The sequence below is a fragment of the Centroberyx affinis genome, unplaced genomic scaffold (assembly GCF_046629955.1).
Source record: "Centroberyx affinis isolate AG114_WGS23_722 - 3 ecotype Tasmania unplaced genomic scaffold, CSIRO-AGI_Caff_v1 ptg000177l_1, whole genome shotgun sequence".
Lineage (NCBI taxonomy): Eukaryota > Metazoa > Chordata > Actinopteri > Beryciformes > Berycidae > Centroberyx > Centroberyx affinis.
This window is the reverse complement of record NW_027278874.1, coordinates 348505-472786: the sequence shown is the minus strand read 5'-3', so window position 1 is coordinate 472786 and position 124282 is coordinate 348505. Positions and strand designations below refer to the sequence as shown.

At 42.1% G+C, this 124282-nt stretch overlaps 2 protein-coding genes across 2 annotated transcripts; one reads left to right on the top strand and one right to left on the bottom strand.

Moving 5' to 3' along the window:
* Window positions 1–3704: 3704 nt before the first annotated feature.
* Window positions 3705–72629, top strand: LOC139657561 (rho GTPase-activating protein 12-like). The gene is given in 19 exon segments (XM_071535452.1): window positions 3705–3868; window positions 13261–14038; window positions 55216–55417; window positions 55420–55484; window positions 57121–57327; window positions 57991–58071; window positions 58786–58914; window positions 59878–59952; window positions 61014–61075; window positions 61325–61406; window positions 63798–63899; window positions 64827–64925; window positions 65978–66080; window positions 66583–66702; window positions 68155–68253; window positions 68613–68690; window positions 69256–69390; window positions 69819–69924; window positions 70753–72629. Coding segments are annotated over 18 exon segments (2625 nt in total). The 5' UTR covers window positions 3705–3868; window positions 13261–13333; the 3' UTR covers window positions 70928–72629.
* Window positions 72630–81208: 8579 nt separating this feature from the next.
* On the bottom strand, window positions 81209–84647 carry LOC139657579 (kelch-like protein 10). The gene is made up of 5 exons (XM_071535477.1): window positions 84502–84647; window positions 83350–83839; window positions 82528–83142; window positions 81993–82142; window positions 81209–81571 (listed from the first exon to the last, which is right to left on the bottom strand). Exons 1-5 carry the CDS (start codon window positions 84645–84647, stop codon window positions 81209–81211), a joined length of 1764 nt encoding a protein of 587 aa, XP_071391578.1.
* Window positions 84648–124282: the final 39635 nt, after the last annotated feature.

Genomic DNA, 124282 nt, shown 5'->3' with positions numbered 1-124282 from the left:
ATTATCATCGGTTGTTAACCACACTTTTCTCTGGATAGATTTTACATGCTTCTTTAAGGAAAAAAAAAAAAAAACTGTACGGTTTTGAATCGACTAGATGGCATCGAGCACTACTGTTCTGTCCGGTCTTGTTGTACAGATGTAAAATTGGCACTACTGCACACGCTTCCTGAAGAGGTGTATGGTATTTTGGGGGAAACGGTAACAAACAAACAAAAAAAAAAAAAAAAAAAAAAGGAGGAGGAAAAAAAAAAATGCCAAGACGTGCGACAGTGTAGATGTATTTAACTAAATACCTGTGGAGGCCAATTGTTTTTATCGTTAAGTTAAAAAAAAAAAACAACCTATACTCGTTATTGGTGACTTCACAAGAAGGATGTATTGTAAGGAAAGAAGGAAGGAAGAGAATGATCCGGTAAAACAAACAAACAAACAAAACAAACAAACAAAACAAAAACTTCCACCTTTTTAGCACAGCCTCTCCCAGTAGCTCAACATACTGTTTTTACCTCTCGGTGGTTTATGACGCCGTTGTTACTGGACGCTATTTATCTCTCTCTCTCTCTCTCTCTCTGCACATCGGAGCGCACAGAAACACACGCAGCCGTTTAGACTGAGATAGCACACACAGCTTGTCCTGTCCTAGCTAGGTCGCTGTCACTCACTCACTCACTCACTCACCCCCCAACCTTCGCTCAGATATTCGGTTTTCTGGCGGGAACCATGTCTTTGTTTCTTTTTTTTTCTTTTTTTTTTAATTGTAAACTTGACCCGTTCAGGACCTGTCTTCTTCCCTGCCATGTCGAGTTAATCAAGTTGATTTTTCTCATCAAGGGTGCCTCACTTTGAAAGAGTCTTTTTACCCAAAAACTGCCCCCCCCCCCCCCGTCGTTTTGTTTATGATAGATTTAGGACTTGTAACTTGTACGTTGCCCCGTTGGTTGTAAAAAAAAAATGCAAAAAGCAAATGTGTTTTTGCTGGATTTCTGTACTGTATCTTTTTCATTGTTCCGTAGGTTGATGTGTAGATTGGGATGCATACTGTATGTGAAAAGGGGGAAGGGTGGGAGGAGAGGGGTTTAAATGATCAGCCAGACCCTCGCCGCTGATCAGCCAATCAGAAGAGCAGGGTCTAAGTCAGGGTGAAGGATAATGCTGAACAATCTTCATCATCATCATCGTCGTCTCCAGGAAGGGTTTATTTAACTGAAGCTAGTCAGGGGCGTAGGGTTTTGTTTTATGGTCGTCTTTGTTGCATTTTTAGAGTGTTTTCCATGCTTTTTAATCTCCCCCCCCCCTCCACCTCCACTTCCCACCATTCGTTCTCTCATCACCACAACTTGTTGTTTTTTTTTTTGTTGTTTTTTTCCCCCTGTGAACCCCGACGCATTTGCAAAGAGCTCATTGTGACTGTAACCCCAGCATGAGAACACTAACATCTTGTGCAAGTGCAATATAAATATACCGTATTATCAGTCGACTGTTAGGTGTGACCCAGGGTGAGTCTTTTTTTTTTTTTCTTTCTTTTTTAGCGGTCAGATGTCAAACTAGATCTGTCGTCTTGGAACAGGAAGGTTGTGATTTAAAAAGCACTTCAGAACACTTCTCCACATAGAAAACACTCCATGTGCGGCTGTTTTTGATCGGAGGGGAAAGAGGTTTCCGAAGCCCAGTCAGTGGAACTGTTTGTAACTGTTTACAGTGAATAATTTAATTAGCGTTTTGCTTTTTAGAGCAGCAGGGGAGGAGCGGCTCCCCCGTAACTATGACAGGACAAAGTTTGGTGTCTATCAAAGATGGTTTATTCCCTCTGTAATCTTTTAGATGAGTTGAGACTTTGCAGCATGGTCCTCAAAATGTATATCTTTATCCTTGACCTCCCACCAATACTGGATATGAAACGGGGAAAAAATAGTGACAAAACAAAGATTTGTTTATGGTGTTTACCAAAATTGAAGTTGTTTGCGTTAATTCTCAAGAAACAAAATATAAAAAAAAAAAACGTAGCCACTTTTTATTACTATGTAATAGTTGCTCAATTTCTAAAGGACAGTTTTGAGGATCGTCAGCGGACAAAGGTACTGGATCATTCCTGGAGAACTGGGGCACAAAGCAGGGCTCTGATTGGAGGGAGACGGGAAGGTTAATGAGATCACCGTTTTGGATTGACTGCATGATGTAAATGTATGTGTGATTAAATAATTATGAGAAAACACTTCCAGGTGTTTGTCTTTGTTTTTTTTTTTGCTTGATAAGATTTCCTAAGTGGTGTGGGGGAAAAGTGAAGCCATCATTTTAAAATTGGCTGATACATTTTTTATCAGCCAATCAGAAAATGTTTTATTTTATTTCAAACATGTAACAACACAAAAATAAATAAGAAACAAGACAAGAAAATCCATCAAAAAAGCAACAAAAAAAAACCCGCAATAAAAATGAGAACAGTAAATTCTTGACAAACAAAATGTAGTCAGTATGGATTATGTTTGAAAAGCAGTAGGAAGAAGTAAAAATGTATTTTGCCCCACCCGCTTTCCCTAATTAATCATGTCATCAATATATCCATATATAGTATATATATTAATACATAGCCTATTTGTACATCTCATATTTTGTACATCTTAAAAAAATTTTTTTTTTGTACTTATTAAACTGATTTATATTTGCATTTTGATTTCTACATCTAAACCATTCCACAGATTCACTCCATGAATTTAAATGCACATATTATTTTTTTGTATGGTATGAAAGTAATATAAATGTCATAAAAAGATTTTCTATTCATGAACCATATAGTAGATCCACTATGAAGTGTGTTCCTTACAAGTGAAGTCTGCTGTAGTCATTGGTCCACCTGGATTAATACCTGAATTAGATTAAGACACTTAGGCAGCCATGGTTAATCTGGTTAAACCAGAAAGCTGTAAGGATGAAGTCCTCAGTAAACCCCAGTGAGAGGTTTCAGTAGTTAGTGGGTTGTAGGGTTTTCAAAGTTCTCATTTTAAAGAATTATTTGACCGTTTAGTGTATATTCACACATTCTCTAAATTATATATATTAGTAGTCTACTGTAATAGGATCAGAAAATAAAAAAATAACAGAAAATAATCATCAAAACCGCTAAGTGGTGCCATTAATTCAATAATTCAACCCCCAAATACTACACGCCCCTGCGCTTTCCTCGGCGCAGTGTGGATGTAGTTCCAGTGTGGACCACAAGGTGGCGCTGACTCCCCGTTTGCGTCCGAGACACCTGAGGGCTTGGAGCAGAGAGTAGGGAGAGGCAAAGAGCTCTCACTCTATTGGTATTTCCGCTTACCACAAACGTGGCTCCGCTGTCCATCAATGTATTGGTTAACTGTTACGTTAACTCTTCCGTTAAAAAAAAACATCTGCGGTTTATTTGGACCAACTTATAGACGAACTAAAGGTGCTGTTAACATTCAGAGTAAAGTTTTATTTTGTGAGTAGCTAGTTTTTGTTTCAGGTGCGTGGTCCAGATCGGTTGCTATGGTAACGGCAATGCTTACGCAGTCTCCTGAGTAGAGTGTGTGGGTGAGGTGTTTTTGCAGACCGGAAGGTGGCTCAGCCTTTTTTTAAATGTGCTGAGTGATTCATCTTCTCAACAGACGATCTTCGCTTGTAGGTAGTTGCCAAAGTTGGCAGCCGTGAATCACCGGGAGCGAGCAGTGCTGTGGATCACCGGCCAGGGAAAGGAGAGGGGAGCACAGCTACTTCAGGCTGACAAGTAACGAACTGGTTCAGACGGTGGACGGACGACAGGAAAGTTTATGGGAATTTAACTCTCACCCAAGAGAAGTGAAGTGTTCTTCTTTTCCCCACGGAGTGAATCACAGCAGAAGAGAAGGTAAGGTATATATCTTTGACTGTCTTCCCACTCTACGGCTTTGGCATTCAGGAATGTTTAGCTAGAAGCTAATTAGCTAGCAAACGTTAGCGACAGATTAGGTCAGCCACCTAGCCAAGCTTGCTAACTTCATGCTTAAGCATTTAGTGTTGACTCCTCCAGACTAAACAGACTGCCTACACACGGTAGACACAACTTAAAGCCCCACCCTTACTAAAAAAGTACAATAAACTAATCCCATAATAGAATAGAGCAGAACAGAAAACGCTCTACAACTGTCACAAAACTACAACTCCCTATAGGAATATTATAGTGTTATCATAGGAGATAGAAAATACCATTAAGTACCATAATGTCACTATGAACTCACTGTTAAGTACCTCAGACACACTGTAAGCCCCAATAGGCATATTATAATGATTTTTTGGTTATGGTTCAACTCATTATCAGCAGTAAAATGAACCTGTTAGGAAGCTACACTGGCACTACTGGTTTCAAAGCATACTGAAGAGAGCAGGTTATGTGTAAAGTTGCATAACATCTGAGACGGATAAGGTGAGCACTTGAAATGATAATAAATGAGGTTTGAAGGTGATAATGCACCATGTTGTTTACCCAATTTTATAAGCTGAAACCAATCTTTATGGCATGTGTGTAAATCATAGTACATAGTATAATTGATTTGTGTTCATATTGGTGGCTGTGATGCCTTATGATGATCACTGTCTGGAGCTAGTTTATGAACCAGTTTATTTACCACTACGTCACTGGTAGTAACAGTGACCAGAATGGCTTACTAACTGGTGTGTTGGGAAAGGAAGACGTGATATTGAATTGGATTTGTCAAGCATTCACATGATCAAGCGGTGACTCATTCAGTAAACCTGCTGCCTGTTTTTTGATCTTACAACAGGTAACCTACCTATCTCCAAAGATGTCCTATTACTGTGTGTACTCCCATCTCTGTATTCCCTCTGGTTGCATTAAACGACCAGTGAGCTGCAGCCTGCTGTGGTTTGTTGATATATGACAGACTGTGGTTATGTCAGTAGCTGGGGACCTAAGGGAGTCGAGTTTGGCCTATTTGGTCATATTGGAGGAAAGTAGTGGTGGTGAGAGGTGCCTAACTAGGACAGACTGTGCTGAATCAAGCTGTTTAGGACAGCGTGAGCCTATATTTGGTGTGGCTACATCCAGAGGTCGCAATGCACTACTTGAGTGGCTCTGCTTGTTCCTAATGTTATACATGGAACATCGGGGTCCTGTGTTAATATTGTGGTTCTCCAGTAGCCACACAAACTTATATAGTTGGTTTCAGAGTGAGCTTAGTAAGGTCTATAGCATATTTTTTTTCTCTCTCTCTCTCACTCTGTTTGTCTCTCTCTCTCTGTCCCTCTCTATCTCTCTGTCCCTCTCTATCCCCCTGCTTTTGGTCTCACTTTGTCTCTCTCTCTCTGTCCCTCTCTATCCCCCTGGTTTGGTCTCTCTCTCTCTCTCTGTCTCTCTCTCTCCCTCTCTATCTCTCTCTGTCCCTCTCTATCCCCCTGCTTTTGCTCTCTCTCTCTCTCTCTCTGTCCCTCTCTATCTCTCTCTGTCCCCCTCTATCCCCCTGCTTTCAGTCTCTCTTTCTCTCACTCTCTCTCTCTCTCTCTCTCTCTCTGCCTCTCTCTCTCTGTCCCTCTCTATCCCCCTGCTTTTGGTCTCTCTCTGTCTCTCTCACTGTCTCTCTCTTTGTCCCTCTCTATACCCCTGGTTTGGTCTCTCTCTCTCTGTCTCTCTCTCTCTCTCTCTCTCTCTCTCTCTCTCCCTCTCTATCTCTCTCTGTCCCTCTCTATCCCACTGCTTTTGGTCTCTCTCTCTCTCTCTCTATCTCTCTCTCTCTCTCTCTCTCTCTCTCTCTCTCTCTCTCTCTCTCTCTGTCCCTCTCTATCTCTCTCTCTGTCCTCCTCTATCCCCCTGCTTTCGCTCTCTCTCTCTCTCTCTCTCTGACCCTCCTCCCCTCTCTCTTTAAATAACTCCATCCAGAGAGAGAGAGAGCATCAGCACAAAGTTCACTCTGTCTAAATGAAAACTGACGAAAAGTTATCATTGGCAGCTCGGCTGTGGAAAGAAAAAATTTGAATTCTGCTAATGAGAGTCACATGAGACCTGACACAGAAGAGCGATGCCGTGGCCCGACTTGCCCGCTTTTCAGTTCGAAAGCCATCACACATTTCATAGTTCATGTTGGAAACTCCTTCCAAGGTATTTGCTTTCTGTTTTGCTGAGGTGTGAGAAAACTGGAGGGTGTGTTTGTTACCTACGTGCTGACGACAGCAGATTCTCCAGCACAGATCGGGTCAAATAGTCCCAGACACAACTCTACTCCCTTCCCATCGCTCTCACACTTCACACTGTAGCTGGGTTTTATTCATGAGCCTCCTGTCACTGAGACCCGCCCATCCACCCCACCCCACCCCACCCCACCTCACTGTAAATCTTATTACCATCACTTCAAATAGAAGCGGTCCCTCTGATTTGCTGATTGGAGTCTCAGTGGATTTGTACTGTCAGTGTCTACTAAATAGAAGTACTCATGGTCAGTGATGCTGATGCTTAATCTAGATGGGGATAAGTGAAGGAGATTAGGGCTGCAACTAACGATTATTTTCATTGTCGATTAATCTGTTGATTATTTTCTCGATTAATCTATTAGTTGTTTGGTCTATAAAATGTCAGAAAATGGTGAAAAATGTGGATCAGTGTTTCCCAAAGCCCAAGATGACGTCCTCAAATGTCTTGTTTTGTCCACAACCCAAAGATATTCAGTTTACTGTCATAGAGGAGTAAAGAAGCCAGAAAATATTCACATTTAAGAAGCTGGAATCAGAGAATTTTGACTTATTTTTCTTAAAAAATTACTCAAACCAATTAATCGATTATCAAAATAGTTGGCGATTAATTTAATGGTTGACAACTAATCGATTAATCGTTGCAGCTCTAAAGGAGATACGAGCCCCCCTCTCCACCCCCCTCATCCCCCCAAAAAAGCAACTACTGCCGAGGTGCCCTTGAACAAGGCACTTGACCCCCAACTGCTTAAATAAGAAGAAGAATAAATAAGAATGTGTTTTTTGTCAACTTGCGTAATGAAATGGCATTTTGAGAGCATCTTGCTTCCTTAATTTGATGGATTTCCTGTTGAAAAAGGATATTGGGGGCGGAGAGGGATCATTCAAAAGTCTAAATCAATGAAATATCAGTTGGGGAGAGAGAGGCAGTTTTATTTGATGGGAGGGGCAGGATTGTTAAAAAAAATCTGTGATGGTTTTATTGGTTGGAATTTTTATTCACGCCTCCTGTTACACGATCAGGTGAGATACACTGTTTTCCAGGAAGTAAATGTAATGGGATTTTGACATTTATTGTTAAATGGAAGTATATTATAGCGTGAAAAATCTGTTAACATAGTGTAAAAAGTCATTTTTCATTTCATTGTGACTTTGAATAAGGGTTTAGTTGTAGTCACTCATCTGAGACGGGGAGAGCAGTCTTCATGTAAACTGGCTGAAACAACAAGTATCAAACTTGCTGTCCAGATTGGTGATTTATCTGAAGACTCAGGTAGGATGTCAGTGAGTGAAACCAGGGGAAATCTAGAGAAAACGGGGCAGGGAACTATGTTTGGTCCAACGGCTACAGTGGCTGGTAAGTCCCAAAACTCCCCAAGCCACTTTCAGTATTTTCACTGGGTTTTTAGAACAGAGAAGAACCTCCAAATGATGATTAGTTTGCTGCTGATGTGGCTGATAGAGTAAGGAAACTCACCAGCCAGAGCCAAAATTTATAGGCGTTTTCCTGGTGTAAATTTCATCTCCTGTTAGCAGTGCTCCAAATCTCTTTTTTTTTTTTTACAGGATACACTGTGGTATTATTTCCAGAAGGGAGGCACAGGAGAGAAGGTTGAAGTCAGTGTTCAGTCTTTAGCGTGGAGTGGTTACTATGCGTCTCCATAGTGAGGGGTCTTAACCACACTACACCAGCTCTGGACACAATACACAGCTCCTAACTGAAGTGCATCACCATGACAGATTGAGTTAAATAGAGCATTCAGTTCAGAAGAGGACACGGATCTTATCTCTCACACCTAGGTTTGAAGATGTGTGTGTGTGTGCAGGCTGGCTGAAATGCTGCAGTACAGCTACAATAATAATCCTGATAATAATGATCATCCCGATCGTGATCATTAGTCTCGATGATTTGAGGAACACAATTATTTTATTGCACTTTTTGCATCTTATATCAACATCTCAACTATTTTCAAGTGGTTATTCAAGTGAAAGGGAGATGTTTTCATATTTTTTTGTCTTGTCTTTTTATGTCTTTGATATAATTTATGTCTTATGTTTTTTATCTGTTTGTTAACCCTGTCTGTCTCCTTTTATATTCTTATTTTACTTTATTTTATCTTTACGTCACATATGGTTTCATTTTTAATCTACTCTTGTTTTCTATTCTATGTACTCAGTGTATTTATTTATCTTAACTGTTTTGGAAAGCATTTTGTAACAGTTGTTTAAAATATAAAATATAAATAACATTTATTGTTATTATTCTTTCTTTCTTTCTTTCTTTATTTAGCCTATTTAATTATTTATTTATTTATTATATTGCTGATATGCCAGTGGGCTACATTTATTAACTCTGGAAACTAAAATTGTGATACACTATATACGATTATAAGCAAGTCCCTCACCCATTCTGCTCCTGAAGCCACATGTCTTCAGCGTGAGGATTAGATGGAAATAGAAGTGTAGTGGTCTTCTTCCTGTTAGACCAGCAAACTGAATTAGTAGGTCACAGGTTAATGAGGCAGGTCCTGAAGCCATGCCAGTCCCTGTCATGATAGGCCAACAGTCAGTCTGATGCTTCATTAGTCCACTGTACTTTGCTCACCCACCAAATGTAGCTCATCCAGCCTGTTTACAGTCGTGCTTTATTTATTTAGGCTACACGGTGAGAAAATGGACGTAAAGCAATAAAAGAAAACCGAGAGAAGAAAAAAATGAAACTCGTGCAGATATTGTGCAGAGATAAAACAACTCTCTATCGGCTTATAAAAATCTCACCTCAAAACAAACAACAAAACGTACATTAATAGGATAACAAAAACTAAATGACAACGAAACACAAAAGTGAAGAGTTTACTTCCAAAATGAGATCCAGAAGTTGAAAAACTTGCTGGCCTGCAAGCAAAGCACATTGGGGGTACTGTTGAGGTTAGGATTCAATTTCAGGATTCAATGAAACTCTTTAATTGTCAAATGGTTTCAAGCTGTCAGGGCGAGTCCAGACTATGGTCAGACTGAAATCATCACATATTTTCCTCATAATTTCAAAGGCACTTCTCTTGTTATGGCTGATGGACGTCCTATATAGCTGATGGATTTGGTGAGATTCCCCTCAGGACCTGTTGCTGCCTGCACTGCATGGTAATCCATGGTGATATTACCACTCCAGTCACTGTATCAAGTGTAATCCTGCTGGAGTTAGCCTAATCAGACCTAATCACAGACCTTGATTAAGCTAATGCACTATTGAACCTAAATGGAGATGGCATATCAATACTCGATAATAGCCGCCTAGCCCAGATTTGTGGTTCAGCTGCACCTTTATGTTGGCAACACTTGTAAAAAAGATTACTTGTGACTCTTTTTAAGCATGTGGTTTTAAATGAGGCTATATCGCAGTGTTGCTTTCTGCTCTGTGGACAACCTATTTTTAAGACTTTCCCTCTTTAGAAGTGGCTTAGTTTTGAGTTCAGTTGCAATTTTTGTTCCCCTGGAGCTCAGTGGGTAGAGCATGATGGCACTAACGCTTAGGCCACCCATGCTAGAAATGTATGCATTCATGGAATACAAGCATCCCCCAAATGGCATACAGTATGTCATGTTAATTATGGATTTTTCAGACACACTGGGTAAGAATAAACTAGCTACATAAGTCTCTGTTGTATTTTGAAGCACGCTTGCTGCAAATATGCACTCCGAATAGATCCATGAGGTTTTTCTCAGACTGTCTGATTGGCCACATCCCCTTGGCAATGAAAGAGATTTGTTGTGGGACTGGTACAGCGCCCAATCTGCAGCAATGACACTGGACTGAAAGTGACCCTGAACTCTCTGACTGGCTGACTTCTCTGATGAAATCCATATACATCAGGAGCTGTATGTGTGTCTGTGTATCTAGGATAGAGATACAGAAAGACAGATTTCTGTTGCCTCGTCTAAATTGTCCGATAAAGTGATAATCATCATTGTGGTTTTAAGGCTAAGGCCCCATTGGATATGACACACTGGTGGCTTTGTGGCATTGTAATTACTGCTGCCATTGTAATATCCTGCCTCTTCATCTAGATCTGGATGACCCCAACCTCCCATCCTCCAACCCCAACCCCCCATTAGCAGGGTGTTTTCAGACGAGGCCCAGCCAGACTGCACCACTTTTCTTTGAGACCACTGTCTGGGTGTTGGCTTAGTTGGGGTTAACAATCCTCTAGACCTTGTCTCGTTTTGGTCTGGGTGGCTGGCTGGGGTGAGGTAGATCTGTAGGAAGGCCACAGTGTGCAGACGAGACAGTTCATTATCCAGGGTTCCCACGGGGCTTTGAAAATCGCTGAATGTTTGTAGATTTGAGAAAAAATAAAATAAGGCCTTAAAAGTGTTTGAAAATGAATGGATGGCCTTGAAAGTAGGCTACTTAATTTAATGAATATACACTGCCTGTCAAAGGTTTGGGGACACCTTGCCTTTTCTAATTGTTCTAGTACTTTTCTAGTTTGATTTTCTCTGTTATTTTTCAATGAATAAAGCCTGCAATGCTTTTGTTAACATAAAATAGCTATTTAGTAATACTTTGAACATGAAGATGAGTGTTGAATAAATCCAAAGTGTCTAAACCTTGTTCTTTAATGTTATTGCAAACCAACAAAGAAAACATGCTTGTGTATTAAACACTTTCAGAAGCTATGTGTCCCCAAACTTTTGATGGGCAGTGTATATCTAGCACCCAAATCCATCAATATGCGGCTCATTGAACCTCTCTCCGTCCTAGTATCAACTGTGATAAATATTTGTGTTGATATTGCAGCATGAATACACTTTGACTAGATCCGAGTAATGATTCACAGGCTATATTTCAGATGGTCTTTATTGTCCTTCATGTGATAAAACTTGGGGGTTGGGCGGTGCATTTGTGTACAGTGATCTGGCATTTAAAAAGTTACCGATTGGCCTGATGGGGGCGTTTATAAATTAAGGTCAAAATTTTAAACTCAAACGTAATAATAACACCGACACCACTGGTCCAATTTTGATTAAACTTAGGAGAGATGACACATTTTGTACTGTGTTCTTATTGGCCTGATGGGGACTCTAATATTACTGACTTTTACTGTCCGACTTTGATGAAACTTGGAGGGATCATGCATCTTTTTACCGATTGTCCCAAGCAGCGGCTGCCTGCATCATTCGTGGGGGACGACATATTTACTTGTTTACTATTTACATTTAAGGCATTTAGCTGACACTCTGACCTAGAGTGATTTACAATGGTGCAGCAGTTGTACAAACTCCAATTCCTATATCAACAACATTGCATGCAACTGATAGTAAGGAGGTGTAAGGGTCAATGCCTTGACAACATTGCTGTGAGAGATGTGCTAGAAAAACCAGATAAAAAGAAGAGCGGCATAAGGCATTTTTTATGTTGTGGCAACATTTTGTACCAGATTCAATCAAGGTTATAGGGTAGGGTAAGATCTAGGCTATATGCCGTTTTGTAGAAAGCCAATACTCAACAGAGCCAACGAGGCAACATGAAAAACCCTTTAGGCTCCAGCTAGCGTTAGTCGAAACTTGGAACAAACGCTTTTTATCCAAATAGCCCATGCCGAGGCACAGAGGAAGCCTCAGGCGATGTATGACAGCAACTCCTGTCACGCACTGGCACACTCCTACCCACTGGCAAAACATCTGTACAGTAAGTTTAATGAAAAAAAGCCTTTTGGAAGTTGTCCTGGCTTCTTGATTTACTTGTTCTCATTTGGCCCCAGACCGTTTTCACCAGTCATTTTAAAAGTGAAGTCACTTTAAAAGTTGATTGTTCAGCCTGTGAAGCCTAGGGTTTGGTTCCCTTTAAAAAAAAAAAAAAAAAAACTCACTTCAAAGTGCAGGTTGCTCAAGGTGTACCGGAGCTCATTTCATGTTGTAAGAGTGTGTGTGTGTGTGTGTGTGTGTGTGTGTGTGATCTCAGCAGGAAAATATGTGTGTGATTTGAGTAATCGCTTGACTCAGAAGCAACATGCCGCAGTTGCTGTTAAGCTAGTTGTCAGTGTTATTGTGTTTTAGCAGGAGAAAGGGGGAGAGAGAGAAACCGAGAGGGAGAAAGAATTTTGTCATGCTAATAAAGCTAATTGAACTGAACTGAAAGACAGAGAGAGCCGGATATACAGTAGAGGGAAAAGACCATGTGAGTCACATTACTGTCTCCCCTCCTTCTCTCTAATCTTATGTACGGCTCAGCCACCTCTGAGCCTGGGAGTCTCTGTGCTGGATTGTGTTTGCAGCCTTTGAAGAGGATTACAGCTCTTCAGTCTGTATCTTTATTCATTTGTTGTGATCGGGTTACAGGAATATTGGACTTTGAAAAAACAAGGTTGTTTGTGTCTTTGTTTTTATATCGGAGTTAGTGTGTGTCGTAAGAGAGACAGAATATGAAGAGGCAGATACTGTCTGTGTCTGCACATGCCTTGTATGTGACCATTTCTTCTCAGCCCCTTGCTGACTGAAGTTTGAGTTTCTGTAAGTGGTGCTCTTTTTTTTGTCTGTTCAGCCACGGTGGCTATCGCTGCTCATGCTAACCACCTAGCTCTTCTTCTGTTTATTCCAAACAAACTTCCTGTGCGCCAGAGGATTTTGTCTCAGTGTTTCGCCAACTTTGTATCCCCAAAGGAGCTTATAGTAGACACAAGTAGACTGATGTATAGCCTGGCCACTGCCTCGTACAGTGGGCTACTTTAATTCTTTGTAATCCTGTGAAATGATTTTAAAATGCCAGCAATAGGAAAGTGATCGACAAAAATTTAAGTTTTTTCTTCCATGGTGTGATATCAGGGCAAAGACACACCGCCAGGGGAAACATATTTTTCACGGGAAGCAATTTTTGACACAACACCATGAAACAACTATCTGATACTGGATGTTTAGAACAGCAAATGTAGGCCTAAAAGCTTTCATGAACTGGATAAAGGTTGAATCACTTTTGTGTTATATCAATTTGTGATAGAGAGAGAAATGTATTCATATGGAAATATCATGGATTATAACTTTAAACTCTTGTTTTCTTCTCACCAGCCTTGTCCCTGAAGCCATGCTGATAAATATGTTCCTCTTGCGGTGAGTTGCCTGGTGGACAGTCAGAGGCATCATGGCGGACCTGCCCATCGCCCCGGGCCAGGTCTACATCGAGGTGGAGTATGACTATGAGTACAAGGCCAAGGACCGCCTCATCACCATCCACCAAGGGGAATGCTACATGCTGGTCAAGAAAACCAATGAGGACTGGTGGCAGGTGAGGAAGGAGGAGGGGACCAAAGCCTTCTACGTACCGGCGCAGTACGTCCGAGAGGTCCGCAAAGCCCTCATGCCGCCGCCGAAACCCATCCAACACCCTGCTGCCGCCGGAGGCAACGCCCCCCTGCTACCAGGCGGCGCCATCTGGGTGAAACCAAGCACTCTGGAGCTGGACCGCTCCGGCGAAAACCTCCACAGACACGAATCCAGTTATCGGCGCTCGCCCTCCTCGCCATCCGCCTCCTCCGGACGCTTCAGCCCTCCCATCCAGCGACGGGACAGCAACCACCACCACCACCACCACGCCCCCGCCAGCCCCACCGACCACGACCGAGCGCTGGCCGACATCCTCGTCCACGGCGGTGCCCTCCAGCCCCCGCAGAAGAGCGGGTGTAACACACTGCCCCGCACCCGCGCCCGATCCCCGGATCTGGTCAGGATGCCCCTGGACGTGGATAACGCCCAACACTGTGACTCGGCCGGGGAGAGCTCAGAGAGACGCACCAACGACTCCGAGTCTGGAGACGAGCTGAGCAGCAGCTCCACTGAACACCTCCAGGTAAAGACAAGACACATTTTAAGATTATAAACAGTGTTTGCTGGTGTTGTTTTGCCGATGTGAAGGGTGGAGGAAATTTGAGGTAATTTCTGAGACCCTGGTTCGCTACTGGGCCCATTCCAGGACCAGTGTCAGTGGGTGCTGCAGTTTAAGAATGGCTTTTATTTGGTTATATTTATATCATGATCAGTGTCTGAAATGAACTTCTTGGCACACCTGCCGTGGGCTGGTGAACGACAAAACTAGAATCATTTTTGCTGGCCAAAATAATTAACATCCCGTTTTCAATGCTGTTTTGTGTTTAGAACCAGGTACTGTGTGAAACATTTAATAAAGAGACAAGAGGTTTAATTTACAACTTCTTGAATAATGATAAGTTTCAGCAAACATTAGGCGAGTTAACCACAGGGAAACGGGAAGAAAAGTTTGCAGAAGTGTAGTGTACCAGGCAGCCAATCGGGAACCTTTTAAATCCAGAGTGCTCCATAGTTTTGCTTTGATTTGATTGGCTCTCGCTCAGTCGTTGGTCAGCAGGGATGGAGTTTGACAACAGGCAGAGACCACAAACTATTGGTTATTTTTTGGAGAGCATTAATGCCGGATGATGATTTTTTTTATTGATTTTAGATTGTTGTATTTTGTAAGCTAATGTTGTTGCTCAGCCTCCGCCTTTCCTCTAACAGCCAAGCTAGGTTTCTATGTAGGTGCTCACCCTGGTTTAATAGCACAAAGCATAGTCACATCAGATCATTTGTATTGGTAGATAATTCAGAGCTTGACACCAGATTTGTAAACCCAGGATTTGTGCAGAAAGTGTCTGCAAATATTTAAATACATTTAAATCTATGCAACACTTCCCTTTTCATCTGTTGAGATATTCAGCTGCTCTTGATCTGACCTCTTGGCCTACTGAAGAACTTTTTTGTTCCCTTTGAGCGAGGCAGGAGGAGCGATCCTTCACCCCAGACCTAAAGCAGCCAAACGAGGCTTCAGCCAGAAAGCCTCAGTGAGACTAGGCTGCTGATTAAACGTTAGCTTGTTTGTTCCTGAGATCATTAGCTCAGTCTGCTTCTGAACAAAGGCCAGTGAGAGAATAGAAAGTAGGTCAGTGTGGTGCTGACACCAGACCCAGACCCCTCAGTGTGTGTGTGTGTGGGAAAGAGGGGATGGGAGTTGTGGCCGATTACATAGGCTATGTATGGATTAGTGTTTCACCATATGAGACTTTTGACCTCAATACCAATTAGTTTGCAGGGTGTACTGGTACTTTAAGAGTGCAGCGGTACCAAAATTTCAAAATGGTACTAAGCTATACCCGCATTTTGCCATCCATCGGAAAATATAGACTGTCCCTTTAAGGATTCAAGGGAACGGTGAATGTGAAGGTAAAATTAGTTGGAAAAAACTGACTACAAAGACTTTATTTTTGATTTTATGTGTCAGATATTTTGTTATATTTTTTGAAAGATGTGTTAAGTTTACCTTTTATTTTATAAGAAATTCTCGGTTGTCAGTGTTTTAACATGGTACCAATATCGAGGTACCAAAACTGGTATTACCAATACTAAGTTTAGTATGACAAAAATCGATACAGCTACAGTACCACGGCAAACGAAGAAAAACCATCAAGCAGTGTCACAGAACAACATTCCACACTTGGCTTGGAAAGCTTTGTAACACACTTTGCAGATATGTCGCGATATGTCAGTTGGGTGTTCATCTTTGTTGGCTCCGTGAGTGAAATAGTTCAATATGTCACTCTTGGCACCACTTTTGTCAAACAGGTGGACTTGGATTCAGTTTTGTTTGACACTGTTGCCATGTTTTCAGTTGTGACTCTGACTGCTGCAGTCAAGAGCCAGACTGTGGCTCTGTCTTTTCCAATCCTCCTTCTTCTTTTAACTATTCCGATCCACATGCATCTGCCCTCTGGAAGTGAAGTTGAAATGGATTTTCAGCTTCCAGAACACATTTGGTGAAATTATTGAATGTTTATGAAACTTGAATTCAGTTTTCTGCAACAGTATTGAAGTACTATTGAAATTTAGTTTTTTGTGACTTTGGTAGTATGGATATGGCTGCTCCATTCATACATTACGAGAGTTGGACCAGATTTACCCCCACATCCACTGTCTCTGACAAATTTAGCAGGTTTAGAAGAAAATCCCACCTCCCAGGCCTTTTCAAAGCACCCAAAACTAAACAGCACAAATATTATCAGGGACAGCAGTCCTGTTGCTTTATTTGTTGTAACGTAAGCTGTGTCCACAATTGGTGTCAAATCTGGCTCAGTCAGTAGTAGAGTGATTTCAAAACAATGCATCACATTGTGAGAGGTAACCGCTGACTCAGTGTGACGTGTTTGTGAACGTTTATCTTTAGCAAAGTCAAATTTTAAAGTCCATATATGAAAGCAACCCAGTCCACAGTGGAGTTCCTTCCTTCCTAGGCCGTTTCAATTGCCATTGAAATGGCCATGAGAAAGGTCAAATTGGTCCAGCCTGTTCTGGCTGTGGAGACAGCCAATCCAACTTTGTCAACAACTAAACTCTGTGGGTTGTTCTCATTCTCTGAGCTATTTAATCTGAACAAATATAAAATCTCCACCTTTCTTATTTTGAGATGCACTATCCATGTCTCCTTTGTCTCAAGGCTTAAAAATCTTTTTTTTTTACCTGTCTTTCCCTGTTCATTTACATCTCCCATTCGTGAGTGAAGTAGTTTTAGGTGAAATGAACAAGGGATCAAAGCACTCTGTGTATAGAGCTTTACATTGATGCAGTATGAGTGTCATCAAGAAGACTACTTTCATTGATGTCTTGTTAACACCATGATGTGCTCTTAGTAGCTGATCTTTGCTTGGTTAGATGGACCCATACTCCAACAAGGTTCATGTCAGCAGCAGGTGGGTGTGTCCTGCTGGAGTGAAACTGTCTGAGTTTCAATGGATTGCTTGTTTGTTTTTCCTCTGTCCTGACAGCATGCTGCTGGTGACAACAGCTCAGGTGTCAGTCAGGACTTCCTGCTATATGCAGACTTCGCCCCTCCTATATCTCCTTTCTCTTATTTTCTCCTCTTCATGTCTTCTTCTCTTCTCTTCCCTTCTTTCCTTTCCTGCTATCTAATTTACAAGGGAAAGAGGAAGGAATGAGTGCTAAAGACGGAGGAGTATGAGTGAAGATAAAACCATGGTGGTGATGTAAATGCAGAAAGTCAGGCTGTGTGTGTTTGTGTTTCCAGCTCCCAGGCATTGTTCCTCAGTGCCAGCTGGCTCATCCAGCTCCTTTTGATAAGCCACTCAGTCAGCCTGTGCTGAGTGTGTGTGCAGAACTCCCTGCATTGGGCCAGACTGGCTCTCTTATCTGCTGTATGAGCTGAGGCTGGGACCTACTTTGTCACTACGAGTCTCTTCTCAACAGCTCCCACTGTCCCATCGTCCTCCCACTCTCTTTCTTTTGCACGCTTTTTTTTTGGGAGGCGGGGCTGATCTGTTTACTTACATTTGTTCATCCATCCATCACATGCAATATCTCAGACACTGCTGATCATTTTTTATGAATTTTGCATTTCTGCTCTTTGTTGTGGCACTTTAAAAATTACACCGATTGGTTTAAGAGGTGTGCAATGGTTATAAATCAAAAGAAGGTGACATATTTATTACTGATTGGCTATGAGGGGGACTGCATCATTCATGGGGAATGGCATCTTGTCTTGTTAACCCTTGTTTACCAAGGGAAGCTTGACTGAGCATGCAGCACCCTGCTTCACATTCTGGGAGCGGCCCAGTTTATCCTCAGTCTTATATTGGTACTGCTTAGATTTTCCCCAGTGGTCCAGGGATTCAAACTGACGACCTTCGGGTCAGAAGTTTGATTCTCTGACCTCTAGGCAATGGCCACCTCCAAACAGAGAGGAGCTAAGTCTTCAAAGAACAATAGCATCTAAGACCGTGATCAGTGCTAGGACCAGAGAGAGCAAGAGCTCAAAGGCTTCGAGGAGTGTTTCTTCATTCTCGTTGTTGTGCAACACTTTTTCACAGCAACTTACAAGCTATATAATTGGTGTTAGCTAGCTAACCTGAAGTAAGAAACACAGACCTGCCGCATTGAAACCATTGAAAATAACCGCGAAGAAAATAATGCAGGAATGTTCAAAAAAGCATCCCATGTGACCACAGCCTGAAATACTGTTTTATTTTGGCTTACAATGGGTACAGCGTTTTAACGGCATTACTAATGAGTTTTTCATAAACTCCCATTGATCTTTAAATGAAAAAGTAGAAGTTATCAACTCGGATATCAGTGGATACTTTCATGCTTATGTCTTAAAGCCCCTGGCCATGGTGGATTGGTCATTGTATCTACTGAAGCAGACATTTCCCCCTAGCCAGTGAATTTAATGGCTGTCAAGGTCTCAGTGTGTTTTAATTTGCTGCTTCACTGCCCTGCCTCATCCATTCTGCTCTTCATCATCCCTCTTCCTTCAGGCTCATCGTATTCCAATAGCACTTGTGAGAAGCCCTGCACTAAGTATCCCATATTATATATGCTCTAAAGTTATATGTGAGACCCTCAGTTTGGGACATTGACACTAAACGCTAGTCAAACACTGGTAAATTTTGGCCAGTTACTTTGTCTTCTTTAGGAAAATGGTTGAACGTGGGACAGCAAAGTAGCCTAGAGTTTAGATGGACTGTCCTGTATCCTGAAGGTCTCAGGCTCGATCCCAGCAGCTGCCTTGCATCCTGTCAAAGTGTTCTTGAGCAAGACGCTGAACCCCTACCTGCTCACTCAGGTCAATCTGGATGTGAGCATAAGATAAATGATAAAATGTAAATTTCTACCAGCCGTTTGGAGATCCTATTCTATTGTAAAAATCTCCATAAAATCTCTGCTAAACAGTGAGACCAATGCATTTTTTAATCCATCAGCAGCTGTGGCCTTTGACTTTCAGGGATGGCATTAGTTGGCCTAACCTGCATGTAATTAGTGCTAATTTAGTAGCTTAACTAAAAACCACAACCTGTTTGTCACAACCAACCACTTGACTGACGTTGACAAGGGCTAATGAATGTTTAATGTTCATGAATACAACTCAACATAATCATTTGTTTTCTAAGACTGAAGGTGGAAAGATCAGCCCGCATTAGGCTATGACAGAGAATAAACATACAGGAATTTGAATTTCTCGTGACACTGGTGCAGAGATGTATTCACAACAAATTCACAGTACATCCCGACACGATACATGATACACTGACATGATAGGAGGACAACAGGACCTCACATACAGTGTGGGGCAATGCAGAACATGCTCTGGACAGCAGATTATCCTATGTGGGTAAAACTAAGTGAAGCATCTTTGAGCTTGTCCTCTAGCTTGATGTTTGGGTGTATTGATTGTCCCTGCCAGCGTTATAGATTAGCTCGAGCTTCCCCTCATCTCCCCTCTCCTCTCTGTCTGTCTGTCCTCATCAGCCCTGCTTAGACCTTCATTAACCTGAGGCTGTTGTTCTGCTAACACTGTGAGTCAGCAGGAACCTCCCTCCCTCTCGCTCTCTCTCTCTATTTCATTTGGTCTCTCTCTGCCTTTCTCATAATGAACTGTGACATTTTCATATAAATAAATGTCCATTTTGCTTCTCTCTATTGTAAATTGCTGCAACACACAACGGTGAAAGTCTTCAATTCAGTTTTTGAGATCATAAAATAGTTTTTTCAAGTAAGAAATCAGACATCTAGATCCATATTCTGTATTGGACAAAGGTTTCTTAATTCTCTATTGATTTTAAAGGTAAAATTGGTGTCATATTTCAATGTAACTGGCATTAAGAAGGTCTTAAAGTCTTAAATTTACCTTGATGAAACTTGTAGACTCCCTCCCTTGTAGAGTCTCTCTCTCTCTCTCTCTCTCTCTCTCTCCCTCTCTCTCTGATTGTTAGGGTAAATAACATCCAATCAAGCTGTAATCAACTGATGCCTCAAATAACTCTCACCAGGAAGATTGATTGGAGGAAGCACTTCCTGATTTCTTTGATTACCTAGTTAGTGTGTGTTTTGTTTGGTGTGTGTGTTTTGTTACACTCGTATGTGCTTTCAAGTTTACTGTGCTCACTTGTCATATACTGTCACTGTCACTCCTTGTTTTACAATAAGTCACTGAACACACCCATGCACATTTTAGCACATCAGCAATTCATTGATTTGCTCAATTCATTCAAACTCTCTCTCTCACGCACACATGCACACACACACACACACACACACACACACACACACACACACACACACACACACACACAGAGTCATGCACTCCCATTTGTGAGCACACCCATTTGTGCTCTGTCATGCAAATACACACACATAACCAGACACATCCACACAAACATGTCCATGCACACACACACACACACACACACACACACACAGTCTGAGGGATGTGTGAGTGAGAGCCAGGCCATCTGCAGTACTGTTAATTCTCTTTCTCTGTCTTATTTAATAGGCTTATTATATCACATGTTGGCACGCGGCCATATGAGGGAATCTCTATGGGATTCACTCACTGCAGGAATTATGTACTGCGGCGTTATATAGACACTCAATCTTCCTCTTATTCAGGGTGTCCCAAACGTTTTCATGCCAAGGACCCCCAAATGGATGCACATTAGACTCCCATTTGTTAAGGATTTGTCCTAAGGAAGCCCATATGAGGAGAGTTTTATTGTTAGTTATGATGTAGAAGAAATAGTGAAATTAATATGTTCCTCATTTTGCTGTGGACCCCGTATACCTCAAGGACCCCTGGCGGTCCCCAGACCATACTTTGGGAACCAGTGATCCAAATCCAATGCAGTGTGGTGAGGCTGACTGAACGAATTTCAGTATTCAAATTTCAGTTGAATGTCAAATTCAAACTCCAGCCTGCCCATCAAATGTGTCAAAAACATTTTATTTATTTATTTTTACAGCCAATTGAATTGAACACATCACTGGCTCCCCATGCCTCGGCTCCATTGACGCTCGTTCTCTGGACTCTCGATCTCTTAATACTAGCCTGCTATTTTGTTTGTAGCACACACATTGCTAGTAGCATCAATTGTGTTTTTTCTCTCTCCATTCACCAGCATTGTATGGAGGAACAGGTCTTAAAATCACACTTCTAGCACATAAATGAACGCGATTAGAAATCAGATTCTGACAATAAAAAAACTAGTCCTGTCACTGAATTGTGGTTAAGTAAAACACTTTCTTTATGTTTATTAAACCTTTCAGTTTGAACAAGTGTAACACCGAAATCCAGTCGGAGGAAACCGATGGAACGAAGAAAATAGTACGCCAATAATAGTAGACAGGTGAAAAAAAGTGGGCGGCAAGACTTGACAAAGCTGATTCTGCCAATTAGAGCTGCAACGATGAATCGATTAGTTGTCAACTATTAAATTAATCGCCAACTATTTTGATAATCGATTAATCAGTTTGAGTAATTTTTTAAGAAAAATAAGTCAAAATTCTCTGATTCCAGCTTCTTAAATGTGAATATTTTCAGGTTTCTTTACTCCTCTATGACAGTAAACTGAATATCTTTGGGTTGTGGACAAAACAAGACATTTGAGGACGTCATCTTGGGCTTTGGAAAACACTGATCGACATTTTTCACCATTTTCGGACATTTTATAGACCAAACAACTAATCGATTAATCAAGAAAATAATCAACAGATTAATTGACAATGAAAATAATCGTTAGTTGCAGCCCTTCTGCCAATATATAAAAAACTTTTCAAACATCACTTTAAATGTCTTGTAATGCGTCAGTATCAATTAACCAAGTCAAAATCTTTTGTGCCCCCAGTGTACTAAAAACATTTCTGATTCTCTGTTGTGTGATCTTTAAACGGTTTCATGGACGCGTTCCTTTCAGGAAAAGCACCGTCAGCAAGAAGCTCAGCTCATTTGGAAGAAGCAGGAAAAAGTGTCAGTGGGGTAGTCAGTTTATGTGCTCACTGTCTCTGCCGCCAAAGTTATGAAGCAGCCCTGAGGGGTTTATAGTACTGTTGTGTACTGTTCTCAACCGGACACACACACACACACACACACACAGCTTCAGGCAGTCTGGCAGCTAACCCACTCCTCTGCTGTGTGTTTGTCTGTTGTGTAACAGCAGAGGTTAGGCCAGGCTTGGTGGTTGCTCATCACTCCCTCACTTTGTATGTCTCTTCACTCTCTCTCTCTGTCTCTCTCTGTCTTTCTCTCTGTCTCTGTCTGTCTCTCTCTCTCTCTCTCTCCTCTCTCTCTCTCTCTCTCTCTCTCTCTCTCTCTCTCTCTCTCTCTCTCTCTCTCTCTCTCTCTCTCTCTCTCTCTCTCTCTCTCTCTCTCTCTGTGTGTGTGTGTTCTTTTTCTCACTCTTTCCTTTAATCCACCTGTCCCTGTTCCAATTCCAGTTTTGGTCCAACTGTCCAACTTGCCTCTTGATTTTATACCTCCCTTTAACACTACATGAAAGAGTTCAACCTGCACTTAACTTCTTAATTGTTTACTCATGATTGCATGGATAGCCTTGGTGCTTAATCATGTTCTGCTGCTGGACAGATAAGTCTTCAGCTGTATATCATCAGAGCGGATTATGGCCGAAGTGAGAACCTCTGTGGCAAAAAAAACACTAGCTGTCATAGAAATCATAGTCCACCAGTTCACCTTTGTAGCGCATTATTAGAGGTAAACGTTTATTTAAATACAAAGAATAGCCTAAATGATGAAACATAGAAAGAAAAGAGAAAAATACAGACGAGTAAGTGGAAGCTTCTGAAAACAACTCACCTAAAAAGAAACAAAATGCAAAACAAAATAAAAAAGTACAGATTCTATACACACTCTTTGATGATTTCCAGTCTTTTAGCACAAATATTTAAAAAGAGATTCCTGCTGAAAGGCAAATGGTGTGAAAGCATACATATTTGAAAAGCTAAAATTTGAATTTTCATATCAAAGAGTGCATGTGTCGCATTTGGTAAAAGGTGTCAGAATTGGCCATCAGTATGTTAAAACATAATTAATGAGCAGTTTATTTGAAACTGATCTCTGGCTCCCTAGTTTATAGCATTTTACATACATTTAAGCACTGCTTATACAACGTGTTTTATTATAAAATGCCAGAGTATGTGTTGTCTTGTGATCATAAAAAGATTTAGCCACATATATCGGCATGCATCACTGTATGGCAGCAGTCCATGCATTTATTTATTTATTTATTTATTATTCATTTAGTAATTTTTCCAGTCGTGCGACATCATCTAAATTAATTTGCATATGAAGAGGATTTGTGTTAAAATTCGCAGCCAAGGTGTGAAAATGTATGGTTTAAAGTAAAATTAACACAATAATACATTCTTTACTTGCTTAAAGAGCAGACTTAATTTGTAGAACTGATTTTTGCGACACTGATGTAACGTCCATGTTTAGAGGAGTGAAGTGTCTCACCCTGACTGATGTGCATTTGGCTCCTGATGAGCAAGATGATTAAAAAAAAACCACAACTGTGAATGGAATAACAGATATCCTGAATAGTGATTATGGGGGATCATTGAGTCGGGGTCATCCAGTGTAACCCGTCACTCGCCCTCCACGGCTGCTTTAGAGAGAGAGAGAGGGAGAGGGAGAGAGAGAGAGAGAGCTCATGGGAGGGGAGGGGAGGGGAGGGGGGGCACTATCCTCGCTTATATGGAGCTTTTCTTAATCCCTCTGGAGCTTCAATTGGATATCTGTGTGTGTGTGTGTTTGTGCATAGTGGGGGCTATATCAGCTGGGACGGCCTGTGTTGTGCAGAGCGGCATTATGGGAGGAGGGCAGGGCCAGCGGTGACTGTGGTGGCAGCTCAGGGAGAGCCAGTACCACTGAGCTCTGCACACTCTCTCTCTCTCTCTCTCTCTCTCTCTCTCTCTCTCTCTCTCTCTCTCTCTCTCTCTTCTCTCTCTCTCTCTCTCTCTCTCTCTCTCTCTCTCTCTCTCTCTCTCTCTCTCTCTCTCTCTCTCTCTCTCTCTCTCTCTCTCTCTCTCTCTCTCTCTCTGTTTATGTAAGTCTGTGTGAGTGACTGAGAGTCAGTGTGTGTGTGTGTGTGTGTGTGTGGTATGAGAGGGCCCTAGAGCGACATTATCTGGTGCGCCACAGTAACAGTCAGTCAGAGAGAGAGAGTTTGTGAATAGGCGGGGCTGCTGCGTCTCTCGGCTCCGTTGCCTCTGCATCATCACCGTCCTCGTCGGCACCGCAGGCTACAGCACTCACTCCACTGCAGCAGCAGCGCGGCTACAGGACAGTATGTACCCAGATGAGAATGAGACGGTAAGGCGGTTTCTTTACTCATACATGTATGTAGCATCACAGGTGCTCGCTCACACACCTGCTGACAAACGGGCGCGCACACAAACACTCAATACACACTTCTCATCAGCAAAAATAGAGAAACATTCAACTTCAGATGCATACAACCTGATGCAGGCTGATGCACACACATTTTTTTGCCAAGTCAGCACATCTTTCAGGTATATTCTAGTGTATTGAAGAGTGACTTGTGCGTGTAAATATTTCTCACACAGTAAGTCCAACTCATTATAGGGCAAAAAGCTTTTTGGGTTAGAGGAAGCACTTTAGGGCACAGATGCACGCGTGCCAGCTGGCACTGTTGCATTTTACTGTTTTCGAGGCACTCAGAGAATTATCTTTAATTGAGGTACCGTGTATTTTAGACTTCATATGACATGCTTTCACGCATTAATATTTTGATGTCAGCCCTGCCAGCAGAAACTGTTGAGCTTATAGTCCTGCACAAATGCATGAATGCATTCAGTTATACATGCACTCGCTTAAATGTGACTATTCTGGCTCTTTCTGTCTCTCTCTATCTTTCTCTCTCTCCTCTCTCTCCTCTCTCTCCTCTCTCTCCTCTCTCTCTTGCTCTCTCTCTCTCTCTCTAAATTACACACACACACACACATATCACAGTCCGCAGACTCACACACAGCTGATCTTGCAGCTTTTGTTCACTGGCTTAGGGCAGAGTTGTGTTTATTATCCATTCGTTCAGCGTGGGCACTCACAGCTGTCCATGAGATTGATTGTAGGAATCCTGGCTACTTTCTCATTGAATCCATAACATCAATAGCCGGAAGAAACAGACGGCCGGTTCAGATGTATACAGAGTTCTTCAAAGGGATCATGCATGCGATAGGGTCGCTAAGAGGATGCGCTTAGCACTTGCCATGCCTCATTACATAAGCGCCAGCTACGTAACATTTGTTTGGACAGCTGGGTGGTGAGACGAGCTTGGGGCAGCAGTGATGATGGGAGAGGAGGAGGATGCTAGACCAGACAGAATATTCTGTAATATTAGTTTGTGGATTTGGGATATAGCTTTTGTTTTCTACAAATAAAGGGACCAATCCTCTAAAAGATTGCATGCATTGAAAAATTATTTAACAGTGGAAGTGCTGTTTTCCAAGGTTAATCAGTTGCTGAATCTAAACTTCACTCCTGGTTATCTTTAGCTTCATAAAATATGCATTTACTGGCAGCAACAAGCTGCTATAGCCTATAACTCAAACAGTTTACTCAAGGATCCTTTTTTTAATATAGTCTGTGTTTACACTGTCCTGTCTCAAAGTTATGAGGTGAACCCCCCAAAACCGCCATGCATATCTGACCACCCACTAAATGACAGAGAACGGGTTAGCACCATATAATCTCCAGTCCAATATAAATAAAGTTTGCTTGGGGCCTGCCCATGTGTACTCACGCTCGCCTGGGTGATGACAGTGTGCACTATAATTTCTCACTTTCCAGCGGGAAGGACTGTCTCTGTCTGCCCTTTGCCCCCCAGTCAAGTTCTGAGTCAGAGATGATTAACTTTGGCAATATGGCGGCATGACTTTATAGTTTGACATTTAGATATGATCTGAATATAATGCACTATAAAAGAAATGGGAACAAGAAACTGAAGCTGCATGTTCAGGGGCATGTTTTCACGCATTTATTTGAGTGACGTGCCTCTTTAAAGAAAATTTGGCTGGGTTCCTACATATGGAAAAGTGTATGAAAAGTTTTAAAAATCACTAAAAAACTCTAAAACAATGGAAAAATGTTTCAGTCCGGTTACCTGAAGTACTTATTACATATTTTAATGTAGACCTACTGTCATTTCGTGAAGAATTATCTTGACTTTTCTTCAGCTATGGAGTCATAAGGCATATATTAATGTTGCCCTACAACTATCAACATGCGTCATTACGAACAATGACCTAAATCTTGAGATCCAGTCAAGACATTAAGGTCTGGAAAATGTATGGAATTTAGAAATGGGAAAATGTGTAGGAGCCCAGCATAGATCACCGTGGCTCAGCATGGATCTGTGGGCATCTGCAGCTGAAGCTTAATTGAGGACAATGAATACTCGGGCTGCTTTAGCCTTCAATTACAAAGACCTACTTTCTCCCCAGAGCTTAGAATGGGTTTCTTATAGACGTCACAAGTCGAAGGTTTGATGTCAGTAGGTCAGTGCAACTGCAACTTCCACAGATGAGTTTTCCATCCAGCTCTGTTATATGATCTAGGCTGGTGTGAAGCATCCAGTGTTATTACATTCACATAGGGCAAAGGTCATGGGATAAAGAGACCAGTGAAATAATACCAACTGGGTGGGGATCAATGACTGGATGATCTCTACTTAAGCTTTGTTCCAGTGCTGTGCATTACATGTAGGCTAGTGTAGGCTTCCATTTCTGTTACACAGTATTTTCTAATAAATAATCAGGCTGTAGATGTGAAGTAAATATTTGTGATTTTGTTTGTCATGTTTCTAGTTTTTGTGGCTCTATTGCTCACTGGGCATTAACACTGCCAGGATTAGTGGCCTGATTCCCACTGGGGCCACCTATAGTAACCATGGACCATGCCATGGATGCATACATGTAACATGGATGCATATATGTAACATGTATGCATCCATGGCATACATAGCAGTATCTGAAATTAATGTTTTGGCTCACCTGCCAAGGGCTGGAAAACTGAAATATGTCACCCTACCTGTTATGAATGCTATTTCATGTAGTGTACTGTAATCAGGTGCTGTGTGAAACATTCAATAAAGAGATCAAAGTAGATTTAGTGTAGAGCAGTGTAACAGGCAGCCAATCAGGAGCCTGCTTGATACAGAGCCATTGGTTTGCTTTAATTTGATTGGCTCATGATCAGAGAGAGTGTATGGTGGCCAGCAGGGACAAAGTTTGACAACAGGCAAAGACCAAAGACTTTATATAACCAAGGCATTCAAATATTATCATCTCAAACAGTTACTGGCCAGTGTAGCAGGTAACACTTATTGATTTATGGGCATTTGGGACTTTGTGGATGGTGATTTCGGGCCCTGTCTGCAAGGCGTTTTGGATAAAAGCATTCACCAAATGGCATATAGCTAATGTTAATGGTCAGAGCTGTTCAGTTAAGCAGTGCACCACATCCTCACTCTACCGATTTCTACTGATTTCCTTTTTGAGAGGAAAAATTGAGGGAGTCACTCTCAGAGAAGTTATACTGGCTGACCAGAGGTGTCACCAGTGTGAGAGTGACTGCTCAATATCTTTCTTTCTTTCATTTTTAATGTCATTTTATGTATATTTTCTGTTTTATGTGAAGTTCATTGTATTTGCCTTGTGTATGAAATGTGCTATATGAATAAAGTTTGCCTTGCCTTACCGGTCTTAACGGTATGGTTGTGTTTTGAACCTCATCCAGACTCGGATGTAATTAACTTGAAACTCAACCTAATGGTTCTTCACAGCTCAAGGCCTCTTTATTTGGTGGCAGATCATAAACTAGCCAAGACATGTTTAGGCAAGTATCAGAAGATTTTGTTGAGATGTTTTCTCTCGAGCATCATTGCACATATCAGGTTGGCCTGGTGGTTGGACAGTCTGTCCTGTAACTGGACAGCCACAAGTTCAAATCTAGCAACAGCATCCTGGTGCAAGACACGTCTGTCTGAACCCTCTGATGAAATGAATGTGTACATGTACAATATATGAGTCTCAGAGGGATTTGTGAAGCTAGTGAAACCAGTTCCTAAATACACTCACTATAATATGGTGTTGAAGTGCTTGCGACAGGAGGAGGCAGACCTGCAGTGTCATGCTGGGGAAACTCACATAGGTTTAATATCAGCTCCTCTCCTGCAGGACGGAAGCTCCTTAACTTCCTGTTTGTGCCACTGGGATAATTCCATTTCAGACTAGATTAGTAGATTATTCTAGCAAACCTGCATGCCCCCTCTTCTTCCTCCTCTTCCTCTTTTTCTTCCTCCCACTCCCTCCTCTTAACCATTCATAATGAGTGTTTAACAGAGCTTGTGCACCCCATAGTGCCCATTTAACCTGCTTGCATTGCGGAGTGTGATGACATAGCTGTAGAGCGTGTAGTTTAGCACAAATGCATTCACGCATTCATACATCTTAAATGTGAAAATCCTCTCTCTGTCTCTCTCTCGCTTGCACACACACACACACACACACACACAGTCCACAGAGTCAAACTCACAGCTGATCTTGCAGCCTCGGTTCACAGGCTTAGGGCAGACTTGTGTTTATTATCCATTTGTTCAGCATGAGCACTCTCAGCTGTCCATAAGATTGATTGTAGGAACTCCAGCTACTTTCTTATTGAATCCCTAACAACATCGGCCAGAGAAACAGACGGGCGCATACATATCACATACATACTGGCTCTTCAAAGGGATGATGGTATGCAATTTCTTCCCTCATAGCATTAGCAATAAGACCTAGTGGCTACATATTGCTGTTCATGACATGCACAGCCTCATCTGCATAAAAGAAACTCTTAGTATATTGCAGAGGCCACATGCAGCTATTGCGACATAATTAAAGTTGATGTTAGAGGTAGGAGATGCCAAAACTGGGCCTTCTGGGTATTTGCGGGGTACAGCCAACTTGCTAGTGTTGCCACCAGTCTCTATGTGTGTGTATTAGCATTGCAAAGATATATTTTCACAGTCACCATTTGACAGCAGAGACGGTCAACTTGGCGCCGTGTAGCACTTTAACATGAATAAATTATCACTACATTAATTTTGAGAGATTAGTATAATTAAGGCAAGTATGAAAATGCTTCAACATAATGACAGACTAATAAACATTGAGACTCTTCAAGTGGGGACAGGTGTTTTCCCCCCTTAGCACTTAGCCCCACGTCTCTGAATCTTATCTGTATCAGTTTAGTGATCAGGGCTCTACAATCTGACACTTTGTTTCTCCCTTTCATCTTTGCTTTGTAAATAATGCAGAAAATTGTGGTCCAGCACTGATAGGACACTGGTTTTTCCTTATGCTCTGCCATGACCAAGCGTTTTTCTTATTGTTATTTGTTTGTGTTTTCCCCGAGTTCTTCCAAAAAGAGAGACGACCTGATGTGACTCTCGAGCCAGTCTCTGTGTCAGTAAGTGAAGCTGCTCTCAAAGGCCGTATAAACAATTTCAGCCTCCTCTCATCTGTCAACTGGCAGGGGTCAACAGAGCCAGAGGGTCCTGGCATTGTCTGGTCCTGATGTTCAGACAGGCAAACACACACAAACACACACACACACACACACACACTTATACACAGTCCTGCCTAGTCATCGGCTGTCATGCATGAACGGCTGCTGTGCATCTTCCTCACTTGCTTTGATGTCTTTTGTGTGTGTGTGATTGTGTGTGTGTGTGTATGTGCCCGAGTGTGTCCTATATTGCATTTCAATATATTTTACGCGGAATGCTCCGCTGTTGTAGCTCACTGTAAGATGCAGTTTAATCCCGAAGAGAAAACCAAGCGAGTCCCATTTGTCTTGTTAAACTGGTTTGACGTGAGCAGGTTTTTGTGCCTTGTTCAAGGTTGCTGTCTGAGAAGCCAGAGAGATGAAGCACACTTTTGTTCATTTGCATTCAAGACCAGAAATACAGGTTCAGGCCGAGTGAATGGCAGGTATTATGTATGGGGAAAAACGAACGGTTTTTCCAAGGACAGTTGGATTTCAGTGCGCCTGGACAGCTACAGAAACAAATTACACAAAGCTTGTTGTTATCTGTCAAGAGAAGGAAACTTCTGCTGATTATATGCTGGTAATTCTCTGTAATTCTTGGTGGAAAGACTAGTTAAATCTTAAGGTTTTGTACATTCTCCTCCTCCCACAGTGTAAAATCGTAAATGTATTAGTGAAGTGTAGAGATTGAGCCACTAAATCTTCCCTATCTGTAAACATGCTGAGCCCTGGCTCGGTGTTCTATCTGGCTTGGTGGAGATAATGTGGGTTCAGGCAGAGGAAGGCTGCCAAGAGACATGGTTCATCCTGACCCAGTCTTGTAGCTGTGGGACACGGCCAGGACAGAGATACCAGCCACAGTAAATAATAATGAGACTTTATTGATCCCCATAACAAAGTGTTTTCAGTCAAGTGCCATCAAGGCCCAAGAGTATGGAGATTTACTACAGCAGCTGATTTCACTGATTTGTTCCTCCTCTCTGGTTGAAGGTGCTAATCAGTAAAATTAGCTTGTGTAGTGTTTGGTTGGAATGAAAACCTTCATACAGTCTGGCCTCAATGGCACATAATTGGAAGCCACTGCCATCAGGAACTTCTCTTTTCATTTACCCCTCTCCACGAGGTCAGAGGTCAGGGTCAGCTACAGAACAGCACTACTGGAGCTGGTAGGAATTCTGTGTTTTTGTTCATGGATACTTCAGCAGGGCGGATGCTTGCCAACACGGGGCTTGAACCCATGTTATCCAGTTAGTTAGTCTCTCTAGCCACTAGGCCATGCTGCCACTCAGCCAAATCCCAAATCCCCAAATCCATTGGCCACCTCTGCTGTTGGAATAGAACGGGACCTACAAATGAACTTATCAGTCACAGTCAAAATTGACCAACATTTGGCTAATGGGCGGTGTTACCTTCCTACCATGGATGCGGTTCATCCTGACCTATTTCCAAACCAGGTTCAAATTAGGTTGCATCCACTTCTCAGCCGTGGTTTGTGGACTCCCATTTATTTTTAATAGGTGACTGTGATTTTCCTGCAGTTTTATCCATTCTGATCCCATCCCTAAAGACTGTTTTGATCTTGAGACCAGAATAACTAAATGTCTGAAATACTCTTTTAGGGCTTCATCAGATTGCAACAGAAAGAGTATGGGAAACTGAGATCTTTTCTTTGATGCCCTTCGGTTGTGTCCAGTCCAGACAGATGCTCTCTGCCTTGCCTGGGAAAAACAAACACTTATCAGGTCGACTCTGCCCAATCTTCCCATCTGTCTCACTGTTCTTTTGTTGTGGAGGAGACTATAGCCTGGACAACAAGACAACAACAAGCCGCATGATGATGTGATGTAAGAGTTGCCCTTTTCAAGTCTGCTCTAACTCAGTGGTGTGCCACTAAAAATGATGCTCCATGGTTTGTTTCACCATGAAAAATTGATCCCTTTATTGGATCCCTATCACCATTTTCCTGGGAAATTCACTGGCTGACACTCATGTGGTAAGAAATTACTCACTTTTGGGCACTGAAATACTCCCTGATGGATTACTTCATGGATTCTGAGTTTGCGTTAGTAATGCAGTATTGTTCTATCGAGCCACCTACGCAAACTTACCACCAGGTAACACGTGTGAACAGAAGCCCTGAGTGTTACGTGGCCAGATTCTTAGCTTTCAGTTCAACAGGTTCGAACAGGTTTGGGGGAAGCAGCAAGATGTGCTACACAGCGTTTCCTCAGAGCTCCGAGTTGAATTCTTCTCATCACCACTGCATAGCTGTAGCAGGGTTTTGTTTCCCTTGGCCTCTCTGCCTGCGCCTCTGCCCAACTATCGGTGTGACCTTGCAGTGTTTGCATGGTCACTGAAGTAATCACAGCCAGCAGTTCCCATCTCGGCCTCTTCTCCCCTCGTTTCTCCGTCCCTGAAGTGGAAAACTGCCAGGAATAATATTCAACACAATCCACAGCAGCTGACAGCGCTGGCTTGATTCAGTTTCTCTTTTCCCTACTTTCCTTGCCCCCCCCCCCCGTCGTTTTTCGTTTTCACTTTTGTACCGCACTCCTCCATCTATATTCCCTCCTTCTCACCCGCTCAGTGAGACAGATGGCAAGGCCAGGCGCAAACTCATTTTTAAAGCAGTTATCGGCGCTCTTAGAGAGGAGCAGACTGATTGTTTGTGAAAGCTCTTGTCTGTTGTTGTTTTACTCCCCTATTATTTGTACAGCAGCTGATAAATGATACACAGTGTTAGAGTGGCTTCGGTCATGTTTTTTAAGGCATAATTGTACAGATTTGCAGAAAACTTGCCATCTTGCATATACCATGTAGTGGATGCTTTTATCCGGAAAACCTTAAAATACCTTGAGTGCATACAGTTTTAAGATGGGTGGCCCCCGTGAGAATTATTGGAAAAATCCACCTCTGGATACATAGTTAGATATCAATCTGTGATGTTGGTGTGTACCCACATTCTCTCTACCTGCCTCGTCTACTTCTTCTTCAGTTAGTGATTTCCTACATTTTCCAGAATACCTTTCAACACCCCCCAGAAGAAGGGGTGTGAACTTGTTGCTTTCAGTCAAAGGTGGGTGTATGGGCGTATAAATATAGCTAGCTCGTTTGTGAACTTTGGGACTTCGCAGCTGTGCCCCTTACTCAAAACACAACATGTCTTGTGGCTGCACTGCATTCTGGTCTATTGAGGTTACTGTCAATAGTGTCTCTGCTCTTCTATGATGCGAACGTTAAAATGGCGGCTCTAGAAAGCTGTTGCTGATGTTTTAAATAGTTGAAAGATTTTCTGCTATGAAACTCCATTGTAGCAGCTGGAAATATTTTGTTTGGCCAGTTATCTACAGGAATAAGAAAAATACACTACCAAACAGCAACATGGACCCAGAATTGCAAGGTACATTACCAGCCACCATGGTACATGGTATACAGAACATTATGTGTCAGGGTGGCGTCTATCTGTCTGTACACTCATTCTTGTGAACTCAAGAACAATACATGATGGAAACTTTAATAGGTATGCCACTAGAAACTTCATACTTATGCTACAGGTTTCCCTTATAGAGTTGATGATCTGATTAGATTTTGGAGCACCTTGCTGCATAGATTTGCATGTTAATGAGGAAAAACTGATTTTCTTTAAACTACTATAACTCCTTAATGCTTTAAGATACAAAGTCCATGTGTTAGGTTGGCGTAGAAATATTTGCTAACGAATGCATTAATTAGCTTGATTAATCATTAATTAATTCTGATTAGCATAACTGGTTATGTTTAATATATCATGGTGATTATGGTGGGAGTCAGGCCTCTTATTTTAACCTTGTTTAATTGTTTTAGGGTGGATTTTTCCTCCACTGAGTTATATACATGACTCATCTCCATCTTCCACTGCAGTCAGAATGGAGGTTGTAGTTTCACCCAGATGGGGCCACAAGGACTAGAGGCAGTAAATCATTGCAAGTTTATGATGTGTGGGTTCTTTGACACTGATAAGAGTTAGTCTGATCCTGAACCCAGAACAATGGTTTAAATAAAGTTCATAAAACTGAATCTTTGAATACAGCAGTGCTTTTCTTTTTCAGCTTACTTTTTGCAGGCAAATTTCACTCAGGTTTTGGCTATAAAGTTGTTTTTACAAGGAGAGGTCCTGACACGCCACAGGCTGAATGTGGGATCGTCCCTAGCCTAGAGATCTATCTGTGCCCGTCTTCCTCATACCAGCCCTTTACTCTCCTCCTCCTCCATAAAGAGGTGAGCTGTCGAGGCATGCGGCGCCAAGGATCCCGGGACACGTGGCCTCTTCTCTGTAGCTGGAGGAGGTGAAAAATGTTTGAGTTCATTTCTTTTTTTTCCCCCTCTCCCTCTTGACTGCATTTTTTGAGGTGTGCAGAGACAGGTTGATACATGATGCCCTGTTGAAGAAAGGAGGAAAGAAAGGAGGAAAGAAAGAAAGTGTGACTGAAACAGGCTGTAAAAGACAACATTTGAGAGAAGAAAGTGGAGAAATAAAATAAAAAGATTAGCATGGAGATACTGAAGAGGAGATGGACATAGTAAGGGGAAAATTAGGGTTCAGCCAAAATGGGTTTTTGAAGACAGTTGCCGATACTGATATTTTTGGTTTGAAGGTGCCGATAGCTGATATTTTTTGCCGATATTCAATCAATTTTCATGCCAGCTCTTTAAGGCAGGGTGACCCACCCCACCTGTTCAGTGGCATGGGATACATTACTAATTTTAAATGAATTTTTATATAGTTGTGGTCAGGGAGGAACCTCCATCATATTGGCGGTGGATGGCATTGACTGGCCAATATCTGATACTTCATAAAATGCCAATTTTGGCTCAGTATATCAGCAAACAGATGTCTTGGTGTAACCCTAGGAAAAATAGATGGGTAAGACATTGAGTCTCTGTGGTTGTTTCATTTATGCTGGGCAAAAAAAGGCCTAAATGAATGAGTATGTATGCTGAGATATATGCAAAATTCTTCTTTTGTGTGCCAAAAACAAATTAGGAAAGTTTTCAGTCCTCAGTCCTATACTGACGCAGCACTGATGACAAGGAGAGTGAAATGAAGTACTCCTGATGTTGAAATCAAGTGGAAAGCGACCTGGTGTGGTTCCTCTTTTTTAAGTTGTGAAGAGGAACAGCAGCAGGGCTGGCCTGTTTTCTGGAGGCAGCTCTCTGCAGTGCGTCCCGTGGTTTAACTGGGATACATGATGATCTATGAGGCTCTCGCAGGAGACGCAGCAGGGTAACCTACATGGACTGAGAGAGGGGCAGATCCACTCACCGCAGTGCCAAAGAAACCAGCCACTAAAACACATGAAAGCTAAGGCCTGCCATAAAGTGAGACTTCTCATATGCTTAGTTGTCCCCTGGGTGATGAAATCGGGGTGGGGGGAACGATATTTCAGGCACCACTGCTCCAATTTTGGCGAAATCTGGAGGGATGTTGCATCTTGGCCCTGTGTTCTGGTGTTTTAATAAAATTACATCGACTGGCCTGATGGAGACACTATAATTAAACGTCAGAATTTCATGGGTATGCTGCACCATTGGTCTGATTTTGATGAAACTAGGTGGGATTATGTATCTGGTTACTGATTTGCCCAAGGGGTCCGCACCGTTTGTGGTTGATGACTTGTTTCACCTGTTTTGAGAAGAGAGTTGTTGGCAAAGGCCTAGTTCACCAAAATAACTTGACTTCTACAGTATTTCCATGTTAGCAGTTAGTGAATTTGATTCCACTGTAGCCCACTGGATAGGTGAAATGTACTAACATTGATTTGATGCAACCAGACATGCAGAGTATTGAAACTGGCTTTAGATAGGAAGTTTATTTATAATTAAGGTCAGGGTTTGTTTTGATGTTGAAATGATCCCTGTTCTCAAACCTTAGAATGAGCTGTGCACGGCTGTCAGGCTCAGATCAGAATCAAAATGGAGCCTCAGCCAGCCAACCATCTTTCCATCAATTAAGCCTTGTCTAATGTCTATTTGTGGAGTTTTGTGGCAGTAGTTTGCTGTTTTTGTGGTAGTTGTGGTAGTTTGCTGACAGTTGGAATGGGGACTGGCAAATAGCTCATATTTAATCTGAAATGGTCCATGTGAAACAAAGATGTAATGGAAAATTTTCTCTATTTTTGCTCAGGCCAAAACATTGAGCATTAACACTGAAAAGTGATACTGAAACCTCAGGGTTAATGTCTCTGTTGTCCATGCTTTAAATGTAAGGTTTAATTTAGTTGTGGATCAACAAGTGGAAGAGCAGGGACCCTGAATGCTCCCAGCTTTAACTTAGTCCAATTACCTTCACCTCATCCTCTGTCTGTTAGACCTACATTATCTCTTCATCACTCACCGCCTATTGCGTTGTACTGTTGGTGACCTTGTGAAAAGACACTGGAGAGAGTGTTTGGACTCCTTGTCAAGTGCAATTATACTCTGAGCTCCTCTAATTGCTCTGTCATTTTGTCATTGCGTGCTGCTACTGAGCTTTCCTGCACCACAGTTTTGGGCCTCAGCACATTCTGTAATGCAAGGTATTTAGCAGGCTTCATGTTGGATGGCATGTATTCATACAATTCCTAGAAAAATTGGGTGCAAATGTGCCCAAGTTTGAAATTATGCGACCTGGAAATTTGAACATATTTGAACAACGCTTTCTGTGTGCTCAGGGAGTACGCATGATGGGAGCAAGTGAATCTACACTGATTTTTAAAACTCCACCTGTTAACACCAAAGTGCTGTGAAAGCACAGTGTTGGAACTAAGAGAATCACTGAACAAAATATTTAATTCATGTGTTGACTTAACCACTACAGTTAGAAAATGAGCTACTACTGGTATATGGATGTACAGCACACCAACCTCCAGTTAGTTGATGCTTGTATGACTCCTACCGTACTGCCTGGTGTAAAAGTGCACACTATATTCCCTTTATGCAGGGTTCTTGGGGCTCTGTGTGGACTAAACAGTGCCCCAACAGTAATTCAAAAAGTAATGATTGTCCCTGATATAGAATACCAGTGTGCTTGGGTGATTCTCTCTGTCTTGTACATTGTAGTTCCATCAACAGGCGACGAGGAAGACTATCCAAATACTCCTACCAGTTATTTTGTGCTTTGCATCAAATTTGAGTCGTTCTCCACACTGTGTGGTTTAGCCCGGGGCAGCAGACAAATTGCCCAGTCATAAGTCTCAGGGACTTTGCTGCACTGACTGTGTTTACATCAAGAAAGTCCACTACTGCTTGTTTACATGCAATAACTCAGGAAGTAGAAGCACAAAAATGAAAGGATGGCAGTTGTAGTATGCCATTCCATACCGGCCTGTTGGCTTTCTGAATCAAACCCTGTTGACCAATAAAAATGTCAGGTCAGTAAACTCCTCAGCCAACTCCCAGTCAGTTCCAGCACTGCACAGGCCTATAAGTACAGGCATTTTGATCACATTTGCTCCCAAATTTAGAAATGTGTGTCAATTGGAAATTAAATTTAACGCTGGGCTAATGTATTTTGGCTCACATTCCAGCCATCTTATCATACACAATTGCAGGGTTGTTGTGGAGGGACAGGATGGGAAATTAACTCCAGCCAGCAGCCGAATGCTGGCACATTTTAGCTTATCTGCTATTGCAGCCACTTTTGGCAGCTGACCAGCCATCATTTGGACATATTATATTCTAAAAAATTCTATTTGGCTGGTAAAATAGCCTAAATAGCTGCTGGATTTTGAGATTTACCTGATACTGTGGCCTGTAGACACACAGTGGAAATTACTTTTGGGCCAGTAGATTTCTGTCTAGTAGATTTGCTCTTTCAACCAAGCTTGTGAGAAAGAAATTCACATTTGACCCAGAATGCCGTAGGGGTTAGGGCAGTTGTAACATATCCTCCCTGTAATGTAATATATTCATCTCACTGACGGTAATCCCTTAATTTCTGGGTTCTGGCATGATTTGGGCTATCGGTAAACAGGCCTCTTGTGTCATGCCTCCGTTGTGACTCACAGTTTTTTCCAGTGCCCACTCATTTCTGAAGTCCGCTTTATGTCTGTCAGAAGCTACAGTCGCCTCTACGTCATGAATGCTTGATGCTTAGTGTGTGTGCAGCCGTACATACTTCATTAATTATTTATGCAGCGCTCTAACGAAAGGTCATTTTTCAGATTTGTTTTCAGGTGTTTGACTATAGAGCTGCTATTCATTTCCAATGGGAGATAAATATTTCCCTGTTTGTTTCCCTTTGTGTTTGTCTCACATTACATCTCTTTAACCCACTCCCACCACTTTTCTATCCTTCAGTCTTGCATCTAGTTAGGTCTAGATTTCTTTATGCACTTGTTTGTCCATATACTTTTTTCCACTGTAGTCCTCTGATCTCACTTCAGTAGGAAAACTTCAATGGCAGCGCCGAGTCATCATCTATAGGCCGTCTTTGAGGTACCTACAGTCCGTCAGACCACCGCTGTCGTCAGCCACGCTGGCATTTGACTCATCACCCACCCGTTTGACCTCACTGCCATCATTAATGCATCAGGGAAAAGAATGTGGCTTTTCATGAGGACCGCTGACAGCGGCGTGGGTCCTGTAGTGGGAACAAACGACTACGTCCCTGGAGGAGTTTGTAGGCTAATGAGCCAAAACTAGGAGGTTGCCAAGGGAAGCCGACACTGGTTATTGCTGAGGGTTAGTAGCAGTGCTTCCCAAAGTCCCAGGGACCTGCAGAGGCCCTTGAGGGGGCTCCAGGAGGTCCAGAGGAATATGAGGAATTGAATTTCATGATTGTTTCATTCAGCAGCAGTGAGAGAATGTGTATGAATGACTATTCTGATAATAGTGATACTTTACCCACTATTATCTCCCCATCTACAGTGAAGACAGTTTGTAATTCTGTACTGAACCAAGTCTACCAACAGAATATTTTTCAGGTCAAGGTCCCCAGGACAGAATCTTATTTGTATCGACTTTGGGGTCGTTAGCATGAAAAAGTTTGGGATCAACTAGTTTACAGCAAAAGTAGAAGTAGTTTTGGCCTACTGCAGGCACATTGTAAAGTTTCTATGTGTCATTTTACAAGCCTACATTTTAGTTTGCAAAGTTGTGTGAAGTTTCAACTCAGTGGGGAATGCTGCAGTCTAATAGGATTCAGGATGGCTGGACGATACCAAATTAATTTCATAAATGTCAATGTCAATATATAGCCTAACGTTTGATGTTCATTGCATTTAACTGCATGGCATTATAAAGTATGATAAAACTCAGTCATAGTTACAGTAAAAGAGTTAGGATGTTGGCCAGGATGTAGCTTGTTTGGCATGTTGTAAATTTTCTTAAATGTAGGATAAAAGGAATAATGGGGACACTGTACGAGTTTCCAAACAAAAAAGGAGGTTAGTAAAGTTCTGGAAAGTTTCACCTTATGTTTTTATAGCCTGGGTAAAATGTCATTAAGACTGCTGGTTTGAAGTATGTAGGAGTTCTGGAGAAAATACAGTATATTATTATTTCTGCATAACCGGCATTTGAAGGTTGCCGACTAGGTTTAACTTTGTAAAGCCTTTCTTTGTGTAGACTATTCAGTGGATAATGGGGACACTACTTCACCACCTACTTTTTCACCTTACTGAATGTTCCTGTGGTTTTGTTTGTCACAATTCTGTATTTAGGAGATCAAGAGGAAAATCAATAGTTCTGTGATACTGATATTATGGGTTATGGGTTGTACCGTATGTTATCTTCAGTATTTTTTCTCTTTCGCTGTATTGCCATCTCTGTTCAATGACCCAGTTTCCTCTCAAGTATTAACAAAGTTCATCTTATCTTAAAAAGTGAAGCTGCTCCTCTCCTTCCATTGGGTATAGATGGACTCATCTGAATCAGTGACCCCAGCTGGTCTCTGTACTCCCTGTTAGTTGGCTAATCAAATGATTACCTTTTCATGTAATTTAATTTTATCTTTATTTAACTGGCTGTCTTTTTTTTAAGGGAAGGCCTGGCCAAGAAAGCATCATCAAGACAAATATAAAAGTTGCAGACCGACAAAATACAACAATTTAATTCAACCAGTGGCCTCAAGGCTGCTGTGTAGTTTTGAATGAATAAAGTCTACTTAGATAGATGTCCCTCCCCTCTGGGCCTGGTTTTATCTTTGTCAATGACTCCAGCTGAGCTCAATGCATCGTGGTTTTGTAGTGTCCCCGTCCGCTGGGTTAATGGGCATATAGCCTCATTCATGTTCATGAATGGACACCCAAGACATTTGGACCAGTGGCCTTGAAGGTACCATGTCTGTCTATGTTTGAATAGATAATACACAGTCCTATTCCTCCCCACAGGGTTTGGTCTCATCCTATTCAGCGGGCCCAGCTGGGTTAATGCTGCTCAACAGTGAAGCTGTGTCTTTTGTAATGTGATCTGACAGGATGGGCAGGGCAGGAAACTGTTTCACCTCCCCCAACTCACTGACTGGTTGTTTCCAAAATTCAGTGGCCAATTTGGCTTTTTTCAGTAGCCAAATATAATTTTAGAAAAATAAAAAAAAGAATGTGTTCTGAGTTGACATCTGGGAGAAGGACAGTCTTAATGTAAGCTGGCTGAATCAACAAGTGTTACATTAGTGCGCAGGTTAGTACTTAACACCAAAAAAGGAGGGCAAAATGCTGATGAAGGCTTAGTGCTGAAATGCGTTCATTTCTTTGTCTGCTGCTGTGCATTATAATAAACATTTTTAATTTGTAATTTGAATCTGTGTGCACAAGAGTCTGCACCCTGAGGCCATCAAGAAGAGTTTGGAGTTGAGCAAGCAATTTCTTTATTCTTTATTCTATGGCACTTTACACACAGTGAGTAAAATTAAGCAATGTACAAGGTACATTGCAAGGCTGCAGGGCAGGAAATCAACTTGGCTGGTAAGTCCGCTATTCACCTGCCGCTTTCTTTATTTTACAAGCCAACAAGATGTTTAGAACTGAAAAAAACCTCGCAACAATGTTGGTTTGCTGCGAAAAGGACTGAAAAACTTAGTAGCCACAGCCAAAATGTACCAGTTGGTGGTTAATTCCATTGTCATACACACCTCCCATATGCATCAGTCTGCTCTGTATGACGACATGGAGACCTGAAGCTATTTGTATTAGAGCGTGTTGTTTGGCTGGAAAGTAGCACTGTTGTGACTAGTGGAAGCCAGACTGTGTCCAGCTTGTTCCTTGGTGCTGTCTAATGGGCTGCTGAATGGGATATGAACTGAATGTGCCCTGACTGCCACAGAGGGATTACAACACACACACACACACACGCACACACGCACACACACATATGAAGCCATCTGCCTCACCACTCCCAAATCAAAAGTCTGGTGTCTGTGTGGGCACGTGTAATGTGTCTAGACTATGGTGAAAAAGTATCTGAAATCTATTTAAATACTCTCAATTGTTCTTTTTAAAAAGCCTGTTTGTAGACTTGTAGCTTGTACTCATGATTGTAGCTTAGGTTGGACTTTGTTGGGCAAGAATAATCATTTACATAGCAGATTTTAAAAGAGCTTCAGACTGGATACTATCTGCTAAATCGTCGACAGTCTTTCACAAACACACCCAATTTATAAGTTACTGGCTTGGCGTGAAGGGTCACTGGATTGCTATACTGCGTGATATGGCATGTTGATATGTTGAGTAATAGGCTGAGAGAAAGGTAGCTGGCATCAGATCACAGCGTTTTATCAGCCTCAGTCTATGGGTTTCACTGCCTGGTGCTGCCTAGAACTGCACAGGTCTGAACCCTCATCTGTAGTGCTGAAACAAAAAGTCGATAAGTCGATCAACAGAAAATTTATAATTTTGGTCATTTATCAAGTAAAAATACCAAACATTTGCTGGTTACAGGTTCACAAATGCTAAGATTTGCTTACTTTTCTCCCTTTCATATATTATCAAAATGGATACTTCTTGGTCAGATTAAGTAATCAGTTTTAAAACATCACTTTGGGCTCTGGGAACTTGTGATGGGCATTTGTCATTATTTTTGACTTTTTACAGACTAAATGATTAATCGAGCCCTACTCATCTGACAACAGGCTGCAAGATATTCTCTCTCACTGACTAACACACAGTTTCCTCAGCCCTCTCACCCATACAAGCACTACAAAGGCAAATAGCACTAACTACTTTTTGTTTGTTTTACAGGCCACAGGTCCTGACTAGGGTTTAGATTACATATCAACAAAAATTCTACCCATAAATGCTACTAAATGCACCAACAATACATTTGTCAGGGCAGGAGATTTTTTTCTCAGTTTCACTACTGTCACAGTTACTGCTCTCTGGCTTTTTAGGGCAGCTTAGCCGTACTAGCTGGCTTTGACTCAGACACTGGAGGGCAGCTGTAGTGGGCTTTGTGACCGGAAAGTCACTCGTTCAAATCCTCCTGAAACATCTCAATGTGGCATTCAAGTAAGGCTTTTAACCCCCAACATCCCCAGTGAAGTTGTTCAGCAGAAACAGTAGAAAACTGTACTAGGCGGCTCCCAGGTCTGAGCAGGGCACTGCTGAAAAAGAGCTTGCGTGCTCAACAAAACCATCCCAGGATAAATAAATGGTTTAAATAAAGGCACGAGGTAAATTGGGTGTCTCTGCTCAGGACTTTCACAAAGCACTCTATTTAATAGGTGGTGTGCATGTACAGTATGAACAGAGTCAGATTAGTGGTGTCTAAGCCCACGGGGGGGAAGTTGAGGACGGGACTGGCATTAACCTAGTAGTGGGACAGGACAGACAGTGGAGAGTCTCCGTATCTCATATCGTGCCTCATATCTTCATCCTCCTCAGCTCAGAGGCTGCTGGATTAAGATAACAGGATGTAAACAACCATTGGTTCTTAAGCCCTGATGTGATGTGATAGGCCATATATTTTGGGCAGAGATAAAACCAAAGGGCAGTGGATAGGCTAATCTCAACAGAATCTTGTGCTTTTGTACCAAGATTGTGGGCAGACTAATATTGTTACTTTGCTGTTGTCATGTGAAAACCTTGTAATTCAAATTTGATGATTTTCTTGTGAACTGAAGGATAACATGGTCCTCTATGGGTTGAGACAATTGTGTGACTGTTGGGCTGGTGAAAGCCTTTCAAAATCCCATTGGAACTTAAAAAATACATGGTGGTCAAGCTAGGAAACGAGGCTGTTTTTATTATTTCCTGAAAAGTTGACATTATGGAGATAGCAGGTGTTTACCCAGCGGTAGCGTTTTCGGGTTAATGCTGTTTGCTCATTCAATAATAACATTAAATCCTCCACAAATCCCAAATTGGAGGGGAAAGGTGCACACAGCATGCATCTTCCTAAGTCACATCCAGTTGCATTATGTGTCCTGAGCAGTGACCACTCCTGTCCACCTGCTCCCCTCTTACATAACACAAGCAACCCCCCCACCCCCTCCCTCCTCCACACTCCTGCTGTCCTTAGTGGACCCCCGTGCCCTCGGGCCGTCAGCCAACCACTGCGCTGGAGAATTAGCGTCATTAGCAGCGGCCAATCAGGTAGCAGGTATTATGAGCGGATTAATCATCGGGTTGAAGCCGTCAGCTGCCTCGCTGCACTGCGTCCCCTCAGTCTGCTCTGCTCCTCGGCGTCATTCACTTACGCAAAGTCAACTCTGAGAATGTTATACAGCCATTTATAATGTATTGGAAAAGTGTGGAATGTTGTTTTCATCTTTTGCATTGCATTTTGCATTTTGCTTACTGTGGTCAGAATGAGAACAATGCTATGGGCCTGTGTGTGTTGACCCTTAAGGGAGTTCGTTTAGCTTACTTGATATACTTATTTTATGCATTGTGCTTCTGGCAGGTGCAGATTTCTAAAACCCTATGTTAAAGTATAATACCGGTGTGTTTTTTTTTTAAGTTTGTGTCAGTCTTCTAGGTTGTCCCCCTACTTTGCATTCCTTCTGGTTTGTCTGCACACAGTCAGCATAGTTGCAGATATCAGCACTCGCTTTCCTCCCTTTAGAAGAAGCCGTTAGCTGCCATTCACTCTCGTCAGGTATGAAAAACGACTTCCACAGACTTGAAAATTGCCCGAGCTAGATAATGTTTACCATCACAGTAAACATGAGCTGTTGTTACACTCAAGGACACCATTGGAAATAAGTCTGTGCCTGTATTGTGTATGATTCATCATCGTATGGCTGGGTCATTAGTCCTGACTTGAGTGGTAGTGGTGGTGTTGACCCACTAGATGAGGGGGTGGCAGGGTGGCCTAGTGATTAGAGAGACCTGTAGCGTAAAAAGGGCACAGGTTCAATACCCCGTATTTCCTCCTACCTCTATCCACCTCATCTCCGAATTATAAAGACTACCAGATGTCACTGAATTTGTCGTGAGAAATATCCCAGAACATGAGCTTCAGAGAATGTAAACACTACTACTTCTTCTGTTATTACTACTGTTAAACGCCAGTGCCATCATAGCTACAGTGGCAATTCGACGCAAAAAATATAATTTGGCCTTAAGAGCGTCAGTTAAGTGCGTGTAAATGAGGAGTGTTGTTGTAAAATGAGATATCCACCATTTGAAAAACGTTGCGGTGAGATGAGGCATCATGACCCAGCCTGGAGGGAAAACCCCTGTCCTCCTCGGAGAGGGCAGAGCAGCACCCAGCCAGCTGCTGTTCAGACATGCAAACATATGGTCACACACTCAGAGCCTCTGTAATATGAAAACGCACACACACACCACTGGACAACTTCATGCCATCTTAAATTTGGGAAGTGCCAACACTAACCACTCTTCTCTTTCTCCGTCTCTCTGTCACTCTTGATCTCTTACTCTCTTTCACGCACTCAAACTCACATTCACATAGACACGCACTTTTCATTTATCGTTTAATCAGGTAGTGTCATTGAGATCAAGATCTTTTTACTCACTCTGGAGGGTGTCCTGAAAAAGTCCTGAAAGTCTTAAAATGTCGCAAATCATATCTAAATTCAAGACCTTTTTAAAAGGTATTTTTTTCCACTGAGAAATCAGCCCAGTCATGTACTGTATATTCTGATCGTGGTACAGTTGTTTTCATTTTCATGTTTCATGTTTTGATAAAGTCTTTAGTTTAACTTCATTCACACTTCACTTGAAGACACCTTGTCTCTCTCTGTCTCTCTCTCTCTCCCACACACACTGATAAATCGGCAGCAGCAGCTGTAGTCTCAGACACTGACTTGGCTCTGTGTGTGTGTGTGTGTGAGCGAGATAGAGGAGTATTCAGATGAGGAACAGTGAAAGCCTGCTGCAATGCGCCGGATAATAAAGTCCACAGCTGTCGGACACAGAGCGGCACTTAACCGTCTGTCTTTAAACACACAGAGCTGCAGCATGGTTAATTTGTGTAATAGTGCATTGATGAAGTGCTGTCTGCCAACCAGCTAATGGGGCTTATCTTTAATAGACTTGCTGCTTACAGAGAAAAGAAAATGAGAGACTGGGAGGCCAACAATAGTTAGGACAAGTTATGTATTTTCCTCTTGTTGGGTTTAATTTCTAGACAAACCCCAATCAGCCTTAGTGCAACACACTCTCATTGGAAGCATACCGAGGGGGAAAAAATTACACTCAAGTTAATTTAAAAGTTACCTGGAGCCAGCACAGAAGGTAGCCTAAACACAGCTGACATTTCACAGTGTGCTGATCTGATACTTGTTGATCACTTTTTTCCCCTTTACTGTGAGAACTTATACTTGCCCCTTCCTTGCTACCTTTCAATTCATGAAGCTTACCTTGCATCTGTGCTGAAGAAATGCGTGCTGTCACAAACTAGACACATGGAAGTGTGTCGAGGTGATGGGAGGCTGATGGCCAGTCACCTGCCACACTCACTAGACAGTTCAGCGCTTTCGCTCTTGGAGAGCAACTGTGGGAGCTGTCATGGAGAGTTAAGCCTAAACTTGAAATTGGGTAACTAGTGTGTACAGTCGCGGCGGGAACACTGTTTTCTGTCAGGGCAATTCTACAAGAAGCCTCAGCATATGCCATATGACATTTGGTGGACGCTTTTACCCGAAACACCTCATAGTTAGTTACAGTTAGCTTGAGTGTCCATCCGTCCGTCCGTCAAACATGATACATCAGACACCACTGGTCTGATTTTGTCAAAACTTAGAGGGATGATGCATCCTCGCACTGTATTCCAGGATTTTACCTCAGACGTGATATTTCACCTCTGGTCCGATTATGCCGAAACGTTGTGGCGATTGAAAACATTACACTGATTATTCTGATGAAGGCACTATAATGAAAGCTCGAATTTCAAACTGCAAAAGGCTATATCATCCATCCGATTTTGATGAAACGTGGAGGGATGATAGCCTGGTTCCAGACTCCCGAATCGCGTCCCGCCCACTCTTCAGATTTTGTCGAGCGATTCAGAGAGTCTGATGTTGTTCTAGTCCAGTGGTTCTCAACGTAGGGTCCAGGGACCACCAGGGGTCCTTGAGGGGGTTCCAGGGGGTCCCCAGTAAATTGATGAATTGTTAAACTTTACCATTATTTAATTTACAAGAAGTTAACACAATTAGAGAATGTAGAAGAATGAATATTTTGATCATAGTTTCTCTGTTATCTCTCTACCTACAATGCAGACAGCCATGGAATTCTGGACAAAATCATATCTAACAATAAAAATATTCTCAGATTTGGGTCCGAGAGACAAAATCTCATCAAATGGCGGTCCGTGGCCCTAATGTGGACTAAATTAGGGATCCTTGATATGAAAAAGGTTGAGAATCACTGTTCTAGTCAACGGCTTGTTCTCGCTCAAAGAAACAATCGAGCCAATCAGCGCCTTTGCGGTCGGGACTAAAGTTTGAACTGTTCTTGCAACTGTTTTTCATTGGAGTTTTTGCAGAACAGATTTGTTGAAATCACCCCCTTAACTATATTTTTTAAAAATCGATCTAAAATCTAACCATGGATGTAGTGGCTCAGCATCAGTGTCACTGAAAGTAACGTCAGAGCGGCCGGATACGTCAGTTACTAGTGATTGGTCAGGAGAAAATCAACCCCCCCACACACAGAAAATGGCTAAGGAGGATTGACGCATCTTGTTACTGATTGGCCCAAGAGGCGCCTGCATCATTCACGGGGGACGACATGTTTACTTGTTTAAAGATGGATCCAGGCGCCTGTGAGGTGGCCTGTGGCCTCTGGCATGTCGGGTTGGTGTAGCTCGCTCTGAGCCTCATAAAGTCATTCAGGACACAAACTCACCCCAGGCTATTCACTGAAGCCAATGTTTTCCCTGTGTTGCATTGTCTGCTCTTTTCCCCCATTGAATGTAATTGCTCTGTAGTTGCGTAATTGCCTAGGGTGGTTCCAGTGTTTGAAGGCCTTTTTGTGTCGACTTGCAGTGTGTTTGTCCGCGGCTGGCTTTTCTTCCCTATTATTCAGCGCAGTCACATTTACTGGGATTACCTCAGACCAGACTGAATGAGCCACCAGGCTATAATGGACATCTATTTTACAGGCATGTGGTTTTTCAGGGTTTTTTCGACTTACAACACAATTCAATCCTGATAATGTTCTCCTGTTCTTTTTGTGTTCCTGATTAACACCCTACACACCTCTATCATTGTTAACATTTCTCTCCCTGATTAAATTTCTTTTTCCCTCTCCCTCACTTACGCACTCCATTCCACAGGGCATTTTAGGAGTTAGGTTGTGTTTATTGGGTACAATGGATAAAGTAAACAGAAATAAACAGAAATTACAAATATATCATGCAGGGAAGATTTAAATAAGATAAAGGACTTGAATGAATCTGGTACCAACACATAAAAAAACCAAAAATCGAACAGCTATTGAATTGGAAAACAACAAACTTGATGACCTCAATTCTCAAAAATGAAAGAAAAAAAAGACTAAATATGTAACAAAAAGAAATACCTGAGATAAAATCAAAGGAATCTATAATCAATCGGTGTGTGTGTGAACCCAGCTCATCTCTTCCACCCAGACCATGGCTCTCTGAGCACCGAGTGTGTCCCATTATCTGTGATCTAATCTTATCAGGAACGACAGCCTGGCCCTTCCCCATGTTTACAGCCTCCTCTAATAGAATCTCCTCTCTTCCTGTTTCTATCAGGCCCTGTCACGCCTCCTGGCTGATCTCATTGGTCATCTGTCGCTAACCCTGCTGTCAATATAGCTGCTGGCCCCTGATATATTAACTGTCTTTGCAATTGACTTAGATGGAGGTTGTGTCTTTTGTAACGGTGTCTGTACGTCTGTAGGTGGCATGGTCACCGTCCCGTAACCAGAGGGCATGTATCTGTTTCTAGGCTTCTAATTGCTGCTTATATTGCTGCTTATATCTGATTTTTTTCTTTTTGGAAGATGGGTTATATCTATTCTAGGATGGAACCCATATCTGATACCAATATGAAGTGATGGCGATGTTGAAAAGCCGTAATAATAACAAATCATCACATCTGTTTTCGTACCTACACTTCACCTGCTTTTTACTTTTATTTTACTAAGGAACTCCAATATTAATTTCACTCTAAATTGTTTTGAACACATTTCGGTTTCTGTATGTGCCTTTGAGTTTTGACTGGATTGAGGAGTCTTCCCAAATACCAATCAAGTCGGCTATTTGGCTTTCTTTCCTTTGCTGTTGTCTTCCATTCTGATACTGACTCAGTCCAGCTGCCAAAATGTCCCAAACTGTCTCAGGAGACTGATGTAAGAAGTACTTACTATCATATCAGCTCTGACAAATTCTGATTTTAGCGTTCAAATACAAGTAGCATGTAGATTGCATGCCTCAGTATCAGATTTTTGTGCCAAATATCGATGTGGTCCAGGATGGAATAAAAAAAAAATGTTCACACCGATTAGAAAAGACCAGATCTGTATCGCATGTGATGGAAAAAAAAATCAGAATTGGGACACTTTCAGCTGCCGTGTGAACGTAGCCAACGAGGAAAATGTGAAGAAACAATTTCCATCCAAACTACGTTGCGTAATATGGCGGTGGAAATGTGTAGGTGGAGAGCGGGACAGGTTGCACAGCAGGAATCACAACAGTCACAGTCCATGCTTCGCCCACAAGTGTTCATCCCTCTCTAACACTTACGCTATGGCTTTAAATAGGTAAATCATTGCATTGGTCCCCTGCCAATGAAACTGAATCCTGAATGGACAAGGAAGTGATTTAGAAATAGGTTTTTGTGTGTGTGTGTGTGTGTGTGTGTGTGTGTGTGTGTTTGGACATGTGTGGACATGCATTGTGTATATTAACCACACTCTTAGAGGCTGGCCTTGAAGTATGAGCAGTCTTGACACTAGTTTGTATGTTTTGTGTTTGCATGCCCCAGCTCCCTCTGGTATGCAGTAGAGCAGGTTGATCTTTCACATAGGAAAGGGGAGGCGAGGTGTAATGGGGCAGTCCCGGCCCTCCTCTGCCACTGGCCCCTCCCTCTAACACTGCACAAACTTTGTTGTCAGACTGCCACCTAAAGGACAGTTTTCCTGCCTCTTTGGTAAACTATGGCCTTCTTTGAAGCACATCTCAGCTTGTTTCTGCTACCTAGAAAACTAAAAAAGGTGTGGAAAAAGAGGGCTTACAGGTTATAGCCTCATCTTCAATCGTTCAGCTGATAAGATCACTCATAGCAATATAGAAACAACAATAAGAGCCATCAGATAAAAAAATTTATCAGATAGTATACAGACACAGACTTAAAAGCAGACATAAAAGGAAAGAACTAAGCAACTAAAGAAATTGGAGAAGATCAAGGAAGAAAATTATAAATTACAGGCTATTGGGAATGTGAACAGGTGAGTTTTGAGAGTTTTTTTCAGAGGCTGCAATGGAAAAAGCCCTGCCCTCCCTCAGGTCCGGTACTTGGTTGGCCCTTATAGCTGGTGTTGGGAGGCAACTTAACTTTATGCCAACTTGGGTAACAACTTAGCATAAAGCAAGCACTGCGTTCTACATCTCACACTAGACTAACCTAAATATAAAGTATGTGACGCCAAAGCATCAGCAGCCATTTCCGTCTAATATTAGCTCTGATACATTCACTGCCTGAAGCAGAGTCCCAAGCTTTCTCCCTCTCTCTTTTGTCTCTTTCTCCCTCTCTCTCTTTTTCTGTTTCTTCCACTCTGTCTTTCTGGCATTGATGTGGTTTATCTGCTGCTGAAGAACAGCGGCCCGGTCGATTTATTATGCTGCTGCAGAGCTGCAGGCAGTACAGATAAGACTGTGCAGGTCTCCTATCTGGAATTGGCAGCGTCACTCTCTGTCCCTTCCTATTCTCTAGCCATTAACCCCCTGCTCTGGACTGAAATGGGAAATTAAGAGTATGCTAAGCCACTATCAAAGCTGTATAATTGGCTGCTGCGGTGCAGTGTGTCGCAACTACAGCATCTGTGACCGTTGGGGTTGTGGTTCCAGTCGGTTTCTCTTGTGTGTGTGTGTGGTTACCACATAGCCTGACATCTAGGTTAACTGGTCAGTGTCATGTCATTAGTCTGGGGGAAAGAAAGTACTAGTAGATACAAAGTAGTTTGCACACCCGAATCTGTCAAGGCGTTTTTTAATCCAGTTTATTTTAACAAACAACAGCAAATAGCAGAGTTTCTTGTTTGTTAAAAGAAGCTGGATTTAAAAAAAACGCCTTGACAGATTTGGGTGTGCAAACAACTTTATATCTACTGGACTTCTGTGATTGTTGAACGCACCCCATTTCTTTGTATCTTGGTTGAGCGCGATGATTTTTGTCTTCAACTTCGAAAGGAAGTGCTAAACTGCTATAGCTGGCGGGGGACACAAAGGATCTGATTCGTCTATGAAGTTGTCCGTTCCCCCCTTCGTCACTCCCTGTCTTCTGATTTGATTCCCCGAGCAACAACAGCTAACTGTCTAGCTCATTCGCTGGTTGTAGATATATATGGACAAAAATGTATAAATTCCAAGAAGGTTTGGACTATATGAAACATCAGGGACATGTATTTGCACTGAATCCCTACCAGCTTCTGTGGTGTTTTTCTGTAGCTGACCCTGACCTCTGACCCCCCCTGTGGAGGGGGAGTAAGAGAAAAGAGAATTGCCCTATGGGCTTCACATTAAGTTGTCAAAGTGATCTTAATGGATAATTCAGGTTATTTTCAACCTGGGACTTATTTCCCTAGCTTTTGTAATCATGCCGATCGATTCTGCTCTAAATTTGGTCAATTACTTCACTGTAGAGCTCTACGTTCCTCTGAGTTTGCAGGGAGCACTGCTAAAGGAAACCAGGGGAGTGAAGTAATTGCTGAAATTTTGATGAGAATTGATCAGCACGATGGCAGAAACTAGGGGGCAAAAAGGCCCAGGTTGAAAATTACCAGAATTATCATTTAAAGGAATCTGTTGGTGCTAAAACGCAGACGAATCACTTCACATTTTGTATTGTAAAAACACATTTTTAATGTAGATCAACTAATGTTCTGTTTATATTCAGATGAAGTTGAATTTGTTTGTACGTTGGACATTCAGTATTCATGCTGAAAAATTGCAAAAGTCACAGTCCCTTACCTAAAACACTGCAGACTTTCAAAGAGCAGCTCCCATAGTGTAAGAGGTCAACTTCTTAATGTCCTACTGTGGTTCAGTGATTTTAGAGTGTTCCCAGTCTAGTATTGATCGGACGGTCAATCTGTTCACACCAGATGTCCAGACCAGCTGCTCAGGCCAATACCACTGCTGTAATGGAGTTAAGAAACACCCCATGCATTTTTAATGAGCCAACCTAGTGGCAACACAACCTTTTATTACGTAAAGGTCACCATACTTTGACGAAGCGCATACTGCTGCCGTCTTGGGAAAACCTTGTAACTGCAGTTTTGGTGATTTTCATGTTTTTGCTTGAACTGAAAGTTCACACTTTTATAAGTAGAGCAGGTTTTAGGACCTTAGGGCCCATTAAACCTGTTCCAAATCCTTGATATATGAACACACCCTCCTGATATTGAGCTGCATCCAGGACATAAAAATCCATCTTCAACCCCTTTCTCCTCTCCTTCATCTATATCTTTCCTTCCCTTGAATGAAATGGATTTAATAAGTGGAAGAGCAGGTTACCTAATACTTTTACATTCCATTGTAATTTTCCCTCATTCAGGCATTTTGATAATAAAAAAAATACTGATAATTGTTCTATTTTTGCATTTTGCATTTTTGCAGAGTATTCATGCATTTGTATCATATACAGGAGACAGACTGGCTGGGGCTGGAAGTTTCTCTACTCCAGCCAGGTACCTTTTGAATTGTAAAGATAATTTTGCCTGGTAAAATATTGAAAATGGCTGCTGATTTTTTTAAAATCCACCAGCCGCTGTGGCCGGTAGATGAGAAAAGGTTGTGTAAAAATAGTTTTACAATAGGAAAACCCCCTATTACCCGTATTTGTGGAGAGCGGCAGTTGAGTTTCTTACCACTTAAATGAAGTTAAAATTAGAATAGCGGCGACCTCATGGGAAAAGTGTGGTTTTGTGGGTAACACTGAAGTGGGATAGTGCCTAACTGGCTTCTTAACGGTCGATTGACAGCCAGGACTTCCTCCTTTGACAGCCGCATGCACTAAATCACATGTTCGCTCAGCGTTGTACAGCAAGACTGCAGAACAGTGTGTGCTGAAAACTGCCTGCAATATATGAGACAGACAGCCAAACAAGTTAGCTGGGACAGAAACCATGATCCGTTTCAGGAGAAGTCTGCTCCATCCGCTCACAACACAGGGAGACGATGATGTGTTTACTTGTGGCTCACCACCCAAGGTATTTTATTATTTTATGTGTTTACCTACTGAGCGCAGCTGCACTTTTCAGCTGCATCCTGCTTTCACACTCATACAGTTTTCACACATTGAAGTCACTGAGCTGTCCGGTACTGCTGCAGTCTTCTGCTGCTGGGTGCTGAGGTCTAGTGCTTTGCTCAAGGGCTCTAAGGCGGCAGCTGCTGAGAAACTTTCACAGCTAGTCTGGGCTTTCAAAGCAATATCTTTCCGAAACATATTGCTTTGAAAGCCCAGACTTGCTGTGAAAGTAATATTTAGGCTTGTCAGTCCCATACATATGTTTATTTACTTATCCTCTTATTTCACTTTATACTTCATCTATTTTTATTTTATCATTTCTTTTTAGTGGTCACGACCAATATGGACCAATATGGGGTGTGGAGATGATGGGGTGGGAGGGTATGTGGGTTTTTGGTTACAGACACCTTGTCATGTCCTATAACTACTGATTTTGTCATGTCTGCAGAAAATTAAATAAAAAGACTTTGAAAATAAAACGTAGTTAGAAGACCTTTTTGTATTATGCGCTCTACACCTTTAGTTTGTCATGTTGTGGTACAATATTGAACTTCTAGGACTTCTTCTATTCCGCTGAACTGTCGATTCTCATTGGTTCCTCCACCTGTTTGCTCGTCTCCTGCATATTTCATCCCTATTGATCCCCTTGCAATAAAAACATCACAGGCGCCGTGTTCGGAGGCCTCGGGGCGCTGGCATTATTTATGACCTGGTCCACAACCACGCAGCTTCTTTGTAATGCCAACATGAAATAATCATGGTGAACGGCCCATTGACTGGATCAGGCGTTTGTCAGGGTTTTGAAAGAAGGATGTTCTCTTATTAGACGGGGCGTGCTAGTGCTAAAGCTCTGGAGATGTTGCAGTTAGACTTAATACAGGTTGTGTTGATTTTATTGTTTGGCTGAGCCTTGACAGCAGGATAGGGAACTAACTTTTTTTGTCCATTTGCAATAGTGGCCAGTACATCCCCAGATTCACCAGCCTTTTCTACTATTTAATAACCCACTAGTTTGGCAGGTAACCAACTATGTGGTTACCTGCCAAACTAGTGGGTTATTTTTTGTTGACAAACATTTTAAAAAATTTTTTGTTGACAAACAACAAAAACAACATTTTAGTCGGTGGTTAGTCAAAATTTCACGCCCTGGTTAACGGGTAGGCAAAGGCCTGGAATATTTCTGCAGTGTGGCAGAGATTTTAGAATGAAAATATTAGCAAACAGGTGTTCAATTCAAAACTAAAAAGAAACGGCAGTTATGCTCATGATTTTAACAGTTCAATTAGTATCAAAAGTTTATTTTTTTATTGATAAAATTATAACACTTCTAGAGACTGGGTCCTTTATATTTGAGCAGTATCAAATGCGGGACTTGAGTATTTTGCACAAAATGGATATATAGGATTTTGGAAATTAACTTTTATTCTCCATATATGAATTCTGTTTTAGGGTGGATTGGTTTTCTTTCATTTCATAGTGGATTGTTAATTTTTTTTGCATGTTCATGATAACTGATTTATCCAGGGGTTTACAGTGCTAACATTTTAGTAGTATATGATTCTAATAATATAGTCAAGCAAGCCCAGGAAATTGAAAAACAATGTGGGATTAAAATTAGTGATGTGATTTCTTTCCCTACATCGTTCACTTTCTTCCACTTTTCTTCCCACTTTTGCTTTTCCATTTTTCTTTCAGTTTTCTTGGGTGAAAATGTCACCAGAGTGCCCTGTTTACTATTGTAAGGATGAGTCTGGAGGACAGACTGTCCTTCCAATGTTCAGGATACATCTCGATAGTCAGTTTCACTTCCTTGTTTCTACCTGACACGGTCCCTGCCACTGTCAGTTATATAACGACAGCTCCTAACGCTCTGTGTACCCGGTCCATCCCTCTTTCACTTCCTAGTCTGCGGTTTACTTCCTTCCCCTGCTCTCTTTCTTTGATTTGACTCGATGCATTTCTCCTCCACAGTTAAGGACAGCTATGTCAGATTGAGCTAGAGCTTGTTATTTCTCTCTTGACCTTTAAGTAGTTTCCTGTGTAGCTCAATGGGCCGAGCAAAGGCATTAACACAGCAAAGGTCAGGGGTTTGACTCCATGTGTAGCTCAATGGATAGAGCATGGCATAAACACTGCTAGAGTTAGGGGTTTGAATCTCCCTCTGCAGTACCACTCGTTTTAAAAATGCATGTTATTTTAAGGTGTTTTGGATAAAAGCGTCCACCAACTCGCATTCCTGCTGTTGCTGCATGCTGTGAGAGCTGTGAATGTGTTTTGTGTCGACTTACATCGGGGCCAATCATTCACTGTCCAGGAACTTCTCCCTGATTACATAACAGACATTAAGCCTCTCACAGATGACTCACAGATCCATCTCTCTCTGTCAGTTCAGTTCAATTCAAATGAGCTTTATTGGCATTAAATACTTCAGTATCTGTTGCCAAAGCAAAACAGTGACAATCAAAAAAAGTAGTAATAATAACAATAAAAATAATTGAACAATAGAAAATTGCAATTATTGGATCACACATAAAGAAAAATAGAAAGTATTAGTACTTAGGTCTCTAAGTGTGTCTCTCCTCTCTCAGGTTTTCACAGGATGTTATATAAATGGCATCTAGAGTGGCACGCTCACATTTTTCTCCAAGAATATACAGCATTTTCTTGTCAGACGGGAGTTTTTCAAAAATTACACGTTACACACATCTTACACACATCTCTCTCTCTCTCTTTCTCTCCCCATCAGACGGTGTCTCCGTCGGGCCACGGCCGCTCCGAGTCGCCCGTCTACACCAACCTGCAGGAGCTGAAGATCTCCCAGTCCAACCTGCCCCCCCTGCCCTCCAGCTCCCCGCTCCATGTGCTGGGCGACTGGGAGACCCACAAGGACCAGAGCGGCAGGCACTTCTACTACAACCGCTGCAGCCAGGAGCGGACCTGGAAGCCCCCCGCGCCCGGGACACCAGCACCGGGAGCTGCCGAGGGGAGAGCCACAGCACAGGGGAGAGCGCCGAGGTACGGGTCAGATGTGGAGGCTGCAGACGTAAACACACACACTTACATATACTTACCAGTGTCGTAGCAACAAGGGCTGAAAGATATTGACAAAAAATTGAATTGTGATTATTTGACAGAATATTGCAATTGAGATTTAAACTTGTCAATTTTTTCGTGCCAAATTTTTAGAACTTTAAAATTGTTTAAAGAAATGTGATTTTGTAAAAAAAAAAAAATAGATGTGTGTGCAGGATTTACTGAGTTTGATGAAAGATTTTCACGAATATTGTACCAAAATGTACCTGTAGCACTAAAACACTTTGTTCAGAAACCCAGTTTGGACGCCCTTCTCTCTTAAGCAATTAATTGCAGCCTCTGCGATTTGGAAATTGCAGAAGTTCAAATCAGTTTTAGTAGCAACATGGGTCAGAGCTACAGCATTTGAGACAGATATTGAAAACACTGAAAATACAGTATATATACAACAGGGCTTTTTCAAATATTGTGATTTCAGTATGAATAGCAATACACGTAGACACATCTACATAATTTTGTTGTTTCAACACTGAAAAAGTGTTCATTTGTTGTGGGTGGGGGCTGCTGATAATCTGAATTTAATGGAACTTATACAGCAACACCAGAATCAGTTGTTTGGGAGACAATCTGGAAAACTGATTTAAAAAAATAAACAGCCTGTTGCAATTTTAGAAATTGCAGTTGTCAGTAATGCAATTTTGATTTATTTGATCAACAGTGGATACCTAGTGCACACATTATCATACACCTACACACACACACACACGCACACACACACACACACACACACACACACACACACTCTCTCTCTCACTCTATAATCACTTAGCTATATCAAATCAGCCTGAATCACTTCGGGTCAACAGTGCTTCTTGAGTCAACCCCTGAAAATAACAATGGCTAATACCACACTGCCACCTACAGGTGAAAAGCAGTCACTGCCACTTGTTTAATTAATTGTCACAAAACACTGCAGCAGTCACTTTCTAGTTTACATCACACTGTCAAGTCAAGCAGAGGTATTAGTGATTTTTTTGCTGTCTGCTGGGTCTGTTGGTTCTCTGTTCTGTACTGTGCTGTACACTTCCAGTCAAAAGTTTGGACACACCACATTTTTCTTTATTTTTACTATTTTTCACATTTTAGAATAATAGTATAGACATCAGCACTATGAAATAACACAAATTGAATTATGCAGTGACCAAAAAAGTGTTAAACAAATCAAAATTATCTTATATTTTAGATAGCCGCCCTTTGCCTTGATGGAAGGCAAAGACTTTGGAAAGAAATTCATACATAGGCATCAACTTCAATATTTATATTTGTCTAAGAAACTAATTTCAAGCATTTAATCAGAAGCCTTTAGATCAAAATGGCTTTAAGAGAATGAAAACATAGTACATTCAATCAGGTGTGACCAAACTTTTGGCTGGTAGTGTGTGTTATAGTGGTGTTGGGAAGTTTCTTGGCTTAGTGCTACTTTTTAGATTTTTGGTTCTGGGTTCACTCCACTCTTTCCTGCTCTGTAACTCTGTGGTGAAAGATGCTCTCTCTCCTCTTCTCTTCTCTCCTCTTTTCTCTCTCTCTCTCTCTCTCTCTCTCTCTACGCTAACGGCAGACCACTCCCCTCTCGCTCTCGCCATCCTTCCTTCCCTTCCTCTCGCTCTCCATCGGCCGTTTTCAGCCTCTGTCGTCGGAGGACACCTGCCTCAGTACCTACTCTAGCCAATCAGACAGCCAGTATGGCTCGCCGCCGCGCGGTTGGTCGGAGGAGATGGACGAGCACGGCCACACGCTGTACATCAGCGACTATACTAACGAGAAGGTACCGGCTGCACGGCGCTCAACTGCTGTCTCTTATCTGTGGTGATTTCTGGGGTTTTGCATGGGTGAGCGGCTTCTGGGGCGACTTATTATTTCCAGCTGAGGTGTAATATGTTTCCTCTACACTGATTCAGTGATGGTGCACCACCGCAGCAAGTGAATTACCACCAGTGCCCAGAGAAAATGAGAAAATTATAAAACATTGCCATTTAATTCAATTTTCTTCAAAAGGCAAGCATAACTATTTCCCAGTTTTTAGAAGTTTTTTTTGTCATATATTTGTATCCAAGATAAAATAGATTGAGTGTATTAATTAAAAGAATACTTTACATGTTTACATTAATATGAAGTGATCATTTAAAAAAATACTGCCAGTGCTGCAATTTGCACTTTAACCCACAGTGAGACTTGGAAAGGGAAGGATGTGGAAGCTAAATAAAAAGTTACGCCCAACCACTACTGCTACAAAACATTAACACAGGACACACAGATAATACTTCAACATTATGATCTGTTCACATCATTTGATGAAGAGGATTAGGCTTCGTGTTTGTGTGTTGGTCAGTAGGTTTAATCTCGGAGCACAAACACACTGGTAGGGTCAGTGAGTCTGATCTTTCTCCTTGTGTGTGTGTGTGTGCGCGTGTGTGTGTGTTTTATCCAGTGGATAAAGCATGTTGACGACCAGGGCAGGCCTTACTACTACAGTGCAGACGGCTCCAGGTCAGAATGGGAGCTGCCCAAGGTAAGAGCCTGAAGCTCTCATCTCCATTGACACCTAGTTAGTTTCTCCTAACCAGTCTTACAAAGCTAAACAACACCAAGTCTTGTTTACTGGAACTGTTTTAACTAGAATTGGTTCCAATCCATTCAATTCATTACGTTGATTTTCTTCAAAATTTAAACGTGATTTAAATTAAAGCCACACGAGGCAACTTTGCATATCGGCAGCTCGAAATGGCAGCTAAGGGTAACTATTTGAAAAATTTGAACTTGAACACCCAGAAATCCTGTAGCATGACCTCAGTAAACTGCACACAGCACGCTCATGTTTACCAACCAGGCCGGTCTGTGATGCTTCATAGCATCTTAAGTTTGGATTTGTCAGTTCCTGTAGCTGGAGAAGTGTACAAACCTGACACTAGACTTTAATTTGGGAAAATAGGGCGAGTCTATAAGGTGTCAAATATTAAGGATGGGACGCTATTCTCCATTGCAGCTGCATTTTGTGATTTAGGCTGATAAAACAGATGTGTTTTTACATCAACATCTTGCCTAGTGAAGTTTTACAATTTTGTAAACTTGTGGCATAAGGCAGCAGTCATATTCAACCTATTAAATAATTGAGAACGAATGCTCATCATAATCAGATGAACTGCCACATCTATCTACTTTTTGAAGTGGTAGAATTTAAAGTGTTTTGACACAAACCCTGTTTTTACCGGTGCCCTCCCTCCAGTACAACCACTCCCCTCCCCAGCCGTCCGGAGACGCTCCAAAGAGCCGCAGTCTGGACAGGAAGCAGGTGGAGCCCATCGTCCTGACCAAGTGGAGACACAGCACCTACGTCCTGGATCCCAATGACAAGGTCTGACACCCATATCTGAAATCCATAGACTTCGGACTAGCTTCACGGTGCAGATGTTTCACAGCTAGGAATAGAAGACAGTTTTCCAGTTTTCCAAATTTCCAGTGAAAAAGAAATCTTAAAATCCATGTCTAACCACTTGAGTACATATTCCTATTCGCCAGTGTATGGATAGAAAAAAATACTCCCAAGAACGACCCTTTTCCAGGTCCAGATGATGTCTGTTGTCTGCACTCCTGTTCTGTCCAGTGATAACCTGTATGATATGAAAGCAGCAGAGTTACAGTTGTAGACTGGTTGTGTTGCAGCGGCTGCTCAAAACCAGGCGTTTCCGCTCAGGCTCCGCCCGCCTACACCCGTACAAACACCAAGTCAGTGGCCTGTCCTTCGACTCCTGGCGAACCAATCATCGCCTTTGTCCCTAAACCCAAGCCAGACAATCACCTTGCATGATAATGATCAGGGCGACGAGAATGATGATGCCCACATTGCGCCCCTTTTCCACTGACAAATCCACCTGTTTTTCCAGCCTGATTACCTGAGTTGATTGAACTTACTAATTTGAATCATTTGACCAAGGAAACGATGAATATGTTCAATCATGAAAATGTGTATTCAAGAGTGTGGCTGCAATGGTACAACAATGATTTATCTACAAAAATAATGATTATAATTGAGTTTAAGTGGTTTTTAATAGGGACGTGAACCTTCTGATGAATACTTGCCTCCCCACGTTGTTTATTATCCGATTTCAGCTCATGTTCATTGCTTAGATCTACTCACACACTCCGCCACATAGTGATCTCATTGCTGTCATAACTCTAACTCTAAAGGAGTATCACACACTGTCAGTGACACTATCTTCAGCTGTCTGTGTCTCCTTAACCTGTCATGTGTTCTCATTAACAACATGTGTTGTCAGTTGTTGTGACAGTGTGTTGTTCATCCCTGTCTCCACACCAGGACGCTCCTCTGAGCCCCAAGCCCTCCTCTCCTGACTCTGACTCCTGCCCTTCGTCTCCCAAGCCCCCCACCTCTGTTAGTATCTGCCCCCACCTCACTGAGGGGTCATGATGGCCTCTGGTTACAGGCAGTGACACACTTTGCAGCTAATTACAGGGTTTCTACACAGGTGTGGAAATACTGGAAATGTATGAAAAAGGAATTCGGTCATTTTCAGGTCCAGATAAGTTTGGAAATTGCACAAAAAGTATGACAAAATGTCCCAATATAGATAAGACTACACCTTGTCTGTGATTTCAGACCCCTGTCATCTCACATATTCTGATATTTGTTGCTTTGAAGAATAATCTTCCTCTATAGAGCGATATGGCATAGCTAGCAGGGGCGAGACGACTATCTGCGTTAATCTCCAAATCAAATCATGACATTCATGTTTGGAAAAAGTGAATTTTATTTGAAACTGAAACTATGTAGAAACCCTGTTATTGGGCAACGCTGATGGGAAATGTTACTCAAGAAGTTGCCTCAGCTTTGTTGCTTTAATCACATAGGAGCTTGTTGTTGCTAAGGATAATTTAAATAGATTCTTGGCCTTCTTGCTGGGAGCGTTGCCCATCTATGTTGCCCAAAAAAATTGTTGCCTTGTGTGTCACCAACTTAACAGCAAAGGATAATTGGCTAATCCTTCATATAAAGTATTAAGGCAACTTCACCCCTGAGTCTATTGTGCTACTTTTGTACTTTTGCCCTTTTCCTAATCCATTTTAATGTGATGCCCCAGTTTGTGTGCACATATTTGTTTTTAACCTCTTTCCTTTTCTGAATGGGCATAATGACAGGAGCCCATTAGTGACATTTCTCTCCGAGCTGAAAGTGGTGATTGTTTCGGTGGCGGGGACTTTGGTGGAGGAGGAGGTGGTGGTTTTATTTTAAAATGGCTTTAATCTAGAGCTTTCTCTGGCAGGACACTTTGGGTTTCATGCTTAATGTTTACCAAGGTTTAGTGATGACTGCTGCTTTCTCTTCGTCTGTGATTCGGTTTGTTCACCCTAGTTTGTGTCTCTCTCGCGCCGGGCTTTGTTGCGCCTGTAACCTGCTTCATCACAGTATTTAGTAACGTTTGTTTTTCTCTGCAGCCGTCTGAAAAGTGTGGCGTTCTGAATGTGACAAAGATCACTGAGCATGGCAAGAAAGTACGGTGAGTAGAGCTGAGTCTTTAGCTGAAACTTGTCAGTACGGTACCTTTAGTTTAGTTCTTGGGCGTAATTTCAGTTGTGTCCCTGTTTTGGTCCCAGTTACAGTAAAAAATGTGGTTCTTTATCATAATGAAAGCATTACTTCTAAACACTCTTACTGTCATGCTGGATGAATACACAGGGAAGACTTGAAATTGGTTTGTACAGAATGACTTGCAGTACTAAGAGTGTCTGTGAATTATCCGCTACAGGAAGAACTGGACCTCTTCCTGGACAGTCCTCCAAGGATCCTCGCTGCTATTTGCCAAAGGCCAGGGAGGCGGGACCAGCTGGGTGAGTGACGGGAACCTTTTCCTGCTGGAGGAGGAGGAGGTTGCTCCTCATCAACACAAGATCCTGTGGTATCTAATGTCTAGACAGTGACGGAATGGGGATTTTTCACTGCAGATTCAAGGCCATTGAATAAAGGGGGTTGCAGGGGTCTTGGTCAGTTGTCTGTTGTGTTGCACTGCTCTTTTACATTAAAACACTTCCTCCAGTGACCTCTTCAATCCATTCAAATCTCTGTTTAAAACAGTCTGTCTTAAAGAATGATTGAAGAAAGAAGTCTGATTTTCGTCACCAGTCCCAGTCCCAGTCTAAATTAAGTTCAGGCTGCCAGCCAGTGCCTTTCTCATGAACTTGAAGTTGAATTTATTATATTTTTGCTCAGTTAAAAACTGAATAAAAGCAGAATTTACATAAAAGTGATGCCTATATAAAAGTATGCAGACAAATAAATATATAAAAAACATCCTTCTTCCTTATCTTCCATTTCCTATTTTCTTTTCACTTCTCTTTTATGGCTGGTTTATACTTTGCTTGTAAACCATTTCCTGAAAGATTTGTTTGAAAATTTTTAAACTGTTTGTCAGGTCACTGGAGGGGAGCTGGGGTTAATCTCTCTCTTTCCTGGATGTATCCTTTTCCTTCTCTTTCCATGTATCTCCTGGCTCCACCTGTTCCATCCCTTTGCTTCACCCACACGTCTTCCTTTTCTCCATCCATCCATCCATCCATCCATTCCTCCATCAAGCCATACTACCGCAGCGGCTCCTTCCCTGAGTTGCTCCTGTCGCTGTTGAGTAACTGGAGGCCGGCGGCTAAGCGGCGTCCCGCTGTCTCCTTCGGCTACTCTGGGCCTGGCCACACCCCCTCTGTATGTCCTTCGTCCTTCCTTCTGTGTGTTTCCCGCTCTTCCTCTTCCTTGCATGCCTCCTCCCACCTGTCTGCCACGCTCTGGCCCCACCCCTCTGTGTGGTATTGGTCAATCATTGGCATGGGGCAGGGATTAGGGATTACTGTTTAACTCTTAACAAAGTAGGTTTCGGTTGTGGTTTGACATGCCAGAATCATCATTTACATCTTATGTTTTAGGTTAGATACCCAGAGAAACTTACACTGAGTGAGCATGTAGGGGAGGGACGATATGCTTATCTCATGATACGATTCGATACAACCACGATACGATGTAATATATAAAGGTTCAGTGACAACAACGTCTGACTGTGCAGAATTATGTTTATTTTTGAGCCACAAATCTTGGCATCGGCTCGCTAGAATGTAAACAATTTAAAAATGCCATTACAAAGTGCAAATAATATAATTTCAATGGAGAGCTTGTGAAATTGTTATGGGCAAGCCGTCTCATTTGTGATTTCTACAGCAGAATAAAATGGAGCTAACATCGTGATTCATTTGTCACATTTTTGCATTGCGATATATTGAATTTCGATATATCGTCCCACCGCTAGGTTTCAGTGTTTTGGCTGTTGCAGGGATTGAAACTGTGGCTAACCCAATCTCATGAACCACCAGGCCATCCTGCCAATCAGAGACAGATTTATTCATCGGGATTTGAAAAGTCTTTAAAGTTTAGTGGTTCATCAGGATGTAGGTCTATTGATATTTCACGGATGCATTTCATAAGCCTGCTGTGAATATAAATAGCTTCTCAGTTCACCAATAGGGGAGTGTCATGTCATGCATGCCGATTAGCCATTACATGGACAGAGCATGACACACAGGCAGGATAATATTCAGATGTGCTGTGTTTTTAAAGGTTGCATGTGTGTGGACCGAAGTAGGATGATGGAGTAAAACTGAAATGCTTATGTCAAAGGAGAAGTTGTTAGTTTGCAAATTAGGCAATTTCTTAAAATTTCCCCAGAGTTTTCTCTCTAATGGGTTTTGCATTATGAGCTCTCACAGTGAAGGAAAATTCAAACACCTCAGGTAATGCAGTTTGATGACGCCATATGGTCACCCTTTCCCTGATCTTGAGAACTCATAAGCCAAAACTCATAAGGATGAAGAAAGGGAGGTTTTTGAAAATTGTCTGCTTTGACAGAATACTAAAAACCACTGACTATCTGGCCTGCATTCAAATCCTCACTTTCCTTGTAACTTCCACGACTTGTAACTTCCAAGGAGGTCCAAAGTTCAGAAATTAGCAGGAAAAGTAATTTAGGAAGGTGAAACACCAAACCCTACTTGAATTTTAAGTTGCACGTATGCTCCCTAATCACATTCCTTAGTGGCATAATTGTATTTTTATGAGCTTGTGCTACAGAAATGGTTGTACTGTAGAACCCTGAAAGGCTAAAAGTCATTTTGAACCAGTCTGACCAGCCCTGGTCTGTATTAACCTGCCTGTCTCTTGATTCTCTCCCTCTCTCCACTCAGTTTGGAGGCGGTCAGTCCAAGCCGGAGTTCACTGTGGACCTGAAGGGAGGATCAGTGGACTGGGCTTCCAAGGACAAGTCCAGCAAGAAGCACGTTTTAGAGGTGGGGGAGAGCTCACGTTGACTTTATTTCTCCTTCCTGGTTCTTACTGCTTGTTTTTAATTTAATAGATTTGTGTCCTTAGTTCCCTGTAAACCTTATCACAAATCTGACTGTTAAAAGCTTTGTATAAATAAATTTGACTCTGCTAATTTGTGTCATCAGACCTGAATGATTTAGTATTTTTTTCAAATCATCTTATAGTTTGTTTTCTTTCATTTTAACCTTCTTGGAGTATGAAATGGTTGGGATTTGCCACAGAAGTCAAAACAAAGAGTGCCAGAAAATTTAAATGATTACAATAGTATTTCAAAATCTATTTTGTATTCTTTTCTCTGAATGACAACTTATTGACACCATCTGAATTGTCTGGATGCACTAAAGCCCACACATCCTGTACTAAGAGAGGGTCAAAACGAGGAGGTCTTCAGGTCTTTTAAAATGTCTTATATTGTATTATCTGAAATCAAGGCCCTGAAAGGTCTTATAAAGGGTTTCATTCCAAAACACTATGTATCCATTTTCGTCACCAGTCAATATTGTCTGTCCTCAAAAACAGAACTACTTTGTAAGCAAACATCTTAAAATGACTCATGCTTTATATTTATTTCAGGTCACATTTTGTAAGAGCAGGTGTCCGTTTTTCACCATTTTCCTGCTTTTTATGGTTAATTTTGTGGTCAGCATAGTGTTAAATTTATTGTAACTGGAAATCTTTAATGGTAAAAACTGATACATTTTACTTGCTGAACCTGCAGACTCTGTGAATACATGAGAGACAAAAGCAATTCAAGCTAAAACAAATACTTTGGCATTACTAATGGACCCAGGTCTGCTGTGCAGACACTCACACATCTGATGAAACTGAAGCTTAGACAGTGATATTCATGCAGTTTGCTGTTGGTTGATGTCGGTGTTAATGTGTTGCAGCTGAAGACTCGGCAGGGCACGGAGCTGCTGATCCAGTCGGAGAACGACAGCATCATCAACGACTGGTACCGAGCGCTGCAGGACACCATCAGCACCCATGTGAGCACCGACACAAACACCCAGTCCCTCCACCCACCCCTCTCCCTCCGCCCTTACACCTGAATTAACATTAGAGTAGAAAACTTGAATGTCACTGAGGCTGATTTGTTGTGCAATTACTTACTTTACAAGATAAAGTGCCTTTATATTATATTAGTGAAGTGCATTTTATATGTGCTAGTTAATGTAAGGTGTGATTTAAGGATAGATTGTTCACAAGATCCCAGCTGTCGCCGCAGTCTGTTTAGCTCAGTGATGGCTGAAGGAATAAATGAGTTCTTAAAAAACGGTTAAAGAGGAATAAAACAGGCAAACACAGGAGGAATAAAATGGGTAAAAATAAATAAAAATTATAAAAATGAATTAATAGTAAACTAAAGCAAAACTAAGTGTTTAAAAAAAAAAAAAACGTAAACTGAAATAACAACAAAAACGAGAATGTGAAAAAACTACAACCAAACTAAAACTATCTTACTCGTAAAACTAACTAAAATAAAATAAAAACACATGAAATTATTTTAGTTTTCATCTTTTTGTTTATGTGCTGGACAAAAAAGAGACTGAATTTTGCAGATAATCTTTGGCTTTTTATTGCTGAATGCTAATTGCAAAATTAATGTAAATACAATTTTAAATTAATTTATGGTTTATTGTGTTACACAATACCTGTTGCAAACATATACAATATACCTGGTCTGAACTTCTATCTTTATACCTTTATACCAGAAATACTAAAACTAGAACTGAATAAACTAAATAAAAAACAAACTTAAACACTGAAAACTAAAACTAAACTGAAATTGAAATGGAATTTGAAAACTATATAAAAATACAAACAATTGAAAAATCCAAAACTATGATCAACATGTGGTTTTAAGATGGATTGTCACTTTAATCAGGCTTGACCACTGGCATCACTTCCAATCAACTGATTAAGAATATTGTTACCGTATTCTGAGAGTCCAAAGTTGAGGTTTTATTTCCTTGTGTGTGTGTGTGTGTGTGTGTGTGTGTGTGTGTGTGTGTGTGTGTGTGTGTGTGTGTTCCTGCAGGCCTGGGAGTCTGATGAGGCGATAGAGGAGGACATGCCCGAGTCGCCCGGCGCAGAGAAACAGGACAAGGAGAAAGAACACAGAGACTCCAAGAAGGGCAGAGGTGTGTGTGTGTGTCTGTTGTTGTATGGATTATATGGTGTGTGTGTGTGATACAAATAAACAGACACATAAACACTCACACACATCATACAGAGGCTTTGCCTTGATGGAAAGGCAAAGGCTTTGGAAAGAAATTCATACATAGGCATCAACTTCACTGTTTATATTTGTCTAAGAAGCAAATTTCAAGCATTTAAGCATAAGCCTTTAGATCAAAATGGCTTTAAGAGAATGAAAAACATAGTACATTCAATCAGGTGTGTCCAGACCTTTGACTGCTAGTGTAGATATACAAGTCTGAAAATGAAAGCATACAAAAAGAGTGTGTGTGCATCTGTGTGTGTGTGTACATGCTTTTGTTTGGCTCAGTGCCTCCCTGCGCTATAAAACAACTGCTCATCAGTTTCGTTCCCCCAAAACGGGGATGGCGTTCATGCCGCTCGGTGTGCTGAGGCAAATGGTGGACTACATTGTCCCGTCTCATGTCCTCCTCCCCCCCGCAGCCATGAAGAGCTCCACCAGCATGGACGCCTCCGACAACAAGAAGACCCGGCACAAGCTGAAGAAGTTCCTCACCCGCCGGCCCACGCTGCAGGCCGTCAGAGACAAGGGCTACATCAAAGGTACCGCACTGCCAAAAAAAAAAAAAACTCATGTTAACAGGTCATTTGGTCTGTTATTGAGTCATAAAATCATAATTTTCTTCAAATAAGTGAAAAAAATCTGCTAGTGGCGTTCAAATCAACGTGTTTCAAGAATGTTGTCGAATTCTTCTCTTGGTTTTCCAAAAAAAATAAGATTTGAAAGGCTGAATATGAGACTAAATGAGCTGTTAAGATGCATGTTTTTTCGCAGTATTTTGAATTGAATTTGAATTTAGAGAAGTGTATTCCAGGCAGGGAGAGTCAGGGAATCTGATCAATTCTCTGGGAAAGTCAGGGAATATTAGGGAATTTTACCTATCGGTTTACAGGACTTGTCTCACACATTTATTGCATTAGCTGGTGGTTTTCAGTCCAGCTGTAGTGGAAACCAGACTGTTCACTCCTGTAGAAAAACAATATTAACAAACCAGGAGGGAGGAAGATGTTTAGGTCATGGAGGCACTCTGACTTAGTTATGGAAAGTTGTGGAAAAAGTAATTGAATTTTCTCATATCTCATATTCTTCTCATTGTTATAGATCGCATATATATTGAGGTTTTATAATTTTCATAATTCTCTACCTTTTTCATAATGCACAAATCTCACATGGTCTTTCTGTCTCATTAAATTCTGCTCCTACTGATAATACCACAGCTTTTTTCACACATCCTGTTAATTCTGGAATCTATCTTTTTCATTCATACATGTCTGCTTTCTGTCCAAATGTTGGAATTGTCAGTTGGGTTTTTTATAGAACCCCATTTGCTCTAATCTTATTGCTATCCTATTCTTCTTTGATGTATTTTAACACTTCTTACTGCTGCATCGGCCCAATTTCCCCCCAGGGATCGTTAAAGTTTCATCTCATCTAATCCAATAATTATAGCCAACTCTGTTATTTGTTGTATTAAGCTTTTGGTCTAGATGATATTTCAGAGAGCTGAGACAAACTTAATCTCCTATGCTCTAATAGAAAGAGAAATAAGGTACAGACCTGAAATGTTAAGTTATTTAAAGCTGTAGTCCTGTATTTAAAATGTTTGTGACATGTTTATTGTTAGACTTGTTTTCTTCTAGTACCAAAACATCCTTCTCTTTGATAGATCTCAAGTTTTTCCTATGCTCATATTATTCTTAAAATCACTCTAATAATTAACACTGGCGACCAGGATTTCCCTATGTGACATAAAAAATACTAGTTTTCTGAGATTGTAAAGCAGCTTCATGTATTAATGTATTGACAATCCGTTTTAATGGTTTCTACCTCTTAAGTTTTTGTGCTGAAACCATAATAAAACAGTTGTTTATTCTGCACAGTGAAGTGCTTGAGGCTAATGTTAATTATTGTCAGAGGATATGAGCATAGAGAAAACATATCAGACGGACTTCGGACCGTTTTGTGACCGTGGTTTCGTCTTTCTGCCTCTTCAGATCAGGTGTTTGGCTGCAGCCTGTCCAGTCTGTGTCACAGGGAGGGCGGCACGGTGCCAAGCTTTGTCAAGATGTGCATCGACCACGTGGAGAACAACGGTGGGTGGCATCGATCCCAGCTTTATCAATATACCAGGCCTGAGTTGGCGAATAATGATTAGAGTTTGTTTTAACCTGCCTGGACTGCCAGATGGGTGGAGTTTACTGCTCCAGGATAACTCAGATAGTGTCAGGTACGTTGTAAATGACAATAAAGTATACTATTATAACTTTGAAATACTGTCCTGTGCCTATCAATCTAAGCTTTCTGGCACTCAACCCATTCAACACATCTAGTACTCCAAGCAGATTAAAACAAACCCTAAGAATTATTTGCAAATACTATTGGACCCAGCCTGATTGAGGGTTTTTGGGTGTTGCTCCTGTAAAGCTGGTTTTCCTCCCATGTTCCCCTGCAGGTCTGTGTGTGGACGGGCTGTACAGAGTCAGTGGGAACCTGGCTGTCATACAGAAACTACGCTACGCTGTCAATCACGGTAAGTTACTGCCCTCCTGTGTTTAAAAAGACTGCAACAGCTCCTTCAAACAGCATATGTTTAACTTAGTTTTTAATTAACATTGCCTTTTACCATTTACAGTGTTTTTTTTAAATTCTTCTGTTTTATTGTTTGCTTGTCATTTTATGAGTTGATCATTTTAGAATTGCTGTTGTCAGTGGCATAGAGGGTCATTCCTATGCTGGACTGATTTTGAAATTTTAATGTAATGTAATGGTTTTAATCCATTTACTGTTTTTAATCCATTTATTGTAATCAATCTATTTTATGTAAAGCACTTTGAGTTGCATTCTATGTATGAATGGTGCTATATGCATAATTTTATTATTATTAAACTTATTAACAACTCCTATTTTCACTGAATGTAAGACATTGAAAAATAATATTATGAAATAAATGACAAATGATTGAAAAAATTATTCTGAATGGTATTTCTGGCAGCTTCTTTTGCTTAAGGTCATGTAAGCTAGTTTAAGGATCCGTTGATAGTGCACTGTTACTTCATGGTGGGTGTGTGTGTGTGTGTGTGTGTGTGTTTTTCCAGATGAGAAGGTGAACCTGGTGGACGGGAAGTGGGAGGACATCCATGTGACCACCGGGGCTCTGAAGATGTACTTCAGAGAGCTGCCCGAGCCGCTCTTCACCTACGCTCTCTTCCACGACTTCGTCAGCGCCATCAGTACGTTCTGAGCACACCTCCACATCATTATTACTAGAGTCTGAACAAGTCCATTTCCCCAGGCTTTGTTAATGCATGTGCTCACATTTTTAAACGACTTTACTGTCTGTATCATTAAAAATGGGGTCAGTGAAGCAATAATTACTCAGGAAGCAAACTTGTGACTGGAAGCTTGCTGTTGTGAATCCCCAAACCCAGCAGTTCTCAAACGTCTTCATGTCACAGACTCCCACTTCATGAGGATTTTGTCCAAGGAAACCTTATGGGAAGATTTTTGCTGCTGTTAATTTTGTATTGAATTGCAGAATTGCCTACACTGAATGCAGGGAGAAAATGGTGGTGAAACTGTAGCCTATGATTACGGCTTGTACAATATACATACTGAAAGATCCCAGTGTATTGACAAATTTTGTTTTTCCATGCTGCAGAGTTTTCAGACTACAAGCAGCGAGTCCAGTCCATCAAAGAGCTGGTGAAACAGCTGCCAAGGCCCAACCATGACACCATGCAGGTCCTCTTCAAACACCTCAGGACGTAAGCAGAACAATACATATCACAATACACTCATGCTTCTTTATATATTTTGGTATATTAATATAGTTTTTTCAGTGGATAGACGCCACTCTCTAACCTCTCAAATAATGTATATCACCTACAGAGATTAAAAGGATGATTTTTCAGCAATTCAGACCTTCATACAAATCATTTTATACATTTTTAATGATGTTTAACCAGGGTCTGAAATTACCGCCTGCCAGGCACCAAATGGCAGTACAATTTGCCTTTAGCAGATAAATGAAAAAGGGTCACTTGTCACACTGGCAGCTAACCTTTGAGACAATAAAGTGAATGCCTCGTTTCTGTACTTTGGTGTTTTCCTGTTCTCAGAGTTTGTCCCTGCTGGCCACCGTACAGTCTCTCTGTCCGTGAGCCAAATCAAAGTAAAACAATGGCTCTGTATCAAACAGGCTCCTGATTGGCTGCCTGTTACGGTGCTTTACACAAAGCAGCGGGGTTTGTTCAGACGCAGAACGGACTCGTATCGGATGCATAGCATAGCCTGCTTCCTTTTGGCGCCCATGTTTCTGGGTGTGAGTGAAGACAGACCTGCAGCGATAGTTTCAGCATGGAGTCTATTTTCTCTGCTTGTTTTCACTGTCCTTTCTCCTCCATGTTGTGCATTTTCCTCAGGGAAAGCTCCTGGAGCACATAGAAATATGCTTCTGATGAGAAAAGCCCTGTTCAAAACCCGGTTTGCATCCGTTCCACTTCTGGTCTGAACGAACCCTGAGCGTCTGAACTTCTGCTCCTCTGCTGCCTGGATGGTTAACTTTAACTATTAACTGTCTCTTCCCTCTCCAGGGTGATCGACCACGGGGAGGAGAACCGCATGACCACCCAGAGCGTGGCCATCGTGTTCGGCCCCACCCTGCTGCGGCCCGAGACCGAGACCTGGAACATGGCGGTCCACATGGTCTACCAGAACCAGATAGTGGAGCTCATTCTACTGGAGTACGAGGGCATCTTCGGCAGGTAGACGGAGACGCCAGAGGACGAGCCGTTTTATCCTGTCCCAACGCAGAGCTCTTCCTAACCCAGCATGGCCCCGCCCACAACAGCCCGGCCCGGCCTGGCCCGGCCCGGCCCTGCCTGGCTCGGCCTGGCCCGGCACAGCATCTCTTCATCTCCACCCAACCTGCGGTCACTGGCTTCTCCAATCTCGCAACCTCCTGGACCAAAGCCACGCTAACGTTTCACGAACCAAAACATAGACGTATTAGTGACCAAAAAGTTTAGACTCTTTGCACTTGACAGTACTCGTATTTCATTTCTCCACAGCTGCATTTGTGCCATTTTACTGCAAAGTTGACATCCACTCCTGTCCTTACACTGGATTCCTACGGCCAATCCATGGGCAAAACAAGCCTCTACTACTGGATAGACTGGCTGAGACCAAAGGAGCTACTGGGAGATTTCTATTGAGGACAGTAGAGGAATGAACTGGATCAAATGAGCTGGTTTTAAGCCTCAGCAGCCTCCGACAGAGGCGTCAGTATTGGAGATCATGGAGGTGATGCTCGCTGCACCGCGTATGTACCGTACTGTATCTTCACATCACTTCTATAGACAGAAGACCATCCTGTATCTTGCCCTTGCCGTTACCGCTCAGTCTGTCCCTGAACCACACTGGGGAACCAACAGAAGAAACCCAACTATTGTACTTCTTACCGATCCACGTTGAGAGAAGAGGTGGAACCAACTAGCCAAGAGAACGAGGACGGATATATGGAGATTTCTTATCCAGGAACTAAACCTTGCTGAAGAACATCCCATTTCCCTCTTTTTCTACTAATTTTGTTCCTCTTCCTCTTTCTCTTTCTCTCACTCTCTTTCTTTGTTTCCTTCTTTCTTTATATTAAAAGATGCTCAATGTTTCTCTCTCCTACTCCCTCTGTTTCTCCAAATCTTTCTTTCTCTTCCTGAAAGACTGGAACCAGACCACGGTCGTCTGTACTCATCCAAGGCTTCGACGCCACTCTTCGTATCACATCTGTATTCTGCGCATCACCTCCTCCATTGCGCTTTTAGAACAAATCATCTCGCAGCGGTGAAAACATCAACTTGAAAAACAACGGTACACACCTGTGTGTTTCCTCGGCTAATGGATAGTAAATATTAAGGCAAAAGGCCTTTGAAAATGTATGTTCTCTCGATAAATTTGTACAGCATTGATGTGTGTGTGCATGTGGATGGGGGATTGGATGGACTGATGAATGGATGAAGTTGACAATATATTGTACAAATAGTAAATATAAGTATGTATGCCTGGAGTGTTAGAAATATGGGGGAGAAATCACTAATGTATGATGATTCTGTAACCAACAGATTGAGGAATAAAGTTGTGAACGGGGGATTTGGAGGTTTACCTGTGTGTCGGGTAAAAGGAGGATTGTGAATGTAACTTTACAGAGTAACTGCTGTTGGCTTCGTCAAACTGGAATAAAGACCTCAAATGAGAGAGATTCCAAAGGAGATATATTTTTTTATGTTCTTCTGCTTATTCATACATTCAGTCTCCACCTGTATTCGTCCCTTGTGGCTCAGTGAGAAGGGCAAGGCACCAACACTGCCAGTGTTAGGGGTTTCATTTTCAAAATGTATGCATTTATGAAAGGTAAGAAAATGCTCATTACATATATTATACAGTATATGCATTGTAGAAGTCAAATAAATAAATACTGGTCTTACACTGAAGCATATCTTACTTTGTGTAGTTACAGATTTCCCTGCCAGTTCTACAGTATCACTGTTTTCTTCAAGAAGGTTTTGAATTAGTCAGTCATTTGGAAAGAAGTGGATGTCTGGGATTTGTTGGGTGAATTTGAGGAAGATCACAACAGCCCCATTCCCTGTTTTCTCTCTGTTGTCATCCCCGCTGTAGAGGTTGTGAACACAAATAAAGCCTGGGGAGAGACTTGAAACATCTCCATTGAGATTCTTCATTGGAAATATTTATCAGTCTAATACTAGGCTTCATCTGTGTCATGGTGCAAAGCCCCATGTCTCTCTCTCTCTCTCTCTCTCTCTCTCTCTCTCTCTCTCTCTCTCTCTCTCTCTCTCTCTCTCTCTCTCTCTCTCTCTCTCTCTCTCTCTCTCTCTCTCTCTCTCTCTCTCCCCCCCCCCTCCCTGTCTCTCCTTCCTCTGAAACTGTATGAAGATAACAGTGGCTCTTATAATGGTGACAGTGCATTCAGCCAGGAAACTCAACAGGAAAGTTAGATCCTACGCTCCACTAACACCTTAATAAACAAAGCATGCCTTTCCAAACCCTGTCAGACCTCCACCTCTTTCAGCCAGGCTTTTAAAATGCTAAACGATACTTTTGAAACCTCTGACTGTCCCACATCTGTCCCACACTGTGTACATTAGCTGATGAGTTCAGGTTGTTCTTAGTGACTCAAGTACACAGCGGATCTTCTACAATATTCAGACTGATGCAGCTCTTAGTCTTCAGCTCCCTGTGCTGCTGATCTGCAGATAGAAACAACAAGCAGAGGGGCAGCAACGCACAGCAGAGAAGGGAAAAATATTCCCCTAATGGAGACCAAGTGAAGTTCTTCAGCATCATAGTTTCACCTCATAAACACAGAAAAAAAACATCAAATCCTGGTTGTGGAAGAGGAAGGAAAGCCTGGAGGAACGGGCTTGTTGTGATCTTCTCTTTCTTTCTGAACATGAGTCACATTAACCTTTCTCACCTCGGCCTTCTCCGCTCACCGTTCAGTCATATTTTATTCTGCTTGTCTGTCTGGAGCCGAGTGAGAAGCAGAGGTACCACAGTGTCAGCTGATGCTTTCCTGAATGGAAGGCATTGATTATCAGCTGGTGATTGGAGGACTGGAGACAGAGGCGTGTCCAGCCTGACCAGTACAACATGGCATCAGTGTTGCTGTATGGACAGTACAGTCTGTTGTTCAGTACTGCTGTACAGACATGCATGTAACAGGTTGTAATATTACAGTGTTAGAGTTAAGCTACATTTTAAAGTGAAGTAATCTATGGCTTTTATCAACCTCTAAAGAAGGAATTGCAGCAACATCGATCAAATTTTTCTCTTCCTACACAAGTTTCCCCTTGAGCTACGGTGGCCTGTAACAACAACAATAAAGTCACAATTTCACAATAGAGAGGAGCAAGGTAGCTAATTAGAGCAGAGATCCAACAGAAATGTTCGATCTTTTGGCTTGAGAACGAGGCTTTTTAACTTTCATAAGATTTTTTTCAATGTCAGTCGCTCACCTGTAGCACCTTCTTCTGTTATTGTTCCAAAACAGAGTTCAGGCTGGAAAGTGAGTTTTGAAAGGCAGAAATCTCAGCACCTGGTGAAGTAATGGTTGAGTCACTGGTTTTGATCAATAACCTTATCAACCCCTGCAGATAGATTATGGTCATTTTGTTCTACGGGGCAGGGAAAAGTTACTTTCTCTCTCCAGAGACAGAGAGAGAGAGAGAAGGTCAAGTGAGGCGTATCAATAGAGGGATGTAGAGACAGCGAGGGAGTTTAAAGAGATGCTTTTTAATTGGAGGGGGGCCGTCCCAACACACACACACACACACACACACACACAGCCTTTTCCCGGTAGCATTGTGTGTTCAGATGTGTCAACATGTCTGACTGAGGTCAAGGCTACATGTCATTCAGTATGGGAATGACCGAGATGTGGATTTAACATGACAGACAGTTATTCTACTGGGACGTTTAGATCAAACTGACACACAGACAGATAATCAGACTGTACGAATTTGCATCAGATTGTTTCAGTTTTCTTACAACGTTTATCATTAAACCCCTGAAACCACAGCCAGCTTTTTCCTGCACAGTTCAAAGCTAATGGAGAAAAACACATTACACTCCATTCATTATTATTGATGAAAAGAGAGAGAGCGAGAGAGGATCCATAGGAAGTGAATGTGCATGTCTCCTCAGAGAACGAGGTGCAGGTTGGGTACTGCAGTTATCATATGTTATATCAGTGAAGTAAATAATGCAGGACAGTCCTGGATAACTGCATTTATTAGTGAGCTTTGTTTTTCTATGTTTTGTCCATATATTTTGTTTATGCAATTCTTTGTAACAGTTGACAAAAGGTGAGATGAAGCTGAAAAAACCCCCCCCAAAACTTCCAAAAGAAACTTTAAATTACTTTGAATTACTGTGTAATTAAATCATCTGACTAGAGCGGGTGACAGTTTGTGCAGTTTTATGAAGTGTTTATGAAACATGCAAATGATCAAAAGAGGATAGCGGTGCTGCAAAACTGCAACTGGTAAAACTGGCACAGTAATTCACATTCAGGAATAAGAAAACACTCTGCTGTGACGGTCTCAGCTTATAACATCATGACAGTCCTGCCACTGAAAAACCACAGGGAGCGAACTGCAGAGCTTCCTTTAAAACTGTTCTTTCTGATGCGACCCTTATGGAACCAGGAAACCCCACTGAGATTAATCTGTTTTTCAGGGGAGACCTGGCCAAGAGACAAACATCAAACAACAATGTGAAAAGGAAAACTACAATCACAATCGCATGAAAGGAAACAGCAAAGTCAGAATTTGCCCATGCAGCTGCTCCAAAAGGCAGCAGGCCAATCTAATCTGTTTTGATGAGATCCTTGATGTCTGGTCTGGGTTAAACCTCGACAATGGATTCTTTCATCAGCGATTTCCTGGTGCAAGGTGGAGAATGCAAAGCGTTTCACAGAGGGCAAAGGTTTCCTCTTGTTCCCCTGTGGAAATATCTTCCACGTTGGAGAAACTGTCGGCGTTTTGACTTTCCCCCGCTCTCCTGCTCTCTGTCCTCTGAAGCTGAAGCGTCTGACTGCCGCTGTGTCCGAGTCACAGAGGAGGAAATATCTGCTGTGGGAGAATCTATTAGATCTCTCTCACCTCAGAGGCTCCAGGATTCCCCCTGCGGAACATCCTGATTACTTTTGTGATTTAAAACCTCCGAGCGGCAGCGGCTCCGGGGGTTATCTGCTAAGAGCCGCAGCCGTCGACCCGCTCAGCCGTCGACCCGCTCAGCTGTGCGACGGCCGTCTCGCCTCCCATCAGAGGCTTCAGGCAGCCGGACACCTGTGAAATAACTTGGAGAGATCAGACAGATCCATGCAGAAACACAGCGGCTGGAAACTGCGATGCTGCTGATGTGACACACTGACACACGAGACCCCAAATAGAAATGCATTAGACCTCAGAACCCATTTGATAAGAGGAACAACATCTGAGAAGATTCTTGTTGTTGGATTTGACTTTCTAACCTCTAGAGTGAGAGAATAATGAAATAAAACTATATAAAAAAAAAAATTCTGGGACCCTCAAATTCCCCTGCTGATCCCCCACTTTAGGATCCACTGATCCAGGTGACATGCTTTGTTCTTAGTCACAGATTAGCAGGACAAAGTTAAATTTTTATTCTGAATCCTCCTCATAACAACCTGAGCTGTTTGTTCACACTGTAATCGACTTGAGAAAACTGTCATAAACACATTTATGTTGAACAAAAAGAGAAACACGGTTGCCTCGTTTTCTCGTTTGTTGGTGCAGAAAATTCGAGCGCAGCTGAACTTTTTGGTGGCGTTCGGCATCAACATCAAAGAAACAGAGAGAGGAAGCGGGAGGCAGAGAGAGTATCAGAAAGAACTACTCAATACAGAGGAATCAAAGGATTGTAGAAGAGTAGATGAAATAAATAAAGGTGTGCAGACAGTCATAGAGGCGCTCATGAATGCACACAAGCCCCCACACAAGTATTAGCAAACACAAACACACAAACTTTTGATCAGTAATGTATAAAAAAAAAGTGCAGACAGAGATTTATGAAGCCACATTTGATTTTGTTTTGTGAGAATATATTTCATTCAGATTGTAGGTGATCCACAGAAAACACAGATGATTGACAGCTGATGATGAAAGTTGTCTGAAAATGTCAGAAGATAAGAGATTTGAGCTTTGTTTTTGTCTCAAACTCATTAAGTCTGAAAAAGCCACCGACACTCTGGAGAAACCTCTCTTCTGCAGTTTCTAATGAATTTATGAAGTCAGACACCAACATAATGCTGCTCTAAATTTTGTGAACCAGACGGCTGAGTAAAGACTTCCAGCAGCAGGATCCACACCTCTTCTTCTTCTTCTTCTTCTTCAATACATTTCTCAGTTTATCCTTCAGCTGGACTGTTTGGGTCTCTGTTGACCTTTTACTGTAATTATGTTGTAAACCAGCGGCAGAACTGCAGGCCTGCTGCTATCAATCTAATATCTGCTCTATCTGAAGGGACTGGCTGCTGAATTAGATTACAGTGATGTGCTGCTTTATCAAGCCGGTCTGAGACTCTGAGACTCTGCTGGAAAAGGATCTTGGCTGTGAAAAGTCTTTGGAAGATGTTTTCACTCTGTGGCCGAGGCACAAAGACAACAACTGCACAAAAAGCATCTCACAAAAAATATTTTTTGTCATCCAGACATAAGGTCTCCTTTGAGGTTAAGGTTAGGATTATACTAAATTTTGTAGGTGACACACCAGCAGCTTGTGGAGGTACAGTGATAGTTTCAATGTTAAAGTCTTTGTTCTCTGCATGTGGATTTCACAGACAGACACCACTGTGGAAATACACTATAGGGTTGGGATGCTGTTGCCTTGGCTGTTGGAGCACATTGTAAGTAAGTATATTGTATTTTAATGTTTTGGGAATGACTACAGGCTGCAGGACTGCGTGTAGAAAGACGTTGCTGCTGCTGTGAACCAGGGCTCAACTCTGTTTTCTGAATATTTCTGAATCCAAATTATGCTTATTCTTTAAATGATTGTGGTATGAGCTCTAGTTGTTTGATAAAAGATTGCTGTGAAGATTTTTAAGTCACAGTGAAAGAGAGGGGACGCACAAAATCCACATTTGTCACTGAGTGGGCGGGGCTTTCTTCGAGTGGGCGGGGCTTTCTTTGAGTGGGCGTGTCACTCAGACTGAAGAGAAAGGTCAACCAACATGCCTATTCAAACACGCAATGCAGGATCTACATTTCCCACAGGTAAATGTACAGCTATGGTTCATTTCTTTGACCAAAGGTTTAGACAGATCAACAAATAACGTTATTTTTGATCAATGTATTGTGCAAGAGTCAAACTTGGTGTACAGTGTGCTCGCTTTTAGTCAAAGCTAGACTTAACCAGTTCCTAGGCTAACATTGGCTAGCTGCATCGCTAACTGAGATGTGATGCACTTTGCACACAAGAATAGAGATATTAGATAGATATTAGAATTGTGCTTCAGTCCATCACTCCTTTGCATGCGTAACTCTATATAAGAATGAAACACTTGCACTCTGCGCTTGGTATTCCAAGTTCAAAACTTGTTCTCTCATTGAATTGCATATTAGATACAAATAGCTGTCTTCATTTCCAGGTGCTTTGCATAATGAATGCATGTAGGAAGGAAATGTCTGTATTTACGGTTTGGTATTCTAAGTCAAAGCCTTTTTATCTAATTGCACATAAGTTGCAAAGTTTCCAGGTGATTCAGTGCATCACCCCTTTGCATATAACTGCACAATAAAATGTATATATAATGTATTTTGTGCTTGGTATTCCAAGTTCAAAGGTTTTGTCTTACCTAATTGCACATAAGATCCAAAACCTTTTGTATTACTGCCCTGCCATACATTTCATTTACAAGTTATTTAACATGATGGCCTCTCAAAGCTGGTCACTGTGCCACTACTGACTATTTAAAATATTGGCTTTGTACACACCATGGTATGAAATGGTTTAATTTTGACTAACTTGCCTGTTTTATAGCTCTTACAGATATGACACCTTTGCTGTTAAAGAGGAATCATCTAAAAAAGAAAAAAACAAATAGGAATGGAGGGTGTTTTGCAGTCTTTTAAGAGGAAAAGCCGAGATACAAGCACATCTGAATTATCCACACAGATACCCACATAGGCACATGAGAGCCGCAGCACACTGGAGTGTGAATGGTGCGTGACAAAATATATGAGTATGTGTCACTGGGGATAATGGGGATAATAATTGTATTTTAAATGTTTTCTTTATTTGAAAGTTCATGAAGTTGCGTTCACAACAGAGAAGGGATCTGGATGGGAAGAGTAAATGTGCTCTGCTTTCCTCAGTGCGACAGCTTGCACTCCTTATTTGAACCTCATTGATTGGTAAATTAATAATTTGCAAAGCTAATCTGGTAACTTTTGAAAGACTTTTGCAAGTGAAAATCCTAAAACTTTGTCATATCATTCTTTGCTTTATTGCACAGTTTTTAGGTGTCATAGCATAGACCAAAGCACTTGGCAATTAAGACAGGTATTTGGATCTTATATTCAGTTCAAATAATGTATAATAAAGTTAGAATACCAAACACAAAGTACAGGTGTCAGAGTCATACAGAGGAGTACACTGAAGCACAGACATTAGATATTAGATATTATTTACACCTAAAGGTGAAGTAACCATTAAAGAAACACTGTTTTCAGGAAGTAAAACTAATGGGATTTTGATATTAAAAAAAATATAACAACATAAACGTTTTGGGCATATATTGTTAAATGGGTGTTTATTTTGACATGACAATTGGCAAACAAGGAGACAAAGTCATTTCTGATTTCATTGTGACTTTATTTTTTTGTGTTGGAACTATGAATTAATTTATCTTCTGTTGGGGACACTTTAAGCCGTTACACTGTCTTTACTTTTAACACAGGCACAAACAGGAAGTCCCTCCCTTCCAGGAGTCGACAGAACAAAGTGGCCTTGTATCCACAGAGTAAATCAATCCATAACCATCCTTTGTGTATAACTCTTTTTGGTGGTGTGATCAGTGAGTATTTATGTTGTTATTGATCATATCTATGTTATGATTGAATGTGTTAATTAATTAGTGAATGGAAGGCCTAGTGTATATCTGTTCACAGTATACATTCCTGCTTAATTATTGTCATATTTATATTTACATATTGGAAATGCTTACTTAAAATTATATATTTACCTTATTTTTTTTTTACCATATTTACCTGTAAAGAGGGAATTGTTTACCTGCTCCGCTTACCTTTAATACTTACCTGCAATGCTCACCTGTAATGATGACACACCTGTAATGCAATTATTATTGTTTTATATTGTATTTTTCTTTGTTTACTTCTTGACATTTGAACATGCCACAACACTTCCCTGTTCCTTGGAAGGTTAGTGTGCAGAGGAGTTTAGCAGTGAAGACCTAGTTTGGCTCATTAGGTAGACACTGCACAGTAACAGTACAGCTTTAGTGAAACGTCTAACAGGTGCTCTTCCTCGTGTCGTCTCTTGGTTGGGCGCTCTGCTACAACACTGACTCACAGCGGGACCGTGCAGATCATGTGTTGTAGCCCAATAAAATGCGTCAAACTGAGGTCAAGTCTTGGGAGTGCTGCTGCTGTCCCACAACAGTACACCTTCATTTATCCAGGACGGTTTCTGCTGAGCTTGCATGGTTTTTTCAGGACTGCCCTACTTCAGACTCCTATACTTCCACATAACTGACACCTGGGGGCTGCCCAGTACAGCCGCAGTCTTCCTCTGCTTGTCACTGAGTAGCTAGACTGGAATAAGTTGGGGATGAAGTGCCTTGGTCAGGTGTACTTCAGCAGTCATTGAAGAGGGAGGGGAGAGCATCAGTCAGGCTCTGCCCCTGCCCTGTTTCTCCCAGACAGTTTAAGCACGTCCTGATTTCACCGAGTTAGAGCCGTCCCAGGGTCAACAAGGGCGGTGCTTGCCTTAAAGGAATAGTTCACCCAAAAATGAAAATTCAGTCATTATCTACTCACCCCCATGCCAGTGTCAGGATGGAAAGCCTTTTTATGAGTGATTGGATGCTACTGTGTTGTACTGATGTTACTGAGCTATATTACATTAAGAAGTAACTATTACCGACATAATATCATATGTCGGTATTGACTCATTTTGTTTTTTGTGATACTCTATGGATCCAACCCAAGGAGAACTTTGTCTTTTTCTTTCTCCCCTCCACAGGGACGTCAGAGGTCAGAGGTCAGGCTCAGCTACAGACCAACACATTGAAGCTGGTAGGGATTCAGTGGGTTGAACTCTTGTCTTATAACACAAAGCTAACAAAGAACTGAACAAATCATAGAAATTCTTAGAATAACAACAGTACCACTCCTTTTAGATGCAAAGAGAAATTAATTTCATTCATTTATAAATGCCAGTCTATGCCAAGGTGGACGGGTGGGACTGGGCTAAAAATAGGCCGAGATGTTAGATGGATCCCCCTGACCCGCCGGCGGGCTCCTCGGTGCCGGGGAGGTACAGGATGCAGCGAGGCGCGGCGTACTCGGCCATGTTGGGCAGTCCGTGTGCCACGCAGCAGCTGAGCGCGCTGCGGAAGATCTTTATGTCGTCGGCCTCGTACCACTCGGCGGTGTTCTCGTCGTAGCACTCCACGCTGAAGGTGGTGCTGAAGCCGTTGAAGCCTCCGACCACGAACAGGTGGTCGTCCACCACCTCGATGCCGAAGTTGCTGCGCTCCTGCAGCAAGGAGGGCACGGCGTGCCACGTGTTGCTCAGCGGGTTGTAGGCCTCAACACTGCTGAGACGGTTGACGCCGTCGAAGCCGCCCACCTACGACAGGAGAGGAGGATTATGGGTCAGAGGTTTCAAGTGGAGGTGGGGCTGGTGCTGTGTTCATGAGCTTTGTGCAGTGGTTCTCAACCTTTTGCTCTTGTGACTCCTTAAAATTAAGTGATGCCTACTTGCGACCCCCGTTAAACACAGTCCAACAGAGAATGAGTTTCCCTTTCAGGTCGTTTCATTTGATTATCAGAGAGGCTGAAAACTATTCACTATTTCAAAAGAAAAAAACAAAAATTAGAGAAAAACAGAATAATGAATCATCTGCGACTAACCCTACTTGAAACCACCGGTAACCAAACCCTCCCTAACATTCCCTGACAGTCCTCTAGTGTCCGGCTGGAGTCCCCTCTCTGTGTTTCAGAGTGTTTGAGCGTCATATGAGTGTCATCAGTGTTTGTGTGCTCCTTACTGCGTAGACGTGCTCTCCGTAGGCGATGACGCCCACGCCGCTGCGCCTGCTTCTCATGTCGGCGATCAGCGTCCACCGGTTGGTCTCTGGGTCGTAGCACTCAGCTGTCGCCAGGCACTCGTTCCCGTTGAAACCACCGCAGATGAACACCTAAGGAGAGTTAAAGGGACATTAAGTAAGTAATGTGATCTTTTATAGACCTCTGCTGGCGACCAGGAGGAATTACAACAACATTGACTGTAGGCCTCTGGCTCAGCTTACGGTGGCCTGTAATTGACACAAACAATACAGTCACATTTTCACAATAGAGAGGAGTAAGCAACTAATTAGAGCAGAGATCTGTCTAGTGAAGAGCTGATATATCCCCATGCTAAATATTGGAATAATAAAATATCTTTGTCATTTGCTTTTTTGGCTTGAGAATGAGGCTTTTTAACCTTCATAGATGAAATGTCTTTCGATGCTGGCATTTCGTCCCCCTCTCTCTCTCCCAATCTTTCTAGCTGTTTGTCGAGTTATTTCTAGCTCCACCCACCTTGCCGTAGAGCGTTGTGGCGTTGGCGTCGCTCCTCTGCTCGTGCATGGGTGGGAGCACAGTCCACTGGTTGGTCTTAGGATCGTAGCGCTCGGCGGTGTTGTGCCGAACATGTCCGTTGTAGCCTCCCATGGCGTAGATGTGCCCATTCAGAACGGCCACGCTGACATAGCAGCGGCGTTCGTACATGGGCGCCGCCTGGAGCCAGGCGCGGGTGCCGAGGTCCAACTTCCGCACGCTGTTGAAATGCTCAACGCTGTCGAAGCCGCCGACGCAATAGACGACGCCGTCGAGGAAAGCGGCGCCGTGGTAAGCCCGAGGACTCTCGCTGTCATCCGTCACGTTGACCCAGCGGTCGGCGCGGGGATCATATGCCTCCATGCCGTTGGTCGGACTGCCGCCGCTCCAGCCTCCGATGGCCAATAGGACGCCATGGGGCAGGCGCGGGCGGCTCAGAGGGTGGACATCTGCGCTGGAGGGTCTGTTTATGGTCAGATCGTATATGGCCCTCAGTGCGTTGATGATGACCGGCTTACACTCTGTATTGTCTTTCACCAGAGTGTTGTTCTTAACGTTGTTCATGAAATACTCTGCGGTCATCAAGGCCAGGCGGACCTGGACAGAGAGGAGAAGACACAAGTTAGAAATTAAACAGTCTGAACAGATTTGTGAGATGAAGCAGATATTGGGGAATATATTCTATAATTCTATAATATTCCAAGCACACAGGAATATTTGTTGCATTTGTCATCTGTAGCTTTGACCCTTGCACTCCACCCAAAGTGCAAAGTGCAAAAATATGATTGTCCATCCCTCGGTTACCTTGGGCAGCAGCACAGAGATGTGACCTTTACGTTCCTCAGGCGAGTGGCCGATCCAGCGGAGCACGGCCTCGAACGCCGTGCTCTCCTGCCTCACGCTGAGGTCGTCCCGCTCGAGGATGTCCGCCAGCTGCTGCAGAGAGAGCGTCAGGAACTCTTCGGAGGCCGCGGCGATCTCCTCAAAGTGCCGCAGGATGAAGCGGTGGGCCTTGCGCCTCAGGTCCAGACAGTAGTAGGCGTCCACGAACTTCCAGATGCCGATGCAGTTCTCGGGGCAGAGCTGCTCCTCCAGGAACTCGCAGCAGGTGCGTACGACGCCCATGACGCCGAGCTGGTCCGCCGCCGCCAACAGCTCCTTCACGTTCTCCTCGGTCACCGGGACAGAGCGGGTGTAGGCGAACTCGACGAGGAGGCGCATCATGTCGGCCGACACGCCGGGGATGTTGTACAGCCGCTGCTCCTGGGACGTCCAGCCGTGGGTGAAGAGAGCGCTGTGGGATCAGGATGGAGAGGAGAGCAGAGGATTATTTTGGGAATGTTATTTTCTTTCAAGATGTCCTACATGTTCACACACACATACAAACACACACACACACACACACACACACACACACACACACACACACACATGCATACGTACATAGACAGACACAATCAGGCCTTGTATGTTAAAATTTGTAACATAACTGCAGAAAATTCAGTGAAATACAGTCCTGAACATCAATTAAAGAGTGATGTAAGATGTTCATGCATACACCCACACACACACACACACACACACACACACTCTCTTTCACACACACACACACACACACACACACAATCAGGCCTCATATCTTAAAAAGAAAATACCAGTGTCATTTAGAGTTACAGCCCTTTTACTTCTGTCTACATCCAGTTTACATTTACTTTACTTTAACTTTTACTTGTTTTTTGTTGTTATATTTTTTGTTAGAAAGTTAAAAGCTCTGTAGGAAACAATGTGACTTGACTTAAAGAGAAGTAACGCAGTAAGAAATGATGCAGTGAGACTTTTTGGTCTGGTTTTGTTTTTCAGATTCAGTTGATTCACTGTCATCATTTCGGAAGCATGCTTTTGTTTTCCTTCTCTATTTAAAGAGTAAAACTTTATTGACATCTCCTCACAACTCACCGGAAGTATGAGCTGCAGCTGCAGAGGATGATCTTGTGGGCGTTGAATTCAACGTCATCCACTCTGAGCACCGCGTCACACAGTTTCCCCTCCAGACGCAGCTCATTAAACACTGAGCTGTTTGATGCTTTGTCTTGTTCATTCATTTTGTTTTATCGATCGATATCATTTACTCTGCTGTTCAGGTCCTGAATGATTTTGTCCTTCTCTCAGTCAGGTTTCACCAGTTTGTCTGCATGTGAGATCATGATCCTTCAAGCATCTCTTGGTCAGATTCTGTGGCTTTATTGCATCACAAAGCCTCACAATAAACAGAAATTAAAGCAGTGGGTATTATAGTAACACAGAAACACAAATAAAAACACTATTTCATTATTTTCATGATTTATTTTATAGTGTGATACTGTTTTTACTCCAACAACACCTTACTATAATGTGATTAAGGCCATAGAAATAGAATAGAATTGTCGTATGGAGATTTTCATCATGTTCACATGCAGCTCAGTGAACTAATCTTGCATTTAAGCTCCAAAGTGGGTTTTCGACTGCAGTTATAGTAATATATCCCAAAATGCAATAAAATAGTTTCTTCAGGATGTAGGACGTCCTACAATCTGACAACAGCTTGAGAACAAGACTTGGATGGAATATGAATAATGGAAATCGTGAAACAAACTCAATTAGACTAGTCATATTTGTGGAAAATGAATAATTCCCATCTCAAGATCTTCAGTGCTAAAGAGGCATGTGAATATTTCTGACAGGAATTTTCCCCATTAGTAACATCTGATTAGCTCTCACCCAGTTGGATTAAGGCCTCCAACTATGGACAAACAGTCAGAGTTAGAAACACAGAGGAGTTTGTGGTTATAATATCCCCACGTCCGGTTTGTTTTCATTAAACAGTTTTATATTTTCCCTAATGAAGTGTCTGCCTGTCTGCCACATCTATTAGTGTAATATCTCCACATTCGTTCAGGTTTGATTAAACCTGTGAGTGAAAAAACGTCCTCAGAGGAGAGAGTGACGCACCGGCCGGAGACGGATGGAGCGATATGAAGAACATCAATAATACAACAGCGGACAGTGACAGACAGGTCAACACACACACACACACACACACACACACACACACACAGTCTTTTATGGCCCACCCCAGAGGAACTGCCCTCCCATCACACACACACGTACATCCTGACAAGACCTCTCCTTTGACTTTTGCTACCAGTTCTGCATGGTAATTATATTCCTCTTAGCCATTTACACACACACACACACACACACACACACACTTACACCCCGACAGGCTTCTCCTCTGACTCCTGCTACCAGCTCTGCATGATGATCACATTCCCACAGTGGTTTGTGTTGCCGACACCGGCTCACCTCTCTGCTCTGAACCAGACTGAAGCCAGCGGCCAGCTGGGCTGAGTGGCTGACGAGCCGCTCAGTTACCCAGAGGGTTCATTAAAAAGAGGAAAGAAAGAGAGAGAGAACATACAGTACATGCAGACCGACCACTTCACTTAGTGTCATTTCTAAAGGTATCGCTTCTGGGCGTTTAGCTGGGTGTGATCTGTGGGCAAGCATCATTTAACATTATTTGTTTATGTTTTACCTATTTTGTAGTAAGAGTAAGATACAGCTATTTGGATGTGAAGGATAGTTAGGCTAGCAAGCTAACACTACTTGTTTAGCCTACCAGAGATAAAAGTAGTAGCTAAAATATTTTAGGCTACTTCAGGTAACGTTGCACATCAGGAAGACCTGCTTTCCTACATGCTTTATTTTGTTGAGATCTTTATTGGTCTCATCATCCAGGAAAACCTGACATAGCTGTAATAATTATCTCATCCATCATCCATTTAAAGACGAAGTAGAAGTAGGAACAAAAATGCAATGACTTGGATAATTTGAGCATCAGGTTTTGATTGGTTCTTCCCACTGAGCAAAAGACGTGATTTCAACGTCGCGTCTATGCTTTAGCTCTCATATAGCCCAGGATCATTACGGCTATGTATAGCAGTAAATACATTATTACAATGAATAAACATCTGTAAATCCAAACTAAGACGTAGACATCTAATAAACTTTCACTTTTCAACCCCATTTAAACTTAATTTAGCCTAGACGGCTATGGGCCATTTAGACGTGTTTTAAACGTCTAATCAACGTAAAATTGCTCAGTGGGTTGTGCTACGACCCCCTTTGCTAAATACTACAGCTGAACTTACTGCTCCATGAAATCCAGTGACCTCTAATTCGTGTTTAACTGAATCTTTATCTGTATGTCAAAGCCCCACAACCATAAATGCCATTGGTATTAACTCTTGGCCCTTTTCTTTTAAGAAGGCTTGACTGCCGGACAGATGAGCTCCAGCAGTTTATCCCGGCTGAGAGACAGATCTCTATTAAGATCGTCCTGAGTGACGAGGCTCCAGGTGAGGAGCGACCTCTCTGGTCGATAATGAAGGGAGGCAGTAAAGCAGCTGGAAACAGGACTGGGGGGAACAGCAGCTAACCAGCAGGAGAAAACACACTCTTTTTACCCCAGACAGGACTGAAGAGTCTCTCCTTATCTTCCAACGTGAGGCGAAAACTCATCTTGTCAAGAAACATTTCACGCCTCGCTCTTTTCTAGCTTCATTTGCTCCTGTATCTGTTCTCATCTAGAACCCAGATCTAACTGTTTTGCCCCCCATGCTGTGACATTTCTGGTTGGGCTGCGACAGTCTCTCCGACCAGCAGCGTCAGCAGTGGAGCCCAAACTGAACTCACACTCCTTGGTGGATATTTGAGGTTAATGTATCATCTTTAATTTTCTAATGTGTTGGACACTAAGCATCATTGAGCAGACGGCACGTCTCATTCACCGCTAATTGAGAAGTTCCGGTCTAAAATGTGAGATCTACCATTTGGGGGGAAAAAGTGACACAACTTGATTGATAGAGTAAAATATTAAACTGATTAATATGTTAAATTTTAGGTGGCACAGTGGCTCAGTGGTTGGCAGTGTCGCTGCACAGGAAGAAGGTCCTGGGGGTGAATTGAGGACTTTAAATTGCCCGTAGGTGTGAATATCTATGTGTACCTGTTTCCCAGCCTTCTGCCCGATGCATGCTGGGATAGGCTCCAGCCCCCTGTGACCCTAAATAGGAATAAGCAGGTATAGAAAATGGATGGAGGGATGGATGGATGTTACATTTTAAAGGACAGGAGGTAACCTAAGTCCTTTGTTGACCAAATGGTAACACATTAACTTAAAGCTGACTTAAAGTCTTGGTCATTTTCCAAAATAGAAAATAGAATTTACAAAGAAAACTCATAAGTTAAACTCTTAGACTGACTGAACAGCTTCTCCTTCTTCACTGACAAAGTGGAATATCACTCTACAGATACACATTCAACATTCAGTATTTTCTAACTATGAGAATTCAAGCAGTGTGATTGCGCTTCTAGATGGAAGCAAAATGAAATTAATATGAAATGAATCATAAGTCTCGGCTCTGCCAGACGACGGACAGAAAGTTCTCGGCTCCTAAATGTTTGATTGGCTCGTTTGAATTCTCTCAGCGCTCGGAGCAAAGGTGACAATTTTCTCTTGACATTTTGGTTTAATGACTGACAGAGAATGTTATTGAGTTAATGAGATTTATCCAGACAGGCCAAGCTGGTGATCGACAGTGAGGCGGGTGACATTTCTTACACTTTAGATTGATCAGTAAGCGGCCACAGCAGCAGACTTTGCCCCACAGGCTGCACATTAAGACCGCAGAAGAAAGGAACTGACTTTATTACATTAAACCCATGACTCAAACCAAACCTAAACTATGCTGTTTTTCACATGCACAGTGCAGGTTGGGTGGAGCCTTTTAAATCTTTGTCTAAGAGCAAAATGCATGATACATGACAAGATTTTGATGAGTTCATAATCTTGATTCTAATGTGCTATTAATCCACTTTGGGGTAAAAAAAAAAATATATATGTATGTATAAAATATAGAGTATCCAGTATGTAAAGGTATTCTCACTGGGCCAACCAAAGATTTGAGTTACATACCATCTTTTAAAAAATACAATATGCTATCAATTGTGCTATCAAACATTTTAAACTTTTTAATTTTTTAACATTTTTGCTGGAGACACTTCTGTCTTTGAAGTGTGGAAATACACTATTTTGACTTGTGTGTGTCTCTATACACAATACAGACATACAGTAGAAGATCAATATATTATAAAATCTCTTTATTTATTTGCGCCAAAAAATCAGTTTCCCAATTGAAACCAATGAATAAATGATGATACTCACTCACTATAAACTCACTGCTGAGTACCATAGACTCACTAAGTCCCTAGAGTAATACTATAGGGATATTCTTCTTTTTGCTCTGTGTTTTTCTACTCTATGGGTTTGATTGCTCTGCAGCCTCGTTTGTTATCTGTCTTGCCAGCTGGTTGCCTATAAATGAGTATATAGCCTGAAGTAACCTGTTATTGTGCCAGGAGTTTAGTTTCCTGGACTCAGACCTGCCACAGACTGAAGCGAAAAAACTGTGATCACAAATTGTGTGCTTGTTTTGTCTGAAATAGATACGTATATGTTTTTCTGGAAGCCTTCAAATACAGGAGGTGATTTCCCAATGAAAACAGTGAGATTTCTCCCCCTTTAGATTGACCAATAAGAACAGAACAGCAGACACGACCCACAGGATTAAGATGAAGACCACAGAAGAGCAGTTTAACTTTATAAGACTAAATCCCTCACTAGAACTCTGGAGCAGCTGCATTTATTCTTCCTCACAGTTACAGTGTAATATAGACTTGTCAAAATGTCTTTGTTTGCAGACAGCCAACATGACAAGATTTCCTTTTTAACATATTGCATAGGTGTGTGTAAACAGCCTTGATTTTAGCTTGGTGACAATGTGTTTTTTAGTTTTATCCAATGGTGTCATCAGCCAAGAGGTCGGGGAATTTTATCAACCCATAGAGGAACATGTAATCCTTCAGTTGAAGTGAAAACATGAAAATCCAAGTTTTACTAGGTTTTCACACGACAGGAGCGATATTGATACTGTAATATTATTATATCCTGTATGTATTGATGCAGATTGAATCATTGACTGAAAATACAATCAACTCCCCTCTGCACCTCCAGTCTCTTGTTACTCATCGTTCAGTGAAGCTGTGTCGTCACCACAGGTGACATGAATAACTCGGTGAAAAAATAAACACATTTCAGAAGTCAGCAGATGCAGTGCTGTGTTGAGAGCATCTGCAGCGCTGTGTTATTCTGTTGTTTTGGACGACAAAGCTCATAAATGTCTGTTGGCTGTAATGGAGAGACAGATTGGTGCTGAGGCGTCACAGTATCAGATCAACACTGTGTGTGTGTGTGTGTGTGTGTGTGTGTGTGTGTGTGTGTGTGTGGACCTGACACGGCAGACATTAATCCACTAACTGTTTTGCCAACAGGCCTGAGGGTTCAGCTGTCTCCACCAAGGGCGAATGGAAGCAAATAATAGAGCAGATTAGCATACAAAGTGTCAAGAATCAGCTTTGGGATTTGTCGGCACACTGCTGCTGCTCACTGTCTCCAGTAAATATATTCACCGCACACGATAACAACACATCCTCCAAAACTTGGGGCTTCAAGGCTGAGCAGCTGTTCTGCTTTGCCTCTGTTTCTCAGCAGCTAAACCTCCGTGTGAAGTCATTTAAACGAATCCCACAAATCTTCTCAGCATCTGCTAACACAACTCGCTCGGTTAGATCGGCGAGCTTCCCGCTCCGCAGGGAGACGGCGGAACAAAGCGGGAGGATCGACTCGTCCTGATTTCACACGCTCAGTTAGGTTTGTCCGGCGTGTCGGCTTCCGGCTTCGGCCGCCTCGCCTGATTACTTCCAACAAGTTCCACTTCTCCGGCCGCTTGGTGTCAACAAGTTCCAGTGGAAAACAACACATGCTCTCATTTGCATAATAGCTGCTCTCTGCTTCTCTGTGAACCTCTTGAGGAAAACCGGCTCATTCCTCTCTCTCTCTCTTCTTCTCCCCTCCACTCTGTAATTTCTACCAAGATCTCAAACCTGCAACTTACTAGAAAACAGATGATTCAAGCTGTTCTCCCTCTCTCTGAGGCCATGAAGGAAGGCTATCTCCTCTCCAAATGGTAGATCTCTCTCTCTCTCTCTCTCTCTCTCTCCCTCTCTCCCCACAAAGCTACAGTTCATACAGCATTTCATTTCCACGCCTCCATCCTGTAATTTCTAAAAAGACCTCCAGCCTGAAACCTGAAGGCAGACGAGGTAAAAAAAAAAAAAAGTTATGAGCCTGTTGGTTTAGAGAAGAACTGAGAAGATGGAGGAGGAGAAATGTTGGAGACGTTCCTGTGTGTTCAGCTGCTCTGGAAGGAAACAAAGATGTTTTCTCCGTGTTTCCTTCACTAATCGCTGTGTAGCTGAAGTCTGCCAGACCAACACAACAGTCGCTGGCAATCACAGCAATGTGAATTAAACTGGGGGAATCCTTTTGCTCCATGTAATGTGTGTTAACAGGTTTAACTGTGGAGCAGAGAATAGGCAGGGATGCTGCTGCTGTGTGTGTGTGTGTGTGTGTGTGTGTGTTTGTGAGTGTGAGCGAGAAAGATGGAAAGAGAGTAAGATGGAGAGAGAGAAAAAGAGAGATGGGCAGTTATTCTCAGTTATGTAAATTCCCAGATTCTGTTTCCAGTAACCATTTCCATTGTCCACAGTGTCATTTTGCTGCTGTTTGCTGCTGATAAAGCTTTGGAAGAGACCGATCTCCACTGGATTCTATCAGGAGGCCGTCAGATGGAAAGTGTTGGCTGAACCGAGCAGCCAGGAGGATTTTTGGTAGCTGTTAGTTTTCCTCTGCATCTCCCCACCAACAGAGCCGGGAACGAGTTCAAATGGTCCGAGTGAGAGAAATCTATCAGCAGAAGATGAAAAGTGTTCAGAAGCAGCGGACAGAAAGATGGATGTATATCTAAATGCCATCATAGGCCATATGGTGGACGATCTTATCCACAGCAGCTTACAGGACTGAGAGAAAGTGGGAAAGTGGAAAGTGTCTTGCTCTGCTTATTGAGCTTCACAAGACTTCTGACTGCTGTCTGTGGGTCCAACAAACACATTTTCTGGAACAGAGTTGGCTCTCCAATCGCTTAAAGTCACACTGAAATGAAAAATGACTTTTTTATTTTGCCTGTTGAGCTCATTCTAACTATCATATCATACACCTATTTTGACAATTTATGCCAAAAAAATGGCGACAATTTTATTTCATTCTATTTTTATATCAAAATCTCATTACCTTTACTCCCTGGGAAAACAGAAAATCTTTAGTGCTTTTGTGCCAGGAGGCATAAATACAAATTCTGACCAATCAAACCATCATAGCTTTTTGAATAATCCCGCCCCTTCCCCCTTTCTCTCCCTTTTGATTGATCCCTCCCCACAGTAATTCCCGCCCCAATATCCTGTTTCAAAAGGAAATACATCACATTAAGGAAGGAAGACTCTCTCAAAATGCTGATTCATTCTGACTTTAATGGTTCACCAGTGAGGAGGCTTTGTAATATTTAGCAGAAGTATTGCTACTTCAGTTAAATTAAACTCAAGTCAGAGTAATTGTGTAGAAAACTACTCAAAAGTAAGAGTTATTCACATAATGGGTGCTGAGTTCAAGCTAAAATCATTAAGGTAGTCTCAGAAAATTAGAATGATTCTACAAATCTACTTAAGTACAGTAAGTAGAGTAGGTTTCAGTAGTTCGGAGGTCTTTCACAGTATACACATCACATAAGAAGAGCATCTTCTCATGCTGTAGTTCTGCTTTATGTATTTACTGTAAACTGAATTGGCTTTGATCAGCTATTGAAGAAATCCTCAATGACAAAACAGTTCAAAGTGAATTCAGTCCGCTCAGAAGTTCAGAAAGAAGCAGTCAGTTCACACACTGAACCAAAACATCCTCACAGTCCGCTCCTCAGCTCTTTATGCATTCAATCCTTTTTTTAATCCGATGTGTCAGTGGTTTTAAGGGAAAATCCTCCTCGCTAAATAGCTTCCATTCAGTTTGCTCAGGCTTAGTGCGGAGGACAGAGCTGTTTGAAGACTCGGTGACTTTAAGCCACTCAGAATTAAAAGTTCATAATTATTCCATGTCTGAGAGCTTCTCACTGACCTGAAGCAGAGCATTTATAGATGTGCTGTTCTCGAATTTCACTTGAATGTTTTGAACGTTAACTACTTGAGGAACTTCACTTTCTTGCAGTAATATCCAACGGCGCGTTCTTCACTGTGATTACAGGTGTTATGGTGATGTAACCGACTGGAGGTGCAGCTGATTGCCGTCGGCAGCACCAAAGTACCTATAATCACAGCAGAGTACATCCTCATGTGGATTATGGCTTTTATATACAGCACTTACCGACACCTCCGTACTGCCTGAAACGTTTTCTCTTGATCAGTGCTGAACATACATAAGAAGGTAAAAATAGGAGAAAACAGGAAGGGGCACAAACTAGCTCCTTGGCTTACAAGAGTCGGCATGGCAACCAAATTTTGCAGCATGGCAGGATCTTGAAAATCATGGAAAGTTTGTGGATTTGAGAAAAATAAAATAAGGCGTTTGAGATTTTTTTTGAAAATGAATGGATGGCCTTGAAAGTGCTTAATTTCTTCTTCTATTTTTTTTTTTTTTACTCTGGACATCTCTCTGTTCTAGGATCAACACTTCACATGTTGAGGAAAACCCGACTTCCCCAGATCATGAATAAATATAAATCTGACCAATGTCACGTCTTATCCCAAGACATACAAGTTTTGAGTCTTTGAATTGCACCAAACAAGACCATGACAGTAAATGAAAAGTCCTTGAATTTGATGTCCAAATGAACATGTGAACTCTAAATATGATTACTTGGAAAGATGAAATTCTCTTCTCTGTCTTGGTGTTAGGGTTAGGGTTAGGTTTGGTGCAGCTGATTGCCGTCGGCAGCACCAAAGTACCTATAATCACGGTAAAGTACATCCTCATGTGGATTATGGATTTTATGTAACACTTACAACTTGTATCAAAAAGTCTGCATCTTCTTTTTCCTCTGTTGAATTACTGAAACATACTGATTCTTTTCTAGAGTTATGCATTGTGTTTTGCAGGAATACCTAACCAGCACTCAGTTTAAACATACAGTGCATGGTGTGTGAAGTTCAGGCCGGTGCTGCTTTGTGATTTAAAGCTGCTCAGAATGAGAAGTTCATAAATCATTTCAGAGGAGCGGCTGAAAGGCTCAGAGACCCGAAGCAGAGTGACCATTAATAGACGACCTGGCCGAGGCTGAGCGAGAGCTGATTGGATAACAGCTGGCACTTCTGCAGAGTCGAGGCCACAGTAATAAGGACCTGTTAACGATGTAATTATGGATATTTAATGGAAACTAATAAAACCTTTGTGTTGCTGAGGTAAAACTATTTCATGGCAAACTTTCCACTGCTGCTGGACTTTCTCCATCCAAACTACAGCTGCAGTCAGGCTGTATGACATTCTGTCTGGATGTACATAGCAGAGGTGTGACCAAGTCAACTTTGCTCAAGTCCCAAGTCAGTCTCAAGTCTTGAGGCACAAGTCTCAAGTCAAGTCCCAAGTCTAAATGTAGATTACCAAGTCAAGTCCAAGTCAATTCCATGTCATTGATGTCAAGTCCCAAGTCTAAATGTAGAACAGCAAGTCAAGTCAGAACAAATCAAGAGTCCAGTATCAATTTAATATCTTAAAGAAAACTAAATATCTAGGACTTTTCAATGCAATATGGTTCTAATAGGATAAAAACTTGGTAAGAGCATCATGAGTTTGATTTCTATAATCAGTTTCAACTTCAATAAATTCAATCATTCCATACAAATTCAGAAAACAGAATTTAAATTCAGTCGTCTGCTGGAACAAATCTCATCACTTTCAATCTGAGTCATTTACACAAACACAAGATCTCAAGTCAAGACTTTAGAAACCTTTTCAAGTCATCAAAGTACAAGTCAAAGTCAAGTCTCAAGTCTTCTCTTCATGCATCAAGTTAAAAAAAAAAGTAATTCTGAGTAATATATAGCAGGACAGGACATGTGACTGTTTGTAGATATGGATGTTGTGGAGCATCCAGGCTTCAGCACCTTGGACAGCAACAGTTTCCTCTGAAGGGATTAAAAATTGAGCGTGTTTGTATTCTTTTATGTCTTTTATGTCTTTTTAACAAGCCTCAGTCAGGACTGGGTCACACACTGTCGACAGCTACTCTCTGTGCTGATACATCATAGATTATCTTATCCAGAAAAGAAAGCACCAACATTTTACCACTCTCTTGTGTTGGCAGAAGCAAACATGAAGCTAGAGATAAGTCAGTCACCTGCTCTATTCATATCTCCATCCTGATTTAAAGGAAAAAATCCGCCCTAAAAACAATTATTGGTGATGTACCTTGTATTTCTGGACCCATTTTGTTTGGTGTATTTTTCTTATTCCTGTAGATAAATGGCAGTGTTAAGATATTTCCAGCAGCTACAATGGAGTAAAAACTTTTTCAGCGATCTAAAACATCAACAGTAAACGTCAGGTTTTGGTGTCAGCCCCTCAGAATCAGGTTTTCACTGCAGCCAGCCAAACACTGCAACAGGAGGTTTCACCGATCAGTTCCTCCTCTCTGGCTGAAGTTGTGCAAATCAGTGAAGTCAAGCTGCTGCGGTGTTTGGTTGGAATGAAAACCTGCATACCACTGCATTATTAATGTTCACATCATATCAGATTTAGTGTAAATGCAAGCTGCTGACTGGGAAAAACTATTCACATCAACCTCCCAGTGGAAATTATAAGTAGGACATGTGGGGAATTTGTTTAATACAATCAGATCTACTTAAAGTGAACGATAGCAGTAGTAGTAGTAGTAGTTTGTTTATGGTTGACTTTAAATTCATGCCCGTATTATATCCGTTATATCCCGTTAATGACGCAATTATTTTGAAAATCACCATAAAGACACACGTTAGAAGAAGTGAAATTAGCTACTGAGACCATAACCTCTTGTCGAAAAAATTTATTGACTTTATATTTTTGCAGAAGTTGAGTTGTGGTCCCATTGACTTGGATGGAGTTGGGTGGAGTCTTTTTGGAGCCAGCCTCCAGCGGACGTTAGAGGAATTGCCACCTGGTACCACTTCCTTATTGACTTCAAAATTCACCCGTGGTTTTGGCTGCTTGGGTTAAACACATGAGCGACTCCATGCTGTAGGCTGTATGTCATCCTGTTCTCCCTCTGCCCTCCTTTGCCTCCTCACTCACAGAGGGAAACGAGGTGAGGTGATGTTTAACGAGAACCAGCATTGTAACTCACAGCTGCTGCTGACACACCTGCCTCTCATTACTTGTTAACCTGTTAATGATGTCGTTAGGGAAAATTAATGGCAGCTAATGAAGTCTCTGTGTCACTAAAGTACTAAATAATCCACAACAGGTTTACACTTGTAGAAAAAGGCTTCAAACAAACAAACAGCTCTTGTGACTAAGGCTGTCTGTCTCTCTATCTGCTGCTGGAAAACTAAAGTCCTCACAGACGTTGAGCTCGACATCCCGAGCTTCAACTGGCTTTGTTTCAGATTCTCACAGCAACAACAAACCCAAGGTCATTTCATCTGAACAACAAGAGGAGGTTGTTGCTGTCAGGTGGGAGTTGGACTTTATGGTGACTGGAGCTGTCAGACTAGACGGCCGGCCTTGGCTGAATTCCAATTTCCCCAACAATAAAAGAGACGCTTTTTTAATTTTTAAATATTTTATCTTGCTTTGTTCAGAGTGAATAGGGAAAGTACAAAGACTTGACAACATGCATATACAAAAAAATATATATATTGCAAAAGAAAAAGGGTAAAAAGAAAAAAAATACATTAATAAAAATAAAAAGTAAAAATTTCAAACAGGTCTGATGAAAGAGACGCTTTTTAAAAATATTTTATTTTGCTTTTTTCAGAGTGAACAGGGAAAGGACAAAGACACAACATGACAACATGAATATATAAAAAAAGAAGACAAAGAAAAATAATACTTAAAAAAACAAAGAAAAATTTCAAGGAGAGGTGTGACAAGCAATTCTCAGGTTCATTTGGTCTCATACATTTCTTCAGCACAATAGATACAAAGCGTATTAGGTCAGTAGGTAGCAGGACATTCAGTTTGGTTGGAGGGAATATTCTTCACATAATCAATACAGGATTGCCATATTGTAAAATGTTTTGCTCTTACTTCTCACCCAGTAAGTCATTTTTTCCAAGGACATCCAGTTACTAACTTCAGAAATCCATTTGATTTCCACTTCAGTGCGATACATTTATTTGAAAAGAGAAGCTTTTAAAACTCCAGCTGGGATTTACAGTCTCCAGACAGTCATTTAGCATTCATATGAGTTCTGTGTTGCTGTAACAAGAACAAAAAGCCCACTTTAATCAATATTCAATGCAGTTTTGAACTTTAGTTATTATATTCTGTGGCTCTGGAGAACAGAAGGAGGGAAACATCCCAGAACTTCTGTCTGCCTGAAGGAAGCCAGAGGCAGAAGAAAGTTATATTAGTAAAGTCTTATTATTGCTTAATACGTATAATTGTATTTCTGTATGCTGCTGCTGTATTTTTCAAAAAGGTTTTAGTACATCCGGTCACGTCTGTTTGTCAGTTTGTACACGGATGTTTCAGGTAGAAAACTGTGAACATGAACTTCTCACTACAGTATCTCCATGTGTTTCGATGTGCTGCTGTTGAAAAATCATTTTCTAATGATAACAGTAGTGACTTCATCATCGCAGATTCTGGATTTTCACCACATGAAAGCCTTTAGTTGTGTTGGTTTAAGAAGTCTGGACCTTTCTGTGTTTCAGTCTGTTCTAAAATAAACCTTGTATGGCTGGTTTCCTCTTCGTGAAAAAATATACATTACTGCTTCATGATCTGGAAACATTTCCTAGTCATCAGGTGACACAGCTCAACATATGGTTCAATGACAGAAACACTGTTTGTCCTCTGGAGTTATACATCATTTACTCTACCTATATATATCTGCCTAGCATTAACACTGAACATACTGACACTCTTGGTACTGGAGCAACACACAGTGCAGAGAGACAGACATACAGTAGACTACAGTAGAGTATAATATCACTTTACACTCAGCTTTACTGAACACACTGTGTCTTCTGCACTGTGCTCATTATTCATATAGAAAGTGTTCAAAACAGAAGCAGCTAATGTGCATGATGTGTGAATTCCTGTCTGTTTTTACCGCCTGTCTGCAAAGTGTTTGAATGACGAGTGTTCTGCTAGTGAGTGGTTCACCTTGTTTTAAAAAGAGAAGCAGAAATCTCTCGGTGCCAAACATCAGAGGCAGAATGAGCCAAACGACGACCTTCGCTCCAAACAGACGGCTCTCACACACTGCAGCCAAACAGACAGCAGAGATTCAGGATTAGGACGATTATAGTTCTGGATGGTGGGACTGCTGATGGGCAGTGGAGTGTGTGAGAGAGAGAGAGAGAGTGTGTGTGTGTGTGTGTGTGTGTGTTTGTCTGCGTCCCTGAGTGTGTGTGTGTCACAGTGTATGAATCGTGTTTTCATGCGAAGTTCATGTGTGTGTTTCAGTGACTGATGTTTTGTTTTCCTCATAACAGACAGTGAAACAGAAAAAGACACTCTCACACACACACACACACTGGATTGACGCTCCCTTGTTGGTTTTATTCAACAGCATTTCAACCTCAGCTGTCTTTCTTCAGTCTTACCTGGTGTCTTTTTTCTATTTCATGCTCTTGCCTTCAGTATAAATCATCTGGTCAGGTTTGGAGTGTGCACCTCCTTCATGGCAGATCCAGGCTCATATCTGGTCTGCAGGGAGTTTTCATTGTTTGACTGCTGGATGATTGGTGGTTTATTTGTGTGTGTGTGTGTGTGGGTGTGAGAGTGTGTGAGCTGATAAAAGTCTTCATAGCATCGACAAGCCCTAAACTACAGCTATCAGGAGAAATAAATCTAAGTGGTTCCAGTGAGAGATTTCATGGTAATTATGAAGTTAGACTGTCTTCTGCAGTCTTAATGTTTAGTCTGTCAGCTGTGTGTCTGGTCCTCCTCATGCACAGGTGTAGATTTGTGGAGACGAGTCCACCTCAATATCCAAATTATTTCAGCCTCAAACGCATATACTGTATTTTTACAGTATTTTTGTGCATTTTTAGAACCACATTTTGTGATCGGCTCACAGCTGTTGCCCTCGTTGTATGAAACTCCTTTAAAGGATAAATTCAGCGATTTTTGACCTGTACATAATTTGTCCTATCTTGAGTCAGGGAATATTGGCTGTCGGTTGAAACAGTGAGCTCTGTTGCCTTGCTGCTAACAATGAGTCCAAACGGGGTTTGTCAAAATATCTCCAAAAAAGCCAGTCTGTGAAAACAATATGATGACCAACTGACGTATTCGTATCCATAGCATGGAAAGCAGCAGCACCGCACCATTTCCACTCAGTGGATCGTCTTCTACCAAACTCTACTGGAGTCTAGAGGAACTCTGGTGAGTAGTTTCTCTGACGGGATCCTCAAACCTGTATTGAGAATTGAAGGATTTCTTGAAGTTTATAATTGTAATTGTTTAGATGATCTGTGTATTGTTCTAAAGGAACATTTACAAGTCCTATAGGGGCTGTGGGGCCTGCCTATAGGGTGGGGGTAAGACCACTGGAAAGACTCTAGACTCCTTCGAAGAATCCTTCAAGATCTCATCTAAACTAATTTCCTTTTGAGAGGAAAAATTGAGGGAGTCACTCTCAGAGAAGTTGTACTGTCTGACCAGAGGTGTCACCAGTGTGAGAGTGACTACTCAATATCTTTCTTTCTTTCATTTTTAATGTCATTTTATGTATTTTTTCTGTTTTGTGTGAAGCACATTGTATTTGCCTTGTGTATGAAATGTGCTATATGAATAAAGTTTGCCTTGCCTTGCCTTCCTGTTTACAATCATCCACAAAAACTAGATCACTCTACCAGTAACGCGCTTTCACCCCACAGCAGCCTGTGCTGTGGCCGGGAAAAACAGTTCTGTGATTTCCTGATTAGTGAAAGTTGCGTAATGGCGGAACTGTGTCATGAAATCAGCAACTTGTCTGTTTGCTCTCAGCTCCCCTGTGGATCCTACAAACAACTTTTTGGAGATATTCTGCCAAACCCCATTTGGACTGCTTGTTAGCAGCAAGAGGTCTAACAGCGGAGCTCACCGTTTCAACCGACAGCTGACTCGAGATAGGTCCAAAACTTTAAAAAGGCATTTTGACAACAAATTAGACTGCCATGTTTCATATTTTAATTACTGTTTGACCTTCAGATCAGTGGTTCAACTTAGCAATGCCCTACTCTATTTCACATTGAATACTAATTCTCCTTAATCTTTCTCTTATACCTAAATTTTTTTCTCATGTAAATTTGCATCTTTTGTTTCAAATTTGTTGATGTAAGGAGGACTTAGTTGTATTTATGCTACTACTATGCCCAGAGTATGTCAGTGTGAGTGTGTCTCTTGTCTGTCTGCTGGATGTTTGGTAAGACTCACCTGGCAGGAGAGAGATCGTGATCAAGAAGTTGGTTTCTCCCAGTGCAAGGCTCAGCCACTGCAGCCCTCTGAATTCCCAAAATGTTTGAATGTGGACTTCATCATGTCTGGTGGTGAGGGATCAAGCTGCTGCTCTCCCCCTGAGGAGGAAACTGTCGCCCAGTTTCCCCCACAGGGATCATTAAAGTTTCATCTTATCGTATGTTTTCCTGGTTGGAGAGCTTGGTGTGACTCTGATCCGTTCCACAGTGTTTATAGATTCACTGGAGAACCGCGGCGATCGCACAGTCACCGGTCCTGCTCTGTTTCCATGGAAACCATGTAAGGCCACGAGCCCGGCATGAGCAAACTGGACCTTTTCTTCCTCTGTGGTGCCGTTTGGCACGTTATTGTTTTCATTCCCTGGTGGGAGAGGCCAGCGGAGGACAAATCAACATCATCATCATTGTTCCCATATCAGCATCAATGCAATCATCATCATCTTCATCATCATTGTCATCATCGTAGCTCTTTCTCTCTAGGTTGGTCTGGTCTGAATCCCAAAACCCAAAACCCTGCCCCCTCATACTGATTTGTAAGTGTGTGTGTGTGTGTGTGTGTGTGTGTGTGCGCGCGTGTGTGTTTGTGCGTATGTGTGTGTCTTAGACATGCTGGATTTAATCTTTAGCCTGGAGGCAGAGTTTCCCACCCACATTTAATTGATTTTATTTAACCTTTATTTAAGCAGGTTTTCCCACTGAGGTTGCAAATCTCTTTTCCAACAGCGACCTGGCCAAGAGGAAGCAGCAAGACGAGCACAAGAGCTGCAGATAAACAGCATAAAACAACCTACAGAAGGAAAAATACAATCAGAATCACATTAAAGGCAAAGTCAATATTCACTTTAGTATTCAAAAGGCAGTAGTGCAGAACTCCAGTAACAGAACAGCAGGATCAGAGCTACAGATCTCATCTGTTCAATGCTAGATTTAATCTTTTGCCTCAAATCAATTTTTCACCCATGTGCAGAATAAACAGTGAAAAATCTGACTCCAGTATTTTCCCCTCATGCTTAACCCATGGATCCCATCCATTAGCTGAGTAAATCCAGCAGCATTTCAACCTCAGCTCTCTTTCTTCAGTCTTACCTGGTGTCTTTTTTCTATTTCATGCTCTTGCCTTCAGTATAAATCATCTGGTCAGGTTTGGAGTGTGCACCTCCTTCATGGCAGATCCAGGCTCATATCTGGTCTACAGGGAGTTTTCATTGTTTGACTGCTGGATGATTGGTGGTTTATTTGTGTGTGTGTGTGTGTGTGTGTGTGTGTGAGTGTGTGTGTGAGAGAGAGAGTGTCTGAGCTGATATAAGTCTTCATAGCATCGACAAGCCCTAAACTGCAGCTATCAGGAGAAATAAATCTAAGTGGTTCCAGTGAGAGATTTCATGGTAATTATGAAGTTAGATTGTCTTTTGCAGTCTTAATGTTTAGTCTGTCAGCTGTGTGTCTGGTCCTCCTCATGCACAGGTGTAGATTTGGGGAGACGAGTCCACCTCAATATCCAAATTATTTCAGCCTCAAATGCATATACTGTATTTTTACAGTATTTTTCTGCTTTTTTAGAACCATATTTTGTGATCGGCTTTGCTCACAAGAAAATGAAGCTGTTCCCCTTGTTGTATGAAACTCCTTTAAAGGATAAATTCATGCTTAACCCATGGATCCCATCTATTAGCTGAATAAATCCAATGTAATCCTGCAGTGGACAGTAACACTCTTCAGTCAGTGAGGCAGACTAATTCATAATGAGAGAGATGAGGCTGAGCTGCTCTGTTCACCATCTGACTGACAAGCTGACTCAGAGCTGAGTTCAGTGTTTAGGTTCACTAAAGGAGTAATGACGAGATGCATGTTGCTGCTTCTGTAAAAAACCACAGGCTGTGTCCATACATAGTGTATTATCAAGTTATATAATTACTGGCTTAATGCTGGCATAGGTGGCTTAATGTGTCTGAGGAGGGATTTAAAAAGAGAAGAGTGGGGCCCCTAGTCGGCGGCCACACTGATCCATCAGAAAACAGACAGTTGGTTTGTTTTGGAACGTCAACATGGCGGCGAGGCAGAAGTACAGGAAAGTAAAGCTTTTCTACCCCATAGAAAAAAAGAAGAAACAGACTATACAGTATAACCGACTTTCTCAGTTTTATCTTTGTTTCGGTCGTTTGCTCACTGCTGTGTAGCAGACAGTTTGAATTTCACTCTTAAGTTTTGATTTGTCCCTTTTTGTTGGTGGAGAATTCTTTATTCTTTATTCAGATCCCCATTAGCTTCCGCTACAGCGGTTGCTAAGCTTCCTGGGGTCCACATAAAATTATACAAACACTGACAGCATACAGACATACAAACAGACATACAAACATCGACACCCCATCAGTCTAGAAAAAATTACATAATTAAAGGTCAAGTAATCAAAATATCAGATAACTTAACCAATGCATGTACAGAGGTTATCAAACAAACTAATGAGCTGAAATCCCAAACAAAACAACATAGCAGGTGGCATCATTCCTATTGTGTGGCCTCTCTCATTAGTTTCTGTTTGAATTATTTTTTTGAGTAGGTATTTGCTTCTGATTTGTTTAATGTGTGTAGGTAATGAATTCCACTGGCTGGAGGCTCTATAAATGACTGAGTTTTTAAGTTGATTTGTTTTTGGCTTTGGAGAAGATTTCCTGCCAGTGACCATACTGACACAGAAATTCATTTGGGTCGAATAGAGAGAATAGGTACCTCAATTAGAGAAATCTTAACTAGTGCAGCCAGTGCAAGTCATGATCCAAACTTAAGTGTTATTATACTCTAACCTGGTTGGGAAGCCGCAACATCCCAAAGTCAGGATGGATCTTCTTCTGCATCCGTCCTGACAGCCACATATAGAGTCATAGAGGTTCACAATGTTTCAGTGTGGGTAGAGCAAGACACTAACACTGCCAAGGAGAAAGGTTTGTCTCTCACTGGGAATACCTGTGGTAAAATGTATGCACTCGTACGCTAAGGCACTTTGGATAAAAGCATTGAAAAAGTTGTTTACGTTGAATTAAAGCTGCTCTTTGTTCTCCTCTGGGAACATTTTCCCATCCAATCTCTCTTATTCCTCCCCTGGCAGATTTAAACACCTAAATATCATTACGGTACGAGGAAAGAAGCGTGAGGAAAAAAAACAACAATCTGCCCTTTTCCCAAAATAAATTGGAGAATAGAGGAAGGGGTGGAGAGAGGAGAGGAGGAGAGGAAAAGATAGGAAATGAGGGGAGAGGAGAGGATGACAGAGCAGAGTCTAGAGAGGAAAAGAGAAGGGTAGGAGGCAGGAGGTAAGGAGGAGAGGAGAGGAGAGAAAGCAAGTGGACTCTAGCCTCCTCATTATAAAGGTCATCAGTGATTCCTCTCCTCTGCTGCTGATTAATAACATCATCTGGATCAAAAGGCCACTTAATACCAAGACCTCCGGATTATGGTTCAGAGAAAATAAGGTCATTAGGGAGAGAGAGAGAGAGAGTGAGGGAGAGAGAGAGAGAGAGAGAGAGAGAGGGACTTATGAGGCCGTTTTCTCAATGCTTCCACTTTTGGCTCTTGGATATAAAATCTTCTATCTTGAAAAAGTGAGATTTGCAGAAGTTTTAGGGAAACTACTTTACATGATTTTAAAGCTGTGGAATGTATTTAATCAATAAAGGCCTTGGTAAAAGCCACAAACTTTAAAACTGAAGTTACAAATGTTTTGCTGCACTGAATTTGCCTCTGAGAGGAATAATAGACAGAAAGTGCTCTCTCTCTCTCTCTCTCTCTCTTTCTCTCTCTCTCTCTCTCTCTGTGTGGCTGTGTGCTTTAATCTCTTTGTGTCCCATCAGCGCTCCTATCTGCCTGGAAGCAGCCGCTGATGAAGAGAAATCTAATTCTCACCTCGCTTCAGTGTGATTATTTATTCAGTCGAACCTATTCCTCTTCTCCTTCTGCCTAATTTCATAAACCTGGCAGCGCTCTGCTCTCTCTCTCATTCAGCGGTACACCTGGCTCTGTTTAAATTTTAATTCCCTCTCTCGGCAGAGTTCATTATGAGTGTAATCGTCCTGTTTCTTTATTGGCTGACTTTGCCTGTAGCTCAGGTTGTTAATGACAGGAGAAAAGGAGCTCAGTGTTGGACTGAAGGTCCAGGATGCAGACAGACAGAGAGTCGTTACCTGCTTCATCCACTTCATCAGCCAAAGCTGCTGTTTTCACACAGCCGAGCAACATTTTGATAACATTTGGAAATGTGAGATTCTTGGCCCAAGGATCAGTTGATTCGATTTTGGTGATGATCCAGATCTGGGATTTCCAACATTTGACACTTTTCATGTTTTAGCCATAACAGTGATGCTGCGTTCATGTGCTGGTGGGAATGTACGGCAAATGGGACTTCTAAGAAACAGCTTTACATTCACATGCTATTTTGATGGAAAATCAAACCCAGAAGACTGCAGCTTTGCGAGTTGGAGAATTTGAGAAATATAAATTTGCACTCTACCGAATGCCTTCTAGTTTCGGTATATAATTGTAATCATTCATACTTTAACAATGAGACATCACAGTCAAGGTATGTGACTCTAATCATTGGTATCTGAAGAATAAGGCAGGACATTACGCAGTAGTTATGGTGTGTGACTGTAATGCTGTGATCAGTTAATGTAATAATCCACATTTTTTTCCACATAAATAAATGTCTGTTTTGCTACTCGTTAGCGTTTGTTGGTACCATCGATACCAACAGTGATTCAACCTACAGTTTTTACATTTGCTGTTCTAAACATCTGTGAAGGGGTTCTGCTGTACAGGAAGTGATGCGTTTTACGTTTATGGAAGCAAAGTTTGTTTGGAATAAGAAGGTAGAAGAAACATAAGAAGCCACAGTCAACATTACTGTAAGTGTCTTTATTATTACAGTATTTTGGGCTAGGGACGACACTGAGTGCAAAACACCAAAGCAATGGCTGCTGATCACCAGAGGTGTCGCCAGAAACAAGAATCCCCACACTCCACCTGTTTCCCCTCTACAACATCTGACACAGCAGATTCTACCGACAGAAACTATCTACAACACTCATGTTTATTCAGCTGAACCAAACTACAGATGGGATCTGTTCCTCTGACTGTACACTTTAATTTATTCATTCAAAGTCGACTCACAGATAATTCCTGTGACAGTCTGTTGACTCTGTCCAGATACAAGAAGAAGCACTGCTGCTTTCTAATGAAACAGCGAATACAGAGAGCAGACTCCTCTGAAGAAATCCTGTCAGCTCCCACTGTAACTGTCTCTCCTCCTCCTACACATTTATAACCAGCAGCGCGCTGCAGGCCGCATGCTGCGCTGATCTGAGAGATAGAGGGGGAGGAGGAGAGGAGGAGGGGAAGAGAGAGAAGGAGAAAGAGAGAGTAAGACAGAGAAAGAGAGGAAGAGAGAGAAGGAGAAAGAGGGAGTAAGAGAGGAAGAAATAGAAGGGGGAAAGAGATGAAGGGAGACAGAGGGAGGGAGAGATAACGAGAAAGAGGCTGATTGAAAGCTAGAAGACAAAGATTGTGGGATACACAGATGAGAGAGATGCATAAAGAGAAAGAGGGAGAGAGAGAGAGAGAGAGAGAGCATGTGTTGAAGCATGTGGAGAGAAACCCTTCACATCGTATTTGCAGCCCGCTTCTCTCTGCTCTCACTTCTCATCTGGGATTCACACATTTCCCTGCGCTCCTCTTAACGCCTCAACAGTTATCAAATCATTAATTAAGCCTGCATCAAATCTGCCCCCACGGAGCCCAGTGTGTGTGTATGTGTGTGTGTGTGTGTGTGTGTGTGTGTGTGTGTGTGTGTGTGAGAGGCCTGCAGCCGGCTCTGCCCTGCTGCTTCTAACATGCAGATATGACGAAGCAAAGTCTTCATGTTGTCCTCTGCTGTTCGAAGCTCACTGACTTCTCCATGGGGAAATGTCATGAAATGATATTACAGAGTACGCTGAATTAAACATGACAGGAATCCCATTTCTGTATAAAAACAAAAAAAAACCTCTCTGATTGAGTGCAATTACCTGCAGTCTGCAGAGGATGAAATTGAGTTTTTCCCACGTTTTAGTGTGATGGACCATAGGTGACAGTTGATAACTTTATCGATTCCAAAACGACCGTGCTGATAAAGTTCATGCACTTAGTTGTTCATGAAAACTTGTTTTGTATCTGTCAATGGGGAAAATGAATGGGGATTTCTTTGGGACAGCAGGCATAGTTGTTGCTTTCCCTTATAGCAGCTGGTAACTCCTTACTGTGGCATAAATCACTGTATTTTCACTGTATTTTAGGTATAACTTTAGTATAAAGTATTTCTATATTTGCATTGTGTTTTTACACACTTGTTGTGAGTACATGACAAATAAGAGGAATCTTCATAAAGTGCTTTCTTTAAAGGGGCAATAAGTCAATTTTTACTGCCCCAAAGCACAAAATGACTGTAATCTATCTGTGGGTGTTTGATAGGATTTTTGATCAATACCAGCAACGATTACTTGGCCAGCTGCTGAGATTTCTGCCTTTTTAAAACGGACTTTCCAGCCTGTGCTTTGTTTTGGAACAAAAACTCCCCAGGTAAAATATTACCTGCATCTGTTTTTCAAGCTCTCATTAGTTCTGCCAGAATCCAAGAAGGGAATAAACATCTAAATGGGTCCAAACTGAGCTGACATTGAAGAAGTAAATCCTGTGGTACTCATACAGATGCCTTTACATGCTGTATTTGCTGACATCTCACACGATAAATATTACATACAACTAATATGTAGTATGGATTATTTGGATACATATGTTGTCGTTGAAAGACTGCAGAGCAGACAAAGAAAAAAGGGAGTAAATTGGCTCCAATCCTGGGTCAATATATCAGAATTGGAAAGGAACATTGGAAAAAAGGGACTTTACCCTTTGTATTTCCATACTGACATCTGGAGTATGGGAATTGCAAAGTCAACTGTTACCAACTAATTGTTTCAGCGACACACTGACAGTGTTTCAGAGCCAGCACACTGGGCTAATGGGCTGCATTTAGAAAAGCACCACACTTCCAAATACTACAAAGTCATCTGTCTGCACGGCCATTAATCAGAAGGAGAAGAACCAGAACAAGCTGAGGATTAATGCATTCATTTGACAGCCATACTGCATGCTAATAGAGCTGGTTCAGGAGGGAAAATGTGATCCACAACAGTGAATAACGGTCTGTCTGCTCTCCACAGCCTGGACACTACATGACAATTAACTCAGAAAACACAACAACAAGAAACAAACTCTCTGCTTCATCTGGAACTTTGGATGAAATGCTGTAAACAAAGCTTTAGTGGGCAGATGATTATAAGCTTTGGTTTTATGTATCCATTTAGCTCCAGCAGTTGACGCCCAACTGCATACTAATGAGGCTGACTCAATAGATAAGATTAAGTTTATATATTTGAATACCACTTCAGATATTTGCATACCACACGATGTCTGAGGAGACTGAAGGAGAGTTTCTATCTGGCTGCTTAACGAAGCACACTAATCACTTTATTTCCCCACATTGTCCTTTTAGTGTCTTTTATCTGTTCACATCTATCTCTTCTATCATCTATTTTTATTGATGGTGTTGTTGCTCATGTCTTTTATTATTGTTCCCCCTTCTGCACTTTCTTTTTTTCATTGTCAAGTGAGTAGCTGTAAGTGTTTCATTGCACATTATGAATTATATATATTCTGTTTCAAGACAAATAAACTTGAATTTATAAAGTATACAACGCACTGCAAGGATGAGGGAAATGTATTATAGAAATGCTTTACGGTAAAGGATGTCTTAAGATCTGATTTAAAGCATGAAAGTGAATTGATTTAAAGGATGAAAGTGAATTTTCCTGTGTGATCTTCTCAGGCAGAGTGTTCCTTATATCAGGTTCCTGAACAGCAAAAACCTGGTTCCCTTTAGTTTTTAGCCTCCAGAACAGCCAGTAAGGCCGACTATGAGAGAGAGAGAGAGAGAGAGAGAGAGAGAGAGAGAGAGAGAGAGAGAAAGAGAGCACTGTCTGTCTATTATTTCTCTCATAGGCAAATTCAGTGCGGCTGCTTTCACACAAAACATTTGTAACTTCAATTATAAAGTTTGTGGCTTTTACCAAGGTCTTTATTGATTAAACACATTCCATAGAGAGAGAGGGGGTGGGTAGGGGGGGGGGGGGGGGTGGGGGGTGGGGGGGTCAGGTAAAGTGACTATAGTTTAGTATGAGAGAGAGAGTCAGGTAAAGCGACTATAGTTTAGTATGAGAGAGAGAGAGTCAGGTATCACTGTGACAGTTAGTTGTAGCATCTTTGTAATTCAGCACAGCTCTATATCAGAACTGACATTACTGCCACATTTCACAGTCTCATAACCAGCTAATGGAGGGCTGCAGAGACTGAGTGGCACATTTGTTTGTATGTGTGTGTGTGTGTTTGTGTGTGTGTGTGTGTGCTAATCTACCAGCAGGTGAAGACAGGTAATCTTCCCCATCACAGCCTCCTTTGAACCAACAAAAGAATCTAAAGCAGTACAAAGCAGAGCAGCTCCTCCGTCAGTCTGACAAACTGCAGATTTGTGTTTCTAAAATGTAATCAAAGCTCTGTTTGAAGGGCTTTGATTGGGCCGAGCATCTGAAACCACACAGCGCTTCCTCTGTCTGCGGAGCCAGAGACAGAATACTAAACCGCCTCCACAAGACACTGGGAGCCATTCAACACGGAGGAGGAGGGGAGGGCAGAAATCATCTCAGACAACAAGCGGGAGCAGATCCAAGCCTCCCTTTTCTATTTTCCTTATCAGCTTTTGCACGCGACCATCTGAAATGCAACGAGACAAAATTTACACAGAGGCAGGAATACATTAACCGGGCTGTTGGCCGAACGCTCTGCTTTCATCTGTCGGGGCTTTGTCACCACTTCCTCATCGACGGGAAATGGACATGAAAGATCCAATTAGAGCTGTTGGTATGGAAGTTAGCTCTTCAGTGAACTCAAGAAATGGTGGAATGCATATCTGTGTCTTTCTAAACTCGGTTGTTGCCTATACTGACCGCAGCTATAGATGTGGTGTCCAGACCAACCTGATCTCATACAAATACATGAAATGAACACGACTTGTTCGCACCAAATTATGCGTTTGGTGGCACGTAAAGTATTAAATTTCTGTTTTCCCAGCATGAAACGGTGACTTGAAGGAGGCACGGCTATAAACAGCAAGTAGTGTCACATTGAAGTATGGGTGTTATGGTCGGGGTGGTGGATGGGCGTTCAATGAATAATGCCAGCGACCGGGATTCAATTCCCAGCTTCTACAAATGAAATTTCTACCGTGAGTTCAATTTAAATTTTTAGCTAAAGCCTTTCCCTAACCTTAACCTAGGTTGTTTTGCTTTTCTAAACTTAAACATTAGCAAATTCAGCTGAAAATGTGTGTGCAATTTGTGGTGGAGGAACGTGCTTTTCACATAATTCGTGTCCACATCACGTAAATCTGTGTTTCTGCGTCTTTTTATGAGATCATGTTGGTCCAGACTGGGTCAGATCTCAGGTTCTTTCACACCGACACAATGGAGAACGGAGGAGTCGCGCCGGATTAGATGACTGTGATTTGGTCTTGATGAACCTGAGAGAGTGTGTTTGTGTACAAGTGAAAGAGAGAGAGAGAAAGTTTGTGTGTGTGTGTGTGTGTGTGTGTGTGATGCCCCCGGAGGATCTCCATTCAGCAGCTGAATACACAGCAGCTCCAGTGTCCGCTCTCAGTTTATTGACCTCCTGCCAGCAGATGAAACCTGCTCCTTCTTTTATTTCCACACAGACACCTGGAGGGACGATGCATCAGACAATAACAGCCTTTATTCCTCTCTCTTTCTCTCTCTGTCTCCTTTCTTTCTCTCTCTCTTTCTTCCCGTCCTTGTCGCAATACATCACATGAATGTCGGCTGAACGTACCTCATGTCTCTCTCTTCGTCTCTTATCTTTGTTCCTCTCAGTCTCCATCTGTCTGTCTGTTCTTCTCTCATTACCTTGTGCACCTCTCTCTCTCTCTTTCTTTCTCTCTGCCTCTCTCTTTATCACTGTGCTCTCTCTCGCTCACTTGAAATGCATTACTGTACCTGGCAGCAGTGTGAATGAGCTGAATGTGTCTGTCGTCTCTCTGAGGTAGAAGAGTCCAGACGGAGCAATAGTAACCGCACCAGGAGGAGTTTATATTGAGATGCAAACCAAAATAAGGCGTCTTCTTTACAATATTTTGATCAAAAAGGAAACCATCTGTCTCTCTCTACTGGATACATTTTGAAATGTATTACAGTGTTTTGCAGTGTGGCTGTTCTGTCGGTCCATCTCTGTACTCTGTCTGATGGAGATTAGCTGAGACAGAGTGAGTCATGTGGGCGGTGTAGTTACAACAAAGCAAAAATTGCTCAAAACAGAAAGACAGTTGAACATGTTGCTGTATACAAATTTGTGTATTCACTGTGACTTTGTATTGTTTCTTTGGTTTATAGAGATTAAAGAGGTTCCATAACGTAGGGAAAGTGGAAATAGCAGTGAATAACAACAAGCGGTGAGTGACAAAGGTGGCTGAGGGAATATGAGGATTTAGAAACTGTTTGATCATAAATGTGTAGAAATCCACTGAAAAACTCACCCAGCAAACACTGTGGGGGTTTTGTGGGCAGTGTGGGCTGGGACAATCCCACTCTAATCCCACAAGGGCCCACTGTGGTGTTGCCCATGCAGGGCCCAGTGTCAGTTTTCCCACCTATGGGCCCCGTATGGGTTTTTTGTGGGCCCACACCTGGCCACGGCTGATATGGGCCCAGTGTGGGCAGCCCACAAGGGGGCCCAATTTTCAGCCAACAGTGGCCCCACATGGGCCCCAAAAGGGCTTGTTTGCTGGGCAGCAAGCCAAGCCTCTGAACGATTTGTTTTGAAGAGTTGACCACAAGATGTTAGCATGGAGATGGAAAACTGAAGAGGAAATGGAGAAGCCTTTCCACAAGGCAAGAAAAACCAATTGACCTTATTCACATGGCAGCCATTTTGAACACTGGAAACTCTGGAAGATATAAAAATAGTGTTTCTTCAACACATAAGTCAGGACTTCAGTTTGACTTGACAGTTATCAAATTAGCAATCTCAGGAACAACAACCAACAACGACTGCTGGGATTTAGCAGGAAAGTTAGTTAGCTAGCTTACTAGTTACTAGCTTCTAACTACATAAGCTATAGACTCTGGTAGCTAGCAATAATGGGCCAAATATATTAAAATGATATCCCTCAGATTTTTGATATCCATTTGTTTCTTGTGGGGAGTCTGTGAAATGATAAATTTTTGCACAATTGATTTGGAACACAATAGTAGCTGGGCTGGACCTCCAGGTAGAATTTCCCACCCTGAGTGTTCAAAATGGCCGCCATGTCAATAAGGTCAATCACATGATATTTTAGACCACAGTGGCGGCTGGTGTGTGATGAATTCGACAAGTTCGGCTGGCAAGCCTGTTCCACTGCAGAGTCTGAAGCCATTCCCTATGGATATTTCATAATTAATCAATCCAATATTTGGACCAAAGAGGAGCCTCTTCTGAAGAAGTAGGCAACATGGCCGAAACATTGGTAAGAGCATTAGATCTTTCTCTATGGAGCTGTTTTAGATATAATATAGCTTTTGATATAACACATGGCATTGGCACATGTTAAAGCTTATGATTTTACACATTGATCTTTGAAGGTCTTCACCTGGAATAGTTTCTAGAATAAAAAGAACTTCCCTTTTCTCCTCTTCTGATAAATTTGGATGCACGTTGCATTGCGTTTATCACAGTTACCAAGGAATCCTACTGGGGCAGAAGACCTTTTAAATGTGAAATATTGATCCCAAATGCTCCATCTCTCTTTCATTCTCACCTCCTTTGTCTTTCTCATCTCTCAATTCCTCAGTGTTTCTTTCTTGTCTCTTTACCTCTCTTTCTTTCTCTCTTTCATTCATTGCCACTCTCTCTCCGCCCAAGTTAAAAACCTGAATGTACTGTAAAATGTATGTGTCAGTCGTCAGTTCCCAGCCACACAACAACTCAAATCCCCTGACACTCATATCAGTCTGGAGGAGGACGGATGGTGGAGAAGCCGCCTTAAAGTCTGACTTTACTTCAAATTGATTCTCTGCTCTTTGCTCCGGTCATGCTCCGCTCCTCTTCGCCCCCGCTGACATGAGGAAAACTTTTGGTGTCTGCTTTAATCTTTTCTCACAGCAGAGAGACAGACAGAGAGAGCGAGCGAGAGAGAGAGAGAGAGAGAGAGAGAGAGATGTGGTGATGGGTGGTTATGGGTCATGATCCAGACGGAGAATAAGTGACTTTGTTCTGCCTGACTGATGTGCTTTTATGGAGGATTTTTTTGAATTCCTCCCACTGAAGATGTCGTCGGTCTGTCGATGTGACAGCAAACTGTGTGGAGGCTTAATGAGGGAGAGGGAGAGAGAGAGGGAGAGAGAGAGTGAGGGAGATAGAGAGAGAGAGAGAGAGAGAGAGAGAGAGAGAGAGAGAGAGAGAGAGAGAGAGAGGGGGGGAGGGAGATAGAGAGAGACAGAGAGAGAGAGGGACAGAGCGAGAGAGACAGAGAGAGAGGGAGAGAGAGAGACACACACACACACACAGAGACAGAGGGAGAGAGAGAGACAGAGAGAGAGACAGAGATAGAGAGACAGACAGAGAGAGAGAGAGACTGAGAGAGAGAGACAAAGTTTAGACATAAAACTCTACATGGTTTGATTCTGTTGGTCTCTATTTGAGTCAGTCAAGTTTGAGTCATGGATTAATTTATTGTAATGTGTTTATGTGTAATGCAGTATAATTTATTCACATCAGCTCAGTTTAATGTGTTTATATCTTACTCTTTGTGATGTATTTATGCAAAACCAGTGTCATGTATTTATGTCTATGTCAGTTGAATTCGTTTACTGTGATCTCCACCTTAGTATAATTTATTCATGTCAACTCGTAATGTGTTTATGTCAATCTCAGTGTAATGTGTTTATGTCTATGCTGAACACTTTCACAGCCGGATCAATCTGAACCCAGTGCAGTTTCAGGACAACAGGACTGAGACTGACCATATAAACAATAAGCGGTCAATGGCAGCTAAACTGCAGCGGCGACGCCTCTAACAGCTCTGCCGATATCGCCAGCGGTGATTATGATTTGACATAAACGGTAATGTGTTCTCCGTTGCGGTCGGTGACAGTGTGGTTAACAGTGTGGGCCGTGGTGTGAAGCAGAGCCTCTCTCTGTGTTGCTGTTTGTCTCAGTCAGGCTCAGACAGACAGAGCTGAGAGCGCAGTGTCACCCTGTTCTCCTGAAAGTTTGTGTAATAAGGACAAAGTCTTAAAATGCAGATAGGTGCTTGATGTTCCCACCATGAAAGGGTTGCGTGAAGGAGGCACGACTACAAACAAGAAGTAGTCTGACGCTGAAATAGCAGGGTGGTGGATGGGCGTGTGCATTTGCCTTCAATTCTGACAACCCAAGTTCAAATCCTGGCTTCTACCAAGACTCCTACTGAGTTAAGTTTTCATTTCTAGCTAAAGTTTTTAACCATGACCAAAGCCTTTTCCGAACCTTGACCAAGTTGTTTTAGTTGCCTAAACCTAACTGTAAAGTAACTCTAACCTCAACCAAAGATGTCTTACTTGCCTAAACTTAACTGTTAATCAACCTTTACGTGAAAACACTGTGTCCAATTTGTGCTGTTGTCACATAGGGTTGGGCGATATGTTAAAATTTTTCAACCGGCCACCGTCAGCCCATCAACCGCCGATTACCAATATATTCAGGCAGGTGTGTGTGCGGCATGCGCAGGGGGCGGGGGAGCCCCCACTCCCCACGCGCCATCTTCAGCGAACAATCATGGAAGAGCTCATTGCCAAAAAGAATACAAAATCCCCTATTTGGGATTATTTTGGTTTTAAACCGGTCGAAACTGGCAAGCCGAAGGACCTAAATGAAGTAATGCAAACGAGTAGTGCCGGCAAAAGATCGAACAGCTGTCCGACACCATTTCAAAAAGAGTCTGATGGCGCCAGATGAAGGACGCCTCCCTCCGCTTGCAGCCTCCAAATGAACAAACGGGTGGGGATAACATATTATGCTATTAAATGATCAGGGTGAACAACTGCACATACAGCTTTTGGTCTAGTTCTCAAATATGATTTATGAATTGACGACGTTTTTCAGCACCGATCGATCGGACAGCAACCACTAAAGAGGCTTGTCATTTAGTCACTCACTGTTTTGTGAAAGACTCCAACTGCCAGTTCTCCAACTGCCAGTTCCTATTCGTGCACGCTTTGAATTGCGCTTTACAGGTTAATTATTTACCATTAAATTAGCAAAATAAAATGACAAAAATTGCCCAAAAAAATCAACCGGCGATGGACTCAGCCAATCGCCGATAGCTGATATATTCGTCCTATCGTCCAACCCTGTTGTCACACAATCCAATTTGTGGTGGAGGAACCCAATCTTCACATAATTGGTGTCCATAACATGTAGTACTGCTTTTCAGACTTTGTGCTCATTTCACAAAGTCATTATTATGAGATCATGTTGGACCACCGCCTATCGAGGAATTTGGTTCCAGAGCCAACTTGAGGAAATGAGCCCAACTATATCTTGTCAGTACCTGTCAAGCTCCTGCACCAGTTTGGGCTCCAGTTTCTGCTGCCAAGATCCACGACACCCTAAAATTAATCTAACTTAGTTAACAAGAATAAAAAAGTAGGACTTCAGGTTTCACATAAATTCTGTAAAATTAAGTTTCCCTGGATGGAATAAAAAAAACGTTTCATTAAAATTTTTACCCCCAAACTTCCCAAACAGATTGTCTCTGATGGCAGCAGAAGGTGAAAGAGGAAAAAGATTCATATAGACCGTGCATTTATTTTAAGCAGAATATTAAGGGACAGGGGTAATGGTTTATCCTTGGCTTGCCCTCGTGGGCTCTGAAGTGTAAATGAAGCTAGCGTCTCTCTGAAAGTACCGGGGAAACCAGCTATGTCTCTTTCAACTCGTCTTTCAACCTTCACCGCCAAAACAGCCTCAGCAATTAACACGCTTTCCTTCAATCAGTCCGCCACTTCCAAAGCATTTCAGTCCCTTTTGTCACGTATCGGCCTTTTGAAGGGAGCTGAGACGAAAGGATCGGATTTAATTTACAAGGCCGTCTTTGTGCTTTTCAGATTAGCATATTCAAGGAAGGTCGAGGCTAAAGAGGGAGTTTAAAAGGCCTGAGTCGCCCTGTTGTTTTAGCAAAGGTCAGTGAACAGGATGTGATGACAAACTGCCTGCGCCTGACCCTTGACCTCTGGGAAACTGTCTCTGATTCCCAGGAGGCTGAGCATTAGAGAAGCCCCAAACACACACACACACACACACACACACACACACACAGTAGTCATTAAGCTGCTGTTGGCTGCATCACTAAAGCCTGTACACATCACAGTGTTAGATAGCAGCTCTGGGCTTGGTGCCATGCAGCCTCTACAAACCTCCGACACATCGGCTGATATTCAGTATTTACAGGTCGGCTCCAGCAGGAATTCACCTCTCAAAAGGAAGTAAATTAGCAGCCTAAAGATGTGAGGAGGCGAGCGACCGCAAACCACCGGAGATAATTGGTGTGTGTTAGCGAAGGCTTAGCGAGGACGTTGATGGGAGGATTGGCGAGGCATTGATAATTCTTTCAGGTACGAGGCTCCCGTTCGCTGTGATCTCAGTATTTTTATCTCACTCATTCATATTCCGGGCGAGACGCTCCGACTCTGTCAAATGGGAGATAATTGTGAATTACACAGCGCCGGGAGTCTCGGTTCTGCGGGCGAGGTGATGTGATTGGATCCAGTCCAGCTCTGCTGATGGGAAGCCCGGTTGGAAAACGCCGGCCCAGAATCCTCTGCTCTGTTTCATTACAGCGGCAGGCTGCCATTGGCTGGTTTCAGATGAAGCGGTGAGCCAATGATCTGTGATTCCTGTGAAGGACGAAAGCTCTTTACTTCACTTCACACTTATGCACTGCTGCACTTCTTTTGAAATGTTGTATTTTACTTGATTTTATGCATATGTACTCTATTTTTTAATTTATTATTATTCAGTGGGTTTTATTTTCCATCTTATGTTATGCATTCCTCATTTTTATCTTATTTTTACTATTATTATCAAGTGGGTTTTATTCTCGATCTTATTTTACATTAATTATGGCATTCTATCCCTTTTTTATGCTCATTCTATGTCTATGTTTATTCTCATCTTTATCTTATTTTCGCTATTATTATCAAGTTTTATGTGAAGCACTTGGTGCATGTAATTTCTTTGTTGTAAAGCACTTTGAGCTGCATTTCTTGTATGAAAGGTGCTATACAAATAAAGTTTAACATTATTATTATTATCATTATTATTATTATTATTACTTCAGACAGATTGTGGACGGTCACTGTTTACTTTCCACTGATGATCTGAAGCTCAACCTGATCATCAGCTCTCTCTTTACAGTCAAACTGTTATTAGAGGCAGATTGCTGTTGGCTAAAAACACAATCATCCACTATTTTATGTGAAGAAAACCAACTCTTTATTCCAGCTGTCAGTTTGTTTTTTGTCCGCTCTTCACTTTCTACTGCTGATCTGAAGTTCAGCTTGATATCATTTAGCCTGCTAGTTCAAACCGCTCTTTACAGTGATGGCTTCTTCTTCTCATTATTTTTAAAGGAAAGACAGCGCTGACAGTTTAACAGGTCGTCAGCGTTCAGAGCGTTTAGCTTTGAAATACAAAGATATTTCAACTTCTAGCAGAGCAGCACTAAGCTTCCAATGGGTTTCCAGTGGTCACATAGCAACAACCAGCCTTTTCCACACGTTCAGTGCTGATGAATAAAAAAGAGGAAACAGTGAAACGATCATTACAGAGGAAGACTGTCACTGAGGTTCAGATGAGGCACTGAGCTAAAGACGAAGACAGACTCGACACATTTCACTAGGAGTCGACACATTTCATCCTTTTCTCTCTCTCTCGTCTTTCATGTCACTCTCTGCTGTTGGTCACTACAATAGAAATACTAAATATGTAACTGGATAATTCATTTATATGTGGCTACCAGAGACGTGTATAAACATTACATTTGAAAGTAGTTTTAAATTGAACTTACCTTTGATAAATGGTATTGTAATAGTAAAAGATTTCCACGATAATGATGAACACCTATAATCAACCCTGATATTCATTCATTCATTCATTCATTCATTCTCTGTATTTCATGGGTTCCTGGGTTCATAAGAGGGGAGAGTTTGTGTTAAAACACTTAAATGAGTTTTTAATTACTGTACACAGTATTCATTTAATCACAGTTAAGGTTTTAAACTGGTGACTGTCAACACAACAGTGCCAGCTTTCACTTCAACAGTTATTCATTACTCAGAGAGAGAAAAAAACCAAACAGATGATATAGTGCGAGATGTTTTTTGACCGGGTCAGTGAGTTAATTAATTCCACCATGACAAAAAAGGAATATTAAACAGCTAATTAGTCTTAGCGGAATATAAATGAGCATAACTATGAATAACTGCTGCTGTTTAACAGAGTTGAGGAGCAGTGAGGAGTGTTGGCATGTTGCACCATCACCGTTAAAAGAGACAGAACAGAGGGGAGAGGAGAAAGAAGGAGAGAATGGAGGGAAAATATAAAAGAGGGAGAGCGGTGACAAACCTTTACGGTCTTGTTTGATTTGTGGATCACATCCCAGTCTTTACACAGTGGAGGAAGAATTCTGATTTTCATGCTGTCTCTCAGAGTGAGCACACTTTCTGGTCTCCTCTCGTCTTTCCTTCTCGACTCCTCTCCTTCTCTTCTCTCATCTTTCCTCTTCTCCTCCTGCCTTGTTTCCTCTCCTCTCCTCTCCTCTTTCCTTGTCGTCTCCTCTCCTCCTCTTGCCTCATCTCCTCTACCCTCCTCTCATCTCTTCTCCTCTCCTTTCACCTAATTTCTCCTCTCCTCTCCTCTCTCCTTCTCATCTCCTCTCCTCCTTCTCTTCTCTCATTTTTCCTCCTCCTCTCTTCTCCTCCTGCCTTGTTTTTTCCTCCTCTCCTCTCTCCTGTCCTCTCCTTGCCTCCTCTCCTCTCCTCCTGCCTTGCCCCCCCTCATCTCTTTTCCTCTCCTTTCACTTCAGTTCTCCTCTCCTCTCTCCTTCTCGTCTCCTCTCCTCCTCCTCTTCTCTCATTTTTCTTCCTCTTCTCTTCTCCTCCTGCCTTGTTTCCTTTCCTCCTCTCCACTCCTCTCCTCCTGCCTTGTTTTCTCTCCTCTCCTCTCTCCTGTCCTCTCCTTTCTTCCTCTCCTCTTTCCTTGTCGTCTCCTCTCCTCCTCCTCTTCTCTCATCTTCCCTCCTCCTCTCTTCTCCACCTGCCTTGTTTCCTTTCCTCCTCTCCTCCTCTTGTCTCATCTCCTCTACCCTACTCTCATCTGTTCTCCTCTCCTTTCTCCTCAGTTCTCCTCTCCTCTCCTCTCTCCTTATCGTCTCCTCTCCTCCTCCTCTTCTCTCATTTTTCTTCCTCTTCTCTTCTCCTCCTGCCTTGTTTCCTTCCCTCTCCACTCCTCTCCTCCTGCCTTGTTTTCTCTCCTCTCTCCTGTCCTCTCCTTTCTTCCTCTCCTCTTTGCTTCTCGTCTCCTCTCCTCCTGCCTTGTTTCCTCTCCTCTCATCTTTCCTCCTCTCCTCTCCTCCTCTTGCCTCATCTCCTCTTGCCTCCTCTCATCTCTTCTCCTCTCCTTTCACCTCAGTTCTCCTCTCCTCTCTCCTTCTCGTCTTCTCTCCTCCTCCTCTTCTCTCATTTTTCATTCTTCATCTCTTCTCCTCCTGCCTTGTCTCCTTTCCTCCTCTCCACTCCTCTCCTCCTGCCATGTTTTCTGTCCTCTCCTCTCTCCTGTCCTCTCCTTTCTTCCTCTCCTCTTTCCTTGTCATCTCCTCTCCTCCTCCTCTCTTCTCCTCCTGCCTTGTTTTCTTTCCTCTTCTCCTCTCTCCTGTCCTCTCCTTTCTTCCTCTCCTCTTTCCTTGTCGTCTCCTCTCCTCCTCCTCTTCTCTCATCTTTCCTCCTCCTCTCTTCTCCTCCTGCCTTGTTTCCTTTCCACCTCTCCCACCCCCCCCCCCCCCCCCCTCAGGTTAGCATAACATATTATTTGCCATCATGGACCCCAGAGGAGAAACAGTCCATTAACCCTTTGAACCTGAAGCCAGTGGAGCAGCAGCAGCTCCATCATGATTCAGTAGAGTCATTAGAGTCTCCATTACTTCCAGACTCTGTGCTTCTACCAGCAGCAACTCAAACAGCCTGTGGACTAAACAAGCATGTCTCCGGTTATTGAGAAGGATCTCATTACAGCAGAGTAATTCAGTCACATAGCTGGGAGACGGAGTCGCACTTCGCCCAGCGGTGCAGCTCACCCCATTAAGATGCTGAACAAACAGATGATTGGTGACATTTTGATGGCGAGCGGTGAGACGGACCTGAGCTGCGAGGAGCTGCGGCTCGCACATCAAAACGCCGAATTATCAGATGATAGCTCGACCTTTTGAGGCCGCAGAGAAGCACTTGAGGGAAATGAGGTGTTTAACCTGGCGCCGTGTTTCACATCCCGCATCGGCCTGAGCGTTAGCATTGGCCTGAGCGTGAGGCTGTCTGCTTTGACGGACTGAATAGGAATCTGACATGAAGGAATGAAAAGGATCTGACAGCTAAGTGCTTGGTGTCGAGGTTTAAAGAGCCTCATGTCTTTCTACAGAGAAGCTGTTGTACAGGTTTCATCATCTAAGCTTCATTAAATCTGATTTATCTGATGGCTGATACATGTAAAACGTGTTTTTCTGTCAGGTAAAATAAAGGTTGATCCTGGAGAAACAGCAGCAGAGAGCAGCAACAGGCTGAGCGTCAGAAACACACTGCTGTGTGGAAATGTCTTCACCTGCTGTGGAATTGAGGTCAAAGCATTCACAAGGTTTGTTTTGTTCAGGAAATGTGAAACACATTAGCTGTGAATGCAAGAATGCCCCGTGGCATTTTACCTTCTACTACAGACAGGACATATCCCCTCTCTCTCTCTCTCTCTCTCTCTCTCTGTTTGTCTTTCTCTCTCTCTCTCTCTCTCTCTCTCCCTCGTCAGGTAATGGATGTTTACATGGGGGAGAGAAATAGTTTGCTCGGCCCCTCTGCTGTCAGCAGGAGATTGGCTGAGAGGAAACAAGTGTCAGCTGTGACAGGAAGGAGTCCTGCAGAGGAAAACGACCAACACCGACAGGAAAAAGACAGAGGCGGAGTGAGAGAAAAGACAGAATGTCAGAGAAAGAAACAGAGAGAGAGAGAGAGAGATGGACAGAGACAGAAAGACAGTCAGAGAGACAGATGGAGAGAGAGAGGCAGACAGGAGGAGAGAAACACACAGCAAGAGAAGAAGAGAGACAGAGGAGGAAATTACAGCTGTGAAGGAGAAAGTTAATTTGAAGAGGGAAATGTAGCCTGAGGCAGCGCTAAATGCATTAAGAGTTACTGAAGAGCAGGAAATTATGTTATTACCAAGGAGTGCGAGGTAGGTTATTAGAAATGAATAATTGTCCAAATGTATATGGGCAATTTCCTTTTATAGGTTTGGGCCCTGAAACCACTACAGCAGGACTCCAGTATTTTATAAAATGATGCAGTCAGATTTCAGCCTCTAATCTCAGCAGCACACTTCATTTTACATTAACCTTCAGTTTCCCCTTAAATGTCCCAAGTAGCTTCAAAGTTAGGAAAAACATTTTTCCCATACTGTACGACAATGTCACATTCATCTTCTGTATCAGCTCGTTCCGACGCTTCATTGAAGCTGCAGCTGCTTATATTGAATGAAATCTTCAAACCCAAGGCGTAATTTTTTATGGCTGCATCATCAAATTAAGATGTTTGTGCATCATTTTGTACATATTTCCCTGTATTTCAGCCTGACATATTTGGTATCTTTGGAAACCTTGGGATCTTGACTGGAATCTAAAATAAAGTTCTGTAGGTTTGAACAAAGCTTGGATGCGTAACAAGTGTTATGTAATGATGTTCCTGCATGTGGGACATTACCTTGCGAGGCAGCTGGATTCGCGAGATCACGATCACGCGAGAATCCATCTTGCCAGGCTTCAAGTTATGCGTTTGTGGCCGAACCACAGCGGTGCGGACCAATCAGCGTCCTATGAGGGCAGCTGGGGGCGGGGCTTAGGTGTGACGACAGCGAGAAGCGACTGTTCGTTCACAACAATGGCGGCTCCTAAAAAGGCTAGCGTAGATGCTGCTATAACATCAGTTATTTCTGAACTGGAGAGTATTTCTTCATTGAAAGAAGAGCAAAGAACGGCACTGAAGGCTTTTCTGGATGGAAAAGATGTTTTCGCTCTTCTCCCGACCGGCTTTGACAAGATTTTGTTTAAATGGTTCGTTGATCTGATTGGTTGAAGTTAGCCCGTGATAGACGGTGATAGACAGATGGTTCATCCAATCACCTGCCATGTATTTTTTGAAAGTGCCTGACCTTTTCCAAACAGTTTCCAAGGACGACTTCCCAGATGGTTCTGTGTAACAAACCATCTGGCAAGTCAGGTTATGTGGGACAGGCATCATACTATAAAGCAAGGAATCTCTGTCTGTATGTGTGTCCTTCGCATATCTCGAGAACCGTTCGTCCGATCTACTTCACACTTGGCGGGTGTATTGCTGGGGACCCAAGGACGTGCAGTGTCGGATTGGACACGCGACACGTTCAATATTAATAAACTTTGAATAAACAAGCAAACAGCACTCTGTGCAGCAGCGGGGCTCAAAGCGAGCGACTGATAGCCTACGCCTATTTTGAACAGGCACTGCACTAGTTTTTAATAGGATGAGCAGGTTAGGGGTTTGGTGTCACATGACTGTTAATGGACACACTGACTTTAACAGGGATTTGAACCTGTAACCTTTCATTCACAGGACAGTCTCTCTAACCAAAAGCTCTCAGATTCTCCTCTGTCTGAACCTGGACTCTCAGTAGTGTCACCATGTTGTCCACTGAGCCATGGACAGCCTTTTATCCTAATAGCAGGCTCACAACTTGGTCTGCTCCATCTAAACCTTGACATCCATTAGTGTTCCCAAGCTGTCCAGTAATCTGCAGACACCCGCTCCTCCTCACATCAGACTGAAGCAGCTTCTCTCCTTCAGCAGCGTTTTGTTCCAGATGAGCGGAGCTGTCAGTCACAGCCGACGGGCCGGAGACGCTCAGAGGTTGTTAGGACTCTGCAGCCTCCTGGTGTGAAGCTCTGGGTCTAATATCACGCTCCACAACACACTTCACTGCTCCCCAGCTGGACACCAACTTCAGAAATCGGTCAGTTGGTCAGACAGACAGTCAATCATGTAAAAACAGCTCATGACTGAAACTTTTTGTCAGGCCAAGTTAACCTCTGCTTTCATGCAACTTATATACTTAGATGCTTATATTTCATTGCAGGTTCAACCAATTCAAGTACTCTTTTAAAATCTTAAAGTACTCTCTTAAAATTGGCAGTGAGAGGTAACTGTTCAGTGTTTTTTGGCTCCAATTTCCATGAATCTTTCCCCGTTGTTTTAACATGTCAACAATTCACACAGAAACAACTGGGTAAACAAAGAACAATGTCTTCAAGCTAATTATTACTCTCCATAACTTCCAGTGGCATTGGGAAGTTTTTACATTTCTTATTCTGTGTTACAAAATACTTACAAAAGTCTTTCCCTCCACAGAGAAGCAAAAACCAACATCAATTAACCAAGAAAAGTTTTATTTAAATGAAATTGTATAAACACACTTCAGCCCCTAAACACGTGGATAATAAACTAATTTAAAGTGCTTAGTCCTTAAACAAGTGGACAATTAACACATTTAAAGTCCTTATTTTCTAAAGTTCTTTTCTTCTTCTCTTGTTTGAGGTGCAGTGCATGCCTGAGGTTTTGCTAAACCAGCCCTCCTTTTCAGTGTATTCTCTCTGCCTGTGAGTGCTGGCAGGCTGTGACTTTCCTCCTGCCTTCCTCAACAGTTCAATCGCTGCTTTCTTCAGTCTTCTTTCCTTTTGCCCGTCTGCCATGCTCTTCTTCTGCTGCAGATTCTAAAGTTGATTCCAAAGTTGAAACGGAAACTGATTCTAATTTTATGTCTGGTATAGGGCCGGCTCTACACTGTAGGCGGCCCTATAGGTAAAAGTTTCCCCCATACCCCACCACCCCCTACCCTCCATGTTGTAACAAGACTCCAGGCATCCAAATGGCGTTTTAAGAGTTGCAATATTTGCAATAGAATTTCAAACAGTAATGTGAACATTAAACACTGAGGTAGACAGGAATAATAGTGCAGTGGAACAACATAGTGCAAGGTAAAATTAATAGTGCCATGGAACATAAATACAACATTAACATTAAACAAAATAAGACAATTAGAACAAAGTACTAAGTTGCATAAATGTGCAAAGTAGAGTAATGAGAATACTTAAAATTTAGCTTCATGAAGCAGACATGAACAATAGTGCAAGCTAAAAAAATAGTACAATGTATAATAAATAAGACATTAAGCTTACACAAAATAGTGCATTAGAACAAATGAAATAATGAATAAGTCAGGCTCTTTAGCTTATAGCTGTGGAATCTACAGTTTGCACACTTTATTTCGTCCCAATGTTTATGTAATTTTCCACTGATTCTGTGCCGGCCGACAAAGTTTCTCTTGTCTGTGCATCATATTCATTTCATACTCTCAGACCTTGTATAATGAAAATTATTACAATTTCTCACAAAATCTACAAAGCAATCTGCATTGTCAATGCAGCCACTCCTTACAAGAAGATCAAGAACACTTCTAACCAAGTAACAGAATTACAATTTAGCTGATCTAAATTCTAAATAATTCTAAATAATAGCTCTTAATAACCAACATAAACTCATTTAATGATGGAAAATGCAAATGTTGACTCCAACAGGACCCTTAC

Excerpts from the sequence above, each read along its gene's own strand:
- LOC139657579 (XM_071535477.1), bottom strand. The coding sequence starts at position 84,647 with ATGAATGAACAAGACAAAGCATCAAACAGCTCAGTGTTTAATGAGCTG. Across the intron at positions 83,840-84,501 it reads AGCTGCAGCTCATACTTCCG|CGCTCTCTTCACCCACGGCT; the intron begins GTGAGTTGTGAG and ends CTGATCCCACAG. Across the intron at positions 81,572-81,992 it reads ACGGAGAGCACGTCTACGCA|GTGGGCGGCTTCGACGGCGT; the intron begins GTAAGGAGCACA and ends CTCCTGTCGTAG.